Source organism: Photinus pyralis, unplaced genomic scaffold, assembly GCF_008802855.1.
Source record: "Photinus pyralis isolate 1611_PpyrPB1 unplaced genomic scaffold, Ppyr1.3 Ppyr1.4_LG7, whole genome shotgun sequence".
In the NCBI taxonomy this organism is placed as follows: Eukaryota; Metazoa; Arthropoda; class Insecta; order Coleoptera; family Lampyridae; genus Photinus; species Photinus pyralis.
This window is the reverse complement of record NW_022170738.1, coordinates 25,016,888-25,150,422: the sequence shown is the minus strand read 5'-3', so window position 1 is coordinate 25,150,422 and position 133,535 is coordinate 25,016,888. Positions and strand designations below refer to the sequence as shown.

The 133,535-nt window shown below is 35.8% G+C and overlaps 7 protein-coding genes and 1 long non-coding RNA gene across 14 annotated transcripts; 5 read left to right on the top strand and 3 right to left on the bottom strand.

Moving 5' to 3' along the window:
* Nucleotides 1-1,391: 1,391 nt before the first annotated feature.
* On the bottom strand, nt 1,392-44,657 carry LOC116176716. Its single transcript, XM_031495464.1, has 5 exons — nt 44,276-44,657; nt 9,896-10,067; nt 2,375-2,535; nt 2,105-2,318; nt 1,392-2,052 (listed from the first exon to the last, which is right to left on the bottom strand). Exons 1-5 carry the CDS (start codon nt 44,499-44,501, stop codon nt 1,629-1,631), a joined length of 1,197 nt encoding a protein of 398 aa, XP_031351324.1. The 5' UTR covers nt 44,502-44,657; the 3' UTR covers nt 1,392-1,628.
* A 12,962-nt stretch (nt 44,658-57,619) lies between these two features.
* Nucleotides 57,620-60,088, bottom strand: LOC116176713 (WD repeat-containing protein 78-like). The gene is made up of 4 exons (XM_031495462.1): nt 59,420-60,088; nt 58,884-59,369; nt 58,089-58,835; nt 57,620-58,029 (listed from the first exon to the last, which is right to left on the bottom strand). The coding sequence occupies exons 1-4, from the start codon at nt 59,964-59,966 to the stop codon at nt 57,620-57,622; spliced, it is 2,190 nt and encodes a 729-aa protein (XP_031351322.1). The 5' UTR covers nt 59,967-60,088.
* A 3,955-nt stretch (nt 60,089-64,043) lies between these two features.
* LOC116176715 (S-phase kinase-associated protein 2) lies at nt 64,044-68,550 on the top strand. Its single transcript, XM_031495463.1, has 8 exons — nt 64,044-65,219; nt 65,272-65,482; nt 65,534-65,648; nt 65,703-65,926; nt 65,970-66,253; nt 66,300-66,427; nt 66,478-66,637; nt 68,254-68,550. The coding sequence occupies exons 1-8, from the start codon at nt 65,155-65,157 to the stop codon at nt 68,444-68,446; spliced, it is 1,380 nt and encodes a 459-aa protein (XP_031351323.1). The 5' UTR covers nt 64,044-65,154; the 3' UTR covers nt 68,447-68,550.
* A 1,764-nt stretch (nt 68,551-70,314) lies between these two features.
* LOC116176712 (GATOR complex protein Iml1) lies at nt 70,315-94,295 on the top strand. 5 transcript variants are annotated; one of them, XM_031495459.1, is made up of 24 exons: nt 70,315-70,557; nt 70,611-70,751; nt 70,798-70,967; nt 71,016-71,425; nt 72,500-72,687; nt 72,738-72,934; nt 72,981-73,264; nt 75,119-75,573; nt 75,621-75,776; nt 79,643-79,768; nt 80,248-80,265; nt 81,224-81,641; nt 81,690-81,881; nt 83,196-83,382; nt 83,481-83,564; nt 84,264-84,310; nt 88,150-88,239; nt 88,288-88,489; nt 88,536-88,644; nt 88,695-88,904; nt 88,955-89,115; nt 89,165-89,333; nt 93,663-93,997; nt 94,043-94,295. In XM_031495459.1, exons 1-24 carry the CDS (start codon nt 70,512-70,514, stop codon nt 94,232-94,234), a joined length of 4,587 nt encoding a protein of 1,528 aa, XP_031351319.1. In that variant the 5' UTR covers nt 70,315-70,511; the 3' UTR covers nt 94,235-94,295. The 5 variants fall into 5 exon arrangements, with proteins under 5 accessions (XP_031351319.1, XP_031351317.1, XP_031351318.1 ...); XM_031495457.1 differs by lacking the exon at nt 84,264-84,310 and adding an exon at nt 83,957-84,030; XM_031495458.1 differs by lacking the exons at nt 80,248-80,265; nt 84,264-84,310 and adding an exon at nt 83,957-84,030.
* A 35-nt stretch (nt 94,296-94,330) lies between these two features.
* Nucleotides 94,331-94,818, top strand: LOC116176717 (NADH dehydrogenase [ubiquinone] 1 alpha subcomplex subunit 5). The gene has a single exon (XM_031495465.1). It carries the CDS (start codon nt 94,391-94,393, stop codon nt 94,754-94,756), a length of 366 nt encoding a protein of 121 aa, XP_031351325.1. The 5' UTR covers nt 94,331-94,390; the 3' UTR covers nt 94,757-94,818.
* A 3,916-nt stretch (nt 94,819-98,734) lies between these two features.
* LOC116177171 lies at nt 98,735-119,038 on the top strand. Of its 3 annotated transcripts, XM_031496065.1 has the most exons (19): nt 98,735-98,989; nt 99,801-99,923; nt 99,971-100,554; nt 100,603-101,378; nt 106,611-106,810; nt 106,870-107,400; nt 110,194-110,345; nt 110,392-111,110; nt 112,136-112,431; nt 112,483-112,663; nt 112,716-112,941; nt 112,989-113,126; nt 113,406-113,688; nt 113,741-113,859; nt 113,915-114,271; nt 115,782-115,977; nt 116,025-116,138; nt 116,187-116,630; nt 117,883-119,038. In XM_031496065.1, the coding sequence occupies exons 2-19, from the start codon at nt 99,908-99,910 to the stop codon at nt 117,960-117,962; spliced, it is 5,412 nt and encodes a 1,803-aa protein (XP_031351925.1). In that variant the 5' UTR covers nt 98,735-98,989; nt 99,801-99,907; the 3' UTR covers nt 117,963-119,038. The 3 variants fall into 3 exon arrangements, with proteins under 3 accessions (XP_031351925.1, XP_031351924.1, XP_031351923.1); XM_031496064.1 differs by having other exon boundaries at nt 106,888-107,400; nt 112,136-112,663; XM_031496063.1 differs by having other exon boundaries at nt 112,136-112,663.
* Nucleotides 119,039-128,128: 9,090 nt separating this feature from the next.
* Nucleotides 128,129-129,788, bottom strand: LOC116177298. Its single transcript, XR_004146646.1, has 3 exons — nt 129,550-129,788; nt 129,388-129,501; nt 128,129-129,332 (listed from the first exon to the last, which is right to left on the bottom strand). It is a non-coding gene; the product is annotated as an uncharacterized LOC116177298 (long non-coding RNA).
* A 372-nt stretch (nt 129,789-130,160) lies between these two features.
* LOC116177168 (prolyl 3-hydroxylase sudestada1-like) lies at nt 130,161-132,450 on the top strand. The gene is made up of 5 exons (XM_031496060.1): nt 130,161-130,439; nt 130,486-131,147; nt 131,365-131,665; nt 131,714-131,913; nt 132,167-132,450. Exons 1-5 carry the CDS (start codon nt 130,346-130,348, stop codon nt 132,428-132,430), a joined length of 1,521 nt encoding a protein of 506 aa, XP_031351920.1. The 5' UTR covers nt 130,161-130,345; the 3' UTR covers nt 132,431-132,450.
* Nucleotides 132,451-133,535: the final 1,085 nt, after the last annotated feature.

Genomic DNA, 133,535 nt, shown 5'->3' with positions numbered 1-133,535 from the left:
TGGACGTCTTCCAAGTCCCATGACGGCCCCTTATCGCGCCAATAGGGGATAGAACAAAGTACAGTACTTGATTAAGGTAGCAGACTCGTCTGCCATTTTGGAGGTTTGTGCACGGTAAAACTGTTTAAATCTACCTTAAATACCTGTATGCATTAATAAACGTTGAAAAAATCAATAGTTTTTCTTTAAATGATAAGACAAGATATGCAGGGCATGTAACGTTTTGCAAGTATTAATTGACAGTGGGCTCCAAAATGGCAGATGACCTTACGGACGAGTCTGCTAATCAGCTGTTTTGTATACATATATAGTAGCTATAAAACAAAAGATTACGTACGTGTTAGTTGAAGCTGAATCGCCTTAACGAGTGTCAATAGAATAGAAAGCCATGCCAAGCCAACATCGGAATAACCCCAGAAAAGCTGGCAAACACCCAAATGGTAGTAGAACACGAAAACCGACAACCCCAAGAATATTTAGGGGGTACTCGTCGAGATACAAATAACGACCAAGAAATCCCAAAGGAAAAACGAACGAAACCATATTCTTACTGATGGATAGCCGAAGTGGCAAATTCCAAAAAGTTAGCAAATAATCTAAAGCGCAACCTGCTAAAAAAAAGGCAAATGCTTTAGGTCTTAATGAGCAAAAAAGAAAATTACGCCAGACGGTCAGGACGAAAAGAAGAAGGCGATGCGCGACAGAACAGACAGACAGACAAAAGAGATGGGCAGGGTCTACTAAAGGGCCATGGACGATACGGATTTCATCATCTGTATTGAAACAAAGGTCGCAAACAAGATCGGATGGATAAAATTCTACTTTGCCCCAATTCAATACTTTACTGTATAACCCTTGTTATTAAAGTGTGGATCAGTAGATGGCAAATATAATTCTCCAGTATATTTATTACATTTCCAAACAGTATTACTCCTGTTGCTACAGTTTATGTGTCTCGCTTGCTACTAGAGACCTTAATAATATGGTCGCTCAGAAGTAAAAAATAGTGGAAAATTCTTGAAAACATTACTACAAAAATACTGACCACTAAAGACAAAGACGAGAGGAAGGAAGAATGAGCTACCATATACAGGGCCAGCACTGACAGAGGCAAATTCAAAACATTTCTTGTCAGTGTAGTAAACACAGAGGCCCATTTGTGATTTTGGTGGATATGCCTTCTTGGAAAGGAGCGTCCCACCCTACCATGCACCATAACAGCCAAAGGTGCTGGCGTCTATAAAAGAGGGTTTCACTAGAAAAAAACAACAAATGGTAGTGTAAGGTCTCGGTCTAACCAGATTACTTTTTTACTTCTGTTTTACAGCCACCGCTTTATAAACAGGAGATGAAATTGGAGAAAATCCTTTCTTCATCAAGAGTAAAATATCTCATATCATAAAATTATATTTTTATTACCGACACTTAACATACTAGATATATACAATTATCAAATTTAAGATATAACACCAAACAATTAAATACTTAATTTATATCACAAAAGTAACCAGGAAAGTTACAATAAGTCTTATAATAACTCGACTTTCTCTAAAAACGGTCGTCTCAAAAATATTACAAACTTTTTATTTACTCACAGCCTTATAGTATCTATAATTTCGATTAGGTTTCTAAGATATGGACTCTTTACAATATGTCTTCTCACTACTCGTATCCTGGCTACTTTCCAAGCTCCCATTTAGAATCATATTTCTACCAAAATGGAGGTCGGTACTTTTGTGAAACAAATGTCCCGACACCACATTTGAACTGTCACATCCGGCGACGGAACACTGCTCCAATTCCTGCATCAGATTTAACTTTGCGTTTGTCTCGTTCTTTCTATCACAATTCTTCTCAACGTTTCGTATCTCATCTTGAATGAGTAAGGGAATGTAACCCTGCACACGTACGTCCTCGAGCTCGTTCAGGTATACCGGATTGTGATGGGAGTCCTTTGAGAAGAAATCTGCGTCGATGACGTTGTGATGACGAAACGTTCCGTCGTTTTTGTTTTTAATGTCGGGCGATAAGTTGTACGAATACGGCGATAACCTATAAAGTTTCTCAATCAATTTTTTGTAAAATCCCAGATTGTTATACTAACCCTAATTTGGTATTGGACGTGGGGTTATTCGGCGATTCGGTACGTAAAAGCTTTACCGCAAGTATTATAAGCACTAATAAGATGACAACGCCGCAAATAGGAACGGCGATCGTTGCTGCTCTAAACCATACTTCAGAATCAGTATATAAGGCCGTGTCTTGTTTGATTCCGATAGTGTCAACTGACCGATTGTCACTTTCGTTCGTCGAGGCACCTAGAGAATAGGTACCAAGTTAGTACACAACATCAGAACAATATCAAAGTACTTACTTAAGACCGTATCATTAAGAAGAATTTTGGTTTCTGGACTATCAGCGTGGTTGCACATATCATGGTAACAGCATAGTAAGAGAGATTTCGATTGATTTCTTTTTCTGTAGTTTGTCTTCGATGAGCTGCCATCACTATTTTCACACCATTTCCTTTGATTTCTGGAACAAAAGGATTGCTATTAATTTGTTTTCTTTTACAAGTACATTACGATCATGCCTAATAATAGCTAGTATTTCCTTTTTACGATGCAAACATAGGAACCGAAATATCCGAAAATTGGAATAACTAGATTTTTTTCGGGACAATGAAACAACTTTAAGTAGGGGATAGTGTAACTTCTTGTTTGTAGGCATTATTTGAATCTAACTAAGAGATTTTCGAATAAGCATAGAATTTGTTTATTTCAGTTGAATTTGTATTTCTGTAATGTTATTTTTCCTTTTAGAATTGTTTGTAATTGCATATTATTTTAATTTGTTTATTTAATTGTAAAAAGTGAAATTACGTGTTAAAATCTAAGCACATTTAATAACGCGCGTGTTTTTTATCGCTGTTAGAAGAGATAACGGGAGATGGGGGTGTTCAACAATGTGCGCATTAATTCGGAGTAAGTGGAGACTATTATGATTGGTTTCTTTTTTTTTGTAAAAACAGGAAGAAGGAGATTGATTTTATTAATTAAGTGGTGTTTCGTTAAATACTGCAAGCAGGAGGCTGCAAGGTAGCTGGTTCGCAACGGTTAGAAAGCGGACATTTCTTTACGCTATTTTTATTCGGGCGTTTCATCCTATTTGATTGATTGAAACATACAGTTCGCTACTTACATGCAGTTCGTTATTTATATATTTTTTCTGTACCGAAGTTGTAACTGAAGTTGTTACAAAGTTGTGAGAAATACAAACCTATTCCTTAGTAACATCCGATTGTCTCAATCTCAAACGTTAGAATTGCTTACGCAATATTTTGTGTCGCGCTATTCACTACCCCTTTTATTGTTTGTTTGTTTTGTTGTCTGTTACAAATTGGCAGAACGTGTCCTTTTTGGACTCAACAAAGTTGCGACCTGTAGTTTAAAACGAAATTTTTTTATTTTCATAGCGATCATATAAATTGGGCCACATTCATCCAGTGGTTGCTTTGTGGAAATAAGTAAGATATTTTCCATTGTCATTGGGCGCGTTCACCAGACGAGCGCTACCTAAAGGCGGGAATACTCTAGCAAGTTTTCTCGCGCTAGTTGCTTGCTGATAGCACTGTTGAAGTGTATACACCACAGAGTAAGTCGGGCGTACGTTGGTCTTTACACCTCGACAGTGCTATCAGTCAGCAACTCGCGCGAGAAACCTTGTTAAGAGTATTCCCGCCTTTAAGTATCGTTCATGAAGCGCTTCGTCTGATGAACGCGTCCGATGTGATTTCGATTGCGATAAAGGAAAAATGTTATGTTTAATGTACGCCAAGGACTAAATTAATGGCCCTTGGATTCTTCAACAATTTAGATTTTAATGCGATATTTTCATTCAAATGCTCTTTGCTCGCACGACATTACCCGAGCGTTACGGATGAGATGATTTTACTCCCGTGCAAAACACGTAGTGTCTAGCGAGCGATAAGCAACACTTCAAAAAACTACTTGCTCCGTCGCACGTATTCAACTCTGTCCGATTCTGATATCAAATAAAACGCAGTCAATCACAAACAAAGCAATTGTGAAATCGTAAATAAACCCTTAGTTGACCTATGGAATGATTAAATTAATAACTTTAATTGGAATTTTATTACTAATCGTACAATATTCACTTCGTTAACAAAGAGCGGATTAAATAAACAATTAACCTTCATAGAAAAAAAATATAGACTACACAAAAACTAAACCGATTTCATCAACTTTGGACTTTCGATTAAGTGTAATTAATGATTCATGAAGTTATTTGTGGTGCAACAACTTCATTCTCCAGACGCTCTGAAAATTAGAAGTTCATGTCATTGCATAACAAGTAATTCCAATCATTTACAAAATGAAGAAAGTTACACTTCCGCATAACAAGTTTTAACGTTCACCTGCTGCAGAACCCGTTACACCAAGAAAAAATTCTTGTAAAAGTACTCTAGAAAATACACCGAGATGGACAAAATATTTTATATCAAAATGTTTCCCTTTTTCATTAGTAGCTAATTTTAATCCGAAACAGTTATACATGGTCGAGTGAGCGTGTGCAATTTAATGTGAATATGGAATAACTGTTATTCAAACTCCATGGAATTAATGATAGCACGGGAAGCGAATTCTCCGACAAGAGTGGCGCCTCCACTTGCGGTTTTAATAATTGCCGCAAAGTACTAAATTGATTTGACAAAAAACGACTTTACCCCAGTTTCTATTTCTGGGTCACTTTATTTAATCGAGCGGAGTAATTAAATTTTGTTTCTAATTTTAATAACGAAACTCAAACGCATATCGGAAACAAGAAGCGAGGTTACAGCGAAAGAATGAAGTTACATAACCATAAATTTTAAACACGACGCGCGTTTAAAGGACGCCGACAACTAAAATGACTTTAATGTCGTAGTGACTGTCATTGTTTAAGGAGACTGATATCTTTTTAAAAATAACCGCAGAGAATGCCTTCTAAAAATGAAGGCATTATGAATTCCTTCTATGTTAATTACTCGTTGAAGTGTAGTATCAAATGCCGCCTTTTAAGTTCATCGCACGGATCAAAATTCGCTTCCCCTTCACTTTTGGGCAACTTTTTAGGTAAATTGTATCCGTTGTCATACAAATTGAGATGTTTAAAAGGCCGTAAAAGAAGCTTTCTTTAATTGTCATAATCCCACCGTTAAATTTCTGCGATTCTTGTTTTTCCGCCAATATACTCGATCACACACTAATTTTTTGCATTCCAACTGAATAAGAATACTCCAACGCACTAAAATGTTTTGGCCTCATCTCCCGAGTAGCGCAAGTAATATACAGCAACCAATATTGATACCAGAAGTGTGATAAATTGAGGAAAAGTTTTACTGTTTGAGATTAAGGCCTGAGGACGTGCCTACTTTGTTTATGTATGCACTTCAGTGTCTCATTGGATGATATATGTCTCCTCCAGGGCCATACGCAACTTTGAACATAATTTGTAATTATTCACATCGTAGAGTACACAAATTTCCCTGAACTAAATGGTGTGATCTTCTTGTCTGGCGACTTTTTGGGTAATTTAGTTTGAGGCTGTAACGAGAGCCCGTTAACGGATTTTATTTGATTCGAATTTTCAATTTTTTTTCGATTCGAGTTCCTAAGGGACGGTCTTGACTTTTTAAATGCGTGTGAAAACTTGATGCGCCGAGAAGTCGTGTACCCCATAGCGGCAAGTGGAACATAAAATTGAAAATTGAGATTATACAAAAAACGTGGTAACTACTAGGGCTGGGCGATTACGGGTTTGAATAATCGATAATCGATTATGGAAAATAATCGATTACACTGATTAATCGATTAATCAAATAATCGATTAATCAAATAATCGTTTAATCAAATAATCGATTAATCACCTAATCGTTTAATCAAAAGTCGATTATCACATACAAGGAGTGATAAATATCTGTTTGTATGCATTAATACGTTAATTATTTAATAATAAAAATAAAAAATAATTCCATTACTCTTTTCATCAAATCGTTCATTACTAGGCAGATCGATTAATCAATAATCAAAAAAGTGTCCCTGGTTCGAATCCGGGTTCGGGCATGGATATTTGCAAATGCATAGTGGGTTGGTTGGTAGAACAGCCTTGGCTGAAACCCTGCCCATTTGAAAACGAAGGTCAAAAATAAAAATAAATAAATAAAAATAAATGATTAGGCAGCTTACTCTCCGATGAGGTGTGCTTTAGTTTTGATGATACAATCTTAATTCATTTTAGCTGCTTAAAGTGACGTTTTAACATCCGCTATAAAATAAAATAATACTTGTGAGCTGTGAGTGCTCCTTTTTGCGTAAACTGATGATCCAGCTAATAATAATCAATTAAAATTTACTTAATAATTGATTAATCAAACAATCGATTAATCAAATAACCGATGAATCAAATAATCGATTAATCAAACAATCGATTAATCAAATAATCGATTAATCAAATAACCTATTATTCAAATAATCGATTAATCGATTAATTTAATAGAATAATCAAACCCGATTATCGATTATCGTTTGATTATAATCGATTAATCGATTTTTTTGCCCAACGCTAGTAACTACTTTTGTAGAGCTATTCATTTATCTTGGTGTTTTTTATTTAAATCTTAAATCTATATAAATAAGAACGAATCGAGGAAATATATACTCGTGTATATACGCGCATAACACCAAATTAGATAATTCTTTTTTTGTTGTGTTTGTTACCATCAGAACAAAGTTTGTAAAAAGATGTCTACAAAATTGTACGGAAACACATTTTAAATCTCAATATAACTCATAGATGGTGCGAAAGCTCTAGAAGAATTCATACCGTCCACATCAGGCGAGATGAGAAAAAATAGACGCTCAAACGTAAAAATTACGTATGACCGCGAAGGTTTCTGATGTAGTAAAACACTTTCCGAAATTCCCACGGGAACGGGAACAGGAAAAAACAGAATTTTATGTTTCACAGTTGAAAAGAGACTTGAATTTAGAACGTAGGTATGTACCAATTACAAATGTGTAATTGGAAAACAATTATAAACTCTAACGCAGGCGACTAACACAACATGGACTGATTTTGTGAATATGATTTGTAACTTCTACTATACTTGTTTCCCTGTTGTAAAGATTACAAAAAAGGGGACCACGAACAAAGTCAATTGGTTTACTGATGACAAATTACTAAACTCCGATCGAATTTACAACTGATCAGTGAACTACATTGTATATATAAAACACCAAATTTATATCATTTAAAGAAATCGCTCTCTTTACATTACAAAAAAGAGATTCGACTTGCCAAAATAAAAGTCAACGATAATTTTATTAGAAACTCTGGGAATTCCAGCAAATCTATGTGGTCAATAATAAATTCGCATAAAAAATTGAATCCGAGATTAGCAGTTACAGGCCAATCTCTATTTTGCCTGTTTTCAGCAAGGTCATAGAGAAACTTCTGTATAAACAAGTAGTTGACTTTTTTGAATCTAATAAGCTGCTCTATCAGTATAAATACGGTTTCAGGAAAGGTAGATGTACTTCTGACGCAATTATTTCTTTCACCGCGAAGGCTTTACTCGAAAATAAGCAACACATGATAGCTGCTTTTGTTGATCTCACTAAGGCTTTTGATTGTGTATGCCACGATACTTTAGTCCGCAAGCTTACTGAGGTGTATCACTTTGTAAACGGAGTTTGTCATTAGTGTCTTCATTTTTGTCTAATAGGTCCTCTTTAACAACGCAGTATCTAACAAATTACACATCAAATACGGCGTATCGCAAGGTTCTATCCTTGGACCCTTGCTGTTTTTAATTTATGTTAATGATCTACCATCCCATTTGCCGCCGCAGACGCAATGTATTTTGTACGCAGATGACGCTACACTAATATCGAGTAGTATGTGTTATGATTCGGCTTATGCCAACATTCAAGACGGCATCAAACTTATTTCTAGATGGTGCACTGATAATACTTTGAAACTAAATCCTGCTAAGACTACTATCTTGCCTTTATCTTTCAGAAAATCCCTAATCGTCTCTAATGGTGCTCATTTCACATTTCTAGGTAGCAAATTAGACTTTAAATATCACTGCGATCATTTGTCCAAAAAATTGAAAACGTCGATATTTTTACTTACTCGGTTGCGCAACTGCACATCTTTAAATACCATTAAAGCAGCATATTTTGGTTTTGTGCATCGTTCCCTCTCATACGCCATCCTGTCTTGGGGACATAGTTCTCATTGGCAATTCTTGTTCAAACTACAACGTAGAGTTGTTCGGGTTCTGGCATCTTTAGGTTATAGGGACGATTGTCGTCAAGCATTTATCGATCTCAGAATCTTAACACTTCCTTGTATTTATATTCTTGAAGCCCTATGCTATGCTAAACGAAATATATCTCTTTACACACAAGTTGACGTACATACTCATCAAGTCATCACACAAGAAAAAAAAATATATCCGTACTGATCTATGCAGACTGTCAAAATCACAAGAAGGAATACAGTACCAATCCAAACATTTATACAACTGCCTTCCCTTTAGACTACCCCATATTTAAGAGACGCATAAAAAATTTTTTCTACTATGTAGCGCATTTTATTCTTTTAACGAGTTTGTGGCTAGTGGTAGATTATGTAATTAGTTAGCGTTTTTCTTGCGATTTTACTGTTTTTACCTGTCTGTTTTTAGTTTGTTTGTTATATTGTTTGTTATATATTATTATTTTTAATGTTTAATGTAATTTCCCGTTTCTTTTGACGAGTGTAAGTGTAATTCACACCTTCTCACAATTAAATATTATTATTATTATTATTATTATCATTAGGTTTGACGGTGATAAGGTGTACTCCGAAAGAGACTTCCCGAAGTTCCCACGGGAACGAGGTACGGGAAAAAACGGTACTCGACTGCTAGTAATTAACAATAATAATAATTCCATACTGGATGTGTTTAATATGTAGAGTTTACGAGTATAAGTTCGAAATGATTTATGGTCATGTTTTGTTTTCAAGGAACTCTGGATGGAAGACGGACTAAGCATTTTAGGCTAAAAAATCGCCGTAAGTATGTAATGTATTATCTTAATCAGAAAAAAACTGCGATGTAACATTTATTGGAAGATTGATCTAAATAAAGATAAACAAATTACCAGTTTTCCAAAAAAGAATTTATAGCCGCATTCCGCCGTTTGGCCCAGATAGTTTGATGGTGTGATGACAAGTTAAAAAATATTAAAATGTATGAGGTTATGGGGCAACATGTGCAGTCCAAAAGGATAGCGGAAGAATTTCTGATACTGTCACAACACTTTGAACCTCTGATTAATTTCATTTAAATATTGGGGACGACTTGAAAGAATGTTAACTGTGAGATGCGCGGTCGCCATAAGGAAAGATGGCCTCAATTAAGAAACCCCGCTATCAGCCATTTTGATATCAACGTTGGAAGATTTAGATACGTTTGGTGAATGTACTGTGCCGTGCGTACCCAAAGAAACCCCCAAGTTAAATAGAAACAACACGGCGGCGGCGCTAACGGAAAATTCGTGACTTGGTCTTAAAACACGTTGTAAATAAGAATGTAGGTATGCATGCAGCATGACCTTAGCTAAATATAACCGTTGCTTTCTCTTCACCGCATCATTCAAATTCTTTTTCCTTTCGTAGGCTCGTAAAGAATTAAAAAATCATATTCTAATTGATAGCAATGTACGAGTAACAAGATGAAGAAATCTCAGAACCTGTTAACTGCTTCAGGTCGACATTTTGTCAACCTTCATACATAGTTTTTCAATTGCAATTGCAACTTCCGAATAAGAGATGAAATTACCTGTCGCTAAGAAGCTCCACGCATCCGTGTAATCCCTTATAATCGCCACCTGGTAAAGCTGCGGTCGGATTGCTTTGATCTAGAAGTTCGGAAAAACAACCGCCCCCACTGGACTTGCACATGTAAGCCGTTCCAACGCACGACGGGAGATTGCAAAAACAGCGCACGTATTCTGAAACAAACAAGATTATTAATTAATATTTCTTCTTTCATTATTATTCAGGGTTGTTTGGGATTGTTTCATCAAACTAATAAAATATTGCTGCGGCATATTAGCCAGTGGCATAACGTCGCTCGTGCTGAGCCTTCACGATCAGATCTGGCTATACTTGGTTAGATGATTCCGGAATCGCAGTCCGCAGTCGTGAATCTAATTCACCTTTACTATACTTAGGTAACTTAGGTACTAGAAAGGTATTCTCCTCAGTACTTAGACCCATATTTTGAGGTATGTATTCGCAATGCGAATTTTCGCAAAACGGTTTATACATAAATCGCGCTCTTCAAGAGTGCGTAACTTTATTAACGAGTTTGTAGCGAGTTCATAAGTTTGCGGCGTCTGTCCGTTTGTCCTGACTTTTATTTTGCGTTGTATGAACGTCCGTATTACATATTAAAAAATTCGAGCGCTTACAGAGAGTAACTGCTTCTTAGTAAGCATGCGCATTTTGTGTAGCTTTTGTTGTTTTGTGTAAGTCTGCTTTAAACAAATTTTAAGAACACAATCTTAAAGCTACAAATAACATAATGCTCAAATCCACCATGGGTACGCATTTTTGTAAAAAAAAATTTCCTGCGACAGAATTGAACCTAGACCGCCCGGGTGCAAGCCGGATATCCTAACCACTCTAGACCATTGTCGCACACGTTAAATCGTTACCGAAGTCGGTTAAAATATCGGGGATATTTTGATAATGAATATTATGGGAATGTAACGAAAATGTTGTCACCCAAAATGCGTCATAAGGCTCTGAAAATAATAAATTCAAGTAACTGAGTACCCCGAAAACAGAATAGTGGCAACCGACTTCTGTAGGCCCATTTCGAAGTCTTAGGAGCAGTGTAGGCTCTTTCTCGTTGTTAGAAGAGTCTAGGTCTAGAAAAAATTGAAACCGCACAGAGCCCTCCGGTGCTATCGAGAGTAATGTAAGGATTTTCGAAGCCTCATAGGCCCCACGGCTTTATATCGCATTTTCAAGAAACCAGAACTATTTAGGTATCCTATCTGAGTTGGTCTGGAGATTTATATGTTCCATTTGAACCTCGCTTATCGGAAAAGAACTAATAACGTACTGGAAAGAGCCTAGGAGACTGTCGAACCGCTAGAAGAACCTGAAAAGCACTTAAGAAATTGTGGAATGCAACAGAGCATTGTGGAAGAAGCGCTGTACAGAGTCCAAACATTGCTTTTAGGGAATTTAGCGCCCTCTGGCTGATTTCCAGACGGTTCTAGTTCCTTACCAGTGATTTCTAACTCAGTTAAAGAACATTCCTGTCTCTTCCACAGCTGTCAATATCTTTTTCAGAGCTTTATAATAGATCTTTCCAAAGTCCAGTCCCCTCATAAAGAATCTCTGAAGGCCATTTCCAATTAAATGCGCGCTATTGTGATTTTCGTAAGAAAACACCATACCACCCGACTAACGAAAGTGTAAAGTGAAAGGTGGCCTAGCAATCAATGGGTAAATAATGCAAAATAATGATTTGTTGGCGTAGTAAGAGCTAATGATTTTAAAGTAAGTACCTCTTCTTTATTTTTGTTTTTTTTTTGTTTAGTTGAATACTTTTTTTTTTCTCGTCTAGTAATACATGTAGTAACGGGGTTAAGTGGAAGAGCAGACTGTGGCATTGCCGCAGTGCTGAACTTCGCCCTTAATGTACTGCAATAAATCTTTGTTTTCTTTTTTTTGGTACAATAAAGGCAATATTATTATTATTATTATTATTATTAATCAGACTAAGAGCAAACTTGCAGTCTCCTTACATTGCATTGGCCACGATATTGCCTTACAATTTGCAATTTACAGTTGCACCCCTGTTAGAACCGTCAAAATAACCTACAATACCCTTTTAAACCATGTCATTTCTGGAACTAAAGATTCTATACCTAACCTCGCTTATCTGGAAAGAAAGGGCCTAGAAGACTATGTTCGAAGGTGCTAGAAGGCAGCGGAGAAACCTTTCTAGAGAGTGCTAGACGACCATGGACTATGGAGCAACCTTCTAAGCGATGTGAGAAACTGAAAATTACATGTCAGGAAATTTCCAAATGGTTCTTAGCGCTTTACAGAACCGTCTAACCCACTTATATAGCTTTTAATGTCTTTTTCAGAGAACTCGTCATGGCCTAATGACTTTTACAGACAAAGCGCTTAAGAGATCCTAACGCAAGTGCGTGATGTTACAGATCTGAAAGTTTTGAATTGAACAATTCCCGCTAGAAACTGTACGCACTCCGTTAAATGCGAAAAACTCATCGGTTATGCCATTTAATTGGCGCGAATTAAAATATTCAAATTTACATATTTTTCATGACCTATGTTATTACGAGACAGGGAATGTCCTAGCCCAGGATAGGTGCCTAAGCTCAAACCATGAACACCAACCCGAAACATACCCCTGTGTATTATTACAATGAGACAGGTCATGGTCATAATGACTAGCACCTGAGCTCTAATTAAATACAAAACCGTAGATCACAATATGCATATTATTCGTGCTGCAAGCAAAAAGAATTAAAAACAATTGACGTTAAAAGAAACAGGGTGGTGAATTTAAAGATACCACTATTGCCAATCTTTCGACAGAAAATTTTATTTTTTTTAAAAGAAAACAGTTTTCAAAAAATTTTAAGATGGGGGCGGGAGAGGGCATTCAGAACGTTTGTTTTTTGAGCTGGATAAATTTTATAGTGACATTTAACATATAATTACAAGGCGAAACGCCTAAAGTCACAGAAGTAGGAACGCAAGTACAAATTAACAAGTTAAAAAGTAATCGTAAACGATTTACATAAAGCGCATTTCCACTTGCATTCATTTCCCATTTATAAGATGCAACTTCTGATAAAATCGTAAAAATCCGGCCACAAATATGAAAGATAGCGTTGCTCATGGGCAATCCATTTTTGACGTGTTACTTCAATTTCAGTTTATGAGAAGAATTTCATTTCAATGCTTTTCTAAATAAGAAAGTTGGAACTGCGCATGCGCAAACCTAAATTTAAAAACATTTTTAGATTTTCCTTTGTTCCAAGCGCCTAAGTATCAAATTTCACTTAAATGGTGCCATAGATAAAAAAGTTGGCACTGCGCATGCGCAAAAGAAAATTTTGAGACTGGCGCTCCATGATCCTTTATTCCAAGTGCCTATGTATCACATTTCATTTAAATTGTTCCATAAATAAAAAAGTTGGCACTGCGCATGCGCAAAGCCAAATTTTGAAACATACCCCTGTGTATTATTACAATGAGACAGGTCATGGTCAAAATGACTAGCACCTGAGCTTTAAATACAAAACCGTAGATCACAATATGCATATTATTCGTGCTGGTGTAAATGTCGGGCTCTGTTACATAACAGCCTTAACAAATACATTCACTTCCGTGGCAGGTGATGGCACAATATTTTAACTAGTGATGATTATGATGGAAATAAAATCTCCGATGTTGTCGTACAAGTTGAAAACTATTATAACGTAAAATTGTAAAATGCAAATTGAAAAGAAGTAAGAAAGACCCTAGAGCTACTCTCGTAGTAATGATAGGGCAGGCGATTTCAGTTACTTTTGGCAGGAATTTTGTTTTTTTTTGAGCTGCCCCTGAGTTATTACAAGTGCATTCAAGCGAATGATAAAGCTCACCCGAACAATCAAAGATTTTCCAAAGCAATAAAAGGTACTGTGGTCCTTCCAGGCAATTTCCAAAGTTTTTGAGAATCTTTACAGAGCATTCCTCTCCTAACATCCGCATTTAAACGTGTACATCATCTTCTAAATTCTAAATGTTTCTTTTACACTCCTTGCAAGCCTTCAAAATACCTCCTTTAAGTTTTCATGTGTTCACTTCACACAGCCTCCCACCCACCCTCGTCTTTTTGGCTTTGTCGCACCTTTTTCCTTTGTATTTGTCTTTACATGTCTATCTTTCACGCCTCTATTAAGCTTCCTCCATTCTTTTCTCTATTCTTTATCATCTAGGTACATTTTCTTCATCTCATCTCTTTTCCCACACCTTCCTTTGTGATTCCTGCATATCGAAGTAGTTCCTTTTAATTCGCCTTCCTCCACGCCTTTTTCTCTCATGTCTGTTCAAACACTATATCGCGCTTTCTTTGACCTTCTTGACGAATGAGGCATTCCCATATATCCTCTGCAAGCCTCTTTCACAGTTCCATAATTCCATTACGCCTTTTTCACACCTGTATCATTCGTCCTTTTTTTCCTTGTGCGTTTTCTTCTCTGTCTCTTCTTCGCTCCTTCTCTCTTCAATGCTTTTTCGTTCACGTGTACTTTCTCCCACGCATTTACTTTACAGAACCACTTTACGCTTTTATTACGTTTTTTTTCTTTCTCTGCGTTTTTCCATGCCTGTTTCTATCCTTCTGCGCGACTTTCCTGGAAGTTCTTTACGTTAGCACTCCATTCACGTGTCCTTCTTTCAATTATATTATTTCTTCACTTCTATCATCTCCTTTTCCCACGCCACATTCTCTCTCGACGTCTTCTTCCTGTGCGCTTTTTATTCAAATAACGAAAAAATTCAAAACTAATACACTAATAAAAAATGCAAAAACAACATACTGTCAAGCAAGCAATGAGTAGATATGCCTACGTGCGAGCAATTCGCCAAAAACTATGATCTTTGCAACCGTCAGAGTCGTAACTGGTCATTTTGCGCAATTCCCACTTAAATTACCTACGGAATCCGGCAAGAACGTTGTGACTGTAGCGAGATCTATTGAAAAGAGATAAATCCACTCTTCGGCCTAGGATTCTATCCCTCCAGTCGCTTCGCTTGAGCCTGTTTTACCACGCAGACCTTCCAATCAGGTGGCTTGAGGGTCGAGTGATATTTCCAGAAACAAGAAAGATACAGTACTGGTAGAAGTTAAGACATTTCCAATTTGCGTCGTAGATTTTGCCTTGTTGTTGCCAGTTGCATCGTTAAGAATTTGCGTCGTAGAAATCTATCGTCATCATCAGTAAGGAGTCAAATCGACGACATTCGAGAGCAGCTCCTTCACGGTGATAATCAGATAGCAAAGTGTTCTTAGATATGTTTACGTAGTCAAAAATATATATTTTGGACCACCAATTCTGAGATTTGATCAAAAGTTGGTATTTTTAAAAGTCAACACCCTGTATATTTTAACGCCAATTTTTTGCATTCTTTTTTCTCTCCATGAATCTAAGGCTCGATCTAAGGCCTACTATTTAAAAACAGTAAAAAGATAAGCTTTGCATGGTTAAATTAAAAAAAATATACCTAGGTGGTAAGCAAAAAGAATTAAAAACAATTGACGTTAAAAGAAACAGGGTGTTGAATTTAAAGATACCACTATTGCCAATCTTTCGAAAGAAAATTTTATTTTTTTTAAAAGAAAACAGTTTTCAAAAAATTTTAAGATGGGGGCGGGAGAGGGCATTCAGAACGTTTGTTTTTTGAGCTGGATAAATTTTATAGTGACATTTAACATATAATTACAAGGCGAAACGCCTAAAGTCACAGAAGTAGGAACGCAAGTACAAATTAAAAAGAATAGACACTAGAACATTATATCAGCTATGTAAATTCCACACCAATCTTCACACAGTTGCGCCATGGTTATAAACGGGAAGATCCAGGCGACATTTTTCGGGTTTCCAAAGTTCGAATTTGTCAGAAATAGTTTTCCAGCAATCACGAACAGTTTTGCTCGGGTTAAAATGGCGGCGGTTAGCCCGCAACCAAGACCAAGACTAGTTTAAGTTTAATTAAAATAAGTATTGTGTAGTCGGCAAGCCGGGTTTTGAAATCGAAATGCCTTCGAGCGGGATTTGGTGGAGCTCGCACAGGTGTTACAACATAACTTATTGCAAGCGGTGCATTTTTTGCAAATGAGAACATTTCCTGTAAGTAAAAAGGACATCTGAAGTATCAGAAACGGAACAGATTAAAAATAATTTTGTTCACAAACTGACGGACAGAAAAGCAACAATGAGTTCCTGTAATTACACGAGCGTCCGTAATTTATGTAGGAGGTGTAATTACGTTTGAACAAAATCGCAGAAAATTCCGACCCGAGCGTTGAGAAAGGAACAGATTTTACTGGGACAATCCATTAATTATGTACAAAAAAAATGTTTTAACAATCGGTAACCGTTCATTATCTACCCAGCGATTTACCTCTAATTTATTTAATATCATCCTCTTTATTCTTCGTTAACAACGTGTTGCTGCGCTCAGGTAAATAATAACACGGACCGGAGAGATGTTAAAGGTACCAAATTATAGGGGGAAGCAAAAGTACATACGAAAATATGATACCTCCATTAAAGTAAATAAAGGTAGATGGATCGTAGGAATGAATTATTTCGAAGTGGATCCTTTCCAGCAGCAGGCGGTCGCTTGTATAGTAATGAGTAGTGTAGTTGAGGCTGGTAACAAATAATTGTACACAACTAGAATGGTCAGAATAAAATATTGGCCGTCTCAAATTTTAGAAATCTATATTTAAGTAGACTAGGACGGCGCCACGAACCCATTACACTCAATTAACCAACCCCGACAGTTACAATTAGCAAAGTAACCAATCGGTACGACGACATGCGACAACATTCCGAAAAAGTCGGCGTTCGTCGAATTTGTGATTTAGTTGCACGGATATTTTGAGAATGAATTTGGTGAAACAAGGTAGCTATTTGGATAACAAAAATGATGCCCGAACTAATTGCATCAAAGATTTTGCAGATTAGGCTTGCGTAACCGGATGTTGGTGGGGTTAGAAGAACGCCCAAGAACTTTTCGGTATCGTATTATCATTGTGTCCAAGCACTTAGCATTCAATCTCCTTGTGCAAATAATGAAAACTGTCCACGTACAGATAAGACTGACAGCTTTTCTTGCGAACAGAATGATCATGATTAACCAAAATGTTTAGATTGTGAATTGGGTTCTAAAAGGTAATTTGTGCGAAACAAAATTCATTCAAGAGCTACACAAAGCAGTTCGTCGAACACTCACATTCCAAGCCATTAGTGCTTCAAGCATCCTTTAATCATAATGCGTACTTAAACGGACAATTTTGAATGTACGAAATTGCTCTACGTCAATTAACGTACATGACTCATTTGATGTGATGATTTATTTTATAGGCGTTTATTTAGAAACCCTTATTTTATTTGCTCCAAATACATCAAACGGTACGCAAAAGCTTTACCTGATTTGAAAATAAAACTACTATCCGAATATTTGGGGAAGTGGTCACGAAGTATTTACGGTAAAACAACAAATAAAGGGGACAAAACGCAGTAGCAGGTAGAAAACGTGACTGCAATGATTAGGCGCCAATTATGCGCCGTTTGGTACTCGTAGTAATAAGTAAAAGTATAGGTACTCATGAACTGGACAATGTTTTTTTTCTTAAGCGCCAATGCAATGCGATTTTAGGCAGTAACTTTTATGATGTGTCAATCCTCGAAATAAAATGGCGCCACAACATAAATGCCGCAGGCTGCAGACTTCAGGGTTTTTAGATTCTTCAGATTTTCCCAGATCTCCATAACTCTCGGTACCCATATGATTATTTCAACTCTTCCATTTTTTTGGAATGTTTCGGATTTTTCACATCTTCAGATCATAAAGACAAAAAATCTTACCTATTAAAAAAAAAACTGTTCAAAATAGAATGTAATGACTCAGTAGCAATTTTGAACATTGATATTGAAATCCTCAATTTACTTACATTAAATATTATAAGTAAAATATAGAAGTGTTCCTATCGGTTTCAAATTTTCTACATGGTCATTACATTCTAATTTGAACAGTTTTAGTAACATTTTCTTCGGGTGTCCTAAAAAAATCCAGTTAAAAAATGAAAACACACAAAAAATTAAAGTAGGCCTAGGTCTTTGAAACTTTCACGTTTACTCAGTTTTTCATTGTGAACAACATAGCTTAATAACATTTGTGCGTATCTCCTCTCCAAAGAGTACTTTACTGGTATGAAACACACGTTTTTTGAAAATTTCGAAGGTACCTTTAATTTTTCGAAAATAAAATTATTTCACAAATTAGTTTCTAACCAAACAGGACTGACTCCCAGACGCTCAAAATTCAATTCGAAAATTGTGTGTAGAGCAAACAATCGAGGGACACACTGTATATCATTCGAATTTTTAAAACTTCAACACTGAGTTTTTTCATTTACTTAAATTTTCTCATCATTCTTGGGTTTTCGAGATTCTTCAGATTATAAAATCGTTTAGTTTCATTTTCTTCAGTTTCTTCGGATATTTTTGATTCTGGCGATTCTTCACTTGCTTCTAATTCTGCCGATTTTTCAGATGCTTATGTCTTTATCCCTTTATCGAATTCTTGTGATTCTTTAATTTCTTCAGCTGCATTACATTCGTCTAATTTTTCCGATCTTCAGATTAGTGGCACTCTCAAAAACTTCAAGGCTTTTTTTAAATGAAAACCCCCCTTTTGTGTCCTCCCCAATGGCCCTTAACAATATTTTCTTGATCTTCATAAATTACAAATATGCAATTTGTAAAAACTGTTTTTATACAGGGTACTCAAAAATAATTTTAATTTTTTAAATGGAAACTCCGTCTTTTGTGTGTATATTATTAACATTTTAGTTTTTAGTTTAATATAAGTTATCCAAAAATAAACCAAGTTTTCGCTTTTTGAAAGTTTTAACATGATTTTCCGAATTTCCTGATTTACAATAATCCCACTTTCTTTACAGGGGGTACAAGTTGAATCACGGTGTAAAATATATGAATTACTCGTTCAATTTTGAAGCCATTTCGTGATCGTCTAACGTCGCAAAGAAACGGTAAAAATAGGTGGAGTTTTCTTACTACAATCGCACTCGCGCACATTTATTTCAAAACGCAGAGCAACCCGAGATACCACAAAAAATATAGATAATAAATTGTAGAGGACTAAATCTATCTTCAACCGTGTTTGAGTAATAACGATTTTTTATAACACTCACATTTTAAATCGTTTCTAAGATTCATTGTTTCTCAGAAAGGACGTCTTCAATGCGCGAGACTGTGATTTTCGTAAGAAAACTTCATAAGACTCCACTGGTGGAAATGTGACGAATTGAGCCGATTTCTCCACGTCTCCCTTACAGTAAACTGGATTCACTTTGTGCTTATACTAAAAGTAGGCCATTTTTAATACGTAGTTATCGCTGTTTATATAAAAAAAACACGTCGACTAAAAGTCTTGTAATTTTCCATCCCTGACCTACCCTTTAATTATTGTATTTGATGTCGAGCACTTTTTTCAAGCGACTATTACTATTATATCAAATCATAATCATAAAATGTTTTTTTTTCTTCGCATCAAATTGATTACAGGATAATACACGTTTTGGCACGTTTTTAACGCGTTGGTGAAAAAAGTAGCGCTTATACAGGGTGGCAATTTGAAAACTTACCACCCCCCATGTCTTAGTAAATAAACGAGATATTTAAAAAAATCAAAATCCGTCTCGGTAATTCGGAGAGGGAATCACAATGACATAGTTGACGACGCACCCCCTCCAACCCCCCCCCCAACTTTTAAATCTTAAATAGTGACCCCCCATATGTGTGATACCTCGTTGGAAAGCTCTGAAAAAATGCGTTCCAGACACACCAAATAGCATTACATTTAAGTTAGTAATTATCGTGCAAATCAAAAAATAGACTAACATAATACATTTGAAATCTGTCGTATTTAAAACGCAACCGGCGAACATTAGACGAACTAAGACAGAGAATAATTCAAGAATGTCGAAATATTGCAATACCAACATTTGAAAAGGTTCGACAAGAGTTTGAGAATAGATTATACCTACTACTGTCTTACCAATAACAGAAACGATTTTGAACATTTATTGAAATAAAAGCCAACTTTAGAAAATGTATCATATTAGTTTATTTTTGGATTTGCACGATAATTACCTACTAACCTAAATGTAATGCTATTTCGTATGGTTGGAAAGCATTTTTGAGAGCTTTCCAACGACGTATCACACATGGGGGGTCCCTATTTAAGATTTAAAAGTTGGGGTGGCTGGGACGCAAAGGGTTGGAGGGGATCGTCGCCAATTATGTCATTGTGATTCGCCCTTCGAATTACCGAAACGGATTTTGATTTTTTAAAATATCTCGTTTATTTACTAAGACATGGGGGGTGGTAAGTTTTCAAATTGCCACCCTGTATAATCACTTTGGGATTTCGACCGGTCGGGATGTCGGTCGACTGCAGAGGTTTTTTAATCATCGTAGAACGATCGGGTTTCGACGCATCGAGTACTTTTCAACTTGTTTTTAAAATTGTTGTATTTTGTCCGTCCGTCCGGACCCACTTCTTCGATTTTGAACTACTTTTAGAGGAATTGTCCTAGGGCCCTGGGTTTTTTTGCAATAGGGGGCGCGGGGGTTAAAACACGTTCTAGCCTTCCTGGTATTCAAATGAAAGGTCTCAACAGAAAGGAATGTCTACCAACCATAGTCCTCCTCCTCCTCAACTCCTTACCCTGATCGGTTATAATTCCTTATTTCTTAAGAACAGATTGTTGGAGGAGAGTACTCACAAAATCAATCGTCTGGACGAGACATATGTATCGGTGAAGTCAAAGCTGACATCTTAAAAACAAAGTCCGAAGAGGTACTCTCAAAGGGCGCCTAGACGAGACACATCTACTGGCAATGTAAAAAGTTAATTGTAAATATCTCGAAAATGTTGGAGTAAGGACTTGCATTATATACGTATATTTATTAATTTAAATAATATTATATAATGTATCTATGCCGAGTGGCCCTTAAACATCGATAAATAGAGCATACTAATACCTTACACCCCCCTACGAGTATTTAGATTTACTAAGATATTTGTACAAGAGTTGTGCACAATGCATACTTGTTTCCTCTCTTTTTGTATTATTCGTTTTTTTTACTTTCAATGAATGAACTCTAGAAAGGGATGGCGTCTACCCCCAGGGTAATAGCAATCCCCAGTGCACGGTCAACGGAAGCCGGAAGACGGTAAGTAGAACCTTAATCATATGTTTTATAAAAATCGGTGTTGTTTGGCAAAATTATACGAGACAACGGACATCAAATGGTCTATATGGGGAATATAAAAAGTATCGATCTAGTTTGGCAATCTATAGAGTGGGGCGGTTGAAGTTAAATTGAACAAGTTAAAAAGTAATCGTAAACGATTTACATAAAGCGCATTTCCACTTGCATTCATTTCCCATTTGTAAGATGCAACTTCTGTTAAAATCGTAAAAATCCGACCACAAATATGAAAGATAGCGTTTGCACATAGGCAATCCATTTTTGACGTGCTACTTCAAGTTCAGTTTATGAGAAGAATTTCATTTCAATGCTTTTCTAAATAAGAAAGTTGGAACTGCGCATGCGCAAACCTAAATTTTGAAACTAATGTTAGATTTTCCTTTGTTCCAAGCGCCTAAATATCAAATTTCACTTAAATGCTTCCATAGATAAAAAGGTTGGCACTGCGCATGCGCAAAATAAAATTTTGAAACTGGCGCTAGATTTTCCTTTATTCCAAGCACCTATGTATCAAATTTCATTTAAATGCTTCCATAAATAAAAAAATTGACACTGCGCATGCGGGAAACCAAATTTTAAAACTGGCTTTAGATTTTCCTTTATTCCATGTGCCTATGTATCAAATTTCGCTTAAATTCTTCCATAAATAAAAAAGTTGGCACTGCCCATGCGCAAAACCAAATTTTGAAATTGGCGTTTGACTTTCCTTTATTCCATGTGCCTATGTATCAAATTTCGTTTAAATTCTTCCATAAATAAAAAAGTTGGCACTGCGCATGCGCAAAACCAAATTTTGAAACTGGCGTTTGATTTTCATTTATTCCAAGTGGCTATGTATCAAATTTCATTTAAATACTTTTATAATTAAAAAAGTTTGCAATTCGGTTTATAAATGGTCGAGATGCGGAAAGGGCACTGTGAATTTTGAATCGATTCGACTCAACTTTTGGCATTGCGTATTATATGGCTAAAGCTATGCCCATATTGAATTTCATGCAATTCAGTTTCATAACTAACGGAGATGTAAAAGCAATCGGACATTTCTAAACAAAGTTATCGTTCACACGGACAGATAGAGGGACAGACAGACAAAGAACAGACGGACAGACCAACAGGCAGACGACAGACAGCAATGCAAAATTATAAACGATCTCTAGGATCGTTAATAAACGGCAAAAGTGTAAAATTATGGAACATGTAAAAAACGGTTTTTTATTTTTTTTACAATAACTTTTTTTGTAAGCGGTCCAGAAAAAATTCCTTCCTTGGTGCAAGACTCGACACCATAACGAACCAAATAGCGAAAAAAGTAGAACAATAGCTCTTAAGATAAAGAACTAGTAGCGTCGCAAAACGAGAGGACGGACGGACGGACGGACGGACAAAGTGGCCACAATAGCGCATTTTTTTAAACTTTTGTGGAAATGCGCTAAAAAACAAACATTTTAAAAATAAAGTTGCTAATTTCGCACACTTGATTTTAGAGATGTTTAGAAGCGGCAACAGTTTAGAAATGCCGAAATATTAAAACGATTATAGGCACTTTCCTGTATATATAGGGTGTGCTGATCCTACATCAGGAAATTATTTAACCGTATACAAGATGTCTAAAAACCACAAAAAATCGATTTTTAATTGCAGTCGGGATGTGGAAGTTAAGTTTTAACAACAAAAAACGTTGAAAATCGCCGTTCTTCTGGACAATTAGTTGTGAAGCGTGCACTTCTTTTCCTCTTACTACAATTACAGAACCTACGAATGGAATTTTAATGACCAAGCTAATAAACTTAATTATAATGTTGAAGATAATAATTTTAAAGTAGAAGTTTATTCCGAAAACGTAATTATTGCCCCCTAATGGTATTGTTTGTAAGTGCGTTATCTTTTCAAACTTTACGGCCAAAGGAATAGCCATAATTTTTACGTGGAAACATTTAAGAAAATATACAAAGAAAGAGAGATATCGAAGGGGGCATTTATCTTTCGACATGGTAATGCACTTAAAACAGGTAAGTTTATACCATCAGGTGCAAACCGCCAAGCCATGGCCTTTTCGTTACAAAACCCATAAACAACGTAAAACTTTTATCAGTCTTCTTTGAGGAAGCGTGGGTGTAGCCGATATTAATATTTAATTAAGTAAATGAATTTCGACCGGACGAGTAATGCCTTAATCCGCACAACTCTACAAGTCGCTTATTTTAATTACTTTTCGAACCACGCTCGGGTATGTCGATTACCGGAGTTAAAACCAATTAAAATTCTTGTAAAGGTTTTGTTGCCTTTTTTTTATAATGCAATAAATGAGTCAGTGTTTACTCTCTCTCTATTTAATTATACGCGGCATTAATTAAATAAAGTCGGCTGAAAAGCGCTTATGCAAACATGAGAGGGTCGCGGTATTTCTTTTCATTTTTTACGACTCATGCTATATACGTATTCTCGTAGGTAAGTTTTTTTTTTAATTAGAATAATCTACCTACCCATGGGAATATTATTTTGTTTTCATACGTATGTGGACTGTGGAGAGAGTCTGTGGAGAACAACTTTTGAAAGTAGATTTTTTATTCAATCATTAACTTATTTATTTTATGGCATTAAAAATAATAAAAGCTGTAGAAGGAACTAAAGTACCATTCATCCTAAAGTACCATTCTCAATAAACTAAAGCCGATTCTCATGGCAATTTTTATAGCAAAAAGGAGCTTATCCCTCAATATCTCTGCAGGAACTACCTATATTATTTCAGTGCCCCATAAGTGAATTTAATGCATTTTGGTGACCACGTCTCTTCGTGACAAGTGATAGTCATTCCTACACTGCTTTGTTCGCAAATTTATTTATCTGTAGATCTGGTACATCAAAAGTCTAAACGAAGGTACAGCAACAGACTTTCGACAACGGCGACAAAATCCAGCGGCGGTTATTCTTGGTTGGAAGACATCAAAATGAATACGATACGAAGAATCGCGTACACGATTTCAGTAGGGGAATTTTTTTCCACTCAGCTCGTATTCGGAAACCAGACTTTTGATCCGGCTCATATTCAATAGCACCGATTCGTGAACTCTTACAAATCGATTGGCGAATTAAGGTGTGACATCGCTGTCTCTCTTCCTTCTCGAGTTAGACGGGGAACAGACAGACGAACAAAACTGTCATATAAGAGCAATTTTTTTTCTTTCGAAATATTTCCCTAAAAACCCGCATAAGTAGTTAAATGCAAATATTCGAGCATAGAGATTATGGTTTGAAATACCCCAACAGCCCCACAATATGCTAGTTTATGAGGGCTTCGTTGGTGCTCAATAGTTCAGCGTTAGTGCTCAAGTTTTCTTGAAAAAGAATTTTGTTTGGTTCCTACGAGCTTCACCCTTGCCCAAACTAAGCTTCAATTGCTCCCACTGTTATACTCATCACTATAAGCGGGCGTTAGTAATCAAGTGCTTTCCATTAAACATTTTGAGATTATTACTTCATACTTGCTCGAACTGTGTTCAAATTTGTTCGAATTTATGACAATCGTTTGGCACTAGCACAGTGCTGACTGACAAACTCCCCCCCGCGACTCATTTCATGTGCGCGTGCGCCGTCCCGTTCAGCCTATCAGAATGTACAGCGCACCTTGCCATATTTGAAAAATTCTGTGATAGTTCCTTTATAAAATAGCGGAATCGGAGGGTGAAGCGGAACTGACAAAATATGCAGAACTTTCGTACTTGCGGAAGCGGACACAAATAAGTTTTATTTTTTAACAAAGTTTCCATTTACGTTCAACTTAACGTGCAGGTTATCTGTCAAAAACGTCATTTTGCCTATACTAAATAACGCAAAATAACGTTTTTTATCAGATAACCTGCACGTTAAGTTTGACGTTTCTGATACATCACAGGACTGATTACTTTATTGACGAGCTGCTAGCGAGTTTATAATTTTGCTGTGTGTCCGTCCGTCCGTTAGCACGATATCTCCAAAACGAGTGGATCAAATCTGCCGTTTTCAAAATAAGTATACGGGGTCAGGTAAAAAAGTTTACGGAACTAACTTCATTTTTTTAAATGAAACACATTGTATATTTAAAAAGTAGCATATTAAATTCCTTCTTCACAAAGATAATGCGCCAGGAATAATATTCAAAAAATATTCAAGTGACTTTTAAGATTTAAACAAATTAAAAAAATATAAAAAAAAATTTTTAATTAAAAAAAAATCTTTCTGAATCAATGTTACATTTTTCTAGTGTTATATTTTTGAAAAAAGAATTTACGCTACCTTTTAGATTAAAGGATAGTGTTCCATCTAAAAAATGACGTTAGGTCCGATTACTTTTTTACCTGCCCCCGCATGCTTATATTGAAAACGACAAATTATTCATTATAAATAAACTTTTGTAGAAGAGATTTTTCTGTATCGCTTATAACTAAGAAAATATAGTCAATGTGAAATTGACACTTTTTTTAAATTTTTGCTCGCATATCTTTAGCAAGCGAATTCAAATTTTGACCACATGACCCCTATATTACTGTTCTGATAGAAGTAACCATTACGGAGATGAGTGTCGAAAATGTAACACCCTGTACATAGTCATTTTAATTATTACTCATTACATAGCTATCGGTATTTTAAGTCATAGGTCAAAGGTACAGGTACAGTGGTATGTATTAAAATCTTAGCGAGCCGTTCATTCCAATGCTAAAATTACAAAACCCGAGAGACACTCGTAGCGAGCTACTTATATACGACGTGATTTTATCCATTTCGCAAGTATTGAACAAACAGATAATCTCTACAGGGTGCTAATTAATTAAATGCCGATAATACAGGGTGAGAATCCTCGAGTGATTTTAAGGAGAAAAATTTATATCAACATCTTACAACCTCTTAGCTTTGTGCTACATGGTGTTAAAATTTGAAGAAAAAAGTGAGTTTTTTATCATAATTTTTTATCACTCTTAGATACTTTTATGAAATTTTGTACACACTTTTTTCATCATTTGCATTTTTTGAAGTAAAAATTTTTTTAAATTTTCACCAGTGACGTCCGTATGGTGATTGAACTCACAATTTTATTTATTAAGTTTAGGACATATGTTGATATAAACTTTTCTGCTTAAAATGACCCCTGTATTATCGGCACTCAATTAATTAACACCCCGTATAGCAGTTCTGATCGAAACAACGCGGCTCTCCAATCTGCGTCACTTTGCGCAAGATTTTTGTCTAAAAATGGGTTAGCAACCATCTGATCATTTTAATTTTTAGTGCATTTTCCAAAAGGAAATTTTTTCAAATTAATGATAATAATAATAATTAGCGAAAAATCAACTAAAAAAAATCATCTAAAAATTAAAGATTCGAAATTATAGTTGAAAAAAGAACGAATAATTTCCATTATTAATTTCTAAGATCTCCGATTTTAAAAATCCTCAAGCTTTATTGGAATTCGAAGTTTTATAGTTCAGAATTTCAAAACCAAACCAGACTGACAATGAATTTTTTTATTTTTTCAATTCTTTGAAGTGGTAACTCGAGTGATAATTTATAACTATTAATAATCATGTTGGACAGCTAAAATTTACTTTTTACGGTATCTACAGTTGGATACTCAGATCTACTCGAAAGAGAAATTCTGTTATAAACCTCTTGTAAAGCAAATTGTGGGTCAACTGCTGCAATCATAATAATTATATTTTATTATTTGAAAATCAATACGTGTGAATGTTGTACACTTATAATAAATAACGAGATTTCGAAATTTAGTGTCAGGGTGTCAAATCATAAAAATACATTTTAATTGAAGTACATCAATTTTATTTAAAAATCTTGGAAACTGTTTTCGTTGCTAATAAAGCGACATAAACAATATTATTTATTGATAATATAAAGTACATAAGCGAGAGAGTTGAGTAATTTCCTCATGTTAATTTATTTTTATCTTGTTCAGCGAAACGAGATTATAAGAAAAGAGAACATTCTAGTTCAGAGAATCATAAAATTCTTTCCTGTTCACAAAAGTCACGTCACATTTTATTGGACTAAACAAAGGTGCGAACTTTTTGACTGAGTATCATCATTGTTTAAATACTTTAATTTAAACAATGGTATCATTACCATCGGATGCTTTCACTTTTTACAACAATAATTTACCTTTCACTATAAGACTATTAATTCGTACCAGTATACGCATTGCCACAAATGCGGAATTGGGAAACACGAATTAAAATCACATAAGCCGTAGATATAAAACGAGACAGACGCAGAGTAACAATTAAGTAAGTAAAACGGGCCAAAATGAGGCTTTCCCCATGTGTTTTTGAAACGGCTGTCATTTTGCAAAAAATCCTACCGCAAAAAAAGAAAGAAACGTGGTTTCATTAGGTTTGCAAGCAAAAACTCGTTAATCATTTTGGACTTTTTGTGCGACCGTCTGATGTGTAGATGATAACTCGTGAATGGTTTCGAATTCTGTTTTCAATAATAGGTAGACAATGGTAAAGAGACTCTTTTGTAAATTGAGGGGGGGGGTATAAACCCACGTTCTACCCTTCATGGTATTCTAATGAAAGGTCTCATCGAAATAAATTGGTGGGTACATACCTATCTGATAGTTTTCGAAATATCTTGGTTTTCCTGGATTTTATATTCTAATCTTAAATAAGTTATATGTAATTTACATAATAGTGAGGTGGCCATGCAAAAAAAAGGCAATTTTTATCTGCCTCGTTCAAAGCTATGTGATAATCCACCCTGATGGTTAGGCAACACACGTTTACATCTGAAACAAAAATATAATATGCTCTGTATATAACCAACAACAGTTTTGCGCAGATGCCGAATACTAGGGGATTTTCGTAACGAAGCTGGGGGAGAGGAAGATGGCGACGAGGTCGATGGAAGGCACACGCTTTCCCGGTTTTTTTATTCTTGATTATTTTGGTGGTGGTGTTTTGAAGGTGTATTTACAGGTAGTAACCATTTTATTCTTTCTTGTTTTAGCTATTTAATCATTGAATTACTTGCCACAATTTGATATTGTTTACATTTTGCTGATTTTGCATAAACTACAATATCTGAATAATGGCGTACTCCATGTCTTTGTTTTGAGTACCGTTAGATGAATCATGTTTGTTTGTTATACTGTACAGATGATTATGCCATTATTTTGTTTAATTAAGTATTTACTTCTGTTATTCACGAGTTGATTGTCGGTGTGATGTTGCTCTGGTCGATTGACCCGTAACTATTCCGAGAGGGAAGTACCTAATACAGTTTGATTTTCGCTGTATATGTTACTGATTCGTGGCGCTGCAGTTCTTGCGCGTTATCTATACGAAGGGGGGCTCTTTTATTTGATGTTTCGATGTTTGTGTGTGAGAGTGGGTCATTATGTCTCCGCAGTTCGATCTTTCGCTGTATCTGTTGCCTACTCGTCTCGTGCGGATTGTAGTTCTTAACATCTTAGCAATACGAGTGGGGGCCCTCTCATTAAAATTTCCTCTATTTAAAATATGTTCTGTTTGAGCGATAATCGATTTTCACATGAATACTTGCTATTGGCCAATGACATTCTCACATGTACTTTTCGTGGTAAATTAAATTATGTTAACGGAAGAATGGAGTAGAGCCACACCATTTAAATGTTTCTTATGTACATGCAATTTATTATTTTACGAGTTGTGTTATCTCTATTGATCGTACAGGTATTTTGATGTGTTTTTTTACTGAATTGATTTATCATGTTTTCCACTGCATTTATGATGTTTTGTGTACTTTGATTTTATAAACATGTTTAATTGCATTTGATTTGATTATCTGATTTTTATCATACAATATGAGATTTATTTATGTGTATTTTCTCTTGCATTTTATTGCTGTAGGCGATTTATTTCATGTATTTGTGTGGCCCATGCCAGGGTTTTAGTCCCGTAGAAGGTTTCCTTGGCATGGTCTTGTGTGTGCGTTAATATATTTATTTGTTCTTGTCATTTCTTACGCACGACAGTTCTGTCTTTTATTTAATTCCCTTCCCGATATGTCTCACGTCCCAACACCTAAAAGAACCGATTACACAACGTAGGAGTTCATTCGTGCCATCCAAGTTGAGCCGATTGCCATCCCAATTCAAAAGTGCCGTGAGACGTCCATCGTTTCGACTTGAAAGGTAGGTGGCTCTGCTTGTGGTTTCTTGCCAGAGTTGCCAACGGTAAGTATAGGGTAAGTCAACGTTTTCAGTCTCGGTTTGATAAACCCCTAGGAACATTACAGCTAAAGTCATATTTATTAATTCATTTTTCTAATAATTCATTTAAGTCTATAAAAACTGCAGAATAAATTTGATAGTAAAAACATAAACAAATATCTTGGTTTTTCTACTTTTTATATTTTAATCTGAAATAAGATCTAATTTACATAATAACGAAGTGACTATGAAAAAACATGAAACTAATATCACTGACTGGATGACATTAGAAGTTAAATTAAATTTGCTTTGTAGTCAAATGTTTTTACTTATTCTTCAGTTTTTGCATGGCCACCTCACTATTATGTAAATTACATATAACTTATTTAAGAATAGAATATGAAAACCAGGAAAACCAAGATATTTCGAAAACTATCAGAGATAGGTATAGGACATTATTATCAAAAGTTGAATGTTTTTGGAGGAGCTAAATGATGCCAGAAAAATATACAGGGTGTTCCATTTAAAAAATGTGAGATTTTTAATATGAAGTTTTGCAACTTTGGACCAACCAAAAAAACACCCTGTAATCATAATCATAATCATAATCATAAATTTATTAGTAAGTAGAATTACAATAGCAATTATTTACACGTCAATAAATAATAAAAAATAGTAGATATATAAATATAACATATAAATATAACAGACACAGACACACATGACACAAGTAATTACAAAGAAGAAGAAAAGTTATATTTTTAATGTTTTATACTCGGTTTTATAGTAGATGTATTTATTTGACGTTTACTTAACCCAGGATAAAAGATATAAAACCTGGAATCAAAATTTAAGTAATAATTTTGACAACACATACTGACGCTGGCAAATGCGCAATTTTATTTAAAAATCGAATTATCAACTACTAGCTTTTCGGATATTAACCATAAATAAAAAAGACGTACAATTACACGTAGAATTAAAAAATGCATTCAAATACAGGGGGTTCTATTTAAAAAATGTAGATTTGGGCGCCCTACCTTGTGGGCGCACCCCGTATAATTCCAAATAATTTTAATGTGGAGAATATTCAACAATATCATAATACAAAAGCACTCTATCGAAAAATCTTATCTTCAAGGCATTAAGTTACTCCGCGCAATCGTTGACTCACCCTGTACAAACTATAACTTTCCCGCGTGCCTCTTTTGCGATCAGTGAGTGACAGGGTGGGAGGGAGGGGGGAGATTAGAAATTAATTTTATCTTTCATGGTATTCTACCAACTACCCCCACTTCTTTTTGACTCTATCAAAAGAGGGGGTTGGGGGGGGTGGTGGTACTGGTAATGGAAGGTCTCAACGGAAGGAAGTAATTTCTACCAACCATAGTCCTCCTTGACCCTCGAATATATTCCCTTATATCCCCAGAACGAATTGTCGGAAGAGGGTACTCACAAAGGGCAAGTGGAACGTCAGGACGAGACATACTATCTATTGGCGATGTCAAAGCTTTCAGTGCGAATATCTCCAGAATGCAGTTTGCACTTAATTTATGCCAGGCGGCCTTTGAATATTTATGCGTAAAGAGCTTCCTCCCCATTAATCATCTACCAAGCAAATAAACATCAGCGTGCTACTACCTTATAACCCAACCATTGACTAAGCTATTTCGGTTTAAAAAATGCGCTTTTTCTGCACAAGAGTTGTACACAATTTATACCTACTTGTTTTTAATTTCCGAGGTTAACTTGATAGACATAAGTGGCTATGTTTCGTAGTAATTCAAGTGGCCACATCATCAAAGACACACAAATCTGTCTTGTCTCTTCTCAGAACTGACAAGAGTTCCTCCCGAAAATTAAATTATGTTAACGTAAACAAAATCAAAGGCAAACGTGCTTTAATAGTGTTAATGTACATAATAAATATTCTCGAATGGATGAATGAATATTGTTAGGAAATGAACTACTTATCACATGATTGACAAGTACAAGGAGGCTATAACGTGGGCAAACAAAGCAGGCATCGGCGAATAAAACGATCATCACGAAATTTATGGTCAGCTTGACGGCAGCATTGTTCAGAGATTCCACATACATAATTTTTTCAATCCACAAATAAAAATGTGAATAATCCTACTCCGTGTCTTCCCTCTAAATCAATAAAATCTTTAATTGCGATAAATTAATCGGAGTGATTTACCGCACATTAACGGCACGACGGGAGAGACGTGTTTGAAAATACTTGTTTACAACGTCGCTTATAAATTATAAAAGGCGCCTTCGGCCGAAATTTTTCAATTGACGGCGTCGAAACGAAAGGATTTTGTCAAAAAGCAGTAGTTGAAAACGCATTAATTTATTGATTTTACCTTCAAAAATTGTGTGGCGCCAGTTTATCTGTGTGCATTAGAGAGAAACGAAAACACTCCGCTTATATTTATGGACACTTAACAATACAAAAGAGAGAGGGACGATTACGTTAGTGTGAGACATCGTAACGGCGCCAGGAGTCCTTCCAAAGTGTCTGTTAGAAAGTACTTCTGCATGTTCTTCTAAGTGGTATGCGGCTTTTATCAGCAGACTAGTTGGTACATATCCTGTGCGTGTGTTTTGAAAGGTATTTATAATTGGACCCTCAATATACTTGGAAGTTCTTCGTACGATGATGCACTTCACTTATCATCGAGCACCGGATGGATCTCTTAAAAGAACATAAAAGGAGCCGTTATACGAAACTAAAATACAGACGTCAAAAGTCATTTACGATAATTGTTTGTTACCGTTTTGAAGGTGCGCGCTAAGTGCTTTTCCCCTTATTTATGGCTCCTTTAATTATTTATTACTCGTCCTCTATAAAGAATCACAACAATGCTGTTGTCCAAACCTCGACAAAATAATTAAAATAAATGCTGATATGACGTGATTAACAAAAAATAACTTCACGGGAGGCCAACCAAAATAGACAGAACACACAATGGAAATTCCTTTTGTTAATATGTCGGCCAGGTATTTAAGAAGCCTTTAGCTTTTGTGGGCTCACATGTGGAGACTTTTTTTTCGTGTATGCTTAAGATTTACATTTTAAAACGGCGGCATTATACGTTTTTTGATTAATTAAGTAAGTGGAAGGAAATCTACTTGTCGCCGTGACGAACAATAAACCCGAAACCGTTACTAACCCGCAGAAAATTGGCACCCCTTTAAGGACGAAAATTCATTTGTAACGGATACCTGATGTGAAAGGATGAAGTTGACCGTTTCTTGGGGTTAGAATTTATCGCGGTACCTACAGAATGTGTTGACATAAAATTAGTGTTTTAATATAGTTGGGGATCGTCCAGAACTGGGTAATAATTTAAACTTAATTTGCCACGTGACGCATTGCTATAAAATTTAATGTGCGGAATGTGGCGTATTTGTGAGTACGAATTTATTTTCGAAATAGGTACACATAAGTTGATTTTGGCCTAAATCGTATCACTCGCACAAGTGGCGAATGCGATATTTCGTATATGGAGTGAACTTATCAGCATCAAGCTATTTTCTTTGCAAATTATTAATTTTCACTCACCCTGTACATTAAAATCGACTAATAAACCTTAGCGTAGCCCGTAGCCTTCGAAAGGGCAGAATTCATACAAGTGCCATATATTACCTAAAACATTATAAAAATTGTTCAATTAAATGTGTTTGATTATACAATAACGTTTCTTTCTGAAACAAATTTAAACAAACTCAGAAGAGGGGGAGGGGGGAACACCATTTTTGTCTTAATCCTACATTTTTTGGTTTCGAGAATATTTTGAGAAATGTGACTGCCAAAAACACATTTAAGGTCATTAAGAGTCTTTAGAGATGAACCTTTAAGAGGATTCGATACCTAGTCTTTAAGGGCTTGTAAGACTCTTCAATATTCTCAAAGAATCCCATAAGTCACCCAGAGCTAGAGAGCCTGTAGCGTTTAAAGCCTTTATCAGTCCTTACCAAGCTGAACCTGTAAAGGTTTCCTTTTCCGGTATTCCACTGTTCAGTCTGGCTTTGAAATTTTAGAAAATTCCATAAAACCTGTTTATACGAACAACGCTCTAAGCACGTATTGAAATTGTGCTACACTACGTTTTAGCATTTTTTTTAAAGAATTTACTTAAAAAAATACATCACATATATACACAACTTATAACAGCGCGAACTATTTATTACTTCGGCGTTGAAATTGGAACTGAACTGAAATGCAATTCGATTTGCCTACTTATATAGCAAACTCGAGTGTTATCGAGTGTTTGTGCATGTTCTCGAATATTCTAGAACAAAACACGTCATATTTCCTGGAAAGTTTGCGTCACAGCCGCCTTCGTTCTTTATCGCCGATGACTAACGTTTCATGATTCCTCGATGTCAACCAGGATTCCTCGAATATTTGCTATAATATTTTTGAATTACCATGTATATCAAATTTGCAATACCAAACGTTACACTTTATCATTGGAAATTTCATTCAAATTGTGTATTGATTTAAGATAGATTTTACAGTTACGAAATTACGAAACTTGCATGGAATTGTTTATTTTATTTAAATTGTAACCTATAACGTTGGCATCATAAATAAAGCACACGATTTGACAGTATTTATTGATTTAAAGGTATAATGCAGTGCAGGTAACGTATCATCGATTTGATAAGATATTTCTTAGAACTCTTCTACACGAGGATACTGCATGCGAGATGCAGTCTGTCGTCAGAATTCGTGTCCAATGCACTTCTCAGACAAAAAGTATTTTGGGTGCACAAACAAATTACATTGGCTTCTCTTTAGGATTATTATTATCTCTTATCTTTCTTTCCTCCGCTACGATATCGGCAAAACAAAAATGGTAAGTTTCATACAACGAGTTTATAACCTAAGGAGCAACTACAAGGCAACGAATCAGTAAAAAAATTCAACGTGGAGGTAACATTTTCAATCGTACATACCGTGAATCATTACACAATGACAAAATACCCTTTTCCTTTTAAAAATGCCTACTTTTTTTTTAAAGTCAACCATACGAAAACATTTTCTACAAACTGACATCATCTCGTGGGTTTTGAAAATACCGAAGGTGAAGAATTAGAAAACATTTTGAAAAATAGCAAAGGAAGGCAAAAATATCACCTTTTTAAAAATTAGTTACGCCTTTTGTAAAGTTATATATGTACAGTGTGTAAAGCGATGGGGTATACAAGAGGGAATTTTTTTAAAATATTGATTTATGAAAAAAAATTATTCTCCTTTTTTGCTTGCTTTGAAAGTACCAATGAACCTATTTAGAAATCTTTCTAGAAAAGGAGGCAAAAAACCACAAAGTTTCAAAAAGTTAAACACGACTATTAGGTTTCGGATTTGTTGGTTTAATTTCTAATTTAATCAAAAATTAAGTCCCGTTAACGATAGGTTTTAGTACGCAATAACGTCTCTTTTTGGTTTCAAAGATATTTCAAAAAATCAAGGCGCAGGCATAAAAATGTACCATTTCAAAGTTTTATTTAAAAATAATCAATGAAATGCTTCAATTTTTGCAACAAAAGTAGCACTTTTTGGAATATCTATTTGCCAAAAAAATAAAGGAGCGACTTAACCTGGAAGTTAACAAAACGCCGAGAGTGTCGCTTTTTATGGATAACGCTCTTTTTGGGAATAATAACATGTCGTAAGTCGTAACTCTAGAATTAAATCAATAAGTGATTTTTCCGGATTTTTCAAATAACTAAAAGCATTTTACAAAAAATCCTTTATTCGCTCCTTAATTTTTAAAATGATAAGGAGAGGTGCTTGTCGCATACAAATTCAATTTTGTGGTTTAACCATTTTTTCATTATAAAATCGAAAGTCAACTTATCGCTGAAAATCCACTTCCCTCAAATTAAATCGGGTGATGAAATGCGTCCCATAAAATAAATTTTACGCTATTGCCGTTTATAATAAACCGATACAACGAAATATCGAAGGATCCTCAGTATTACAATCACTTTTAACGACAATTTATTTTAATCTTACAAAATACATTTTATAGTTAACAAAAAAGCATTAAATTCATGTCTGGGGCTTTGAGATAATGATCTTGGTTTTTTTCCCAACGATCTTGGTGCATAAATAAAGATTTTGACATGTTTTGATCAAAATCCATGTGGTCGCCAAAAATGCATCAAATTCATGTCTTGGGCATTGAGATAATGCCCCTACTATTTTTCCCAACGATCTTGGTGCATAAATAACGATTTTGACATGTTTAGATCAAAATCCATGTGGTCGCCAAAAATAGATCAAATTCATGTTTTGGTCATTGAAATAATGCTCTTGGTCTTTTTCTCAACCATCTTCGTGCATAAATAACGATTTTGACATATTTTGATCAAAATTTATGTGGCCTCAGAAAAATAATTTAACGTTTTTGAATCTTCAGCATCAAGATAATGCGTTTGAAAGCTTTTACAACTCTAAATTCATGTGTAATGAATAATTTTGGGTACATTTTGCTCTAAAACTTTTGAACTAGACCACAGAGAAGAGTTATATTGAATTGTTACTCTTCTAAGAGTCATAGGGAATAATCTAGCGAAAGTCCGAACTCGATACATGACCTAGGGAATGAAATATGTTGATTTCTATTATATTGAGTTCGCAGTTTTTCCTGTTCCCGATTCACTCGAAGTCCTATAACTTTTGTTCCTGTTGAACCAGCTTCTTGAAAATCAATAGCGTCCGTCCTTAATGTCCAACGTACCCGTACACCAAAACACAATCGGTCACTTTTAAAAAGAGTTAGAGCGCACACGGACGGACGGACGAACGACAATACAAAACTATAAAGGATCTGAGGATGCTTAATAAATTAAACTCTTCCATCTTCACAGTTCAGGAGCACACATGACGCTAAAGTGATCTTCATTCGGAACAATAAAGAGCAGCAGAAGTCCCGAACGAGGGGTCGACTACCCTCCGCGGGAGTGGCTCGATCAACAATTGTTTACAACCTAACAACTTCAGTGTAACCGGTCATGCGAATACTCCAGAAAGGTTTACCCTCTGGTTTACTTACTTTCTGATCCACAACGGGCCATCGAAAATTTCAACAACAAATTGGTTTAATCCATAATCCGCGAAACGGTAGCACCTAAACTAGGTACCTACGATTATTCATAGCATAGTCAATATTTACGCAATTGAACGATTAGATAATAAGATGTCCCATTTGTTTGCTTTTCATTGTAGTTTTAATTCGCGATTGCGATCTAGCCTTAATTTATTATCTGAAGTGGACGGGGAAGTTCTTTGTTCAAATGGATTTTTGCTTTCCGAAACTACGCCATTGTATCGCAATTTTGGAAAGTTGAAGACAATGGCGTGCACTCCCATTACGTGAGCGCATAAAGAATTTCTAAATTTAATTAAATGGATTTCATCGCGTGTACCCAAATATGGTGTAATCCTTGTGCAATATTACAAATATTTAATCATCAACATTGAGCAGTGATCGTGTATTAATTTATTGTAATCTGACGAGGACTGTTATCTTTGATGGTATCTTATCGGTATAGATGGAATGTGATCTAAACAATTACCGCGATGAATAATGGAAATTATTCTTAGCCGGCATGACGAAGTTGTTTGTTACAAATAAATTTTAGTAACTTATTGGTGGTATCTTTTGACCGTCGCCGAGGGGAAATTATGCACCATATTAGCATACACCACATTTCCAACATTAACACTTCCTTTAAGTAGTTTTAAACTACAGAACAGAACGCAGAAAAAAAACGCTCAAGAAATAAGAAAATTGAGTGTGCAACCACTATGCAATCCACAACCAGGCATGCCTTACCTCGTATTCGAAACCTTGCAATCAAAGTTAGAGCTATTGATACTCTAAAGATTTGAAAAATAATGTGAGGAAATAATGTGAGGAAATGTGAGAAGAAGTGTAGTATTTTTTCTGATGTGTTCGTTTTCGGACCAAGGATTGCATTTTTTTTAATTTTCCAAAACTATGTTTAGTATCGTTATTTTCATGTATGTAATATGTAATATGCCCAGATACCAAAATTGGCGGAGATTTTTTTCCATTCCCGTGTGAGCATGAGTGTGAGTAATTAAGAATTCGCAGAATCAGAGTGCCTACTCCTCAGTCTACTCCACAGTCTATACGCAAATCCATTAATTCCATACTCTTAGTATAGATTGCTGAGAAAAAATACTAAAAAAGAAACGCAAACTTGAGGACTTTTGAGGGAATGACTCTCAAACGAAACATTTTGGACCGATAGTATATATTTGTAAAAAAAAGTATCCTACTCTCACTCTGTATTTCACTAGCACTGGAATCATTTCAACCTTTTTTAAAATCCTTTTTAAATCTTTGAATTTTTTTATCATTTATGGTGTTATATTTTTGAAAAAATAATTTAAAGTTATCTTTTTAAATTAAAATATACAGGGTGCTTCATTTAAAAAAATGAGGTTAGCTCTGTTTTAACCTGACCCCGTGCACTTATTTCGAAAAAGGCGGATTATTCAAATATGATTATCAAGAAAATTTTTCCTGTATCTCTTTAACTAAGAAAGTGTAGTCATTTTAAAATTGACATTTTTAGCGCATTTTACATCCGTCCAAGTATGAAGATATTTCTATGAAATTTTAACCATAGATACCTTTAGTATAGAAAAACGTAGCGCGTATAGCCTTTTAGGAAGTACTGATGAATGCATGGAAAATGCGCTGAAAGGGCGAAAACCTTTTTACTTGTTGAATAATCTGCCATTTTCAAAATAAGTGTACGGGGCCAGGTAAAAAAATTATCCGACCCTCGATCCGACCTCACCTCACTTTTTTTTAATCTAAAAAATAGCATATTAAAGTGCGTTTTCAAAAATATAACACTAATTCGATAAGTAATGAAACAAAAATTAAAAAATTCATAAATCTTTTTTAAATTTTGTTGCATTGTTTTGAATCATTTCAACCTTTTTTTTTAAATCTTTTTGAATTTTTTTGAATCGCCTAAGTCTTTTTTTAATATCAGCCGCCGTGCGTTATATTTTTGAAAAAATAGTTTAGTGTTATCTTTTTCGATTAAAATATATAGGGTATTCCCTACGAGTAAAGGTATTCCATTTAAAAAAATGAGGTTAAACGCGATTACCGAGGCGATTACCTTTTTACCTTTGACCTGATTTTTAGCGCATTTTCCAACGAAGTTGGGTGCGCTATTGCAGCCACCTTCTCTGTCTCTTAACTACTCCAATAGTTTTCAAGATATTAAGTTCGTTCTTTTTGCATTCGGTAGCGTATAGCTCCCGCACCTGAGCCAAAGAAAATCTTGATAATTAATCTGCGCATGCGCAATGTCAACTTCCTTATTTATTAATATATTTTGTTGAAATTTTAACCTACTTCTGGTGAAGGATGAGGATGAACCCCTCCACAGTACTTATGTTAAAGAACACAAAAAACCACAATAATATAGTAATAGACCGAACACGTTTCAACAACAAAGCTGCCATCATCAGCGAACACTTCAACGGCCACAGCAGTTCCACTTTTTCCAGTTTAATTTGAATTATGAAAGTTGAATTTCAAAACCTGCTTATCCTACCGAGATTTATGACAGTGATAGTCCCCAATTGAGAGTCATTGACAATGATTCGACCAATGATTAATGTGAAAGCAAAAAAAACCAACAAGTCAAAAGTTTTGACTCGTCTTTTGTTGGTTTTTTTTTGCAAAACAAGAAGAAGAAACTTTTATCTTCGTAATTATGAAACAAAAAGACGTTTTCCATTAATAACAATAAAAAATAAGTACGTATCAGAAAAGGTTGTGCAAGTTATCAAGGCGACCAATGCGATAAGTATTGTATTCCGGCAACTACTAATTATTATTGCTTTGTTAACAGAGGTCAACCGCAATGGTTTTTCGCAATGTAATGAGCAACAAGACAGTCTTCCAAAGCAGATTAGGTACACAATATTCAAACTGGGATTCAAAACCCAGGAAATTCGCCGCGTGGCGATTCATTCCGGTTGCGATTAGGTGTATGGACGTATGGTGAATTGTTAAACAACGTCTAGACATCAGTAAACTGATAAGGGATAATCTAATGCGAAGTTCCTCTCCCTGTGTTAGGAGGGGTGGGGGAGGGGGTACTTACCGTTTGCGTTAATATTGCGGTAGTAGATTATCGATTCTTTTGATATTCTCAGTCAACCATCCCCTATAATGCTGTATAGAGTTGAGCGTTGAGATTAGGACCTCAAGTTCAGAAAATTACAAAGCTTGCAGGGGTTGTAGCCATGTCATAGAGCCATAGGAGTTGAAAAGACAGTAAGAGAGGTTTGTCATAAACGGGCCCCTCTTTCTATCTAAACTGACGCGCTCCAAAGAACTACTAGTAGCCTACAGTGTAGCCGCTTACTCTGCTTATTAACGAGCTCCTAGCGAGTTTATAATTTTGCGGTGTCTGTCCGTCCGTTAGCACGATATCTCGATAACGAATTACGATAAAATTTTGTAGGTGGATTATTTATCAAATTTGTATATCGGAGTTCGTGAATTGGCAATGTACCCCAAAAAAAAGGAAGGCTCTTTTGACATCTCCATGAGTTACTTATGAACCGAATTGAATGAAATTCAATTTGCGTATAGCTTTAGCCATATAAAACGCAATTCCAATTGAGCCTAATCGATTAACATTCACAGTGCCCTCTTCGCATCTCGACCATTTATAAACCGAATTGCAAACTTTTTTATTTATGAAGGTATTTAAATGAAATTTGATACATAGCCACTTGGAATAAAAGCAAATTTAACACCAGGTTCAAAATTTAGTTTTTTTGCGCATGCGCAGTGCCAACTTTCTTATTTATGGAGGCATTCAAATTAAATTTGATACATAGCCACTTGGAATAACAACAAATTTAACGCCAGTTTTAAAATTTGGTTTTGCACATGCTACCTATAGCCATACCCAGGAGCTCGTTTTCTATATTTGTTTAGTTTATTTCTTTACTTGACTTGTAATCTTCCTGTTCAGTTAGTTTTGCGAACCACACTTACAAACGAGCTTAGAAATGTTCTTACAGAGCGGAACTGCGGAAGAGGTAACAGCGGACAGATCTCGAACAAAAGTCACCTAGAGTCGGTTTTTGATATCAATTATCAAAGTCAAGAAAAAAGTTATCGGACCTAACCCTCATTTTTTACATGGAACGCCCTGTATATTTTAATCTCTAACAGGGTGTCCCATATAAATGAAATTACGTGCTGATTTCGGAAACGGTAAGAGTCACAATTTTGGTTAAATAAGACAAAAGCATATTTAGTCCAATTATAATTCAAAGGTCTACAAGGTGTTTTCAAAGTATCGAGCAAAAACTGAAAATTGTGTTTTAAGAAAAATTTAAATATCGTCGCCATCTTGTAAACAAATTTAGGTAGTAAAATTTGGTAGTTTTGTATTAGCGATACGGCCAATCGAATAGCGTTAACAATTTTCTTCTAGGCGTGCTAGATATTTTATCATCATAATTCATAACCATACGTCATTAAATAGATCATAAAAAAACTGTTCAGCCATGTATGAAAGCCGAGATAAAAGCCTACCTTTGGTTGGCGGAAAATGTAAATTTATCACTTACTTAAGTATATAGCTCGGAAACAAATGCCGTAAATGTGATTGTTGTCATGGGTGGGTAACTATCTGTCCACACTTTTTCGTTTATCTGCTTTTATCTGTGAAGAGTTTTAACATTCTTCAAGTAATTATGATATTTTTAAGATGTACTACCGTCCATTAAGGTTTTCAAATTGGGAAAAAGCGATTTATTTAAAAAAAAACAGTCAAATGTAAACAATCAATGGACAAAAGACAAAGTTTGGCTTGTAGAGTTCGGAAATACGAACAAAACATGTGTGGTTGTTCCATTTTGTGCCATAGAACCAGATAGTTACCCACCTATGACAACAAACACAATTACGGCATTTGTTTCACAACCAGCCAAGTACAGTTGCAAAAAACCAAAAGACCTACCAAAAATTCGTTAAAGTCGAGGTTAAAGTCATTCAATTGACGGTAGTCGCTATACAAAACTACCAAATTTTATTAAATTTGTTTACAAGATGGCAGCGACATCCCTAAAAAGTACAATTTTTAGTTCTCGCTCAATATTTTGGAAAACCCCTGGACAGATTTTTAAATTCGTTACAGCTTATGATTGAGCTCGGAACGATTTTCTCCTCGGTTTTCCCATTCAGCCAATATTACACTTTCATGAAATCCGCATGTAGTTACTGTCAAGGTTACAGTTATCTGGGACACCATCTGTTAAAACAATTTTTCTCATAATAAAATAAGGATCCCAAATGTTTAATTTGGGAGTTACGCCCCCAAAACTTTGTTGTTTGAAATTTTGTCCTATGCATCACGTTGGACCTCGGGTTGGACCTAGAGATGTGGTTGCTGGGTATGCTCTTTCCAATTTTGTAAAAAGAAAATAAAATATGAATCTGAATAAATATGAAAATATAAATAAATATTCTTATAAATAGGAATTTAACATTCTGCGCATGCGCACATCTGATGTCTAAAATATGCGTGGTAGGCAATATCTCAAGAAATTAGAAAGTTGACATTGTTCGCAGTTGTACAGGAGCAGAAACGATTTCTTTATTACCCGGTAATACAGGACCGGTCTTGTGATAAGCCTAGTTGCGAAGATTTTTGAAATGCGTTACAGCATCTGAATCGATAACTACAGATTCATGGCGTTACAACGCTTGCAATTTCGAAGATCGGGTGTGACCTTAATAGGTTGGACTGGTGCATCATGCACAAGATGCTGGAGGTGGTATTCCAGGGAACCGGGGTGCAAATATTGGTCTGTGGCTTTAACCCCACAACCAATTGGTAAGACGGTGGATTGTTTTTTCTTCAAGAATGGAAGATGCACGAGGGGATCGTCGTGTAAGTACCGCCGTTAAGTTCGTGTTATAGAACCAAAGTTTCCTGGGACTGTGTCTCCACTCCCACCGTCCTTCGTTTTAAGAGTGTAGCGAACATTTCACAAATTTCGATAGACATCGCGGCGCCATGAAAAATTAGTCATCAGCGATAAATAACAAAGGTGGATGTGACGCAATCTTTCCGAGAAACATGACGTGTTTGTTCGAGAACATTCTAGAATAGTCGGACGCATTCGGAAGCACTCGAGATCTTTCGAGGAAGAGGGTGCATAAGCAAACGAATTGCATTTCAATTCATTCTAATTTCGATGCCGAAGTAAAAAATTGTTCGCGCTGTTATAAATTGCGTATTCGTGACTAATAAATAATAAGACGTCTAATTAGTAATGTGTAATAAATAAACGATGTCTTTAAATTTACGACACAGGCGGACCGACCAATAGACAGACGACAGACAGCAATACAAAATTATAAACGATCTCTAGGATCGTTAATAAACGGAAAAAGTGTAAAATTACGGAACATGTAAAATACGGTTTTTAGTTACAATAACTTTTTTAGGAATAAACGCACAAAAAATTCCTTCCTTGGTGCAGCCTCGACACCATAACGAACCAAATAGCGAAAAAAGTAGCTAGTAGCGTCTCAACGAACGAGCGGACGGACGGACAGACCGACAAAGTAGCCACAATAGCGCATTTTTTTTTGTGGAAATGCGCTAAAAAGAAGCAACCTAAAATAAATCACCATGTGGAAGTATATGGTAGAACGAGTGGTAGAACTCTTGCTCTCAAGTTCACGCCGCCGCTGTGTTTATAGATGTTTAAAAAACATTCATACTTAATGCTGAAAGTATTGCATACAGAATGTAAAGCAATTTTATTTAAAAATTACGTAAGTACCGATTAATGTTATCATTAGCAACAATTATAATAGATATCACAGCAGGGACCTAGGTAGGGACAGTATCGGTAAGGTATGTTAACGGATTATAATTGCAAAACTTCTAGTTCTACACCGGGCGCCCAAACGTATAATAAATTTCTAAATATTAGTACAAAATGCAAATTCCTGTAGATAGTGGAGGTAAATTATAACAAATTATGGCCCTCTTTTTATGCAAATCTCATTCCAACCACAGAAAAATTTTAAGTTTAGAGCTTATTACATAAACAACTCGGTCTACACAAACCGATAAAGCCGTCAAAAAACGCGTTCCAAAAAACTGGAGCTAGTTTATGTAACACGGTATCGCAATGTGCCCGAAAGAGATAGGAATTCGCCGGTGCGTTTTTTTTATACGATGGCATTTTCGAGCGGGGCAATAAAATTCGGACGAGGAAAATTAGAGAGGTTTTGCAACAATTTTTAGACGAGAACGAGCGGTTCCCACATTAGCGAGCGAACTGTACACCTTAAATAAACACGATACTAATTGCAATTTAAATGTAAATAAAAAGGGGACCATAAGTCAAAAATAAAAGATAAACATTTATCGACCATTATCTTATACTCTCTGTCTGTTCAAAAGATACTTAATGAGCCTTAAAATCCCATGAACCATAAAAACCGGTTATATTAACTACATATTTTTTTTATAAATTAATAATGGTTGTCAACCCGAAAATTAATGAACGAAAATTTCAATATTTGTTTTTGTTTGCTCGCCTTAAATTAATAATCAAAACTTCGTTTATTTTTTTTTAAAATTTGTTTTTGAAACTCTATAAGTAATCGATTACGTATTCAATTATAAATTCCCAATAAAACTTAATAGAGATGTAAATTTTTTACAATTGTAAAAACTTCCATATAATAATGAGACAATAAAAATGTTCTCACGATCAATATTGATATAGGGGGGTTCAATGTACTTCATAATATATTTCGAAATTTATTAATTGATTTACCTGTTGAAAACTGAACCCATCCTGCTGGATCACGTCGCAATATCGGTTTGTTTATGGAGATTGATTCGTCAATTTTGTATGCATTTGTCGTGTGTGACAACATTGTAATTAAAATTATAAATACACTTAAATTAAGTTTTGATTCACTATCGTTTGTAAAACTGAAACGCCGCGGCCACTTTGAGGTCTGCTTTTCACACAAATTCACGGGTGCCGAAAAATGCATTTTATTATTTACGCGAGGCGAGATAATTTTCTACTCACAATTACACTTTGGGGCATTTAGCTCAACCTGTTCGTAGCACGATGACGAGTGACCATAACATCAACACACAATCCTCTTTACCGTTCGACGGCGACTGCCGACTGGTGAGGCGCCCGCCCCGTTGCATGGTATATCTTTACCCGATGCAACAACGGGCGGAGGTGGAGCGGCGCTTTGTTTGTGTGCAGCGCACGGGATTAACTAACTATAATGGGCTTGTTGAGACGGATGGAAAGCGCCACTAAAAATCTCACTGCAGGGATGCTGTTTAGTAACCATCCCCAGCCGTGTTTAGGCAATATGTATTCTATTTTTAAATACTCCACAAAATTTTATTTCAAATATGTAGTTAGTATCATCAAATCACCGATGTGTAATAGAACTAATGAATTCTTTGATTTCATCTCTACGTCAGTCGTATTTTAGAAATCGCTAAAATCGCAAACTAACGGCTAGTTCTGATTTTAGGTATAGGTATTGCAATGAGGTAAAAAATGACCCCCCCCCCACTTTTTTGACGGAAATACATATTTTGAAGCATCTGAAATGCGAACCAAACAAAATGACAATGATATCGGTCTGTCGATGCTTCGTTACTCTCATTTCCGGCCAAACCGATTGGAACCAAATTTGGTACACGTTCTTAGACATAAAAGGGCAGAATCGCACGTGCGCAGGTGTGGGGGTGGTATCTGTGTTAGCCAAGGCAAATTTTTTAATATGCTGTTAGGACCACTACCAGTAGTGTATATCCGAGTTTTGCCCCGGGGGCTTTTTAGCGCATTTCCACAAAAATAAAAAAAAATGCTCTATTATGGTCACTTTGTCCGCCCGTCCGTCTGTCCGCTCGTTCGTTGAGACGCTACTAGTTTTTTTATCTTAAGAGCTAATTGTTCTACTTTTTTCGCTATTTGGTTCGTTATGGTGTCGAGGCGTGCACCAAGGAAAGAAAAAAAATCAAAAAACCGTTTTATACATGTTCCATAATTTTACACTTTTGCCGTTTATTAACGATCCTAGAGATCGTTTATAATTTTGTATTGCTGCCTGTCGTCTGTCTGTTGGTCTGTCCGTCTGTTCCTTTGTCTGTCTGTCCCTCTATCTGTCCGTGTGAACGATAACTTTGTTTAGAAATGTTCGATCGCTTTGACATCTCCGTTAGTTATGAACTGAATTGCATGAAAATCAATATGGGCATAGCTCTTTAGCCATATAATATGCAGTGCCAAAAGTTGAGTCGAATCGATTCAAAATTCACAGTGCCCTTTTCGCATCTCGACCATGTATAAACCGAATTGCAAACTTTTTTATTTATAAAAGTATTTTGAATGATATTTGATACATAGGCACTTGGAATAAATGAAAATCTAATGCCAGTTTCAAAATTTGGTTTTGCGCTTGCGCAGTGCCAACTTTTTTATTTATAGAAGCATTTAAATGAAATTCATACATAGGTGCTTAGAATAAAGGAAAATCTAACGGCAGTTTCAAAATTTTATTTTGCGCATGCGCAGTTCCAACTTTCTTATTTAGAAAAGCATTGAAATGAAATTCTTCCTATAAACAGAAATTGAAGTAGCACGTCAGAAATGGCTTGCACATGTGCAACGCTATGTTTCATATTTGTGGACGTATTTTTATAAGATTTTAACAGATAGTCCAGGAAATAGAGACTGAAAATGGACCATTTCCTGCAAAACGAGAAGTAGTTCCAATTTTTTTGCATGTCATGAAAGAATATCTAGTGGTTAAGAATCCAAGTTTTCGACCTCCCACCCCTTGTGCTTCCCCCGTACCACCCTTAAAACCAAAGAAATTCGGTTGGTTTTTCAATCATAATCTTTTTATAGGTTCATTTTACAATAAAATATTGTTATCAGAAAAGAAATTGTAGACTATAAAATTCTACACAACTTTGATATACACTATTTTTTTGTGAAATGTTTATTAGTTTATTAAAAACGATATACCTAGAGCTTCAGAGTTGCTTATATTTTTAAGAATTCTAAAATTTGTATGTAGATGTTTTAACCAAATTAATCTCTATAATTAAGAGTTTTATGAGAAAATAGTGGCGATATTTGAATTGTAGGGCTTTCTAATATACGTTTGAAATAAAAAAATTATCTGACTTCAGTTCAGCTTCATCCTTCATCCCCCCCCAACCGCCGTAGGAATAGATATTTAAAGAGGAATAGAAAATATATATAATAAGCATTGTACTCTCTGACTAACTTCACAATCACCACAAGAGCGTTTAAATATCTATTCCTACCGCGCGGGGGGGGGGGGGGATGAAGACAATTTTTCAATTTCAAAAGTATATTAGAAAGCGCAACCATCTGACAGTGATTCAAATATCCTCCCTACCAAAGGTTGAAAGTTTCATTATTATGCATCCCCTTTGGTAGAGGGATTTAATTATACCTCGATAAATTCAAGATATTTTTTCATAAAACTCTTAATTATGGAGATAAAGTATGAAGTTTGGTTAAAACATCTACATAGAAATTTCAGAATTTTTAAAAATATAACCAACTCTCAAGCTCTGTATCTTTTTTAATAAACATTTCACAAAAAAGTAGTGTATATCAAAGTTGTATAGAATTTTGTGGTTTACAATTTCTGATACAATATTTTTTTCTAAAGTGAACCATTTAAAAGATATGATTGAAAAACTAAGAAACCAACCAAATTTCAGGGGTTTTGGGGGTGGTACGGGGGAAGCACAAGGGGTGGGAAGTCGAAAACTGAGATTCTTAACCACCAGATGACTGTCTATGACATGCAAAAGAAATTGGAACTACTTCTCATTTTGCAAGTTAAAACCCTCTATTCCCTGGACTAAGAAGTTGCATCTGACAAATGGGAAATGAATGCAAGTGGAAATGCGCTTTTTGTAAATCGTTTACGATTAGTTTTTAACTTGTTTATTATAGCATTGCTACTACGTATTGATTGATAATTTCCCTTGTTTTGATTGAAAAATGAAAATCGCAATCAGAAAACTGTACTGTCACACAAAAATATAGTGTGTGGGAAACTTTTTTTTCGCAAACTTTTCATCTTGAATGGGGTCATCCCGCCTTCATTTTTTATTTCTGATCCACAAAGTACATTAAAAATAAAAAGACCCGTGTGTCCTCAATTTTTATTTGCGAGTAAAATACACCCAAAATAAATTATTGAAAAGCTGTGTTTTTAGTCCGAATTTGAAACGCTTCAGACTAAATACGTCACAAACCTACAACCAATCACGTAGAAGTGAGCTGGCAACCTTACGCGAGGGTCTGACGTTTGTCACATTTGACGTTTTGAGAGGGATGTTTAACTGCATCTACACAGCCGTCTATAATTACAAGCCGTGCTCAGAATTATGGCAACACTGCATGGTAGGCCGATTTCCTAATTCAACTTGACAGATGTTGAGTGTATTTTATATGTGTTTTGGGTGTAATATTCCAATTTACCTGTTTTAACAGAGCGAAATTGCGACAATTTGTGTTACTCCCTACGAAATGAACAGAAATTATTATTCAGGTAAGTTGCTAAACGAAATATATCGATTTGTTGTCATAACCTCTAAAGCAGGCTACTCCTTACTGGACCCTTTACAAGCACTTTTATTTGTTCAAAGTACCTGTAAGAAGCTCAAATATGACCTACACACTACCTGGTACTTAAGTACGGTAAGTGTTTATCGTGAAAAAATACAATTAGTTTGTATTTCAGGTATTCTAGCACGGACATGTCAAATCGATTTTCTGAAGGAACCTTTCAACTTATTCCTAAGAGTTCATGGTACGGGAATTTGAAGTCTACGGGGCTCCCCTCTTTAAAAGCTTCGTACCTAGACCCACTAGAGTAGCGACTGGCTTAAAGTCTGCCATTCCGAATGACACCTGGTCATTGATATAACCTCGCTGATGCGCAGCGATTTACTGTCCTTTTACCGAAATTAAGTGCTCAAGCGTGTACTTCACCTCGACCTCTTTCGACAGAAGTTCACCAATTTGGATGGAAAACACATTATGATGCAGTTACCAATTTACAGCGGTCCGAATTTTAAGCTCAAATAAAAATGTTATTATCCATTTTTGTAACTAAATAATATATATGCACAATTGTAAGCTGCCTAAGTATCTTTCTTCTATATTAAAACCGCCAAAGCGAAACACAGGAGAAAGGAAAATGCCATTTTTCAAGGGCAACAAGACTCCATTAAAACTTACATCGGCCCACCGATTGACTTTCGAACAACGTTGCCAAACTTCTCAGCATGGCTTGTAATTATAGACGGCTGTGGCATCTAGCACGAAAGTGACAAGTGCCTGTGACAGATGACGCAAGTTATAAATGCCATTCTCCTGCAATATTGCCAAGTCGTTATGCCATCTGAATGGTTCTAGGAGCTGATTGGTCGGGATTATTACGTCACAGAGCCCGCCACAATCATATCGTTTTGAATAAACCTTTAAAACCGCACATGTTCATTATTTTTTTGCTAATCAGCCTCTATTTTTGAATAAACTTTTATTGTCCAAAAAAATGTTTTATGGTTTCAGGTAGGTACACGCTTATTAAATTAGAACTGCGGAATTCAACTATACTGTAAACCCCCATTATAAATTATAATGTGTTGTAATTTTTTGACTTTATATAGGATCTTGGTGTAAGTTTTTAATGTACGCAATGGCACTACGCTGGATTATTATTGGGGCCATATTGACCGAAACACTAAGCGCTCGCATTGACTCTTCGCATGCCAAAACGAGACTCTTTCGCATTGACTGACAAAAATGCGACCCCTGTTCGCCTTGACTAACTAAAAGCGACTCTCTAATTTCGTGAAAAAATCCCCCCTCTCTACACTAAGCTAACTTAAAATGCCTATTTCATAACAGAAAGCAATGGCGGATTCTCTCAATCGATGGTGGTCTACAAAAAATTACCCTAATGAATACGAAAAAGGAAAAAAAGGCACACTTTAAGAAGTAATGTTTCTAAAAATTAATAGAAATATAACATTCCTCTCAGTTTTATAAAATTACTTTTAAAAATTGCCAACAGCGGTGTTTCGAGCCTTATATAATTGGGGGGGGGGGGGGGGGGGCACCAGGGCACCAGGTGAAAAAAATGCCGACTATATGTCAAATATTCAACGATTTGGTTTTTCTCTATCAATTAATAGCGATAAGTTGCTTTACGATAACGAACAAAATCATGAAAACTATACAGGCTGATTCAAATTCCAGGGCCACCATGGGGATCTCGGGAACTGTAAGAGATAGGTAGGTAGTTTAAATTTGGCAAAGTTGCGTATTTTAATGAAAAAATTCCGACTACTTTCGGAGAAATCCGGGAAAAACGAAATTTTGCATAATCGTTTTTATCAGAGACTTGTTATAACTAGACCGCGCGTAACGTAGATTTTACTATAAACGCCTGTTGTCAAGATAGGATAGGCAACCAACTGTTCATCGCGGGGCAGACGTACGTTCTGCGGCTTGCTTTAGCCATGTTTATTGTAAATTTTAGTAGCAAAAAAAGATAACATATAGCTGTTAACTGTTTTAATCGAATTTATTGGTATTTTATTTGAACTAAATTGGTATATAACTGCCTTACTCTAGTCCTAATTTGATTTATATGTGTATTTTGGTGGTGAACACGTATCGGAAAATATACTCTTAAAACTAAAGATGTAAGTAGTAAGATATGATTATTTAGCGGATTTTGATTCAATATATGCCTATCCAAAAACCCAAATGGGCTGTAACTGTTATTTATTTTTCTTAGACTGCTGATAACCATTTTGTTTACAACGCGGTGTGGTGTGGATTGAATGAAAAACCTGAACACATTTTCAGCAATTTGGCAAATTTTTAATGCATCGCTTGATACGTGCAACAATCCTCCACGATTTTTTCTAGTTAAAAGCTTTGAATGACTCTCTGATGCGAATATCGCATCTGCACATATGGAACATTTAACAGACTTAGCTATTTTTCTTGTAACAAAACCTGAAATATACTTAGTACCAGTAAGTACTTAGTTACGTCTATACCTAATAGGCAAATAGGTATTGCCGTTGTCTTGCTGGTAAAGGATGTCGAATAATAAGTTCTACATTATTTTAAGTGAATGGGAATGTCGAAAACGCTCGGTATTGCATTATTGTTTAACACCTTCGAAGGTACCTTTCTAAAATCGGCTTCATTCCCCGCAAATGCACTATGGTGGGAGTAAATTTTTCTCTTCGAATGGCTCTGATCCATTGGCCCTTTAAACTTTTATCCGTTGAAAATCAGCATATTATTTAAAAATTTATCGACAGAGTACATGTTGATAGGCACAAGCTAACCTAAGTTTATTGGTTTATTCTCAACAGAAATTTATCTGTTCACTAATTCGAGCTAATCACGAGAATGATTAATGAACGGAACATCTAAAATAACAGCTTATTTCCATTATATTGCATATCATCTCAGCGATTTTTGCCCCGCGGTGCATTGTGTGTTGCATACTGTGTCGACAACACCTTAGATACGTTACGCGCAGTCTAGTTATAGCAAGTCTCTGGTTTTTATCTTTTTTCGAAGTTATTTAAAAATATATTTAAAAAAAAAAGCAATTTCTTGTCCTTTTAAATGCAGTTTCATTTAGCATCTCCAAGACTCCAACCCAATTAGCCGACTTGTCCGCCGTAAATGCCGATTAAGAAAATCTTATTTCAAAGAAATATCTCCATAAATGAGAAAGTTGCGGCTGCGCATGCGCACATTTAATTTATGCTATACAGGGTGTTACACGACCGTTCGAAAAAAAAAATCGGGTAGGCGATGTTATTAGCCAGGTTGCGGACAGCATTTTCCGTTATGTTAGACGGCCATTTTTCCTTATAATATAAGTTTATAAGTATAAAACATTTTTATAGCAAAGTTAAGTTGCGGTGTGTGCTGGGCGTGTTCAATTTTGCTTATAAGTTTGAAGGAGTCTTAACCTCACTTTTATTTTACATTGTGTTAAAATGTCCAAAGTTGGTGAAAATGAACTCCTTTTTTTAGAAGTTGATGACATTGAAAGTATCCTTATTTATAAAGCCTTCCTTCCTACTATGCTCTTAGACAAAAAGAAAAGAACTACCGCCAACATAAACACTGCACAATTGTAGGTTAGCAGGAAAATGTTATTTATGAGTGATTACGTACTGCGCAGTGACACATTATAAGAACTTCATTTTCATTGGTTCCGCTATTTATAAATATATCGTACAAAAAGCCCTCATACCGTAAATTATTTCTACAAAAATTTATATTTCTTATGTTATAAGAAAAAATGGCCGTCTAACATAACGGAAAATGCTGTCCGCAACCTGGCTATTAGGTATTTATTATTGTACGATGGGTTTTATAACAAAAAAAAACGGATAGAAAAATGTCAAATAATTTGGGCAAAACAGTTACTTTAGATTTCCTGAACATTTTGGTAATGTACAGGGTGGTCAACTAAGAATGCGAGGTACTGTATCTGAGAACCTATTCATCGTAGAAGCTTGCGGTAAAAAAGTTATTATTAAAACTGCCACGAGAAAAACCTGGAAAATATTTTTAAGTTTCTGAAATGGCCGCTAGGGGGCGCAACTGCAATCTGGAATCTAAAAAAGTGATGTTTCTGTGAATTCTGCTATATTACCTTTGAAGTCGACGATAATCTGAACCTTTTTTATTTGACAATTTTTCCTGTATCTCTAAAAATGAAGTGGTGAGGGGTATTCAAAGGTGTCCGTAAAGATTACCCTGTATCTTCGAAACGACTGAGCCGATTTTAACAAACTCGGGTTAATTGAAAAGAGCTATTCTTCAGCTATAAATATTATAATATTTGAAGTTTTGTTAGTTTCACATATCGCCGCTTGAGGTTTTTTTTCGACATTTCGACAGAAATGGTTAATTTTCTCAAAAAAATTAAATGCATTGGTTCGATTTTTTTTTCATGAAAAAGTAGCTAAATGATGCCTAAACAAGCTCGCGAAATCAGCATGTGTCGATAGCAAAACTGGTAAATAATTAGGTTTGATCAGACTTGTGCATTTCTTCGATGTGTGGTCTAACAATATACGAGTATAACACATCCGAGGCCAGCGCAACTGGAAATTTTTCTCCGATCTACCTTTTCATGATCGATTAGGCACTTAATGAAATGAACTTATGAACACGACATTTAATATCGCAATAATTGTTAAGACAAATTTAAACACGGTTTAGTTGTACTTTCGTTTGAAATTTACTTGTAGAATCTTAGTTACAGTAGGTTCAAAGAAAAAACTATAACAAAGTGAATGTGTCATCAAAATATTTATGGATATGGATAGCCTACACATAAATGAATGCAATGTAAATTTTGCAATAATAAAAAAACAATGTCAATCCAATCAATAATGTGTCTGATGTGTATCGTCAGTGGGAGGAATTAAATAACGACTCACAAACCAGGTGGGCTACTCCATCAGTATGCAAAATCTGGTTGATACAATGGCCTAATATCCAGACAAAAACCTGACTACATCCACAGTCCCAGATCTCGACATTCCTAACTAAAAAGTAACTAACGCTCCTGGCCAGTTTAGTTCAATTTATAAATATTTGCGGTGTGAATTCTTACTTTCGGAAATTTCGGTTTTAACAATGACCAGATTTTTGTTAACACCGCACCGAAGGCGGATATCTAAAAGATACATCTTACATAGTTATTCACTAAAGGGATGTTTAAGTGGAGATATAATTGAGAGTGCACAGTTAATCACAGTTATCAAGAAAGGTATGCAGACAGGTACAGGTTCTTTGCATTAGCGTTTCGTTCCGACCAGGTAGATGTAGATAATAAGCGAGCAGCGATTATAATCATAAAGCAAACGAACAACCGATATTTCGTCGCATGTATTATTTATAAATTTGTAGAAAATCAGTAATTATCTACTTAACATTCTTACAATAAGTGTACTTAATTAGTTAAAATGTTTATGGTAATTTTTTCAAGGGAAAGAAACTAAAGTGTGCAGGGTTTGAATTAAAGCATATAATAATCGTTGCCCATTTCTTTCGGTTACCGGGCATATCATGATTCCCGAAATAGCCATTTGGTTTAATAGCGTTGCCGCCCACATGTGAAGCACTGGAAGAGCTACTATACATCAATTATTGTGCATGATTGTGACTTTATGCATATTATACAGTGTGCAAAATGGGCGATAGTAAGCGGGGACCTTTTTCAAGGGTTAAATTGTTTTTCTTGAAGAGCATGTCCCCAAAACGTCCCAATTATGCCAAATGATTGATCTTGATATCAATGATATCGAGGAGCGAGTTAAATAATATTTAATCGTTGATATATTATGTGATTTACCTATATGTTACCTATTTTGGGTGCTTTGCGAGACGCCAATTCACTGATAACAGAGTCAAAATATATACTATTATCAGTTTGTACCTATTTTAAAATTTTTATCGTGTGGAGCGGGAAGAGTGCAGAGAAAGAGACTCGTAAAATAAGACTATTGGATGGACTTCAAAAGATAAAATATACTTATTGAATCTTGAAACAGACATAAGCCTGTTGAGACTTCTGTTTGTTCTGGATAATGGTAAGTTCGTCTTTGTCGTTGTAATCAGAGGCATGCTACACAAAGTTCAGCTTCGGTACGGTAACCATCAACACGGGAAAAGTAACCAATGCTAATTTGTCCTCAACTCACTCAACTTCTGACGTTATTTAAATCAGGGCTCTCCAGAACATGTTGTCCTTGATGTTGTCTAAATCTAAAGATAAGTACTCACATACCCGCATCGGCAAAGCGTGGCTGCGCGCGTGGGGTGTGTGTGCTTGTGCTTTTGCTTCCGCTTCCGCTTCTTCTGCTTCTGGTTGTGCCTGTGCTTGTGCTTGAGCTGAGCTTGTGCTTTCGCTTCTGCTTGCTTGCTGAAACAAAAACATTCAAATTCTCGAAAATCCCTGAAAATCTTTTAAACTCGTTTTAACTCCAAATTCAATGAATTCTTTGAATTGTTTGAATTCCTTGAATTTTTTTAATTCCATGAATTTCCTGAATTCCTTGTATTTCTTGAATTCTTCGGATTCCTTGAATTCCCTACAACCCTCTGAAACTGTAAATCCGGAAACTACATTCTTGCAGCCATGTACAGTTCTACGTAGGCTTTTGAGTCACCCCATGAATTCGAAATTCTAGAAAAGGCCTTTAATTCCCTAAATGACTGTACCAGTGGATTCACATGTAGGTAGAATCCTGAAATGGTCCCAAGAATCGAGGTGCTAATTTAGCGGAATAATCTCGAATCGAATCTGAAATGGTTTTGTTCTTTCCCTAACTTTTTTGGTCAATGTCATAAGTCGTCGTCGCACGTCATAAGCACATTTATTACGGTCATGGGGAACTTTGAGACGGTCTACTATTTTGGTTGGTATTAGGGTTTCTGTTGGTGCCGTAATCGAGTTTCTAGTATATCAAGTGGCTCCCCAATGACGTCAATATCAGAATTATCATCAACTATGTAATATTTGTTTGTGCACCCAAAACATGGCCGCCTACAGTTCATTGGCGTAATGTGAAAGCAGCATCCGTAGATGCATATTGTAAATTAATTACATACAAACGTATTTGAACAAATGGAAATTGTGCACAACTCTTTTGCACGAGACGACAAATGAACCGATAGGTTATAAATTTATACATATATTCTCTGTTCATTATAATATTATACAATAAGTACAATATGAAGGTACGCCACTGGCCAAGAAACGTAATAAACAAAAAGTAAGCAGTTTTTGTGCACCAAGAATATGGTCGCCACAGCTACAACGCGCAGCATTGCTCTTGGTAGGATATTATCATCTCCTTTATTTTATTGGCTAAGGTCAGGAGAGGCGAGATCTAGAAAACAACTTTCGTGCCGTGGTGCACACAATATTTTTATCCTATACACTTACATTTAAAATGATGCCCGTATGCTTAGATTTACGTGTACCTATTGTTTTCCCTATGTCTACTTTTAAATGAAAATCACTTCTGAAAGGCGCCTAATTTTATGCAACCAAAATAGCTTCACAGGAAATAACTACTTCTTAATAAATATCACTATATTCCGTAGATATAGGCACAATGTACGTGTGAGAGATAGCCAACTGAGTTGACATTCCCGGTACGTGATATTTCATTAGAATCTAAGGAAATATTAGAACATATAAATGGGTTTACGGTGTTGCACTTCATGCCAAATTGGATTTATACTTGACTTGGTGACAAAATCACACCGGTCTGACCGGTCAAATTTTAAATCCTTGGCAGAGTCCATGTCTTGACAAATGTTGGATATTTACATGTGTTTTAAGGCTGAATTTATATGTTTGGTGACGAAAGCGCACTGGGACCGCTTTAAATCCTTGTTGATCTTCTTGTACGTTAATAAATCTGTTTTATAATTATAATCTGTTCACCCAACAGATGCAGTTAAGCCACTCCCAATAAATATTGGCCAATGTAATAACAGACCCGTTTCACAGTCACAAAATTATAAAAACCGGGAAATTTAAAATCGCATGTCACATTGTATGACTAAGTTATAAAGTGTTATATTTTGAATATTGACCTTTAAACACACAGCAGTACATAGTTTCAAATTGTTTAGTTCAAACAGATTAGTTTGTTCGTATAAATGAAATTAACGGCAAATTGAGGCAAGGCAAATATAAAACGCAATGACATATTTGACGTTAAGTCAATTTAAATACGGCAATTATAATTGGAAGCAAATAATTGCGTGTGTTACAGGTTTTGAAAATTAGGCCAATTAAAAATGTTCATTTAAATTTGCCGGGAGGAGCTTAACTGCATCTGTTGGGTGAACAGATAAAAGATTCGTTGCATATTCACATTGGATTTTAAATTGTTGGTAGTCTCGTGTGTTAAAATGCGGTACTGCGCAAATGTGATGCAATTGCCAAATATATCTCTGTGTTAGATAACCCTATTGGCACAGATGCCCCTTGTTGATAGTAGGTAAATTGTTGGCCGATATCTATGTATATACAGGGTCTGTCCGAAAAGTAATGTCACCGACTTGAATGGGGATTTACGATAATTCAACTGGTTTACCCGGGTTGGTAGATTTTGCTATGGTTACAATTATTGCCACATTTGTTTCTATGGTGGTTTCTACCAATCCGATTAAAGCGGTTGAATTATCGTAAATCCCCATTGTGAAGCGACTATACGCCGTAACGTGCTAAATCGGTTTGCTTCAATAGAACGAGAAAACAGCTTTATCCAACAAGGGGTCGCTATAAGGTAAATTTAATCAGTGTTCAACTGCTTTTATTAATGTTCTTATTCAATTAAAAAGAAATATTGCGCTAAGCAATTTTTATTTCAAAGGATATCCTTGGCCATCCAACGTGGAAATAGTGCATGTATCCTGGGCACTCTCCCAACTGAAAAACAGTTCGACGAAATTTTTTTGTTATAGTTAATTATTGTTTTCTTCTTTGTTACACAATTTTAAACATTTCGTTTAAATAAAATTTTCGAAAAAAAAAGAAATATTAGCTTCCTTCAAATGTTTAGTCACTATATTTAGTGACTTTAACAAATGTTATTACAACCACGCCATCTAGTTATATAAGGCGTAGTTATTTTCTCGTCTAGTCTGATAAAATGATTCTCTCGCTATATTCCTGCACCGTCTTCATTCCTGTCCTCATGCAGAAGAAAAAAATGGAAGTATCTCATTGTATAAGGTAAAAAAATTTATTAACGAGTGACAAAAGGCGAGTTTATGATTTTGACCTTGTCGCTCGTTGTCTAGGTATATTGGTGCAGTTTATTGAGAGCATTATACTGCAAACCGATATTGATTTTTATTAGCTATCGAACCATACGCATACCAAAATCCACACAAAATCGATTTAATTAAACCTGGTTTGAGATCTCCAAGGTAAGAAACACTTATTACAGAATATTAATTATTATTAAATCTTAATTAACAAATTGTTTTAATTAAACGAAACGCTTAGAAGTGTTTTTCAAAGTCCGATTTGTTGAACTTTAATTTTCCAGATTTTTGTATTTTCTTTATTAAATCAGGTCTGGTAATAAGACAGCGAAGAATAGAGTTGTAGAGCAAATCATCCTCAAAATATGCCGGAAAGGGCATATCTTCTAAAGAAAAAATATGCACGTTGCCTTCAATATCTCCGACTGAGATACATCGACCACTTTTAGTAAACTTAATCACCGTATTCCTGCATCGCGTAGGCGATGGAGTAATTGATTGCGGATGATATATTTTACGTTGGATGTCCCAAATGTAAATGTTGCTTCCACACACATTTGCAATGATCGTCGAATGAGTTGGGCTCCAATCGGCGCTTTGTATCGACTGGAAGTCCTTATTAAGTTCGAACAGGGGCTCAGATATACCTAAATTAGAAGAATTGCTCTGAGATAATGAGTAGGTATATGTGTACCTAGGAGCTTACCGTCAGCCCAAATTCTCACATGCCAATCATCACCGCACGTCATGAACAATTTGTTGCAAAACGGAGAAAATTTCAGTTCATACATTGGTCCTTCGTGAGCCAGAAATAAGTCCAGGTGCTGATGGTAATGGTTCCTCGAGCATTTGTGAATTGTTCCCTCGTTTGTGCCGATGTAGTAAATACTTCCATTGGCTGGATGTTGGCGAAAGACCAGTGCTGCCGCGTGCCTTTTGACAGGGATACCAGAAACGTGACACCGTTTCAAAGTTTCAATGCCTTTTAGTTTACCTTCAGGCCGAGAAACTCGCATAATTTCTTCGTATATTAAATCATTGTTATCTTGGGTTCGATAGAAACTGATCCGTCCATCCTGACTCGAGGTGATGATCTGTTCGGTACCTCTGAAGTAATCACTACCTTGGTACCAAATCACTTGCCAGACTGGTGAAAAAATCGGCGAATCTTTGCCACTACGTCCAATTATGCGAATATTCCTACAACTGACGTCCAAGATTTTCACTGCACCGTCGTAGAAACCGATCCCCAATAAATTTGGGTTCTTCTTCGAAAAATGCAAAGCGGTAACTGGATGTTCAAATTTGTAATTCCTTTCCGGCTGCACCGGATTCTTGATGTTCCACAAGAGCACCATTCCATTCGCCCGATCCTCATAGTAAAATTTGCCGTAACCCACCGCCAGTATATCGGGGTTGTCTTCGTTCCAAGTTAACGCCGAAACGCATTTGCCTGCAATCAGAGTTAGACGCGATCTTGTGTTGCGACAATTAGATTTACCGCTAGTTTCTTTGTTGGCGAATGTCCACAGTAACTTTAAACCGTATTTGTACTCGATGTCCTTTCGATGAGGATCCGGATCAGACAATCCCCTAAAACGTTTTTGTTCCGCGTTAAAATTGTTATTAGCCAGTAATCGTTCGGTGATGCACAAAGCTTCCTGGAATGAGTCGTTTCGTAGAAGTTTCAGTAAATCCAAATCTTCTTTGGATAACTCCTCATCTTCGTCTTCTTTGTTAGTGTAGTCTGCAATCTCGTCATCCTCTCGCTGCTTCAGTTTTTGTTGCGCACCTCCATATGAATCATACATGTCCCACTCTGACGCGAACGCTTCATTGTGTTTACGTTTGACTTCCTCTGCTTCCGTTGTTCGAGTTTTCTTTAAAATTTGTACAGTTTGCACTTCGGCGTTTACCACCTTTCGATTCCTTCCTTTTCCTACCGTCAGATACTCGTATGTGCTGTTTTCTATTTCAACTTGTGCCGCTGCAATTAACATTGGGAAGTAACAGGAGATTGTGCAAGTTTGAACTCACCCTCTTCCGAATCCTTATCAACAGTTTTACTAGGCAATTCCAAAAGAAAATACGTTGGTGTTTCTTTGAGCAATAGGCTAATGTGAGATGGCATTTTCACGAACGCAGTTTGAACGGCAGCCACGTCTATAGCTACGTCCTGTTTTGAAGAGCTGTCTGTTGATAAAGTGAGCTTTCTTTCTGGCTCGATAACAATATTATCGACCAGACTTGCCGTGTGGTAGCTTTGTCGAAATACCGTATCAGCGAACACTTGCTGTTTATGTAGTTCACTGTGAAAGCGCGTTGTGGATTCAGTAAAGAGTTTCGCATCAGCAGTTAGGCTTTTATTCTTATCCAACTTTCTAATACTCGTGACAATTTCCGTGCCGCCTTTTGTTGCCTCATTGAGAGCTGGATTTAATGGTTCAGGCGTGACGTCTTCTCCATCGAGAAGAACTTTTACGGCTCCAGTTAGCCTCTTCGCAAGTACGGATCTAATCGGTGCCTTTGGAGCCTTTTTCAACTGAAGTTTGTCGCTCGTATGCGGTTTACTATTTTTATTCATTTCTAGCAAAATTTACGGTAGCTATCATAAAGTAAATGTCAAAATTGATTTGAATATACAAACAAATACAATGCATTTGTTATTTTTAATTATTTGCGTCAATCGTAAGACAAACGTTTATAATAAACGTGGAACGTAATTAGCATTGAATTTATAATATAAATTCAATGGTAATAGTGCAGGAGATTTTGCCCTTCTCGTTGGCTCATTTTTCATAAAAATCTTCACCTGGCGTTACTAAACCAAAACGTGCAGACTAAGTAGCTTCCTGCCAGTTTTGAATGGGACTTCTGTAGGGGATTTATTGGTGAGCGTAAAGTCGTCGCGTTAAGATCTGCACGGAAATTTTGGGGAGAATACAAAGATGACGTTGTAAACCTTGAGCTTGTGGGGTGGGTGGTTCAGTTCAGAATCGGAACTCAATCCATTGCTATCTAAGAATGGAGCGGTTTTTGTTAAGTAAATTATAAGCATATATTTACCAAAATCTCCCATTTCATTACTAGAATAGTTAATTATAGATTAAGAGAGAGAAATGGTTGATTTTTCCCGCGGTGTTATTGTTGCTCGAGGGTCACAAAGCACCAAGAGAAAAACGCCATTTCTTTCCAGCGGTGTATATAGGTACTTACTATTTTTTTCACTCGCGAGGACGTTTACTTATACTTTAAATATAGTCAAAGATTTTTCATTAGAACTCCTTTATAATCGTATTAGTGGAGTATTGAAACTGTATCATGGCAACAAGCAGGTACAATAATAATCAGGTTAGCAACCTCCACGCCTTTGTCTAGACTTCCATGCCAACCAATAAACAAATATCGTGTTTTTGTGAAAACGTGCGTGGATCTAAAATAATTCTAAATTATGGAATCTGCTAGTTTTTCCGAAGAACCTTTTGAGATTACTGAAGCTGCTAACGCTACTGTTACCAATTTACTGCCAGCGAAGTCCAAAAAATTGTATGAAGCGGCATACCACAGTTTTAAAGATTGGTGCCTACAAAAAAGTGTGAAGACTTTTTCCGAAAATGTCATGTTGGTTTAAGTATTTATTATTTTAGCGAAAAGGCGGTGTGGGCGCAATATTCTATGGTGAGGTCTTGCCGAGGGTCTTGCATGCTCATATAGGCGGATAACATCGATATCAGTAAATTCCCCAAACTGGTATCATTTCTAAAAAGAAATTCAGATGGGTATGCTCCCAAAAAATCAAAGATATTAACAGAGAAGAGATGAAAAAATTTTTGTCTGAAGCTGACGATGATGCCCATCTAATGCGAAAAGTAAAATAGATTTGGCTTTAAAAAACAAACTCGTACCAAAGAATACTTTGCTCGTACTAACAGTGTTAATCTTCGGAATAAGTGTTGCTGTCGCACTGACGAATTAGTTACTCTAGGGATCTTCCCTCATAATTACAATACCCTTTACCAAAAACAAGACATCTAGAACCTTCGTAGATTTTCTTCATTTAATTCGCAGGTACGCAGCACTAAGACCTGAAACAATACAACATCAACGATTTTTCATTTTTTACAAGAATGGAAAATGTACGACTCAGCCTGTTGGCAAGAATACCTACACTTGGCAAAGTACCATCAACGATTGCAAGTTTCTTTAAAGTTACCAAACCCCTAACTATATACGGGACACTCCGACACTGCCTGCGCCGATCGTCCACTACCCTATTACCGGACACGGGTGCTGATATTTACCACTATAAAGCGGCACGGTGGGTGGAAATCTACAACTGTTGCGGAAAGTTATATAAAAGAGGGTTACTCTTTGGTTATATCATTTGAAAACCCTATCGCCAATAAAATTAATATTGCAAATCGAATTAATCAAGATTCAAAGGGATAGTTGTAGTTCTAATATCTGCAATGTTATACCAGAAACCAGTTCTTCTTCTGATTCAAATATGTTGATCAATAAGGTACCACCAATTAATTTCTCAAAATGCGACAATATCACGTTTAATTTAAATATAAACAATGTGCCTTTTTGAGTTGTGTTAATATAAGCATCAGGGAGTTTTCATTACCAGGGTATTATTTCCCTAGGGGTAGGGGAATAATTTGCCATTTCAGTCCCTATTTTAAGTGGTCATAGAAACTAACTTTCACTCTCGCAAGTGAAAAAAATACTTTCAATATGACTTTATCCTATCAAGGCGTGTGGGGAAAACTGAGTTCGCAACTTGGTTGTGTTTTGTTTATTTTTTGTTTACTCGATCAGCTATTTGCATCTTTTGACCAGTGGCGTATCTTCATTGAAAAAGGTATTTTGTAGATCGTTGCTCCCCATGTTAATTTAGAGGGTTTTTATAACGGTACCAATCGAAAGATTTTGTTTCTCATCTAATGTGCGCTTTTGTTTTTAGGTAGACGCCAGAGCTTCTCCGGAATGTGTTTATTCAATCTCTTGAAGATCACCATTTTGCCCTCTTGAGATGAATCCACAAAATTTTCCTTGTGTACATATACCTAACTGATCAAATTGGACGTGAAAATATTAAAATCGAAGATCAAAAAAAGGTAAAAAATTCTCCCTCTCACTCATTTTGTATGGCTGTCTGAAGAAATTAAAAAGTCGTGGGACAATAGACAGATTCATGCAAAAAATGCTGATTGGATTAGTAATGGTAGTAACATTTCCTGGAAAATTCGCAGGTGCACCGTCCTGTTGAAACCAACAGTTTCTAACTTTTGTTTTTTTGTGTGCAGTTATCATTGTATTCGTAGTGAAAAATGCTACGCAATCCAATATATGTACTTTTTTACAGGCCATATTATATAAAGAATAGAGTCGATGATGATTTCTCCGAAACGAAACGTTTTATTGAAAATCTCTCCATGCTGCCTTGTAGAGGCTCAAATAGTAGCATTGAAAGTATTTATTATTTTTTCGCACCTGTTGGGACAAATAACATTAGAACAACAAAATCGGCAAATTTCGGTTTTTCTAGCATATCTTCGAAAGTAATCGGAATTTTTTGGCTTTCTTTACACTTTGATTATATACTATACCTTTATATCAATGTAACAACTGTTTAATTGCGCAACGTTTCCCTGATTTGCCCATCTTCCTACCTGCTATATGGTTTCCAAAAAATCCAAATTGCTTGTTTTCGATGTTTTTCTGGGAAAATAAAAGAGGCACAGTCTCTTAGTAACGGGGTATATTAAATATTTTCCATAGCCTGCTTAGTTTTAAGATACAGCACCAAAGTTTGTTTTTTCAAATGGAATATGTATAATATTTTATGTCTTAAGTAACATATCATACCACATGTTATATCTGTGATACCCTCTAGAGCATTAGTAACTCATTATTTATCCTTAATGACAAAACAAATATTTGCAGGTCATTGAAAATTAGAAACCGTACACTACTGACCGGCGATTCCCTAAGCGGCAATGACCAAACCGGCGACGACTAGCCGGCGCTATACCAAACCGGCGCTCGGTAAAACCGGCGCTGTGCCTTGCCGGCAGGCCATGGAAAATATAAAAATATCCCCTCATTAAGAGACTATTACGTAACTATTATTCTTTCTGCTTTTTTGATATTCCCACAAATAACTAAGTTATAACAAAGAGTATATAACGTGTTATAAGCAAAAACTTTTTATTGCATTTTTGGACTTTTGCGCAAATCATACGTTAAACTTGGCATCGTCAATCTAGATATAGCTTTGAAATGCAAACCGCATCACTCTGTCTCTTTTATTAGTTCTCAAAATATCCCAGGAGAAAGAGAAACATCGAAAACGAGCAATTTATTAGAACACTCTGTAAAATGTATTTGTTAGTTACATATGTTACAAATTGAACTTTTCGCCAAAATTGTAGTTTTTCATACTTACTTCATATTATCTACAAATATTTCTAAATTTCTCTCCTTTAGGCACATTCAAAGTATATAACACTGTGATGTATACCTACCTACATATTTCAATCATTAAAGAATTCTTCTTAAAGAAAATATCGGTTGTTTCCTTTATTTATACTGTTTGATGTTTAAAAAATCGCGCTCACAATGGGAAGTATTTTTATTATATTTATAGTCCTTGTCGGTAAGCGACTAAAGTAAAATATTGTAGGTAGGTATTGTATGACTTTTTAACCCCTATTAAAAATGTATTTATTTAAACAACAAAGTATATATAGTAACATTAATCACAAACTTTCAGAAAAATATCACTAAAAACTATAATAAGCATCTTGCGATTTCTGGAATTCTAGATTTTCATTTTTGACCAGAGATTAAAGATCTAGTAGCGACACAGCCGAAGGGCCGCACAGACGGACGGACAAAGTGGCGACAGTAGCGCATTTTTTTGTGGAAATGCGCTTAAAAGCGTTTGAAGCAAAATCGGGTACCTAGTCGGTTTTTAAGGAACTACCTATCTAAAAAAATTTGAAAAATTTAAGAAACTCAAGCAAAAAAGAAGCGAATTAAAAATTCGAAATTCGTGACCTTTTTTATATTGAAATAATATAATAATGTTGAGTAATGTGTTAATACATATATAGTTCCATCACCCAATATTTTGTACTGCCCAGTTCCATCAAGTCATTCTTTCAAATAAGTTTTACACAGTTACTCGTGTCAAATATAGCCATAGGAAGAGCCAAGAGCACAACATTTGGGTCTCGCCTTTCAAAGTTTTACATTTTGTGCCGTCCACAACAAAACTGGTAAAAAACCCGAGAATTCTACGATCTTCGAGAGTAGCGGACCGACCGCCTGAACAGTCAAAGTGAATGCATAAGCGCCCCTTTTTAAAAAAAAAACTCGCACGGTGCGTTTTTCTTGGGACACATGGTATATGCGCAATTGCGCATGCCTAATAGTCAGACCGCCTGCTTGATTGTTTAGACGATGTTGTCATTTTTACTTAACCTATAAATTACATTACAATAATTTGGCATTGCTTTTTATTTAATGCTTTATTTACTTGTTACTTGTAATAAACAAGTATATTATGAACCTGCTTATAAAGCAAAAATATCTAATTTCTTGCAAATCAAATTGTTTTGAATCGAGTCACGTTTAGCTTTAGGTGCCAGTGATGATCATAATTAACCTCGAAAATGATGGAATGGAGGGAAAACTGAAACGCCATCGTGATTAGAGAGCAACCATTCTGCTCACAAAATATTTAGTGTGTTTAATCTCAGATGGGTTCAAAAGGACTCACAACAATTGTAGACAAATTAGGAGAGTCCAGTATATCTCCTGCTCGGTAAGCAGTTGAAAAGTTAGTAACACTTCTTGTGAAATTACCACTTTGCTAGAAAACGATCCAGGTTTGACCCTTCTCTTGGGACTGAAAATAATAAAAAATGGAGTTTCTTGAAGAGTTCTTCCTTAGAAAATTTGTCGGATATTGGCGTGGGACCTTTAATAGGTGATTCTCCCGAAGATGCTCTTGCAGATACGTTTCCAGATTTTTTAGACATTACTCAGCCAAATTCTCTTAAAGCTCAGGCCGAAAGAGATAGGAAGGTAAACCTAAGTGGGCGTTTATTGTAAAGAATTTTCAAGCCTTTGATTTAGCTTGCATTGGTTTTGCAATCTACATTGTCTAAAGAAACGTTGCAGAAGCTTTCGGCCAATGAATGGGAAAGATTGTTACTGTGTCGGCCAAAGCGAGACATCGTCTACAAACTCAGTGAGTGCAAAATCTGCTTTAAGTTACTTGTTGAGCAACATTCCTTATTTTCAGATCACTTCCAGCAGTTATCCGACGAAGTCATTTTACACATCTTTTACTGGTTACCGAAACGTTGCTTAAAAATGGCAGCGTTAGTATGTAGGCGATGGCATAGACTTTCACAAGATGAAAGTCTATGGTCTCGTATGGACGCATCACATAGACATTTAGATCCCGGGGCATTAGGCAACATTTTAAGTCGACAGGCAATAATTCTTCGTTTGGCTCACGCAAAAGTAGTTTAACTTGTATCATATTGGTACTAATTTTAGTTTTAAGGTTGCTTTTCCACCTTTTATTCCCGGTATGAAGGCGTATTCGCAGGAATTTCGGTCAAGACTACTCTACTTAGATTTAAGCATGGCTACCATTAATCAAGAAGCTCTGACAATGCTATTTAGTAAGTGTCGACGTTTAAAAAAGTTAAGTCTCGAACATGTACCTGTCGATAATAATGTTTTATTCGCATTATCTCGCAATAGAGAATTAGAAATTCTCAATTTGGCTATGGTCGAAGGCATAACTCTGGAAGGCTTCCACCACATACTCGCAAATTGTCGAAAGTATGCCTCGATGATAATTTGATAAACACTGACTTTCAACTTTCAGGTTGAAAGAACTTAATGTTGCGTGGACTTACCTGAATAGTCAGTGCCTTAAACTTATTTGTAGTAATCTACCTTTGACTGTTGATAGACTGAATTTATCTGGCTGTAGAAAATGTTTATCGGATGAAAGTAAATTGATTTGACCTGTTTCGGCGGAATAATAAAGTGATATCTTGCAGGTGTGCTCGATCTAGTGAAAAGCTGTCCGAATTTGAGAGAGTTGGATCTTTCAGATTGTACAACTATATCATGTAATTCAATCGATCATATTGTTAGGCTGGGGAACCTCAATTTTTTAGCGCTCTCCAGATGTTATTTTATTAATTATCGATCAATTATGTAAGTATATTAGACTTTGGGACAAATTCGTGATCTGTTTAAAGACATTGGCCCGTATGAATAAAAGTAAGCAAATGCTTATACTTACAAAATTCAAAGTAAATACTCGTAAGTGCTCCTTCGCACTGGGCGACTTAGCAGCGCTTCTAAGCAGAAGGACAGGACGCAGTGCAGCGCTGCTAAACCATGCTAAACACACCAGTATGAAGGGGAAGTTACGAGTATTTACTTTGAATTTTGCAAGTATAAGCATTTGCTTACTTTAATTCATACGGGCCATTATGTTTACTGCCTCAGAAGCAATTGAAAATTGCTTTACCTTACCAACATTTCTATGTTTATTTTGGTTTGTAGTTCTATATGTTGTGTTACGTCTTTTGGTTTTTGTTTTCTTTTTTTTATTTGCTCTTTACCTAGCGTTTTCAAAATTTTGATTCGATTTTAGGGTAAAAATGCCATCACATTACTTTTATGGCAGTAACTGTTTATTATGTTTTTCATTTATTGAACTGAAATTTTGTTTAAAAACCGACAACATTTGACAATTAATTATGGTTTATTGAGAAAGTTTCATGTTGCACCATTGATTCCTTTTAACTGTAGGTTAAACTACAAATATAAAGAGATTTAACACTGTATAAATATGCATTCACGTTATTTTTTAAAGTTGAAACCAAATGCTCTTTTTCTGGTGTCTGTCCATCCATTAACGTACATACTTCAGTATCAAGAAAGTAACGATTTCTATAACTACTTTTTTTATACGCAATAACAAGATGCTACAGTGTGAAGTTAGCAATATCAATATAGCATTAAATATGCAAAAATATGCATATTATGCATGTATACATAAATACTACTTTGGGGTGTTTGGTCATTCATATTATGTTGCTGTTAATATTAAATCTACACATATCACCCCTTAAATATTTCCAATAAAATGTTTGCATACCTACTTTACTTTTTTGAAAATAATAATGCCTTCACTTACACCATGTTACTTAAAAGTAAAGGAAAAAATATCTATGCAGGTGGCTGGAACCTCACCAATAGCACTGATCAATGTATTACACGGCTATTATTTTGTCCACAACTGTATTTAATCAAATTTCCATAGCCCTCCTTCAATCAAAATTTTGGTGCTAAATAAAAATTTTATAGCCAAATAACATTCTTCATTCTCCAATCGTTTTCATTTTCCTTCTCAGCTTTCAAGACCATTAGAGATAATTTCAGGCAGATCGGTCTGCTTCTAAAGTTATTATATGTAATTAAAATATATAAAAATGAATGAGGTTTTTTGAAATTTTTTGCTTTTTGAATTTCGGTTACGATTTTTAAGGAAACAGTTTGAGATCTTTACAAGCTGATTTTACTGCATACTTCTGTGGGCCAAAAATAAGAAATTCAGCCAAATCTGTTAACTTTTTTTTGCCTTTACGTCAGTGGCCTATGCAAACCTATGCTAATTTATTCTAATGTGAACCCCTTATAAAATGGGGTATGGCTTGTGTATTTGTTTGATTTTTTTTCTGGCATTATAAACATATGGTCATATTAAACCAGTAGTTTTTGAATAATAAATATCATTTCGTTAATTAGGTTTTTTGTTTTAGATTATTAAAAGAAGTGAAATCGTTAATGTACTTGGATGTCCATGGCGGTCATATCGATCAATCCGAGATAGATATTATACAAAAGAATTTGGGTGGCAAGGTGAATATTAACAAATTCAAATTTAGTTCGATCGCTAGACCTACGGTTGGACCGAAACGTTCCACTATTTGGGGCTTACGTGTTAGAGACTGACTGTTATGTGATTCTTGTTAATTGGTATATAAAATTCATTTTCAATTGTAATTTATTTTACTAATGTTAGGTTATTTTTTTTAATAGGGAAATATAAAATTTTGTACCTATACACTGTATTACATAATATTCTGTAACTATGTTTGAGGCTTGTGTAAGAAATCCCACAGATAGGTACTGCTTGATGATTTTTCCGTGGTCCAGTTGGCCGATTTTGAAAGATCTTGCTTACTCTTTAATGGAAGGTTCTAGAAGAAATAATATGATCGTCGCTGTTAAAGGTTTTAAACTTCATATATAGGTTCTTTCCAAGGATACTATATAATATAAGGATTGCTCGATCACTGAATTTTTTCGCCGCGTGTAGTGACGTCACTCGCGGACCCAGTACCAGCGCATGCTTTGATTAAGGCCGATTCCCATTATAGCGAGCAGCGCGGTGCGGTGAAAAGCTGCTCTCAATTGTTCGCATGTAAATAAGTAGATCCGTTTTAACCTAGACAGAGCAGAGCGGCGCGGTGCAGCGCAGCAAATTTTAAACGCGTCGGGAAGCATTGGAATACGCGGCGCTGCTTTGAAACGCGCCGCTCTGCGTGTAGACGGACAAGTGGGAATCGAGGAGCGAAGCAGATCAGGGTGGTGCTGCGGCTTGTGAAAAGCATTTATTTGTCTTCTGTGTTGAGCTTGCGTGTGTTAGTGGATTCGCTATGGACGGAAAAAGAATAGAAAAATTAATTGTACTCGTCCGCTTTCTTTTTCTTCTTTTTTCGTCGTGTACATGGCATAGTGCCGCTCTAAATATTATGAAATCATCTGGTGATGATGACGATGATGGCTCTTCTTCGAGCGTGTAAGAATACATTCTCTCTGAACACAAACAGAAACGCTGCTTCGTCACGCTTCCAAATGGTGCTTAAATGGGAATACCCCTCTACAATTTGCTGCTCGCGACGCGCCGCTCGGTGCTGCTCTAATGAGAATCGACCTTTAGGATTACCATAAAATACGTTCAAATGAGTGTTGTAGGCAGGCATTTAAATTAGAAACACTTGTCCATTAATCTCGCTTGCAGCACCATATCCATTCCTTTCGTATTAATTCATCGGTTTTAGGGAAGTTATGGTAAATGACTTCCGGGTTAGTGATTTTTGTGCAAACACGGCTGTTGTTACAGTATAATATCGCACATCGGCGTCCTGGCGTCCATTCAAATACGTTCACAACTTAGCAAATTATAACTGTCAATTCTGACAGCCAGGTCCGTTGGTGACGTCACATATGACTTAAACTTGGGCAACATTACAAGTATAGGGATCGAGCAATCCTTATATTATATAGTATCCTTGGGTTCTTTCAATTCAGAAAGAACATTATGGTCTCCTTGACGACTTCTGTTTTTACTGATGTTGACAGTAAATTTTACAACCACCATATATTTTACGAATTCCTACACGCATTTTTATCGGAGGTAAATACACAAGAGTTGGATTTTTAATCAGATAATTTTTGTTGCAACGGAAAGACCAAAAGCATGATAAAATCGCCACAGCTTTAGCTGGAGCGATTTTATCTTATGCTTTTGATTGAGAATATTTTTCAGGAGGCAACAAAATTTCAGTGTATTAATAATAAAATTATCCAATTAAAAATCAAGCTCTTGTGTATTTATAATATATAAAATATAAATAATAAAAATACCTGAAATTTTAGAATGATACTCTTTGTATTGAAGACGAGTGTTTTTAAAGTAGCATGAATCGGTTTTTTCCGACAGCCTCCGACACGCATCCTATATCGTAATGTTTATTTGTTCAGACGATGTATTAACCACCATAAAAAAATACACAAGCACAACCACTACCATAACCTTTTGTTTCAAAATATAACCTCCAAACTTATCACCTCTATTTGTTTATTATTTTATTATCTATACAAAAGAATTTTTGATTAAATGCAATTCAAACTCTATTTTAGTAATGATGCAACATTTAAATGAACCTTGTATTTTGTGCCATTTAGTTCTAGAACACATCAACAGTGCCAGTTGTAACGAAACATTTTCATTATGGCCAAGTCTTTCAGGCTTATTGTACATCAAAAGGCATTTAGCGGTAATACATAAGATACAAGTTAGTTCACATATACATATATTGTCCTTCGATAGAGGAGGACATTATTATTAGTCCCAAAGATTTCCCAGAAGCCAAAGAAGGCGACATAGTCGAGATTTATTACCCTCAGCCGGAAGAAGAGAATCCTAGACTTTTACTGCAGATTAAAACATTTAACGTTTTACAAACCAAAGGTAGGTACATTGTCTTGAAGAGTAAAAACCAAAAGGAATATTCTAGATACAATTAGCATTGAGCAAAGCATTGCAACCTCTTTCGGCCTACCTACCTATAAAGATGTAAATATTAGAATCGTAGACCCGGCAGAAGTCGCTTTGGATTCTGTTGAATTAACTTTTAAAGATCAATATATGGGACGATCGGAAATGTGGAGACTCAAGAAAAGTTTGGTAAGCGTAAAAGTGTTCACAATTGTTCTCCTCCTTCATAAATCTTAGACGAACACTTGTGTTTATATGACAAAAAAGTTGGAATTTTGCGGAGGGGCGATTCGCTGCCAGGTGCACGAAATGTGGTCACAGGGCGATCGCGTCGCGTGCGGTGTGATTAACAATGATACAAAAATTGTGTTTCGATCGTCCACCTCGATGGTCTACCTTTTTCTTCAAATGTCGTCGGAGATGTGGGATTTTGATATTCACGGCGACTTATATTTCGAAAAGGCAGTTAACGGTTTCCTTGCCGATCTTTTCCAAAAGTGGAAAAAGAATGGAAATAATCATGAGGTCACTATAGTACTGTTCTCGCGTACCTTTTACGACGCGAGCAGCTTGGAGGAGTTTCCCGAACACATGCGAGAGTGCTTGCAGAAAGATTATAGGGAACGATATTACGAGGATTTTTACAGGTAAGAAAATTACTTGAGATGTTGGTACCAAAGCATAAGTGTACGACTGCAATGTTTTATTATAATTTCGACTTAAAACGGTTAAACCAACCTTTATTTCGTCAAAATGTTCTTTCAAAGGCAATTATTCTATTAAACTGCCACTTATCAAATCGGCATTGGCTGATATAATATGTTAAATATGCACTAGTCAGTATACTGGGTGATGCAAAATAATGGAGGGCAGTTTGAATTTCTCGCAAAACTAAATAATTTATAATGTTGGTAACATATCAGGTGTCATTTATTTAAAAGCAGTGATGGATCAATTTTATGGATCACTAAACAATAATCACAATTAATTAATTACAGAAAATTAATTTAGTGGAGTATGAGCATCTTCTAAACATGTGCACCTTTATAATGAAAGCATCAAAAGCCATCCTCTTTACAGGCTTTAAGCTTAAAAACTAAGGCTACATGAGCATGAGTACTTTCTCTTAATGTTGTAGATGCAAAGACCTTTGAAAAGAACTGTTTGCTGTAAACCGCGTGGATTGCGGTACAAAGTCAAGAGAACATTCACATAAAGAACGCCGCCAATGGATGGTGCTGGATTGGATTGCTATTGCTACGTAAATAAACTAGCTTCTAAACATGTTTACCAATTGTTCAAGTAAAAAACACTAAACATTTTTAGCGCCAAATTTAAACTGTCCTCAGTTATTCTGGATCACATGGTACACTCAGCTTAAAGAAATTAAAGCCTAAAAATACTAAAGAAAAAATCAAATAAATAAATGAACTCGACTTTGCCCGAGACTTTGCCTTTTAGTACTTATGGATTTTTAAAAAAAGCAAACGCAATATCCTTGGCTTCAGCAAATGGTCATATCTAAAATCTGTGTTAAGTTGTGTAAAACTAACCCAAAATTTAAGTAGTTACGCTTGTATTGAAAGCTGGTCAGCGTTTTTGGTTTCAAAACGAAATAAATGGTTTATCGTTAATGTTATGAAGAAGTCTTAAGTCGAAATAAAAGCGTGGCTTTTCTACGCTTGATATGTGTGACCTGCAATTACCTACAAAAACCTTAGGGTGGCTATTCAAAATGAAAGGTTTGACGATTGGAGCGGAATATTAGTTCAATTACGACGCTTGTTTTCCGGGTATTTGAAAATTGTGCTGGAGTACCACTCGCGGCCGAATATCACGATTCCCACTGCCACCAATAGCACAGCGGTCCAAGGAAATTTCCTGGAAGTGCTGAACATGTCTCTCAACGGTACAATCTGCAACTTTGCCAATATACTGTAGACATCTAGCATGTTTCAGTCTTTGAAAAGCATTACTTAGATCGCAGTTTTGATCGAACAGGACAGCTTAGTGTTGTCATTACACCTGGAGTTGGAATATTTGAGGTTGATCGTGAATTGACCAATGTAACGAAGCAGAGGGTGATAGATAACGGGGTTGGCAGTGATTTGGTTTGTGTCGGTGAACAACCATTGCATGCTGTTCCATTATTAAAGGTGAGCTTAATTCCAATTACATTTTTCTCATCTGTGGAAAATTTAGTTTCACAATAAAGACTCGGACATGAATATACCGGACGGATACTCCATGCCCCATTGGATTAACTTATCGTTTTATTCTACAAATAAAAAAATCGCTTATTCAAACTTTATTCCGCGCATAAAGTTACCACCTACTGAGGAAAATCGCCAAACAACAAGAAGTAGAGATGTACATAAAGGGCAATCAAAATTGGTGGATGAAGAGGAGTACATCCACAATTCATTTTTCGATTATGATGCATACGATGCGCAGGTGTTTCAGTTACCTGTTGTGCAAGGACCTAGGTATTTTGCCCAGTAGGTGTGTTCATTAGACCCAAAGAAACGATTGCTTCGCGATCACTTTTCTTGGAATGATCGATGTCTATGGGATATTATAAGCCGCCATTTTGAATTCGTTACTGTCATATGTAGTAATTTAAAATTCGATTCAAGCAAAATACTTTAGGTCTTACGAACATATTTGATAAAGGTTTGCCCTTAGACCATACAGTACATGGACCGCTATTGCAACTAAAATGTGGTTAAGGATTCATCACAATTAATTACAAGAAAAATAAATAAATTTACAAATGATTGCAAATAAATCACGTCAGCGGACGAAAGTAACGGCAGCCGGTGCCAATCTCGATGTGATGTCGGCGGAGCGGACGGACGGACTCGAGCGCCACCAAGGGATGCGGCTTTGTCCTTGGTCAACCTCGGCGGTAGCAGCGGGTTGCGGGGCGGTCTCGGAAGCCTCGGATAAACTCAATCAGAGTAAACGGCAGCTCCGGGAATCGGACAAGTTCAGCAAATGGCGGCGGGCACTTTGAAATCACTAAAACAAAATTACGGCCACGGCAAAATTAATTAGGGATGTCTACGGGAAAGCGAAACAATCCCCCCCTCTCCCCCATAATTAATGGGACAGCAGCAGGAGAAAGGTTACCCTGCAATTAAATGGAGCGGTAGAAATTACTGTGCAAGAAAAAGCAAAAGCTGTAAATACGGTGCGGTCGCCTTAATGTAGAAGCAAAAATCAAACGGTATGAATGCCAAATAAATTTACGTAAAGTATCAAAAGTTAATACAGTCCTTACAATTAATGGAACTAGCAAAATACCAAAGCCCTTTTAACAACGGCTTTACCTTTTATAAAATTCGACCATGTCCTGTAGGGACCGCCGGATTCTCTAACGAGGGTAAATTATATCCTTACTATTGAAGTTATATAGGTGAGGAGTCTCCATCCTAATTACTGCGGGGTCCTCCAATTAAGAAACCAATCGCCAGAGATTACTATGTATTGATGATGGTAATTAACATTCCATGCGTTCTAACTAACGTTTGAGCTGTTTGAGTAAAACGAAGTGTAACTAGATACGGTACTCGACAGAAAGAAAGTGAAAATCGACACGCACTGCGCGGTAAAATTGCGTTGTTAAATTCCAACAATAGAGGGAACCGTCTATTCGAAAATTACGGGGATCGTAATGGGAAAAATAAATCGTTACACCCTACACCACGACGCATGACTTAAAATTGCGATAACCGTACTGTTCCCTGGGAAAGAGAAGGACAGCTGTTCGTGGTCTACGCATCGATGTAAAAGAGTGCGCATTCGCTTTATCCATAATAGAAGCAGACATATTAATTACATTAATTTTAATTAAGGGTAGTCTTGTCTTAATTTTTTTAGACAACCCATTTGCAATGTGTTTGTTTACATATTAAGATTGATAAAAAATGTATTTCCCTCGGTAAACAGCTAGGCGAAGGTTGACCTTATTTGAGATCTGAGACTATGAAGGGTATTTAAACGACTTTAGTTTACCCTAAGATTCACATACTCGCAACTACAATTCCTCCTATCTGTGACCACCCCTTTCGAATGGAAAGTATAGGGCTCATATAGCAGTCCATGACGTACTGTATGGTCTAAAATGGTGGGTTGATACAATCATTATCATTAGTATACCATCGTTTGATCATTAAGAAATAGTCAATAGAACAATTTCGTTGGTTAGCCACGCACAATAAACCTTTGTTTCTATTGGCTATTACTTAATAGTCTAATGATAATGAGCCAGCTAATGATATCCACAAGGGTGTAACTCAAAATGTTGTGCTATAATTATCGTGGTGTATACCAATTAGCTCTAGGCATCGAACGTCAACGAGGTATAAGAAAATGACAAGCGGCTTTTTGGACGCACAAGAGCAGGTCAAAAATCAAAGAAAATTGTCAGATCCCGATATACATCACTCGAATGAAAGCCCCTGTCGCTCACCCGCAATTACAATACCGCCATCAACAGTGAGTCCTGTACCATCTGCGGCCTTAGGTAACAGTGATGGTAATGTTAACAATAGTACCGTATTCGTCAATTCAATCTGTCCACTTTCAGAAAAAAACGGAGCTGCGGCTTTGGAAAAGGACCTGTCGCCACCTTTGAGGCCGATCATCGGATCCGCCGGTTCACCCCCTCCCGCCGGCATAGATTCTAAGGAAATCCGACGTTGTAAAGCGCTTATCAATCCATTTGACCCTTCGCACGTTACCATTAAGCTGACGTCAAATCGCAGACGATGGACCCACATTTTCCCGAAAGGTGGCGTAAATCTGTTCTTCGGAAATGCGCTTATTGGTCTATTCTAGGTCCTACGGGCGTTTTAATTCAACAACATCATTACCAAGCGGTACCTACGCATCAGGAGTATACTTTGGAAACTTCTGATGACGTTCCACCGGATTCACCTTCTAACTCGGGAAGTTTGGCGCAAAATAATATTTTAACAACAGCACTATTAGAATGTTAGTATCATTTATCTTCAGTTGTTGTTTATACTGTTGTGTGGCCGAAGTACCACATAAATGACTACAAAAACACACACAGTAGATATCGAAAAAATTGAATTTGGAATAATTCCAAAGAATTCTTCAGCGGTATAGCGGTGACTGGGTGGCGTTGATATCTGGCTCTTGGCGTAATTTCGCTGCGATAGGTATCGCCTCTAAGATGATTGGGTCAATGTCGCGCGATACACTTTGCGAAAACGACACTGGCGTAGGTTCGCCGTCTGAGACTGCCCGCGAACGAATGCTAATATTCCACTATTTTCACTTGTATTTATAAGTATCCCCATTGAATTTATAACAGAAGCGCGGATACCACATAACAGTTTGTGACTATATGCGAACTTGCAGCTGCTAGGGGCAGTTCAATCGGTTGACAGTCCATGGGCGATCGAAAGTGGGCGTTACATTGAAACTGTAATTGTTGTCCCTAGATTCCAAGACAGATGGCAGCATTACAAACTATTTATAAAGTCACTAGATATAGAAAGTACCGCAATCATCCGCCATTTTTGGGCAAATTTGCTGCCAACTTAAAAAAATTGACAAATAAAATTTGAATAGCTGTAATTTTTTATAACCTAACTTCTTAGAACTGTCATGTTTTATAAAAATATATACAGATGTCTCCAAACAGGTGGAACAATCCCTAACATTAAAGTTACTAGAATCTGGTAACTTCCGCCATTTTTGGGCAAAAATCATGCGTTCTCTGTCTAACACACGAGCCCAATGGATTGCGGTACTTTCTATATTTAGTTACTTTACCATTTATTTTGACCATTCCAATATTTTCCTTTTTAATTGTTGATGTTTTTTTGTGTTATCATTGGATAAACAGAATGGTTTTATAAATAGGATTGGAATGTTCTAAAAATAGATCCCTTAATAAGCGTTGCGTAAATTTGTAATGTAAATAATAATACATTTAGACGAACGAAGAGTGCAGTCCTTGTCCTTGAAAGTTGAAGGAATGCAATTTCATACATTTCTATTAAATATTGACGTTTATGGTTACTAATAATTTATAGTTAACCAATTTTTCCAATAATTAACGGAAACTTCCTTTACAAAATTTTGTACTTTTAATTAGTTTTGAAAGCACTCCAAAAGGATATTGAATTTAGTTATAAATTCAATGAGGATATGTAATTGATTTAATAATAATAATAGATACTTCGTCTACGCTGGGTGATATTTAATACCTAACTACAGGCAGGTTTGACATTTTGTTATTTTTACTGAAATCGGGAGATTTTGTTATTAAAAAACGATCAAAAAAAATTTGAGGGCAAAATATTGTCCGTTGTACCTAAGCATTAGAAAACCAACGGTCAGCGCGAAGAGAAAAATATACGAATTCACGTAAACTGGAACCGATGTGTTAATTTTATCTGCTGTGTGCACAATGCTGCCAGGGTATAAAAAAAGTTGGCGAAATTTACCCAATGTCAGGCCCAATGTTAATGTGGAAATGGAGTTTTCGGTAATGCAAATTTAAATGAACCTCAGAACAGTTCAGTAGTGGAATTATACAACTCTTAGGTACCTACATCATTTCCACATTCACATTTGGTAACTAAATTTCGCGAATCACCTTTTTTATAACCTTGCAGCAATGTGCACAAATAAATACAATAAATAAATCGGTCCCAGTTTAAGTGAATTCGTATACCCACTAGAGCTGGGCGATAAATGAAATTGTTTTCGATTTATCGATAAGTCTGTTCAGTCCGATAATTATCGATTAATCGTTAATCGATAACTATTCATAATTATCGATAACTTTAAACAATTATCGATAATTTTCGATAAAATCGACAATTATCGATAATAATCTATACGTCGTAACAATAATTTTCGATACTAATCGATAATTATCGATAACGTTTGATAATTATCGATAACTTTTTATAATTATCGATAACTTTTGAAAATAATCCATAATGATTGTTAGCTGCTGATAATAATCGATTATTATTGCCACTTGTCGAAAATTGTCTATCTCTGATATTTATCGATTAATAGATAAATAGCGTAAATTATCAAGAGAAAACTATCAATACTTTTTCATCAATCTTATCGATATAAATATATTCTCAATCGATATAATTACATCACCCATGCGTACATTCGCTAACATTTTTGCTTTTTTGGTATTGGTATTGCGAGAGATAATTTAAATAAAAACAGGATCTTTTGATGCTGAAGTTTTCTGAAATCATAGGTGATCAAGTGGACGATAATCCTTAAAAATTAGTACAGAAGTAGGTTGTGAATTGTGATCATGGCAACTCCACAATGCTCTTACTTGATCGCTTTTTTTATTTGAAGTAAACTGGTATACCTAAACATTGAAAAGTTTATGTAGTTAAAAATTCTCTCGATAATTATATCTATCTTCTTAGTTTAGTTGTGAGATTAATCGATAGATTATCGGTAATTATAGATATATCAACCAATCCAACACATACAAAAATTAAGAATAGATAGGTAGGTACATTTAATTTCTGTGTCAAGGATGCCTACGTATTTTTTGCTTTCCTGTTCAAATGTAATTCAATCTTCCTTAAGGAATGTTAAGTAGGTCACGATTCATGAAAGGAAATGTTTATCTTGCGTCATTCAACATCCTGTGTGCCACATAAATGCCTTATAAATACGTTTCTTGAGTATCTAGAATTCTGTATGGAACAATTACAAATCGAGATAGTGGGTTCATTACAGATTCCTGTATAATAATTAACAAAGGTAAAAAACTGACATTATTATTCATCTTTCTCGATGGTAGAGACATCTACGTCTTGTAATTTAAACTATTGAAAACAGTCACATATCCTACCATTTAACTCGCGCTTCTGATAGTTATAAATTCAATGGTATAGGGACACCCCATTGCAAAAGTCAGAGGGGGCAAGCTGAAAAAAAGGCAATTTCGTAAATTTCACCCTCATATGTGTTACGGTGGTTGAGAAAGAAGGAAGAAACTCAAATTTTGACTTTTAGGGTCTCGAATGATACAGTCTCCAGTTTATTTGAGAAACATGTTTTGTTTTGATTCCATTGTGCTTTTGAATTTTGGCTGTTGCTACTTTCCAAAATTTCCAATTTAATAATTTTAATATGGCGACGCTTCCGGTTTCACTTCATTACACTTATCTCATTTACTTCTGTGTTTTATCTGTCCGTCTACTTGTCCACCCAGACCCACTTCTGCAGGTTTGAACTATTTGTAGGAGAATTGCCTTAGGGTACATGTACATGAGAAAAGCGATTTTATTTATCATAATATTGTCGTAAGTAATAAATAAGAAACTTAGTATTGCGCAGTCTGCACATGCGCACACGGGATGTTTAAAATATGCGATATGTTTGCCTTTACTAGAAGAAACTTAATATTTCAAAAAATTGTCTCTATAAATAAGAAAGCTGAAATTGCGAAGTCCGTGCATGCGCACATTAATCATTAATAATTTTCTTGATTGAGACGCTACAGCTATAAGCTACTGAATACAAAATGAACAAACTAAATATCTTGAAAACTGTAGGAGTAAAGGCCTCGGATGGACGGAGGAAGTGGCCATGATAGTGCCAATACTGTTCATGTTCATTATGTGTATCGATTGTTGCGATTTTCTGGAAATATGATGAATTGTTGTATTTTAAAATGTTACAATTAGTTTGTTATATGCATGACCTTTTATTGTTGTTAAAATATAAATTTTTCCAGTTTCACATACTATCTTGCTGATAGTTCAAAAGGCAATTGACATTGTAGAGTTTAATCCATTTAAAGAAACTTCAGTGGTTTGTTTTACTTACAGACTTAAAAAAACGTCCAAGTTATCAAAGTCCCACTCACAACACGTCTGTAAGGCACGGCTCTAAGAGTTTAACATTGCTATGGGGCGCAACAGGCGAACAAGAATGGACCCCTGCCATTACCACAGGTATGTAATTTCCAGTTTGCTAACCACCACTTTCGATGTAAGTAAATAGTGCTCTATCATATTGACTGAAAATGGAATATAGTTAACGAAATTGAACCATTTACCTATATCGTGGAAGTTTAAGACTTCGCTTTAAATTCAAATGGCATAAAATTACTAACTGTATTAGGGCGAGAGGTCCTCAAATTACAAAATTATTGCTTTAACTTGCGATCATTAAATTGTAATTGTACGCTAATAAATTAACCAAAATGGATCACTTTTTGCAATAAATTTTAAGCATTCGTCAAGGCATGAATATAGTTTTAAGAAGTGCGCTTCGTTTTGGAATTTCGCTACTTGCAAACTGCAAATGAAGCGTACAAAATTAATTTTTGGTACTTACACGATTTTTATTTTACACTTAACGAAAGGTACCTAATTAATTTAATGTTCTATTTTCCATGGCCTCTTCTACGATGGAACGCTGGCATATGCAGTCAATGAAGTCATCATAGGTTTGAATCAGAATAATATTTTATTGATTTTTTTATTTGTAGAGGGATGTCTGCGGCAAATATTTTTTATTCTGTTTTCTGTATGTTACCTTTTCATTTTTTATTTTAATCATTCTTGCTTTGTAGTCGTACAGTTAATACTGTATAGCTTAGAATGTTGTTTCATAGGGAGGGAAATGCTTACAATTGGGCACACATGTTAGTAGGACCAGTTACATTAATGATTTTAAGTGCATTTTTGATTCTCAAAAAGGAGCTTATTGTTTCACTAACTGTCGGTCGTTCGGGCACCTTTTAAGCTTTTTATAAATCGATCGAGATCGCGCCAAAAGAATATTGTAGAACTTCTCACCATTATATTCGTACTATCGTGTTATTCCTGCATGTCTGAAAGCTGAAAGACATTCCTGAAGTTGATAATTGATGAATTTTCTTTAAATGTCTTCATTTATAATTCGACCGAGATCTCGGTAACGGAATGTCGTAGATCCTTCAGCGTTTCAGCATTAGATATGTACGATCGAGTTTTTCTTGCTTCTGCCACGTCAAAAATGCGCTTAAGTCTGGCATTGGCACATCAGAAACTTTCAGGGAATGTTACATCATGAATTTCGCAATGGCGGCTAGCGTGACATAAATTTCATTGTGTAATTAAAAGTACTCACATTAATTTTTAAGTTTGTTGTGACTATCCGTTAACAGTACAATATTATGCGCTGTCTGAATAGTATGATCAATTCTCAAAAATCATTCCTGGAACTGGTCAGCTTAGTATTTGTTTATTGGAGTAAATTAAAGAGGTTCATAACTTTTGACACATACCCGCTTAGTAGTCACTCATAATATGTTTTTTTAAAACTAACGCTTTTTATACTTGAGCATTAACTGATTTAATTTACTCTTACACATACTTTTGATACTATTAGTTCGTTCCTTCAAACAATTCACTCTCTTTTAGGTGTGGACTGGAAATCTCTTACCATACCAGCTTGCTTACCGATAACAACAGATTACTTTCCGGACAAACGAGCACTTCAAATAGATTATGTCGTATCTCTGTATAATTTGCTACCAGATGATGTCAATGCGGATTTTGCGCAGCAGCGCGCGAATTATAAAAAACCGCTTACTACCGTAGAGGTTTTCAAGGAGCTGGTCTCGCAACGTCTCGCCCAAGGTTTTCAGCTGATACTTTTGCCGAGCCCAAAAGAACAATATTTGACTAACTCACAAACGGTTAGTAGCACCGGGTCGCTGATGCGTAAACGAGCTACCGAAACCGAATTAACCGAAACATATCATTTATCTATCGGGAGGATTTTTCATAAAATTTCCTTGACTGGTAATTCCATAACGGTCACGCGTTACAGACCTCGGTAAGATTTTCTGTGCGGCTTTGAACATTTTATCAGGTGTAATTTCAGGCATCCTTATCCACCTTTCAACATACATTACCGGTATAGGTTTCAAGCTCCATATCATGACACATATGAAGTGTCATGGGTGAGCTTTACTACGGAAAAGATTGAAAATTACAATTGGAACTATTTGGATCACTACATATGTACCAGAGGAGATACAGATTTTGTGCTGGTTGATGCTTTAAAGTTTTGGAGGTAAGAAAAAGGCAGGGCAGTAATGCTATTGGTAGGCATCCAACTAGACCGCATAGTAATAATACAGAGAAATGCCCAACTTAAAGGCAAATTTAGGCAAATTGCTATAGGATTTCTGAAGTCTCAGAAGTTAAAAAAGTAGGGCTTGGAAAGTACTGAGTCGCTGAGGCAGCATTGGCGTCATGAATTTCAAAATTAATAAACAATTTTTTTAATTTACTGATATTTCAAGAATACATACCTAAAGACTTCTGCTTTGGAAAACCAAATTTCCGTCAGAAAAACATATTCGGTTTATACTGTTCAAAAATTAAAACTACTCGGCTTAGGATCATCCTAAAAATCGGGGACATTCCAAAACATCAATTAATTAAGCGTGCTTCTAATGAAACCACTCACGACGGGTTCGGATGCGATTTACTACAACCCATTTAACTAGCTACTGTTAATTATACTCATAAATGGGCGAGATGAAATGTCAATATTCGGTAATCCAATTGACACCTATTATAATTAAACCTGGCTAACAATCACTTGATGGATCTGAAATTCTAAAATATTAATTCGCCCTCGTGTTACAATGACCAGAGCTTTCGGACGCAGCAAAGATAATTGATATCTTGACGGGAACGGTTGCAAGCGGCGAATTAATTACAGCTTTTGTTTGCGGTAACGGCGGTTGAAACAACTCCAAAAATTAAATCAATTATCTTTACTTTTAATCTTCAACTCCTAGAACCATCACAAATACTTTCAGCAAGACACTTTTCATAACAAAGCGCCTCCAAATGCGGGGTGGTCATGAAGGTATAAGTAAACTTCAAGGCGGTAAATAGGTGCTTAGCTGAGTGTGTCATTTAAAAATTGTATGTAAAAATAAATGCAATTAAATGTTGTTTGGAAATCTAGTTTTTGTCGCCTTTGAAGTCATTTTTAGTGACAAATAGTGGGACGACAGTCTCATTTTTACCACCTGCACGTTAGTAATTGCATTGAGGTAAAAAGTGATCCTCACTTTTTTGACGGTAATTGAAGCACCAGGAATCAGAATCAATTAAAGTCTGTCGGACCGTCTGTACTCTCATTTCCGGCTAAACGGATTTCAACCAAATTTGGTACACTGACGTTTTTGTTTCGGATTGCGATATAGGTAAAACAAAGGTAAGTAATTTAAATTAAACATATGACATGACCGAAAAATAAGCGTGTTAACAAAGTGAAATTCTATGAAAATAACACAACTTATTCTTGGCAAATAATATTTTTAAATTCGGTAGTATAATTTTTTATTATAATGTATGTTTTTTTTTGTAGATTTAAAGTTTACTTACTGCCAACGAATAATGCGGCCACAAAACGAATTATCGAAGGCGCAAAACATTGTGATATATACACGCCACTCACGAACGCCGATTACAATCAGATCAATGAAGGATTTCTTAAGTTTATTGAGGTGGTCGTAAACAAGATCAAGCGACCTAACGCCACAAAGAAAGGAAGGGTTCGTAGATTTTTAATTAACATAGTTTTGCACATTTTGATTTAATTAAAAGTTATGTTAATTAATCTTTAGAATTTATTATGATTTTGCATGTGTAGACATCTTTGAGCATACCTAACTCTACTGGTCCTTTGCTACAACTACGCCGCCATAGCATGACTATTCCTTCACAGAAATTTGAGGTACATCTTAGCTATTTTAGAATTATTTTTCGTATTTAATTAAAAGTTGTAACAAGCTGAATTTTGTGAATCACCTCCAATTCTCGCTTGAGATATTAACACACTAACTACTTTCAGTTGTGATCGTTTGCACAATTTTTACCATCTTCATGGCTCATTGTTAAGTGACAAATTACCATAAAGTAAGAGAGATGAACTGTGGAAAAATAATCATACTAAATAGTGCACCAGTAATGGATACCAGCACAAAACAGCTTGTTACTACATGTTTAGATAAGTTTTATTGTAAAACGCTTTGTATTGTGAACGCCTCAAAATACTTGTGAGCGTAATTTATGTTATTGTGTTGTGAGGTAGGTAGGTATAAACTAACAAGTTTGTAAATGTTTCAGAACCTAGGCGGGTGTAGTTCTCCATTTCGTGAGCGGCTAGGTAGCAACAAACTTCCTGAGAGAAGTCGGCCAAGGTTTGAGTATAAGTTGATCAAATTTCAGGGAGTGGAACACACACGGCTTTTCTACTTTATGTTGCTATCCAACCATCACAAATCAGTCACTTTAATACATTTTAACAAAAAAACTCAATTTCAAATAAAAAATGTATATTAAAATGTATATAGGTGACTAAAGGCTTTCTTTTTTTGTTTTTGTTTAATTTTTGGTGTTAGTTTGGCCACTTTATTTTTAGCTTTTTTTGCAGAGTTCCGCAATTCGGATCACAGAGAGGTACTTTGCACCTGTGTTTAGGTTTGTAGGATATGCATAACCATTATCATTCATTGTATACCGGGTGAATATTCCCAAACCGAACATAGGGAATTAACATGGGAAAAACGTTTTTTGCAGATCGGTGCTCCCCATGTTAGAGGGTTTATAATGACACCAATCGAAAGAAGATTTTTTTCTCGTCTAATGATATGCGAATTAGTTTATTTTCAGGTGTATTTCTCATTATTTTATCAAAAATTCGGCAATAAATCCACTTACCAAAATCATGTTAAGCCATGACTACTATAGTAAGACAAAAAGCAGATTCAAATGTCGAAATCAATGTCAGTTTATGACAACTGGCATTAATTTTTTTGTAAAATGCGGTTCACTGAGGAAAAAGTGTTTATAATAAAGAACGTTTACAGCGGAAATATTCTAGTACGCGATATTTGTTTGCCGTGCATTTTAATGAGCGTCCCATTCCGTCTGTGTGAAAACCTAATTCAATTTTTTAGGAAATTTCCATGGCTTAACATGATTTTGCTAATTGGATTTATTGCCGAATTTTTGATAAAATAATGAGAAATACTCCTGAAAATAAACTAATTCGTATATAATGAGATGAGAAAAAAAATCTTCTTTTGATTGGTGTCATTATAAACCCTCTAACATGGGGAGCACCGATCTGCAAAAAACGTTTTTCCCATGTTAATTGCCTATGTTCGGTTTTAAAATATTCACCTGGTATAGGTATTGTAAGTTGTTTCTATATTGAATGGGTGAAGTAGAAAACAAGTTAAAAAAAGTCATCATGCAAACGTAAATGACAAGATCGTATTTTCCTCCTAATAATATTAATGTTAGGGCTGGGAAAAAATACCGGTAGACATAAGATCCTTGCCCTCCCATTCTCTTTCAACACAAGCTGTCACTTTTAATAAGATTTAAATCTTTTTTATGATCTAAATACTTTTTTCGATTTAAATCGATCTTAAATCTTTTTACGGAAAATGATTTTTGATTTAAGATTTAAATCTTCATGAAAACTATCTTTGATTTTGAACTTAAAAATATGATTTAAATATCTAGTATACAGGGATTCACGATGTCTTGGTTTTTAAAAATTTCTTTCGCAAAAAAATACATATTTTAATGTAATAAATAATAACAATAAGATACAGTAGAAATGGTAGGTATATTGATGAATGATGTTGAGAGTTTCGAGCAAGATCATCAGACCAATCAGTTTTATTGAATTTAAATCCTTAACAAATATTTTGTCACCAAACGATTTAAATCATTTCACAAAACGATTAAATCATTACATCATTACATGATTTAAAACTTTGTAAGTGATTTAAATTAACAAAATTGGATTTAAATCTTTTTGAATGAATTAAATACATTGAAAGTATCTTAAATACTTTTTAAAAAGATTTAAATCACAAAAAATATTTAAATCTCAAAATGATTTATTATCTAAATACTTTCTTATTGACAAAAGTATTTCTGATTTAAATCACTTGTTAAAATGAAATGCATCTTTGATCTTTGATTTAAATCGTTTTTTAAACGATTTGTGACAGCTCTTCTTTTGAAACTGGTGTTAGATTTGTTCTTGTTCCGCAAATAAAAATGTTGGACCTGCGCATGCGCAAAACCAAATTTTAAACCTGGCATCAGAGTCTGTATGTATCGAATTTCATTGAAATGTTTTTGTAAATAAGAAAGTTGGCATTGCCTTTGGGCATTGCCCATGCGCAAAACGAAATGTTGAAACTCGCGTTAGATTTGTTTTTATTCCAAGTGTCATTGTATCAAATTTCATTTATGCATGTTTTCTCCGTACAATCTTAAGTCAGTTCAAAATTTTGTATGCACCATGGAATTTGAGCATCCTAAACTGGCTTTATCTTAAGCTGCCGATGTCAGAAACTTAAAAGATGGCTTATGCTTAGCGCTTGCGTAGCAGCGTAATGTGTATAATAACATTAGCAGAATCACGAGGCGCACACCCGCACTATCGTGCTGCTGAGTCGCCCGGCTAAAAATCGCCAATGTGAAAGCAGTTTAAAAAACTGAGTTTAGATATTGTAACGTAAATTTAATTACGTGATTTTTTTATTTATAAATGACTAACCAGCAGGGGCGGACTGAGTACTTACGGCCCAGGCTGAATTGCATAGGTTACGGGCCATTAAAGTATTAGTGTAATGAAGATTGGGGGGGGGGGGGGGAGCTCTGCGGTGCACCACAAAAACATTTTTTGCTTTATTTTAAAGTATTCCTTTCTCGAAAATCAATTAGAATATAGTTTTTTTTTAATTCCAGCTGATAATTTAAAGTAGCAAAATATACATAATCCAAACCAGGCGCGCAGCACTTTCAAAATACGACAAAAATGATAAATTCATTGTAAAACACTTACATAAAAACAGAATTTAATAATGAACAATCTAACTTCAACCCCAATGAGAGAAATGTGTTAATAATTTATTAATAGTGCAAGAAACTGACATTAAAGCTGTTTATAAATTTCCAACGGGCCATTATGAGCTACAGGCCCGCTAGCTATCGCCACCCGCACCCCCGGCCAGTCCGTCCTTGCTTACCAATTTCATTTGTGAAAAAATAACCAATACGTATATGCCGCCTGTAGCTCTTTTAGTCCATACTGCGGCTCACTCACAAATAATTGCATTCGGTAGCTTGCTCTGGCATCTGTAACAAGAAAAATGTTGACGATTAATGTGCACATGCGCAGGCTGCGCAATGTCACCTTTCTTCTTTATCGAGATATTTTTTTTAAATATTAACCAAAGATACTTCTAAAACTGCGCAATGCTAAGTTTCTTATTTATAAGAAGATTTATGTCTTAACTTATTTTCTTTTGTACACACAAGTAGTCCGTGATATAACCTTTCTGGAAGTACTGTTCTTCATTGTATCCACAATTTTTGTCTTCAAAATTTTACATGATTTGTTAAATTTTCCGAAACATTTCAAGAAATTAAGCTTAAGGTACCATTTGAAGGAAAAATAATACCATTTTTGCAGTTAGCAACACAACTTCCCCACTTATTAAGATCTTGATCACTTTAAATAAGTTAAATAAATGTAATAAGTAATAATAAATCATATTAGATCTTAAGCCCAAATGTATGTTCAAAGCCCCAGTGCTATGTAATTGGAATTTTTATTCTGTATGGTGTCTGGTTAAACAAATAAACAAATTCATGGAAAATGCACTAAAATTACAAGCTTTTTTTCATTTTTTGAACTTTCCGCGCTGCAGTTATCTTTAGAGTCCTAGAAAAAGAACGCCATCAGATCATAACCTCTCAGATTCTAATCTTTTGGCAATTAAACCTCTCTTATAACACTCACTGAAATTTAGGAAATCAAATAGTTCATAAACGAGCGACCAGAATTAACAATCCATTTTGGAAAAGGGCCAAATCTTAATTATCGGGAGGTTGCGGTATTGAAACTTCCCTTAACTAACTGATCATGTACCTAATGCATACTGTAACACAATGGTGGTGGTTGTCATTGTTTGATTAGGTTTTAAATGCGCTTTTATGTAAAAGTGTACGATCGACCGCTACTACGCGAATTCTGTAAATATTAAAAAAAAAACTGTAGGTTGGGTTTTTTGGTCGCAGTTCCCCTTGCTGTTAAAACACTTAACTGTCACAGTTGCAGAGAAACCCTCAATTCTGTGCATTGTAAAACATAACAACTAAAGGTCTATCGGATATTAAAGTTTCTATTTCCACAGCCTGTTGGTGTTCTCTTTCTTTCCATTTACCGCTTCGCATCACATTCACTTCTTGTCCACTTGAGGAAAATGACTTAAGTTTTTAATCCATAGATCTGGATCCAAAGTATTGGAACGAGGAAGAAATTCACCTGCAGTCGATGTTCAACAGTCTGATCTTCCATTTAATGAATGTGATGAAGGGTAAACAGGCGCGCGAATTATTGGAACATTCTTCATTGTACATTGTAGAGCAACGTTACAGCAAGAACCGTGCCTTAGTAGCACCGCGACCTTTGCAGAGATACTAGAAGCGATGAAAAATCCAGTTACCGGCGTGGGATTCCTTTCTTCTCAACAAAATCTCCCTAACTGCACATTCATTGCGGCGGACGCGGTAAATTGGCTAGTCGCCCACATGGAAGGAGTGTGTAGTAATGACAAAGCCGTCCCGGTATGGGCTAACAAAGTCCTTGAAATAATCTAATGGTTGGTTTAAGATAATGGAAGCGCTGCGCAAGGACCATTTAATTTGTCACGGATCCGGGGACTGGAGCAAGCAGTTCGTTTTCGGATTCTTCCTATTTTATATAGTCAATAATGGCAAAGGTGTCTATAGAAGGGACCATTAGATTTGTGATAAACTATTATCGTTACAGACGCAGATCCCTCGCCCATTGGGGATTTGCAGAGCTTCGAAAATGACTGGTTGGAAGTTGAGATGCGTCCACCCTTAAATTGGGGCCGAACTGTTAGCGATAATGCGGTAAATGTTCCCAACGTTTATAAGAAAGATGAAGTTGGAGTTCCTCACTTCCTCTGCGACGATATTGATACAAATTATTTGCGAGGGGAGGTTGATAATGACTGTAACTGTCATATTTTGAGTGTGAACATAAGGTTTTACCTCGGATTGCAGGTCCTGCATACAAGCACATGCACGTGGATATCGATGTGGCCAATAAAAGCGACAGAGTTGAATGGGGCCATGCCCGTTACCAAAGTGTATTTCGGCCGGATCAGGCTTACGAGCTTCGGTTAGAATGGTTGGTCGCATCCGGATCTATTGTCTCGGAATTGGTAATATTTGCATCAAGCTACAGATTACAGTTAAACAATATTATTGCAGTTGATGGGTTGGTTACGTAAGGCCCAACCTTGTGGTATTCAGATGATTCCAATTCCTCATGATCCGTTGGCATTACCTTATTCTGTTAAATCAGATCCACTACGCGGTCCAATATTTATTCCTTTAAATACCAATTGTTTGGTGAAAAAGAATAGGAGCCTGTTTGAAGGTAAATTGTGTTTAGTCAGGTAATCCTCGAATGTAGTCGAAGATGGTACTGTACACTGTAACTAAATGTAATGCAGAACACTTATCTGACCTATGAGGTATTTTTATGTAGTAGTGTATATGAGGGTTAAATATGATAACTAAATTCTCCAAATTTTCACTAAAAAAGCGCTAAATATAAACAGACAAATGACTACTTTCACTGCACATACACAAAGTTACAAGTAGTTAACGCGTTTATACTTTTGTTTTGTTTTGTGTTTTTTGAGTTACGAAAACAACCAAGTGGTAACAGGTTTTCGCTTTCGAATTTAAAAAGTATTTTTACGAGTTCGTATTTCCACATGTACCGCTTCATAGCGAACATAAACGAAAGTATGTCTGACGATAACAACGTGTACGTTTGCGGTTCGAGATAAGCAAAGAGACCCCGAATTGTATGGGGTTTTTGTCAGACATTAGACACGTACTATTTGGGTGCGTTAAAAATTTTATTCCAAGGCTAATTAGCGAGAGATCACGTGCACTGTTTTGTGCGTGGATTTTTCTATCGTTGAAGAGTCATTCTATTGTCTAGTGGTAATTTATATGTGTTGAAACAGAAGCAGTATTTGCAAATTTTAAAATTTAGTAAATCAATGATCATCGGGTACTACTAACTTAAAAAATTGTTTGATTTGCGGCAAATTCAAACGATCATCAACCCCTGTACGTATGCGGATAGACGAATTACAGTAAATTCGGGACGATCAAAAACTTTTTAGCAACCTGATTAGTAGCAAAGTCGTTCTTTTACGAGTGGTAAAATTCACCCAATGGAACATTTTGGAGTTGGCGAATCGCTTTTAAAACCAAACGCAAGTAAATTGATATTAAAATTCATCACGATAAACGGATAGCTAGCAGTAACAGCTGGTTAAAAGCAAGTCCATCAAAGTTGAATGACGCGCATTGTGCGATAAAAAAATTTTGTATACAACGGCACATGGCAGGGAATTTAACGACTATTAATCGGTGCATTTACTTTACTATTACTTTTACTAATTTTGTTTAAAGTACTTTTAATATTCCCAAAGAATTCGACTTATGAGAACCATTTGCATGAAGAGATTTTGTATTTTGTAACGGAAATAAGAACATTTTTATTACTGAGCTAGCCATGGGTAAAATAAAAAGTTAATTGTCATATTGAAATTTTTGCCTGTGCCGTAGAGGTTCAATTTTATTTTATGCAAGTGAGGTCTTCGACCCTTTACCGCCTTTACTTTGGTGTAGTAATGTAGTATATGAGTAATTTGAATCAGTGAGACTGGAATTTAATTTTGGCGAAATTCGTATGTTAACCTGCAGAATATTTTTAAATTTTTAATTTGTCCTTCGAGTCGGATTTTCGCTTTGTCTAGTAATGCAGTACATATAGGCGCTCGGTAATCCTGCACCCAAATTTTTTCGCCTATGCCGGATTAGTGAATTTGTATATATAGGATATAAAGCATTTTTTATATCCTACTGTGTACTGTACTATGTGGGAAATAAATTCTATCATAGATTCCTACAGTAAAACAGTAGGTTTCTTCCGCCATCTTGTCTAAACGACAGACGCGCGCGGGCAACTACGAAGCACTCCACGCTGTCAAGGTCAGGACAGGGCCGAACACGAAAGCAAATTTGGCAAGTGTGGTCAACCGCACAAGCCGGATTAGTATTGCCGCATTATAGACACGAACTTATAAGATGGACTGCTGATCAAACAGTTGCATAGAGATAAAAATGGCCCTAGCATGGGCGCCGCCATGATGTGCACATTTTAGTTATTTTCTGGGGGAATTTTCCTAGTGCTCAAGTTTGGAGACTATTGCAACCTTGGAAAATGACATATGTCACAGTAATTTATTTAGAAAACCTCAAGGTTGTTTTATTAGAAATAAAATAACCTTGAGAAAACCTGAGGTTAATGTTGGGTTAATGCTTGTTTATTAGTTGATTTGAATTTCGCGGCAAGTGAGTGCACATCATGGCCGCCCCCAAGTAGGTGTCATTTGTTAATTCAGCATTAGCAGTCCATCTTAATTTATAAGTTCGTGATTATAGAGTGGGCCAGCTGGGTCGCTAAATGCCGGAGTACTGAGTGTACCGGACTGTCGAGCGCCGGATTACCGAGCGCCGTATTACCGAGCGCCAACTGTATGTGACTAATTTTAATCAGTGATACACTGGAATGCTATTTTGGCGAAATTCATACATTAAGGTCTCATTAACGCACGCCAGTGCATCCTGGACCATAGTTTGAAGCATACCTGCATACCTAGAATCGCTTTAATGTTTTAAATAATACTTTGAAAAAAATGTTTCTCCTGACCTTTTCAGGATTTAGCAAGTGAGCCTTGATTTGTATATTTTAAATTAACAGCTCTGAACCGATTTTACCTACTCGAAAAACGAAACTCCAGAATTACAAAAAATTATTGTAAGTTCATGCGCGATTATTTAAACGAAGGTTATATAGAAGTGGTATGAGACGACAATCACTTACCATACTTTCTCTGCATCACCTGGACCGACCGATCGACTGTGTAGCTCAATGTAGAGCGTTGAGCTACATAGCCGGATGTCGGCTGTTCGAACCTGGGCTGAGGTAAGAATTTTTCATCTGTGGCAGAGATGGGAATTTTCTTAGATCAGTTTGGAGCATTCTGTAAATGGGTCAAAGCCTGTTGAGGGGCCGAAACAAGAGGGACAATCAATCAAATTGCTATAATGGAAGACATAAAAAGTATTTAACTTCAAATTTTGATGAATCCTGATCATGCTGATAAATACCAGAGAATATTATCCTTGAAAGCAATTTGTCTTAAAAACGGTAATTTTTGGTGTAAACAGTTCACCATATCTTGCTCTAAAGAATTATCTCTGTGTCCAAGATACGGATGCCTATCATAGGGATCTCGGAAACCATAGGGCATAGTAGATGGTCAAATACTTCCGAAGATATGCCAGAAAAACTGAAAATTGCAAATAAACTGAAAATTGCAAATTTGATTTTATTTTTTATTTGAGCTTTACAAGGCAGTGTTCAGACCTTTGTAATACAACGTTTTGTTTTGGAGGAAATCATAAACTTTATTTTTTTATATAGCCCAATGAGTAGAATTTTTTATTACGCATACAATGATATATATACGACACACAAAAAAACAAAAGTTGGATATTGTTACTTTCAACAAGATGGTGCACCCGCGCACAACGCCATTAAGGGGATTACAGGAAGCAGGTATCAAATCTATATAAACTCATTTATCACACCTTATAAGAAGTCGCATTTTAATTTGAATTACTATTCAATTCCATACCATTATGTGCTGCCAGAGGTCGTACCCTAATGACTATTCGGCATTTTGTGATCCTTGAACTGCTTTCATGTTTTCTTTATGCCGATTTTTCTCATCTCAAATGAAAGACACTTGCTCTCTGCTTTTATTACGGTTATACAGAGATTTTTGAGTAAGATGACATTGAGAATATCTCCATACTTTGTAACAAAAATTAAAATGGTATAAACGTACTTTAAAACAGGGTATCATACTTTTAAATAAAAAACGATAACAATCCGCCCATGAATTGCAAATTAGCAAAGGTGGAAAAGATGACAGCTCACATACCTACTGAAGTAGCCGAAGTAGGTATGTACTGCTCAGAGAAAGTATGCTCATCCGATGGTAAAACTCTGCCCACTGCCAGATGTTTAAACCAATCATATTTATTAATTACTTTTTATATTTTTATTTGTAAAAAAATTTAATTTCTAAAAAAATATGTATACAATGCTTACGAGGAAAGAATGCCGGTCACATAACACCTCATGCCGGTCTATATTATTGCATGGTTTAATATGAAAAACATAGGGTTGTATATCGACATCAGGTGTTCTGTGATCAGCAGTCTCTCCTGGCGAGCCAGACATACTGCGTCCAAGTTACATACATGTTGCAACTTTATTTTAAAATTAGGGCCGAAAGATTCACAGTAGTATGAAAATGGTACAGTACTTAATGTGATAGGAAATGCGATTCTGTTCATTCATAGGACAAGCATAATATGTGCTTATATACTGTTGTAGAACTTTGAATGTCAAAGATGCATTACTGATTACTTTACACTTTCACAGTATTTGATTATCACATATCAGTCTACAAACTGTAGTATTAAAAATTGTAATTATCGACTGTTCAAAAACTCAATTTAGGCATTCACTCTTAGTTGAGTGGGTAAATATTCATCATATTTGCACGCTGTATATAGCTACCAACTAATTAAAAGCAAAATTTTGTAGAATTTAAAGAAGATACTTGGCTAGATCGCATGTTCTTATTTCAAGAGTGCATTGTGGCACGTTTTGGTTTCTTACCCTGTCCAGTGGAACCATTAAATGCCAGAGAAGGCACCGTTGTGTCTCAAGAGCATCAATACATTCATTCTACCGGAACAGTTTTTATTTTGGTACCAAGTCCCGTACCAAGATTGAGACAACGATTCACCTCAGTAAGCCAAAGGCGCACCGGAAGTCGGTATCCTGCACACGTCGATGTCATTCCCAGCCCTCGTGAGGCGTACATTACTCGTCATGTCGGTGGGAAAAATAAGGACGATTACGAAATGGCAAAAAAGGTAAATACAAAGTGATTGGAATGCGATTATCTTTGAGTGTTTTAGATGGGATTTTTATGGTCTTGGAACCACATGATAAGTAAACGTTGGAGAACGAACCAGGCGGTCGATACAAACTTTCAAATTAGACTTTTGAAAGACTTTCGTGAGTTTTGCGAAAACAAATCCGACCGTTTGCAAAGTTTCTGGGAGGAAAGTTGGGAGGCGAAAGAAAACGCGTGTACTCGTTCACCTTAATCCTACTTTTTATACCAAATATTGTAATTTTTACATTTAATAAAAAATAAGTATCCCATTATTTGAATTTCCCTCACAATTACAGAATGGACCAATTTTGACAGCTTCACTTTGACAATTACATAATACAAACATTGTAGTGAGAACTGTGCAGAAATGTCTGGGGCAATTAAGAAGACCACGGGTTTAACGGGCCTCGTTGTGAGTAAGGCACCTCACCATAGTTTAGGAATATTGTACGACAAAATCATGAGAACCTTACAAAAAATGCCAGAATCTGCGGCTTATCGGAAACATACCGAACAGCTCATATGTGAAAGAGCACAAGTTCTAAGTTCTACGACCGATATCAATCAAGTTGAACAAACTATCGGCTGTGGACAGGTCGAGGAGCTTATAGTTCAGGCGGAGAACGAATTAATTTTAGCTCGAAAAATGTTAAACTGGAAGCCTTGGGAACCTCTATGTCAAGCGGCACCTGCTGGTCAGTGGGACTGGCCACCGACGGTGTCTGAAAAATAAGTTGTAAATAGCCATACTGTAGTATTATTAAAAATTTGAGATAAAAAAATAATTCTTGTTTATTTGTGCTGTTATTCAAATGGTGAAAATTTTTACGTAGCTACAGTCGATTTGTGATTGTGAAGTTGGCGGTAATGACGCGCTTCCAGTAGGCGTATAACTAAAGTAAACACGTTAAGCTTAGACTACAACTGGATTTGTGGGTGAGGCTGAACTTCACTGTGGAAATTACGGCTTTTGAAATTATTTCATGTAATGCAATTAATTGTTAATTACGATATTTTTCACCTCTAAAAAATAATTCCATAGTCACAACGTTTTTAAAAAGTTCTAAAATCGTTTCACTTACGAACTATTATATCAAATGTTTCAAAAGTACCTATACTGTTAAATACCGCCGAGAAGGTTCTGGAAACCATTTGAGTGCTTTATAGAATAGTAGTACCAAAGAGTACGGTAGTACTGTGTGCAGATCTTTCGATAAGTTTTCCTAACAATAGAAAACCTTTTTTTTAAGTGCTTGTACTCCTGATCGCATTTCCCTTGCTCTGAGAAAGACGGTATCAATGAAAAGCGTTAGGAGATAAGTACCTGGGACTCACAGGAAAACCGTCTAAGAGATTTCTCATCTGGCGGTATTGATTAGCATATAAATTAGAAAAAATGATCAAAGTCCTCGTATGAGATCAAAGGGGCTTCAGCGTATTTTTGTGTGGCAGATCAGTATTATCACAGACAACATATAGTATATGTTGTCTGTGGTATTATATTAGCCAGTTTTAACGCCACCATCAATACGATAGTGGAAGGCTACCAGTTTCCATTTGTCGGTACCCATTTCCGACATCCCGTTCACCCGCAATTCGCGTTTGAAGTTTTGAGTCGACCCTCAGTAAGTTCTTTTGGAAGACAACCACATTCCCTTTCTCAGTACCCGCTTATTACCGACGTCCATAGTTCACCCGCAATTCGCATTTTGTTAAAACACAAAATAGTACTCAATTTTTGAAACACTCTCATAGTTCGAGCTTTCTATTGGTGAATTGAGAAAGAGAGACGCGCGATTCGAGCTTTAAGAAATTTTAAACCGCGTGACAACATTCTGTTGTGTATCTTACTTTATACATAGGTTAGGTAGCGTAGACACAGACCGGAGGTCGTCCATGTCAAGTCAAGTTCAGTTCGTAGGTTGCGTGGTATAAGCGCTTCTTTATGTATCATGTATCATGTAATGCAGTCGTTATCTTTTATTAAACTATTAGAATCCACGTGTTTAGTTTGTTTAAATACAGAGCACATTCGTAGCGGAAGATGCCTTTTTCGGCGCCCGAAGTCGACTACTCCTCGAAGACGCGCGCCTTGCAAAAGGTGTTTAATTTCGTCCCTAGGAAAAAAAAATTCCGCTACGAAGCAGTTGTGCGTGTTTAAGTATACAAGATCTTTCCGACGACACCACTTTGAAAACAATCGGACCAATACTGGTAGAAAATAGAAAAAAATAGAAAAATCTCCAGTTAGTACCCCACATCATGTAGCCCCATTCTTAAAGTTGTTAATTACACGGCCCTCGTAGGTACATGTACTACTCCTAGTCTTTCTACAAGCGATCTACTACGGGCCCGCATTTGCTGCCAGCCAGCAAGCCAGACGGCCATAGAAAAATTAAAAACTACCTTTTTACAAATAAATTTGCAAAAATGCGCTAAAAATATATAATCATTACATATCAGAGCCCTGTTGCGGTAAAAAAAACAAAATATAGCTTACCGAGTTTGCGAGACTGATTGCATTGTGTTCAGCTTCCGTTCTTCACAACTCTTGTGCTGATAAAGCCATTGTTAATTGTATATATGTACACTATATACACCTTATAGGTACAATGATAAAGCGCATATTTTTAAACCGAAATAACTTAGTAAATAAAGTAACGGGCGATCAAAAATGAGTTGCTGTCGAATCGCCTTTGGAAGTTCAGGTAAAATATGATTTCCAATGTAACCAAAAATCCCAAAGGTAACTCGACAGCAACTCATTTTTGATCGCATATAGTATAGTAGCATGCGCGTATATTTATCGATTTTTACCTTCTTGGTATGATTAAAGGGGGACTCCAAATCGACGTAAAGGCCTTCTGGAACATATTAACAATGTACATAATACAAGAAGCTATATAATACAACAAGAATTCTCTTTGTTGGTGCCTTCCTTAGACACTTCGAGATATTCATACTTCAGTTTTTACATCGCCAGTAGATATGTCGCGTCTACACGTTCCAACTATACCATTTGAAAGTACCCTCTTCCGACACTCCGTTCTGCAGATATTTGAATCAAAAGATTTGACGTCACTTGCCCTCTTATGAGAACTCTCATTCAGTACTTCATTTCGACCTCATCATCTTACAAATATGTCTCGTCCAGACGTTTAATTTCCCCTTTTGTGAGTACTCTCCTCTGACACACCGTTTTTGAGATATTCGCTCTTCAAGTTTTTACATCACCATAATATGAATATATTCCTTCCAGACATCCCAATCGCCTTTTGACACTCCTGCGACACTCGATCCCCTCTTGAGATATAAAAAAATTATAATAAGAGAGCGAGAGGGCGAGGAAGACGACTGTGATTGGTATAAATTAAATCCTTTCGTTGATACTTTTAATTAGAATTAGAAAGTAACACCAATTTCACATACCTCTTTCCTCTCACCGACTCACCCACTAATTTCGAAAAGGGGTTGCGGAGGAGAGAGGAAAGCTGTGGAAACCACTGAAGGTAGGTATAACTATACTTATACTGGAACGCGCGCTCCGTCCGAAAGAGGAGCACAAGGTGCATTTATGTCCTACTCTCTCTCGCGAGTACGCGCATGAATAGTCACAGAAATGACCTAATGACCCTCGCGCACGAGTGACTGACAGAAATACCTCTGCGCGCTACATTTTTATGGCAGGAGACCGCCAGTGCGCGCTCTAATATAACCAGTAAGTGTTGGAAACCAATTACTTTCGATGAGACCTTTCATTAGAATACCATGAAGCAGAGCATATTTTAAGCTATAAAGTAGGCGACATTAGTGCCGCTGCCGCCTAGTAAAGACTTTTTGTCGCCCAGTAGTGTGTAAGGGTACCAGTGTCAAAAACTTTTCAGCTATCTTTCAAAAGCAAATTGGTGGCCTGTTAGTTAGTTAGTTAGTTAGTTATTTGAAATATGATCTGCCATGAAGGGTAGAACGTCTTTTTACCTTACCTATTGCAAAAAATTACAGGTTTGCAGGACAATTCCCCTAAAAGTTATTCAAAACCGCAGAAGTGAATCCTAACGGACGGACAAAACACAAACAATTCCACTATTGTTTAATCCATAAGAAAATGCGCTAACAAAATTGGATGGTATATTGATAGTAAGGGGGAGCAAGATTTTTTTCAAATAAACCAAGGCTATTTCGTTTGGGACCTGCGTCCCGAAATATTCCTTCCTTAATTTTGTGTCAGCAACCGTATCGCTAGGAAAAATCTAGAATCTATTAGGGTCAACTCCTTTACCTTAGATTTTGTAAAAAGGTTTCAAAAATTATTACTACCCTTAATCCAAAATTAAAAAGTTTGATCAATTCTACAGGACAAAAATGTACAGATTTCATCAAACTATTTGTGTATAGGTATTTACGAACAACTTATATAATTGTCGACTGTTTTTATATACCTACGAGTTATTTTAAAAAAGCACCTTAATCGTTGGAATTGTGAAAAACAAATACCGAATCAGATCACATATTTTGGGGCGTTTTCCCAGTCAAGTTGTATAATTGGGGCTGATTTTGTTTATGTACTTCCTGGAAGTGACCTTGAAAATATTTTACGTATATGCTCTACCGCGTGAAAGCGCAGTGCGCCGCGCGCACTCTACAGCGACATTTTGGTAGTATTCTACCGGAAACGGGATACGGGTTCGAGGCTAACAAACAGGTTTCCTAGCTACATATCCTTTGTTTTCACAGAATATGGATGCCATATTTAGCTTTGATGTATGTTTTGGAACAAGTAGTTAATAGTTTTGTTAAAAATGTGAAGTTATTCTTGTTTGTCAGTTTAATGTAAGTGGGAAAAAGTAAGGGTGTAAAAAAGTGTTACGAACGCACGTAGGGTCTTCGCTGTCTGCCTTTTTAAACTCGAAATGTTAGTGTTTACATGGAAGATTGAAATGTTGGATGTCTATTTTCGGAGTTTAAGGTAAGAGAATTTGATTTTACCATTAGAATAGGGCTTCTACTCGCGCTTCTTGCTTAATCTGTGCATATTACGAGTTGCTAAGCCTCGATACAAATTATTCAGTGGGGTACTCCTTTTTCTTGATTCAAAAATCCGTTTTGACGTTTCGTATAAACAGTGCATTTTTATAAACTTCCAGCGTTTTGTACAGTAAAAGCGTGGTCTAATCTAAAAATATCTCGATTTTACTAATTATAGAATCTACAGAAGTAACAAAATTTTGTTAATTAAAAAGTCTACACTTCTCTAATTTTGTTTACTAATTTCGTTTAATTCTACAAATCTGTACGAAATTAACGAGCACTACCTCAATCGACTTAACCAATTTATATTTTCTCGCAATGTTTTGGTCAGTTAAAAAATGATTTACGAAATCAATATTTGCATTTGCATGGCGCGCGATAATTGTTATCAGTTATTCGAAATGTTTACATTTTGGCCTCCCGGGCGGATTTATTTCGGAAAAGTGCGTTAGGTTCGCTAGGGCGCTTTATCAATTAAGGCGCGATACGCATAACGCGTAAAATAGGGAATGTATTCAATAATTTGCCATTGTCGTTCTCAATTTTACCCATCAGGAGCCTCTTTCTTTAAATTGGTGTACTGCGCATGTGTGACCTTTGAGGGAATTTGCTTTTCTTTAATTTTATCTGGTTGGCTCTCCTGCGATTTGTTGGTTATGTCGTCAATTTTTTCAATGTAAATTTTGTTTAATTAAACCCATTCTTTACGATCCAAAATCATAATTTAATGCCTTTTAACGATGTTTTAGAAAAATTATCTGACCTGGAGGGTGTTGGAGACATTCAACAGGGCAACGGCGTCGATGCCTGCTCAGCAATTGTCGATGGTGGTGATGCAGAAAATTCCGCTAAAGTCATGAGCGTCTGTCTAGGTAAGTTATGTGCGTGAAAGCTCTGTCACTACTAATGCCGTTTTTAGAACCGAACTCGATCCTTACCAGTTCGTCAAGTACAGTCTCTACCCAAAAATTGTTAGATACCGAACTAGCTACATCGTTGGGTAACGATCCGAAAGAAGCAATAACATCACAAAGTGTTGCCAAACTAGTAATTACACCAACTTCGTGTCCATCCAATTCTGTTTTGCACAAAGTGCCGACTAGTTCTGTTATAACGGTGGTGAATGCCACCGGACCGTTGACAATCCTCAAAACTTTATGCTCGAATTCTTACGGGACTGCTGCTCCCCAGTTTACTTTGGTTAATTCTACGCCTTTAAATGTCTCTAATGCTGCTGGGAAACCGATTACTGTTGTCGGGGCCCCGCCAATTACCGTAGTGAGAACGATTCAAAACATTAATCTGAATCAAGGCGAAGAGAACGTGAGAAGCACCGACACTTCTGGGGGTTCCATTAGTAACTTGATCGTCAGTAACGGACCGATAAATGCCGAAAGGCCCCCTATACATAATGTATTTGTCAAAAATACATTATCGTCAGAATTACTACCATCGGCAGAACCATCAAAGATACAAAAAGTCAATTCATTTTCGCCAAATAATGTAAGAACTTAACCACCGTCTTATACAACGTTTAGAGATGTTTTTTAGGTTTTACCCGCATTGACGAGTGGAAATGTTATAAAAACTGTGAACGGTCAAAAAGCAGCAACACCAACGCCTACGAGCAATAAATTAAAAATCGTAAGCAACATTATAGTTCCGCCAACCAGCAGTGCCATTCCAACGTGTACATCCAACCCCCCCTCGAATATTGTACTGAATAAATCTCAACCGGTGGCGAGAAACCTGTTGCCTCATAAACCTGTAGGTAACCCTCTGAACGGTGCGCCGAAATTTTTAAATCGTTCACCTCCCATCAATAATTTTCCGAATAAGTCAAATTCGGCAAAAGGTCTCGCGCATAAATCGCAAAAGCTGGTCTACCCGACTCACAAGGGACAGTTGAAGACCATTCCTCCTGTCTCGTTAGCTCAAAAGGTCGGAATTAAGACTCTCGCACCACAATCAAGGGGTATATCGAATCAGCATGTGCAAAGGACGAGCTCGGGATTGAGGACGATTCCGCCGCAACGTTCCCCAAAAAGTTCAAACAAGCCGAATTATATCGGGAAGCACGCAATTCAAGCGCAAAAGTTCAAGAATCCTCATAGTATTGGCAAACTGAAGAGTACTAAACCACTAATTCCAGCAGTTAACGTTTTCCCAAGCCGCACTCCTCAAAATACTGGTGTCACATATCATCAAGCCTTAACCGCAAATATTTTGCAATCGCTTAGTGAGAGCAGCAGCAATTCGTACACCAGATCGTATGACTTTGGTTCCAGATATGATGGAAATCAAGCCTTTTTGGACACAAGAAATAAGTAAGTAAACAAGTACAAATTGATCATTTTTACAGTAGAAAAATGTTGTTTTATTCATGTTACAAGTCTTCTTACCATTAATGTTGGTTGCATATTTTTTACTGGTCGTTATGTACTGAGAGCAGGAAGTAGAATGCCAGATAAGCACAAACAAAAAGTTGTAATGAAACTTAATAACACCATTGAATGTTTCAGATCCTTTCATGGTTGCTGTTTGAGTCTATCCGTGCCTACATATTAAAACCTATTAAATAAAAGGTGCTGCTCTTTATGAGGTCTGAATGCGTGTTCTTAAACCCTAAGATGGACAGATGAAACCCACACCCATATCAGTACAATATTGATTTAAATGCATCGCTAATTTTTCGGGAGGAGGTTGACTGATTTTGTTGGATGAATAGATTATAGTTACATGCGCGTAGAGAAATGAGAAATATATATTATATATATTTACAGTGGAGTATTGATACAGGGTGTAACAACTATGATATGTCAAAAAAAATGGGATGGCAAAGAACAAGCCTATTTTCAAATAAATCAAACGTGCAGAATGTAGCATTTAGGAGCAACTTCTATGGTCCAGATTTTCGTGGTTCCACTAACTCTGACCATAACATTTTATGGTGCCATATTGCGTACACAAACTCCTGGAAGGTTTTTTTTCCGGTCTTGTCTTTTCTACTTCTGCATGCAAGCAACAGTTTTGCTTGGACTTGGACTTGGTCAATCGAATGAAAAATTTGTTACGAGTCTCCTAGTTTTTTTTTTTTTTTTTGCAACCATAGCCAACTTTATTATTTCTTATGACCGCCATGCTGGATTTTATGTCATTAAAGACTTTCCAGCAAAGTACAGAAAGTACTTGTGTGTTATCATATGGTTTGTAGGGAATATAATAAGGTACAATCGAATCTTTGGATTTGCGTATGAGATCCAATATAGGCAAATTTGCATAATATTGTAGAACAGCAAACTTTTTTGGTGCCGTACCACCTAATATATTTCAAAATGTTTATGTGCCGCTGATATACAGGGTGAGTTTTTTTTTCATTTTAAGCATTAGGATCTCGGAAAACGTAAGACATAGAGATTCGGTTAAATGAGGAAAGAGTTGTTTTAAGAGCTTATGCAAGATATGCTTTTGTTTTTTGAAAAAAATTGACAGTACTAGATATGAGCGAAAAACAGATTTAGTGATTTTTCTTTTAAATGTTGTAGAATCGTTAATATTAGAAATACAGAAATACGCAAAGAACAAAAATTGTAGATTTTTTTCCACTTAATAAAGTACATTTATTAATTTTGATGTTTCTTTTATAATTTTTGAGTTATAACTCAAACTTATATTTTTTTAAATGGCAACTATAGTTGGCTGTGACATTTTTAAAAAGTGCATTTTTTTTGTTTACAGTGATATAAGGTTAATAATCAACCTTATATCACTGTAAACAAAAAAAAAAACCTTTTAAAAATGTCACAGCCAACTTGTACTTACTGTGACGAGTAAACATGATACAGAACTGTTTGTATTATTAAGAGTAGTAAAAACAGTTTACCATGGGAAACATTTTTGTTCTCTTAATTACTCAGTCTATTATAATATTTAACTTAAAACTTTAGGGCCACAAATAGAACTACAACGAAAAGAAATTACGAAATATTACATTTAAATTTTTACTTTGAAATAATTACTTGTAATAGTTATTTATGTATTAAGGGTATAATAGTGATGTTTATATTCTAGAGGGCGACGAGTTAAAAACCTTTTTAGTCGCCCGAGAGTATAAACATCAGTTTATGCCCGTGGTACATACACAATTTTATGTTTTACAAATACTTCGTCAAAATTCGTTTACAAAATAATTCGATTATGTTTGATCAAGTATGCGTGGTTCGAATTTGTTAATGTGATTGAAACCATCCAAACGTCAAACGTAATTTTAAAAGTAATTCAATTCATCGTGAATGAGCAAGAAGTTCCAGAAACTATACGAAATAAAGCCAATCTTGTGATTTAATAGGTATTGACAATTAATAAATGACGTTTCTAATTTTCATTGACCTGTACATATTTGTTTGTTTTGACATTAAGTATAAATGAGTTACTATGGTGATACTTAACGCCCTAGGGCATAAAGTGGTACTTTATGCCCGCGTATCACAGATATAAAATGTGCTATGATAGGTTAGTAATACATAAAAAAATTAATTTATCTCGACAAATGTTCAAAGTGCCCATCATTAATATTTACACACAAGTGGCATCTTTTCTCGATTGAATCTACTGCTTTCTGTATTATCCTACCGTCTAAATTGTGAAAGGCATTTACCACAGCATGATGTACTCTTTTGTCGCATAAGTTCGCTGATAAATCAAACCCTTTTAGAACACCAAAAAGGAAAAATCTAAAATCGAAAGATCTGGCAATCTTGGTGACCAAAGGATCAACTCGTTCCTACCTATCCATGACTTTGGAAATATGTAGTTGGTTTAGGTGATCTCGTACTTGTAGTTGGTTGTGCGGCGGGGCACCGTTGTGTTTAAACCAGCGTAAATTACATCGTGTTTCCAAATCTAACCCATCCTACATATCTTGAAATTCATTTGGTAGAAAATGAAGATAACATTGGCCTGTCCAATTATCATCGCAAATTAAAGGTCCAAGAATTCGCTATCCAATAATTCAGTACCAAATATTAAATCCAAGTATTATTTGAGGCCTTCAACAATAAACAGCAGTATTTTGTTTATTTATTGTTTTCTATGGCATGATATGATCTACTTTTAATAATGTATTGAATATAATTATTAATTTAACTTTCATAGTGAATTTTCGAAAATGGTCTTTTAAGTGCTACAGTTACACTATTCCCTATCTCACTACATGTTGTTTTCCATGGCAAACCCTGTTTATTTAACTCTCAATAATACGAAAATTCCTGCAGCGCGTTTATTTATTAAAATACATTTAGCAAACCTTATATCGTTATAATGAGAAAAATTTGTCCATTTTAAAAATGTCAAAGCCAACTATGACGATCATTAAAAAAATTAAAGTTTGTATTATAACTCAAAAATGGTAAAATATAGAAGGAAATTAGTATGTTCAGAATGTTAAGCATTAAAATGTGTAAAACTGTTATTCGTGTCATTTTGCTATATTTCTAATAACTATTCTACAACAATTAAATGAAAATCACTAAATCTATTTTTCGCTTATATCTAGTAAACTGGATTTTTTTCAAAAAACATAAGCATATCTTAAATAAGCTCTTAAAACGACAACTTTTTCCTCGTTTAACCAAATCTGTATGTCTTATGGTTTCCGAGATCCCAATGATTAAAATGAAAAAAAAAAACTCACCCTGTATGTTACTTATGATACGTTAAACTTAAAATGGTAAAATCAAATTGGAAAATATTTTCTCGCTTAAACAATGACAAAAATTAAAAAAGTGTCAATTTCAGAATGCCTATGTTTTGTTGTCAAAAGAGATACAAAAATGTTTATTACAAAAGTTTCATTATAATGATTATCGAATCGAATATCTTAAAATAAGTATACAGGGTCAATTAAAAAAAGTTAGTGGGCCTAACCTTCGAGCACATTGTATATTTTAGTCTAAAGAGATAGAACTCATTATTTGTTCTAGCCACTCAAATTCCTGGAAACCCAAATTGACATACGTGTGGAAAAAAAATTATTGCGGCTCTGACTTATAATAAGCCAGAAAGAAACCCAATAAGCATGTGAGAGAGACATAACTTTACCAATGTTGACATTAACAAGTAGCATTGAAATGTGTCATTGATACTACCATACACAAAAGACATGAATGGCAACAGCGCTTTTATTTTGTGTGTACAGTACAACCTCGTTAATCCGAATAGATTCGGACCACCGACCTTTCGGATTATCAAATTTTCGGATTATCGCGAAACTAGTGAAAATAATAAATTTGGACACAAGCATTAAGAAATAAACTTTAGTCTTTCCAACGTCTTAAGGGGTGTCATCGTTGTTACGAGGAACGAAATTATTTCGGACTATCACGATTTCGGACTTGCGTGTATTCGGATTATCGAAGTTGTACTGTATTCTATCGCATTTCACACTCATATAATGGCTTGGGCTTCATTCCGACACGACGGTAATCGCGCGATTCTCATGAGAATCTTATTTACATGAAACGCGATTACGAAGCACAAATTAATTAGCGGTAGCTACAGGAAATCAAATGCAGGAAAGCGAAAGAATATTCCCTCTTACAATTAATGGAACAGAAAGTAGCAAAAAGTTTAGCTTGAAATCAAACGGAATGATAGAAATTTCTATTCAGGAAGAAAAAGCGCTAAATACGGTGGGGTAAAGTTAATGCAAAATACATTTATTGAAACTATCAAGATTAATATAGTACTTATAAATGTCACTAGCAAACTATAGGCACTATAGGCAAAGAGACCTCCTCTAAAGAACGCTCCCTTTAATAGAATTCGACTATTTCATGGAAGGATTGACGGTTTTCCAGCCGAAACAGCATATTCGGTTATCTACATCAAAAAATTATATCTTCCTTCATTTGTTGTGCACCCTAAAAATCTGTAGTTGGTCTTAAAATCAAATTAATTAAGAACGCTTCTTTTGAGACCCCTGATGACTCTTAACTCGAGGCTGTTTACTGCAACTCATTTAATGAGCTACCGCTAATCACTTAATTTGCCATTGTCTCATGCCATTTTTCAGGTCGCCAAAAGGTCTCATATCTATCTGATACCGGCGCAAACCTTGGCCTTGACCTTGCAGTTTCAATGCTTGTTTTAAATTAACATAGAAAACTAGAACCATCTAATAATTTCTTAACTGGACTGAAATTCTAAAATATGAGTTCACTTTCTTCTTCTAAACAATAATTTTCGGGAGATAATTGAAATATCTTGACGGAAACGGTTGCAAACGGCGTATTAATAACAGCTTTTGTTTACGGTAACGCCGGCTGAAACAACTAGAAATTAAATCAATTACCTCTACCTTGGCTTGGAAATAAACAATTTCAACATGTTGCTATACTCCACAACAGATTCATTGTTGCTCACATTTGCCATTTAAAATAGTCTGTCGTACGGTTTTAGATTGAAGCACGGTGTTTTTTCAGTTGAGTAGGTTTTAATGGATATAGTTTCTGCTCTCAGTGAATTGTATTTTAATTAATAATTAACAAAAATACTTTTAGTGAGGTGACAACTCCCCCAGTTAAGCCGCAATCAAATTTAGAAGCGTTGTCGTTTGTTTGCCAAGCAGTTTTGCTAGATCACAATTACAACGCAACACCTCCCGCTGAATCACTTAACAGAAATGTACCGACTACATCGACATCGCCACAGCTCAACGGGTCATCTCTAGGCTCATATTATTCACCAAATAGCAATGCAAGTAGGTAAATTTTTGTTTCTCTTGATATAGAGTCACAAACGTGTTTACGTGTGCTACAGGAGTTCGTTCATCTTTAGGTGGCTCGACCAACACCTTATCGACGTTATCCAGCAGCTCGATCACTTCGGTTTTGCCTAACAGTATCGCGGCGGGCGTCGTTCAAGATGACGACGCCGCATCCGACATCAGCTGCGGTTCCGATCGCAAAATCGAAACTGAAGGTGAGGAGACCGACACCGCTCCGGAAGCGGAAGCCGTCAATAATGAGGACCATTACGGCGACTACGTGACGCGTTGCATTTGCGGTTTTCTTCACGATGACGGTTATATGATCGAATGCGATAAGTGCAAGGTTTGGCAACACGTTCGGTGCGTCATTAAAAGTAATAAGAAGGTTCCCGATGATTATTTGTGCGAACTATGTGATCCGAATAAACCCGTGGACCGGGGAAAGGCTCGTACCTTGCAACAGCAGTGGATGAGAGAGAATCAGGAGCGAGAGGCAAAACTAAGGAAGGAAGCGCGTTTGAGGGAAATGAAACTTAAAGAAACCCTGAGCGATAGTGATTCATCTGATGCTGAAACGATAGGTAATCAAATTATTTTTGTCTTTGGATTTCGTAGTATCATTCTTTTTATTTGAAGTAGTTTTACCATTGGTGTCGTTCATGTTTGATTTTGCACTTACAAGAGTTTCTGTGATGATACGAAACCTCGCCCAAAGATCCCGCTCCCAGATATTATATTTGCCACATCAGAAGCCTTTGCGGGCTTATTTAAAAAATACCAACTTTGGGTCAAAAACTGTGATCCAAACATTTTCTTGAACTACGCTACTGGATTCTTTGTAAAAATATTTAATACAGGCAGTTTTTACTTTTTTTCTATCTTACATTGGTAGTAAGATTTCACAAAAAAGTGGTACAAGGTGGTGAAAACCACAAGTCTCTAGCTTTAAAAACAGCTGAGATACACCAGTCTCAAGCAGAATAGGACACACGGTACAGGGATATTGACTTTAAATTACCCAATGGATATTTGTTATTATCACAGATGAGGTATAGATTAAATGTAAAAGTTGTGGGGGTGACGAATCGTCTTAATGTATCTCAAAAAACACAGTGGCGCACCATAGCTAAGGGGAAGAATAATATACAGTGTGTCCCAGATCGAGTGGGATTGCATGGGTAACTTTCTTATTATGAAAGATAGAGAATTGGTTAAATGGGCAATGTTTTGCAGTTTTAGATGTTTATTTAAAATTGCCTTGTGGAAATTCAAAATGTCAAATAGGTTCGACGTAAATTCAAAAAAACTAAAATTCGTCATTTCCTTTAATGTCTTATATCATGGAAAGTATAAGAGATATAAAAAAAAGTTTTATATAAAAGTTACTGTCTTTGATATGCTTCATTTAGAATCGATGTGAAAAAAAATCCAAGATAGCTACTTTTGAGGAACATTCTAAAGTTAAATAGGCGCCATATAGGATTTTTAAATTACTTGATAGATTTTTTAATTCTCTTTTCAAAGAGCTATCATCGCATAAGATACCAGTTATATCAACGGTTTTTATATTTTAATCAAATAGGCTGTGATTAATTAAAAAAAAAAACAAAATCTATTCCAGGGAACAAAACAATGAAAATAATTACATCAGATGTTTAAAATATCAGGGGCGCACTCATGGGAGGGAGCGTTAGAACTCCCTCCAAAATGTTATATAAGTAGGCCTAGAAAAGTTTATAGCTCAGCGGTATAGAGCGTTGGGGTATAAATCCAGAGGTCGGGTGTTCGAACCTGGTTTGAGGTGAATTTTTCATCTGTGGCAGAGATGGGAATTCCTTAGATCATTTTCGAGCATTCTGCCGGCTACTCCGAATTAGGTTTTCCTAATTCGTAAGGTAAATACCGGGGTAGTATAGAACAACTTAAGACCTTCTGCAGGGGCACCTCTAAAAAGCATTATGCTGGTCACTTTGTAATTGGGCGTAAGCCTGTTGAGATCCTAGAACAAGAGGAACAATAAAATTAAAAAAATATTATTGCCATAAGAAATACATTGTAAACTTTGAGGCAAAAATGCAAGGTTCATTTCCCAATGAAATACAAAGTGTTGAATATCACTGGTTTTATAACTTTGTTTCTCTATTGAGTGATGTAAAATCCAATATGGCGTCCATTTAAAATAAGGAAGTTGATGTCAATATCTCGAAAACCGCCATTGTGAATAATTTTCTTCTACACTCATTAAATTTTCCCCATCGAATCTTGAAATTTTTATTTGAAACTTTTTTATAGCTCTCTTTGTTACTAAAATATTTGAATTTTTAAAAATGGCGGTTTTCAGTTTTTTCCAATTATCTAAGAAACGATTTATATTTTTCAAAATATCGCAGCGGAATATGTATTAGCATTAAAAACTACACAACTTTGCCAATTTAACCGAATCTGTAAGTATAATAATAACAAAGATAGCCATGTTATCCTACTCAATTTAAGACACCCTGTATACTAATACTGAAACAAAATAAAATACAATATATAGAATAATACTTCATGGCTGACTTTGATGGTAATAATTTTCCAATATGCAAGTAGTAAGTAGCATAACCACCATTTTAATTGTTTAATAACTCAACAGTTGTTTAAGCTAGAGGTATCATTCGGTATATTTTTGAATTCGGTCAAATATGAGCATTACGAAAATAAAATATATGCATATTATTTTTTGTACTTTTTAGCTATGGGTGCTCCACTGTGTTTTTTGATGGCCGGTGTGGCGTAGTGACGTGGACGCGGCACTGTGACACTAAGGGTCCCTGTGTACGAATGTTTACAAATTGTGGCACATGCAAAGACCTTTGAAAAGAACTGTTTGCTTTAAAACGCCTGAATCACTCTACAAAGATAGCAAAATTAAATTTGCATAAAAAACCCGCCAATGGATGGCGAATTACTGCTTGAATAAACTACTTTTTTTAATTTTGATATTTAATGTGACACTTTAAAACTCGTTGACGTTGTCAAATGCCTTACTGTTCACAACTTGTGAAAAGTAAAATATTTCGCAACTGGTGATGAAAAGTATCACATAAAATGTCAAAATTAGAAAAAATATTGTGTGAAACACATTGGGAAACACTACTATTCATAATTCGCTTTCTTTTACGGAACTCAAATAACTATTCTAAATCTCAGTTATTGTGGATCACATGGTATAAGCTTGAAGATAGTTTTTTGAATTAGTTTTTGCATTTTCCAACATCTAGTAGGTTTTCCACATATCACCATAGTTACTTTCTCATTTAGTTGGTTTCTATAACAATTTTCTAAGTTATATTACATGTACAATTGCTTTAAACTGTCAATATTTTATTTAGGGGGAAATTTATTATCAAAGAGTCGTATACCGTCAAATAGCCGAAGAAAAATGGATCAAAACGCCAGACTTCCTCCACGTCAACGACGTGAATCCAAATCAGAAGGTAAAAGGAACATCAAACGGAAAGAGAGGAGACCGTTTAAAAAGAAGGTAGTACACTTTTAGACTGTCCAATGTTGTAAATGGTAGCTTTCAGGTGAAACCGCCTCCTAAAAATCACAGCGACGAAGAGACCCAAGAAGGTTGGTCCCATTCTTCAATCTCTCAAATGCCACAACTCCGTCAGTGGATTGAGCACTATGAGGATGCCGTTACGAACCACTACTCTCCGGAGCTTCGAGCTCGTATTTCAAACATCAAAATGAATGGTATCCATTCAGATCTGTCTTCGCAGATCGATAATTCCGTTCACAAGTGTCGAATTTTTACGCAGCCCTTGACGGGTTTAAAATTTTTGGTAAGCGCGACGCATTTGCCACCGAATACGCCAGTTGTAGAACTTCGAGGCAAGTATATGCTGTCCACTCAGCACAGAACGAGTACGGTGGGACATAGCGGATCCTTAACTACACGACAACACGCTCAAAGACCAGGACCTTTTCTCTTCTTTTACCGGCTACACAAAGATAATACGGAAGTGTGCGTCGATACGCGCACGTACGGTAACGAAGCGAGGTTCATACGAAGGTCCTGTAAGCCAAATTCGGAACTGCGACACTGCATTGAGAAGGGCGTTCTTCATCTGTACATCTTCACGGTTACGGCGGTCGAGAAAAATTGCGAGTTAACAATTAAACACGAGTCGCATGACTTGGCGGTCATCGGAACGTGTCACGTGTCTTGTGCCTGTGGAAATTCCAGTGAATGTGCGGTTAATAAACCGTCTATTAAAAATGAAAGTGAATGCACAGAGGCGTAAGTATTTATTTTTTTAAATGTGACGAATCAATTGTTACTATGCATAAGAGCGCTAAAATGCCCCCATGTATAATGTACTATTTTTGTTATATCTTCCTAAAATAGTCATGCAAGAATGATATTACTGACGCCATTGCCATTTAAATACGACCAGGGTAGTAGATAACATAACACAAGCTGCGTTATCTAGACTATTTGTAAAAAAAAGCTAAAAATCTACCATGCGATCAAAAATGAGTTGCTGTCGAGTCACCTTTGGAAATTTTGTTTACATGGAAAATTGTACTTAAATGGAACTTGCAAAGGCGACTCGATCGCTACCCATTTTTGATCACCCATTACAATCATAGTGTATTACATGTACTATGGAGGCAAATTTAAAATTATAAAAAGTGCATATTACTTCAGTAAATCTGTCAGAAAAGAGGGGCTTGGTTTGCAAAAGGTCATGTAGTTCTGATTTTCTGTACACTTCGTATGCTTACCAAAGGTCAGAAATGTAGCTTATGAAAGCTACACGCCCAGAAGTCCCAGATTTTTGTTTTTCTGTAATTTTTTTAGTGCAGCAAGCACATTGTAAAATAGAACTTGCGGCTATATCTTTTTGGGTATATCCTTTCTAACTCGTACCTTAGTGCAACCTTAAATGCGGGTAGGAAAAAAATCTCAAAAACATTAAATAAAAAAATAAGAACTACCCACTTTTTTGCATATGAACATTTAGTTATTTACTAAATTATGTAAAAATTGTCAGCAATGTATTGTGTCAAAAATCATTAAAAAATTTGTAAGTAAATCTATATGCCCCCTAGACCAAGTACGCCACTGACCACAAATTTAAAGTGCCTAGATTGGTAGCAAACTTTTATAATTTTGGATACCATAAAAAGCCTCTTTAAAAAAATGATTTGAAGATATATCCAGTGTTCCAGACAAAATGGTCACCCTGTATTTGCGCTTGAACATGAAACCACTATACAGACAGTATAAAAACGGTTGTGTGAACCTCTTTTAACTTACAGTAATATGGTAGTTCGAAAGAGAAGAGGTCGACGTCTAGCTTCCACGACACCAGAAGTAGAACCTACAGCATTATTAACGCCGAAAGAAGAACCTCCCCCTTCTCCTGTGGAAGTCAAACAGGAAGACATCGAAGTCAAACAGGAAGATGAAATCAAAACTGAACCCGAAGAAGAAGTTCAAATCAAAGAGGAACTGGAGGAAATCAAAAAAGAAGAAGAACCAGAGGCGATCGTGAAAGAGGAGCCCTGTCGTAGTCCGTCGCCGCCAGTAAAAAAATCGGGGCAACAGTCGAAAAGTGATTCGGAGGACAAAAAGGAATCTCCCACTAAAGAGTGTCTGTCCGCAGATAAGCAAAAGTTGAGCCGCGAAGAGAGGAAACTACAGGCGATTATGAAGGCGTTTGAACGTATGGAAAAGCAGGAGCAACGAAGACAAGAGCATCAGGCGAAGCAGGCGCATAGGCGAGAGTCTGAACCGTGCCCGTCGAAAGACGATGATAAAATGGATTCTAAAGTGAAAAGGCGGAGGTAAATTTTTGCGTTTATTTTTCAGTCTGTTAATTTAATGTCGCCGTTGCAGGAGGAAAGGTCGAGCTCGAACGATAAGTACAAATTCGCAGTCTCGACAGAACCGTTTAAATTCTTCAGATTCATTGTATGCCACGTCGGGTGATGAATGCATGCTTTCTCCAACAGATAGCTTACATGTGCCCATAAAAGATGGCGATTCTAATCATTCGCCTAGCAAAGATGTCGGACTTCTGACAACAGTTGTGTGTGATCCGGGAAACAGAAGCGATGTTAAGGTAAAAATTGTGTTTTTTTTTCCAAATACATTTACCTCTCATTACAGAGTCCTATACCGAACGTTGATTGTAATTCCAATTCTGCAAATTCCTCACCAGAAACGCCTCTTTCGTCAGCATGTCTACTGGTTGCTGCAGCTGTGGAGCCATTGGAACCAAATTTCAAGTTCCCAAAAACGAAAAAGGTATTTAGTTTCTTCAAAGTTGAAAAAAACAAAAAAGTAGCGTGTGTTGAAAACCTTTCTGAAATTATTGAATTTAGAAATTACAATTTTTTTTATATAAGAAACTTGGGTTTATTGAAATACAACATCTAATCAAATTCAACATTTATTACACAATTTTACGTTCTAAATGCGTTTATCTAGAGGAAAGTGTGTTCACTGAATTTACAACACTTTTATGTTCGATCAAAAACTGAATTTTCTAAAATCTTTCAAACTTCAAAGGTAACATTTTTTAAGGGGTTAATGAACGAGTGGATAACTAAAAGCACGGAATGTATACAGTCCGCAAGTTCCATCTCGCCTTCTTCACTTACACCACACATTGTTCCTGTGAGTACACCAGAGACCTATTACGAGAATGCGACCAACAACTTTTTTGGTGCCGCAAAAAATTTGGTTGCATTAGCGCAGGCCGCCAATTATTGTGATCTGCCTACTCAGCCATTGGGAAATGCGAAGAAAAGGTGGCTTCGACAAGCCATCAGTGAGGATCAATGCGACAGTCCGAGTAGTCGGCCAGGTAACAATTATTGCCCCCTCCCGTACGTTGTGTTTAAGACTCTCTGTTACAGAATCACCTCCATTGACCGAAATGGTTCCACCTCCAAAGAAACGTCGACTTCCTCGAGAATCTCTCTCCTCCGACAACTCGCCGCCTACGACACCAACAAATTTCAATTTGGCAGTAAATGTATACTTATCCAAATATTGTATGGGCGCTTTTAATTCGTTTTTTGTTTGATTAGGGAGGCGAAGAAGTCAAAAGGTTTAAGGAACACGAAGATAGGGTCGAGATCGTCACTGCGGGGAATGACGGTGACAGTCCAACCAGGGTAGTGATAGACGACGCGTCTTTGAAGGAGCGGGTCGCCGAAATGCAGCAAGAAATTGGTGCGTGTTTTCGTTTACCCGAGCCTATTGTAGAGGTACCACCAAAAGAGTTAGCGTCTACCACTCCTCCTCCTCTTCGTTGTGCGCTGGATCCTAGACTGTCAAGGCCCCTTTTCAACACAAGTGAACATTTAGTAGCGACTGTAGAGAAGAATTTGAGCATACTGGGTTTCGAGGATAAAACCACACATGCGGCGCCAATTAAGAGAAAGGTAAAGATACTCATGCCCAGTTGCACCAACAAAATTAAGCCTTGCTTTTATGGCAACAATTATCGAGACAATTGTTGCTATGGTATTTAAGTTAAGGGATACTTAATTTTGACAGTGCAATTGGCCATCACACTTTTGAGTCATCTGCAATGTGTTTATGGTCTATAATGTTTGATTGCATATTTTGAAGATAGTATCTGTCAAACAGTCAACAAAATGTGCTCCATGTTCATGCATTTAGGAGAGCACATTTTTAAATTTTTGGTGGAAAACTATTATTCCTGTAACATACCCAGACCAGTCCCTGCACACTTCAAGATTATATTCAAAACTGTGTGGTGTCACTTGTTGGGGTGAGGATCAAATAAGGTACTGAATTAAAAAGAGCACATTTTTAAAACAGTAATTTAATCGATATTGCAAGAATAAATTGTGAAAATGGTAGGATACCGAGTAAAAAATAGGCTGGTGAAAAAAGGACTGACCAAGAAAAAAAACCAGCCAACAAATTAATATTATACTGTATAGCAAAATTAGTTGTTTGTAGTATATGAATGCATTGCATATTGTAATGGTTGCCAAGTAAATTAATGAAATGTCACATCATAAGCTCCACAGGAATTCCTAAAGAATTAATATTTGAGACATAACACATGGTGTGGATATTGGGTGGCCAGTCCAAATATCCCGCACATCATACAGCGTTGGTTCAACAAGATCCAATCAAACATTAGTCAATATTACTCTAACTCCTCTTTCCTGATAAGAAGCTGCGTGCTTGATGCATTTAGCACAACCGTAAAATGTTATTCGTTGTTTAGCCAACTTAAGATCAAGTCCAGTTTTTTCAAAAAGTGAAACGTAAGTTTTGATTGAGTAAATAGTGGATTTAGCCACATCATACAATGCAGTAACACTCACGCCCTTCTCAAGCCCCTCAATAATTTTAGATTTTTTGTTGTTAATCATTTTGTAAATTCAGATACGTGAATGTTCACATAAACACGAGTCTACTATATCACACATTCAAAACGAGCCACCCGCTAATAATATTTAGTATGATACGGTTCAAAAAGGGCAAGGGGTCACTACAGGGATTACTACAAAACAAAGAAACATATCGGGTCAAATTATTAATACAAATTAATTAATTCGATGCCAAGTGCAATTGTACAACCATCTTGACCTGCACAACTCATTCGCATATGAGTGATACCCTGTAACTAAATAGTAATATCGGACCTGTAAAGGAAATGAGATACTGAAAGAGATTTAATTATAAATAAACAGTTTGAAGTCGATGTCCAAACTGCAGCAACCAGGGAAAAGTTACAAAATATGTAGCACATTATTTCCTTGAACCCCGTAGTATTTGCTTCTTTTATCAGATCAAAATGTAATAATGGAATTTTAATTGGAAAATCTTAGCCCAATCTCTAGTTTCAATAATACAAAAGATACCCACTTAGTTTCTGTTGAATTTATGATTTGTTGCCCGACTTTCTTGCAGCTGTCAATAACGGAGTATCGGCAGAGAAAGCAGCTGACCTTGAATGAAAAACTGGTAGACGAAGCGGTGAGTGAAGAAAATACATCTTCGCAATCTCCGCCGTTGAAGCTACGTACTAGAAGCGATAGTAACAGTAGTGCCACGTCCTTCGCTTCTTCTGATGAAGAATTTCGACCTCCGGAATTAACTCAAAAAGGTGAGGTACCTTTTAGCAAAACAACATTTGGCAAAGTAAAATTTCAGCATTATCTGCATTCAATTCCGAACCCACCGAGTTGGAGAAACAACGGGAGAGCGTCAGTTTACGATTGAAGAAAGCATTCGGGTTATCGATAGACGAAGATTCCCGTAAGCCAGGTGAGCGAGTCGTACGTATTTTTATCTAGTTAACTTTTCCATTTTCAGCGTTGAGCATGGAAACGTTGCTAAACTGTGATTTAAATTCCGCAAAAACTTCACTCCCAGGTTTCGGTTCGACGGTTTCCACATGTAGTGAAAGTAATTCCAATCCTCCCATCTTAGAAACGGTATCCGCCGAAGAGTCGGAGACGTGCTCGACGATGGAGGTTGTTAAATCCGAAGTTATTTCCGATTCTTCTTTGGCAAAGGAAGAATTGACCGTTGCTAGAGTTCCAACCCCTTCTGAAGTAAACGAAGGCGTCGTTAATCCGAAAATGTTTTATATTCCGGACGAGGAGGATGCAGATAAGACGGGAAAGGAAGAAGCCGAAAGTATACCGGATGCTAAATGTGATGAATTTGTAGTCGTCGAAAGTACAAATTACGTTCCACCTTTCAATAATCCGGTATACCCAAATAGTAGCTTTACATCGTTTGGTTCTGTGATAGGTAGGTTGATCTGTTTTGTATAATTTTTTTTAGCGCGTTCATAACAAAAGAATGCAGTACTGAGTGGCAATTGGTCTTTACGTTCATTGGGGATATGGGTGGCAGGTGGTAAAAACTCCTTTATAAAATAAATATGAGCTTAAATAGTGCTAGGAGGTGAACCTTTTGTAATTTATTAAAAAAGAAAACTTCCCAGTATTGCACCCAAGTGCATATCTCTTGTGTGACATAAGGAAAATACAGTTACAGTGACTTTATAAGGACAGTGGTGACAACTTATCATAATCCGTCATATTGGAGCTAAAAAATTGATTATAGGATAGGATACCTTCTCATGACAAATTGTGACTGTAGAATAATAAATGTCAGTTTCATTTAAGTAAAGATTCTCATTCAAAACTAACGGCGCAGAAATGATTGTTTAAAGCTTTGCAGAACAACCTATGGGAAAACCACTGCCTCCCAAATTCAAAAAGATGGAAAATGGTATAATAAATATAAAATATGGTACAATATCCAAAATGTACATATAAAGGTAACCATTAATCATTAATATGTGTTTGACACAGTGTGTTCTGTCACTTCTTATCCCTTGTCGCTTATTTCTCCTTCCGGGATAAAAAGTATTACTTTAGTCCCTTAAATGGAAGACAAAACACGTTGATTTAGTCCACGGAGTGCAAGATATCAATATTCCTTGTGCTTCAGCAATCATCAATGTTAAACATTAAACCAATTCAAGCGTATTTATGGTCACAATTGCGTTATCCATAACCATAAATGAATTTGCCGCTAAATTTCAGATAAGCTGCTTCTCTAACCAATTTTCTATCTAAACTCATTTGGTATTTAGGGCTTCTGAAAAAATTTTTTCATCAATTACCAGTAGTAACGTTAGGCACACTTTTACATCTAAAAACACTTTAAGCGAATTACCAATTACATACCTTATAATATCATAAATCCAAGCTATATCCTCTGCTATATGCGTCTTTAAAAATCGAGTTTATATAAAACTGGAGACGGAAAACGTAAAATAAAGCAAAGTGTAAACTAGTAACGTGAAGCCATGACAATTAAAGGTGAGACTGTCAAAACAGTATAATTAATGATTATAGCACGGAGTGTACTATGTCGTTTTGGGGGCTTTCTATTGGCTGGTTTGGAATTTAGCTCCAATATGGCCGTTATTTGAATAAAATAACATATGGAATAATTAAATGTTTTGTATAGTCTAGATATTGACTTACAGATGACGAAACACGGTATGAGGGACGAAATCCATCACCGCCGCCCGAATTAACCAGCGCGCCGAATTACTCGTCCCCTTGAAAGCATCGAATTCGTAACGCGATCGGTTACAGTTTGGGATCTTGCAATGTGTGACATTAAAAAGTGTAAGCGTTGTTATGAAAAGGAGTGGTTGCCATCGGTGGTTAGTAAGAACGTGCAATGATTTTAGATAGGCTTTATTTTAATATATTTACAAGATTAAGTTCTGTAGTGAAGAAACATTGGGCGAGTATTAATTATGCGCATATGGGGTTATCCTACTGTACATAGTTGAGATTGTTTTTATTTTGGAGATTTATTTTTTAATGTTACTACGATTCTTGCCTTCCATCTATATTCTCAATTCAGTAAATTATTTTAATCTCGGGTGTAGATATTTGGCAAGAATAAGATAATACATACATGTACATATACTACTTTTGTGAAACAATTATACAAGATCAAGGATTAGCTAATTAAAACTTGTTGATATTTCTGAGAAAACAATGTCATGTTTCCCACAGAGTACAATTTGTTGTTGTTGTACATAATTTTTATATTAGAACGATGATGTGGGAACCATCACGAAGTTGTTATAGCTATAAAAGATAAAGTACAAAATTGTATAAGAGACAAAAGTTTGATCTCTCCCATTAACAGTAGAAGATTTTTTATTTTCTGTAGAATAAGAATTTATGAATAATATTTCTAAGGTATAACTAGTTAATGGTACTTGTATTAAATGTTATTTTATTATCATAGTTGTTAGAGTGTAAATGCAAATTTTACATTATTATTAAGTTGTGCATTTTGTTTATGTACCGATCCGACATCTTATGTTTCACATTTTGTTTCTTTTAAGTACACGGAAAATTATAAGGCGCCCTCGTTTCGTGATTCCCGGTGATTTAATTGTTAACATGAGTTGTTGCTGTTTTATAGGGCCATGGATGTACATATGCCATTTGTTTTTCCATCATCTGTACATATTTGCAGAAAAATATTTATATAGAAATTATAAATCAGAATTTGTACATGACGTCGATACATTTTATTTCAAATTTGTTTGGTCTATTTGTATAAATTCTAGAAATTATTTATTTTTTTTTATACTTGAATTAAAGCGTTACTACTGACATTATTTGTAATTGTCCAGGTTATTACCGATCGTTCTATCAATTAGCGGGGGATATATTATGTTAATAATGGTAAACGTGTTGCTATTCTTTGCACATAGGTTGCTTCACATTTCATTCATTCGTTAGACTTTCTTAGAAATTTCTACTTTCGTCGGCATGTAAGCAATAGTATTATAATTAACCATTTTATTTTTGTATAGAATCTCTAAACATTAGTTTTCCATCAATTTAACATTATATCGCCAATACTTTTCCAAACATTACATTTGCTGTATGAAAATTGCATTAGTTTTGCCTCGCTTTAGAATGTAAAAAGGGTTAATTAAAAAAATTGTTGATAATGATTTTGGAGGTTATTGTTCTGAACAGTATTATTTTTGTAACTTTCGAACTAATGCGATTTTATCTTTTGAGTAATGTCAATGAATTTCAACGATTTAATAATATTTACATAAAATAAATATTTTATTATATTGCGTGGTTGTAAATAAAAAATGAATATTAATTTGATGTTGGTGCGAATTTATCGTACAATATTTCACAATTAAATTAACAAAGTGTTTATTCAGTGTTTTATTACAATATTTAAACAATGAATTTAGGATGGAAGGTTGTAAGGTAGGTTTGTAGGTGTTTATAACCCACGTTCAAAACTGAAATTTAGCGAATCGCTTTGATTTAAATGTACATTTAGACTGTGACTAATTACTTCCCTTAAAGTTATCTGCCAGATGTACTACCCCACATTTGAGACTAACAGTGATGTGGTGTGGCTTAAATTTTGTCATGTTGGGCTAGACTTATCAGTATTGATTTGAAAGCTGGGCACTTGATGCAATCCGTATTCGACAGCCTTTTTAGCGCATTTTTCATTCCCAAAAAGTAGCTTATTGTTTCACTATCTGCTGTTTGGGTGCCTTTTATAAATCGAGTGGAAAATTGTACAATTTTCGGGATTTCGGCATTATATTCATACCATTGTGTTATCCCTGCATCGATTAGTCTGAAAGCCATTCCTGAAGTTAATAATTTATGATTTTTCTTTAAATGTGTTAAAATAGGAAATATAATGTCGTGTGTCCGAGATATAGTTGTGCCTCTGCATAGTGTGTATCATTTTTTATTTAAATTCGATATTCTTACACCATCTACGTATTTCTTTTGTGAACCCGTATAGTTGAGACATTGAATTTATACCTAACTATGTTGAGACTAGTTGGGTGTGTATAGTAGAATTGTTATTACTTTCGTTCTTTATTTTCGCCGCTAGAGGCCATTCGAATGTAATAGCATTGATTATACACACTGTATAATCAATGGTAATAGCATGTAATAGGATTTACTTCATTTTTTCACCACCTATCGTGCAGATGTTTTCTGTGATAATTCTATTCTTTCTTTAATTTTGCCTTGCCTATAATTTTAAAATTAAATTTTAAAACTTGCAGTCGGTCATATTTTCCAAACTAAAGCAGATATTAAAAATCGCATCAACTTCTCAGGTCATTCGCCCTTTTTAATAGTATTGTTTGTACTTAAACGTTTTCAGGCTAGCATCATTTTTCCATGTAGGTACGCGCACATAGAACGGCATCGGACGGACGGTATTCTACGCATTTTTGATAGGGTACGTATCGCACATAAGTTATCGGAATGGCCGAAAGAAATTCAGTTCAGTCGTGTTTTAAAAACGAATTTAAATCTAAAAAAAGTGCGCGCGCGACTTAAAACTTGCGGAAACAGACTAAGTGAGAGAGAGGGAGAGGGGGGGGGGGAGAGAGAGGACGCGCAACGTGAGGCGACTGGGACAGGCGGTGTTTTTCACGATGTGCCGGGATAAACTGTATAAAGGACGATTAAGTAGTGTTTTGATTAGTTTGACGATATTGTATTTTGGTAATTTAATAGTTTTAGGATGGCCATCCCTCAGTAGGTAAGCGTTTATTATTATATTCATAGAAAACCGTTTGTTTATCATTTCCAACATTGTAATCCAACGCACGTTTCGCACGCAATAAAAAAAACGACACAGTATCTTTGTGCTCTCTCTGACGGGGTCATTGGATTTGATCAATTTTCAATAGACTTGTTACATGTGGTATTATAGATCACCTGTACAAAGTTTGAACCGAATCCGCCCAAGAGTTTGGCAGTTATCGTCTTCACGGACGCACAGACAGATAGACAGACACCATCTACTCTCCTATAATAAAGCTTCGCTTTGCTCTGCTCTGCCGCTGATAAATGCCAATGACGCCGCGACAAGTCCCTACCTACATCGCACACACGTCGTGATCGGCACGCACGGTGCGCATCGGACGGATTTTAATGTTTCTCAATTCGCGCCAGATTTTTAAAATCCGATGCCTACCGTCCGCACGTATGTGCGCGGCTGCATCTCATTCCATTAAAACTGTTTTTTTCCGATCCGTACCGTCCGTCCGATGCCGTTCTATGTGCGCGTACCTAAGATGTAAGCGGGTAAGTACCACGGTCCGTATACTAAACGGTTGCCTCACTTCCAACCAATAAAACGCGCTGCCAATTATGACGTACTGTACCGCAGTAAGCACCGCCCACCACACAATTCTCATGTACTATGCAAAAAGAGTTAAATTTTGCATATTTGTGTTTGTTATCGTAATGATATTTAAAGCTTCAATCAGTCGCGGTACAAACGTCAAACAAAAAGAAACGTCAGAAAATTCTACAGCAGGCCAGAGTACGTCACACGCGGGAAGTTCCCCTCTCTCTCAGCGCCCACAAACAGCAGTGACTGAGGCAACCGTTAGAATACGGACCGTGGGTAAGTACCACCTAACTATTGTCTATATCTTACTAAAATACGCAGAGAGTTTCAGGTACTTCACATGTTCCTCATTCCATCAGAATCCGTCAGGCACTTCTCCGTTCGTTGTTGAAGTTCGCACATGTTATGAAGAATATAGCTTCCGAGTAAATAAAATAAATCAAAATAACAAAAAAATAATTTAAACATATATACATAAAAAATAATAAAATACAAATAAATAAATAAAATAAAATACAATAAAAGAATAAATAAAAAAAATAATATAAAAAATTAAACAAAATAAAATCAAATTAAAAAAATAAAAAAATTGGAAGAACATTTTATCACCATAAAATGTTCTTCCAATTAAGGACCACCGTCCTTAATAGTGAAAAAGTAAAATCTCAACGCAACCCCTATTGGATAAACGTGACTGCGACCAAGTATGCGCGATTCTGCAAGGGTCATAAGGGATCGTATTACGGCAGTCTTATTGCGTACGCGCTCTGGTCACAATCGTAAAGGTTGCTGAGTAGACCACCGGCAGTACTAGTGAGTTTTGGCGTAATAGCGCACGTGCAGTGGCCACTCATTCAAATAGAGTAAACTTGCCATAAATCATTAAAATTTATGCACGGTGAGATCCTGGACTTATTGCATCTTTATTTTATTTTTTTAATTCACTTTATTTTATTTCTTAATTTTTTTAAAGTTACCTATAGGTGGTCAATTCCAAAACACTTCAGCATAATTGACAATTGTTGTACTTATTCTTTTCTAAACTAACTGAATGTCATAGTAAGCAAGTTTGTAAGGTGGGACACTGTGGGTCCAACTAGACAATTAGGTTCAACAAAATTTGAAGAGAATGAATAAAATGCCTATTGTGGGCTACAGGAAAAACACCCATAGTATGTGATGTATAATTTTTTAATCATTGATATTACACAAAACATGCTTTAATAACAATAAAATGTATCGATTGATAAATATACCTAGTGAATATTATTTAATATAATTAATTAACTTATTATGTTAATTTACACTTCAATCAATAGCCTCAAATTATTTTTCATCAAACTTCTGATTGACTCTAGAACTCTATGAGACCTAGGCGATGCCGCATTATGCCATCTACTGTATGGACTAAAGAGCCCATTTTAAATTGTGTGTCACTAGATGTACTTTAATTTTTGTGTGCTAGCCTCGGCGCTAGCACATTGATCATTACAAGATGCATAATTACACTAGGCATATTTGAAATCCTTACCAATCTTGTGCCTCAACATACTACTTTAAAATGTTTATTATCGGTTGCAAAATCATACTGACCACATTATAAATCTTTGGTAGTTTTGTGTGTTAACATATGTTTTTTTAAATAGAATTTGTTATTGGTTGAATAAACACAATGAGAGCATTTTAAATTCTTGACAGCGTTGTGTATTAACTGATGATTTTTAAAACTGAATTTGTTACGTGTTGCATAATTACACTGTGCACATTTCAAATCCTTGACTGTAGTCATATGCCTTAACAGATGTGTTTGAAAATTGCCCTTGTTATTGGTTGCATAATCACAATGTGAGCATTTGAAATCCTTAGCAGCCTTGTGTGTTAATAAATGGTTTTTAAAATAGAATTTGTCATGGGTTGTATAATCACACTGTGCACATTTGATATCCTTGGCAGTTTTGTGTATTAAAATATGTCTTTGAAAATTGCATTTGATATTGGTTGCATAATTACAATAAGAGCATTTGAAGTCCTTGGTAGTCTTATGTGTTAATAGATGTCTTTTAAAATATAATTTGTAGTAGGTTGCATAATCACACTGTGCACACTTCAAATCCTTGACAGTCTTGTGTCTTAATAGATGTCTGTGAAAATCAGATTTGTTGTTGGTTGCATAATCGCAATTTGAACATTTGAAATCCTTGGCAGATTTGTGCGTCAACAGATGTTTTTTAAAAAGATGTCGGTTATTAGTCGCATAATCACACTGCGCACATTTTAAATCTTTGACAGCCTTGTGGCTCAAGAGGTGATTTTTAAAACTGAATTGATTATGGGTTGCATAATCACACTGTGCACATACGAAATCCTTGGAAGTTTTGTGTATTAAAAGATGTCTTTGAAAATTGCATTTGATATTGGTTGCATAATCACAACCAGAGCATTTCAAATCCTTGACAGTGTTATGTATCAATTGAACCTTGACGGTTTTGTGTCTTAACACATGTGCTTTTAAATAGGATTTGTTATTGGTCGCATAATTACAATGAAAGCATTTGAAATCCTTGTCAGTCTTATGCATTAACAAATGTTTTCTAAAATACAATTTGTCATGAGTTGCATAATCACACTGTGCACATTTGATATCCTTGGTAGTTTTGTGTATTAAAAGATGTCTTTGAAAATTGGATTTGTGGTTGGTTGTATAATCACAATAAGAGCATTTGAAATCCTTGACAATCTTGTGCGTTAACAAATGTATTTTAAAATGTGATTTATTATTGGTTGCATAATCACATTGTGCACATTTCAAATCCTTGACGGTCTTGTGTCTTAACATATGTTTTCTAAAATCCCATTTGTTATTTGTTGCATAATCACAATTAGAGCATTGGATATCCTTGGCAGATTTATGTGTGAACACATGTTTTTTAAAAAGGGGTCGGTTATTAGTCGCATAATTGCACTGTGCACATTTGAAATCCTTGACAGCCTTGTGGTTCAACAGGTGATTTTGAAAACATAATTTGTTATGGGTTGCATAATCACACTGTGCACATTTAAAATCCTTTACAGTTTTGTGTATTGAAAGATGTCTTTGAAAATTGCATTTGATATTGGTTGCATAATCACAATGAGAACATTTGAAATTCTTGGTAGTCTTGTGTGTTCGTAAATGTGCGCGCAAACTTGATTTATAATTACCTGCAAAATCACACTGAGCACAATATAACAATTCTTCGGAATGTCCAATCACTAATTTATTTTCCCGCTGGACCTTATTTTCATCCCAACTGCTTCTAACATTAGAATAATCCGCATTAATCGTACTTTCGTTTACTTCGCGCTTTATTGCTACAGAGACGTCATTGTTGAGTAAAACTTTATTATCCACAGAGGCAATTATTTCTTCTTCTTGTTTGATTTCAACTTTTATAATCGCAGACATCACACAAGTTAGTTATTACAAGGGCGAACCACAAGTCCTTTTGGACATAATACATAATCAAAAATTGACACGGTGGATTGGTAACTTGGCCTTGGACATACTCTAGAGTCTAGAGCATAGAACAACAAACTTAGAATGGAAACTCTAATGAATTTAAAATGACGCGCCATCTCGTGTATGTTCTCAGCAGCTTTTGCGTGAATGGCGCCAAATTTAAATATTAAAATGTAAGCTACGTCCGCATTATACTGCATTTCTCCGGATCTGTAAAGCCGGCGCTACACGATGCTATGAATGACGATACGAACGTTTGATCGAACGTTCTATCAAAGGAGTTCGGCAATTCATGTGGCACACATGTTCTGCTACACGGTCGTGGCGATTGTTTGATCCCAACGTTTAGAAAAACATTTGTCTGTTCGCGCCAACTCACTTCATTTACAGAAGGATTATTATTTGAATTGCTACGAATCGTGTAGCTGGGTATCAAACCAACGACTGATTTTGTTCAAACGTTCGACACATCCCTTTGACTTGAGGTAATTTTACCGACACCGGACGGAACGTCTTCAAACACGAACGTTTGCCGCTCGACATTGGAAGTAGTAGCGGACACATGATGCGTCAAACTGTCAAACGTTCAGCGTTGGAAGGTGTTCGTAGCATCGTGTAGCGCCGGCTTAACAATAACATTGGATTTGACTAGCTGAAACCTAAAAGGTAAATGAATCCAGCCGGTGAAGTCCAATTTTGTTTGTTAGGGATCCAGATAAATTCAGTTTAATGCCGATGCACCTCAGCAGTCAGGGGCTTCAAAGAGTACAAACCACTTGATTTATAAGTGACAACTCCAATTAATCCAATCAAGGAGTTATATTTAATTTAATATGGATATACAAGATACAAGATCAACTTCATGGAATTCTACTTTATGATGCTCTCAAGATCGTTCTAAAAACAAAATATGTAGCAATTTATTACAATTCAATTAGTGTTACCTACTAAAGATAATGTGCGAACTTCCACACGCTTTAAACCTCTTCGTGTTCCAGGTTCTAAAGCGCAACCAGAAAAATGACGTTCACAAACCAAAAACTTTTGTGTAGATTTCTTCCACATTATATTCTAAACCAATTCTATTCGAGAAGGGAAGTGATAACAGATGGCGCTACCACAAAACAAAATGGGCGGTGTAAACGGGGTTAAATTGTGTTTTGTATGTATCGTATCATATCCAGTGAAACACTGAGGCACACAACAATAATTCTTGCTCTTATTTTTTTTAAAGAGGACGAATTTAACGTACATTCAGCCATAATGCTTATTATTTATCCCGTTTAGGTTGGTTACATATTTCTCCGCCACGTGTCGCGTCGATCTCTCCCCTTCTCGAATAAAAACTTGGGGTCACTAGTCACTAGTCACGCTAACTATGCGCCATCTATTGAATGTTCTCCAAACTAATTATATTTGTACTCAGTTGTTCCCGTTTACGTTTCCCTTCTAAGTTTTTTGTTCTGGGGTCTAGAGTGGGGTACGCTGTGGTGCACAGGTTGTTGATTTACGGTGTCTAAACTCTATTGCCGCTAAAGTGTACTGTTACCAATGAATAAAGACTGTTACCGAAAGTAACAATATATATCTATATCTAGTGACTTTAGAGTTACCTAAAGTCCCTAGATTACTAAAGTAACACGAATACCAGCCATTTTGGCTTAGTTTGGGAACCGCGATATTGGAAAGTATGTATTTTGTAGTCGCTCTTGGATAGGGCGAGTTTTGTGAGCGTATGATTGAATAGCCTTTAACATCACAAGAAATATATAGTTGCATCGCTTCTTCACTTAACATAAAACCCTTGTGTGTACCCAATTCTAATACCCAGTGCATTGATAATGAATCGCGTTACTTTAGTAATCTAGGGACTTTAGAGTTACCTACAGTGTTACCGTAATTCTCAGCACGACTTGCAAATATAGATGGCTGTAGTCGTAGACCGCATAAAGCTCGGATTATTCTTTTTGGGAGTAAACAAATCGATAAAATAAAATAAATGACAAAAAATAAAAATGTAAAATAATATAAATAAAAAAAATAAAATAAAGTAAAATAAAAATAAATAAAAATTAGTTAAAAAAATAAAACAAAATAGAAATAGAATGTTTATACTACAAAGAAGAATAAAGCCTAAAACGTCACATAAAGGTACTTTCGTCAAAAACCGAATTCTAACATTTCTGGGTATGTACAGTACACAAATTTGTATGTTTGTAAATATAAATAAGAACGAGAACTATTTTCTTCCACTAGGCGACAATCACAATTATTCCACTCGTAACGCTCAAGTTTTGACGGTTCCATTCCATTTTACAGCCAAATATGAAAGAAGCCTATTATACAGGGTTATTCTTCAAAATGAATACTCCAAATTGGTATTTATTGAAATATACGTTCAAGATAAACAATTTAAATACCGCATTGAAAACGTATTTTTCGATTTTTCTAATTCTTAATTGCAAGAAGAAACAAACCCAGCAAAAGTCTAGGCGGTAGCTAAATTCGATCCACACACGAGAAAGGGTAACTTCTTTTTACATGAGTGAATGGCACCAAAAATGTACATACGGTTCCGCAGATCGACCAGTGTAGGTAGAGGTAGGACGTAAACAGCCTCCTTAACGTAACCCCATGAGCAGATATAATAATCGCATGGGGTGAGATCGGGAGATTTCGGTGGCCAGTAGCTTAGAGCCAGATCTTGATTTCCCATGCGACCTACTGGCGTAGAGGTTAAATTTATATATTAAACTTTGAAACTTCCTCTTTCCAATATGGTATTTAAATTGTTTATTTACTTTTATAAATACGGATTTATTAAATTGAGGTATTCATTTAGAATAACCCTGTACAATTGTGTAAAGGTATTTAATTGCACTGCCTTGAAACATTAGAAATAATACTTAAGCCCGTTTGTAACTATCCCTTATTTAGACAATTTTTAAATAATTTTTTTAGAAACAAAAAAATTGAACATTTCATACATCAACTTTGATCAATTTTTTGGTAGTTATTTTAGGAACTGAAAGTTGTCCTATTTTTGTAATGTTTAGAACCTGTCCTATTTTCCCTCAATTTTTTAGTAACTTTTGACAGATTATAGAGAATTTGTAAAATTAAAATTAAATTTATATTCATTTTTAAAGCTCACTATAATACGTTGACAGTAGATCTTAGTTTACAGAAGATAAATATTTAGTCTCCAGATTTAATATAACATAGGTTATGTACAAATGTTTACATTTTACAGGTACTAAAAAAATATTATGGAATGTTACATACAGTTTCATCATTTATGACATTTTTAGGATAGCTTTATCTTTATTGAAGAAAAAAAAGGACTAAAAATTTGACTAAATAAGTGATCGTTACAAACGGGCCTTTATAGAGTGAACTATTACGATTGTTTTATCCTAGATGGCCCTTACGGGCTTACCAGAGGAGTTACACTTAGATCATACTAATACGCGTTTTCTTTCAATGATCCAAACGCGTTTGGGTTGTCAAATCGTGAACAAACTGAACATAAAAGTTTTGTGATTTCTTTATTGATCACGAACTCCTAATCTATTAATGCAAGGATATTTCTGCTGAAATGTTAGGTTAGTTTTATATCTGTAACTGAAGCATAATCCTGCAAGTACTTCCACCTACCTATATTTAAATAATTTTCATAATTCAAACAAAAAATACGTAATTCGAATGCAAATGTGTACTACGCCGTAAACTTAACCATACTTTGATTTAAATTCGCGCGTTCTTTCGTAAAACGTGATCCTACGAATCACGATCTTGAAATCATGATCGGGAAGTAGCCGAATGAAAGTGCCTATTCGCGAAAATCATCAACCAATAGATGGCGTTGAGACATGCAAAAAATTTGAAATAGGAGTGAACAACAAAAACTTTTACTACGGTTCCTATACGTTCGCGTGATTGTTTACTTTTGCATTTTCGTTCCATTTGCTTATTTGATTGTGTTCAACCCTTAGAGGAAACAGTCTTTATCAAGACAATTGTTAAACGCACGTATTGGAGTATAAGTAAGTATCAAAATTGAAATATAATAATAACAGCACTCTGTTTGTATGCCTTTTGAAACGGTAAAAGAACAATGTGGTTGCGGGACATCAAATGGAATTTCCAATACTTTTTGAGCGCTATTTGCAGAAAGGACATTATCTTCCACTGCTTCGATGTTTGTTTGATCCATTGTTTCTAATTCTTCTAGATTTACATTGGTATTATCGGACTGTAATCTACAGGGTACGTTGTAGTACCTATACACATTAGGAATATTGTGTAATGTCTTACCATGGTCTATCACTTCGTTGTACAGGGTTTCGCACTGTATCATGTGGTCTAACTGGTATATTCTGTGATGGTAAAACATTCTTTTTAAACGTCGCCTTACAGATGTCGAAGATGCTGTAAAGTTCAAATGAAACACAAAATTGTTTACAATGAACCACTCACCTGTATAAAATCTTCTGGTCGAAAATGTTTACTACATACAAACATATATTTACTTATGGGCTTTCCTATCCGCAATTTAATCTTCCACTGCTTTCGAAAAGTTAAATCCTCGGGAAATTTGTGTAGAGATACCTCACTTTCACAATATGTTGAACACTTTGGAACTGAACAAATTTTGCGAGATTTTATACACTTATTTTTATAAACGTTTTGCATTTTAAAAACTAATTTGAAGCCCAACTAAATGTGAATAATAATAAAAAGTCAAACAGGGTCAAGTTATAGCACAAACCCAAACAGATTCAAATTATTTAAATTTTGATAAATATATAAGGCACGGGAAATAACACATCTCCCAAAATGTATATATGCAACAAAACGACGGTGTTTATAAACAAATACATGAATAAATTATTTAGTAAACTGAGTACGTATTCCACAAATAAACACGGTATTAAATGGGAGTATTTTTGTTTTCACTTTAAAAGCGCTTACAAAAAATTATAATAGATGCCGCCCACTTCGTGATTTTCGCGAAGGAGTTACACCCAGAAACCACTGAACCATTATTAGAAATCCGCTCCTTACTGAGTGCCCGGTATGTGCGCGCGCTCTGTATCTCATATTTTGGAGCGTCCTTGAAAGTTTCTGTGCTGAACCAGAGACATCTCTCTCCATGTCTCTGTGCTGAACGCGCTCATTTATCCCGCGTTAACAGTACATAACCTCACCTTTCAAGTTTTCAAGAGTTTTTCGCAAAAGTTTCTATTTTAATATTTTACTTTTAAAATTAAACATGGATATTCCTGGTAATTCCAGCGAGCACCCTGATTCCGAAGATGACTGTGTGATAATTTCAAATTTGTTAACGAAATCCACAATTAGAGGCTGTATGCTTATTTACTGTAGACCATAATTCTTCATTATTTCTTTCAGATCACTACCCTAAATTAACAAAGGAGCAGTATGTAACCCCCGAACCGCCGACAAAATTAATGAAGCCTTCCCTAGCGATTCGAAATGATTTAACTACCACAGCATTTCTTGACTTTTTTCATCAAAATTATGTAAATAGCGAATATGCTGTAAATGATAACGTAGAGATAGTTAAAGAGCCCTTCAAAGTTTGTGTTGTTCATAATTTTTTAGATGATGAAGCGGTGCTACTCAAAATTCAAGATGAATTTAACGAAATAGAGTGGAACAAACGAAGTTTGGATTTATACGAGTTCTTCCAATCGAAAGATTTAAAAGACGTGCATTCATATTATGTTTCTTGCATGTATGAGTTTTTAAAGAATGATGTTAAGGACTGGATACAAAATCTGACCGGCATGGAATTTGTAAACATATCGGCGACGTGTAGCTTATACACCCATACCGATTATCTACTTGTACATGACGATTTACAGGGTAGCCGAGCGATCGCCTTTGTTTTGTATTTTTCTGGACCAGCAAGTTGGAAGACTGAAAGTGGGGGAGCTTTACAATTATTTGAAATGGACTTTGTGGGGGAACCTTCCGACGTCGTTCGAAGTATTTATCCTCGCAATAACCAATTTGTATTTTTTCCTGTGTCTACGAATTCGTATCATCAGGTTGGTAAGGGATTTAAATTTGTTGTGTAGGCTCAGACTTATAGATATCAAGGAGAACAAGTTAAAAGTATTAAATGCAATTACATTTATATTAAAAACGCCTTGTATTGTATTGCGTTAGGACTCAACTTTCTCCTTATTCCCTCTGATGTTTGGGTCTAGGTTTGGGTGCACCATTTCAATTGTTGCTAAGATAATGACCACCGACTAATTGTAGGTTGAAGAAATTGTCAATAGAGAAGACTGTAGGATGAGCATCAATGGTTGGTTTCATACAGTAAACCCATTATGCGAGAAGCCACCACAGCCAATCTCAAATACTACAGTCTTTACCGAAGAATTTATAAACCCAAAGTTAGTAGATTTAGATTTAGAATCATGGATACATCCAGACTATCTTGACTCTGAGACAGCCGAATCTATTCAAAAGCAGATGGAAGAGGAGTCGGAACTCTCTTTGCATGATTTTATAAAAACAGATCAGTGGCAGCAAGTGGTTGCAGATTTGTACTCGCCAGGTAAGTTTTAAAATAAACGTTGACTCACTGTACATTTGACTGATTTAGATCTTGAATGGGATCATGCCGGTCCTCCAAACCGACGATCATGTGATGTGCTTTGCAAACAGAATTTGCCCGACAATATTCGACAGTTTATTGACTTGTTTCTCTCACATGAAATGTTCGTTCTATTAAAAAATTATACAGATTTAGATTTTAAGCATGTGCGATACGAATTGCAACGATGGGGACCACAATGCTATTCTGTAAGTATTCTCCAAATGGACTGAACAAGAGGAAAAAAAATTAGTGTCATTCTTTATATAACATTTTTCTCCTGTACAAAACAAATTTATTTTTAGCTGCCAAGTATCTTACAGCCTCTGCCCACTGTTCAGTTCTACATACAACTCCTTTGTAATGTTGGGGCATCATACATTTTATAAAATTTTTTCTTTTTTGTTCAGTCCGGAGACACACTGTACATTATAGCCTGATTTTTATAACACTTGTCCTTAGCTTTTAAGTGACTACGACTGGTCGAACAAATCTGAATTGGATTTAGTTCTCTACCTTGGTTTGCCGGATACTGTTCCTATGGTTGGTGGAAAAACGATGTACATTGCTGTTGAGGATCGCATCGAAGAGGCTCTTGTAACACTTGATCCGCAAGAAAACTGCTTAAATCTTGTTTTTAGAGATACTGCTCGCATAACAAAATATGTCAGCAAGTGTAATCGGATCAAAACATTTTTTATGCTAATTTGTTCATATTCTGAATAAACGTTTTCCTGAGGTTTTCACACTGTTAAATGATTGAATGAATATTCCAACATTCACTGAGTAGAATTTGCCCGTCTCGATCTCTCATGTTCTCTTGCTAAGCATAGAAAATTACCAATTAACATTAAGGTTCTAATACTATTGTTTATTCGTTAATGAATATTATTAGAAAAGGAAAGAGACTTCATAGTCTAAGGAATAAACAATAACATATAAGTACACCAAAGATAATATCAGTGAATTTCTAGGATAATTATAAATTCAATGATAATATCACAGACCGTCAAAGTTGGTATTTTTTAAATGAAACACCCTGTATATTTTGACGTCAATTTTTTGCATACTTTTCAAAATTTTGAACTGACATGTTTCTACCGTCAGTCATTTTTATTGATTGGATCTGCTGCCATAAATACAATAAAAAAAATCATAATCTCCATGAATCCATAGTCATCTATTTTAAAACCGTAAAAAAATTTTTATTTTTGTTTCATAGCTAAAATTAAAAAAAAAACATAGGTTGCGGATACATCACTGTGATCAAGAAAAAGAATTCAAGAAATTGACGTTAAGCTATACAGGGCGTTGCATTTAAAAAATACCAACTTTGGGTTAAATCTCAGAAACGGTGGGCCAAACATTTTTTTTTACTATGCCACTGGGATTCTACGTAAAAATATCTAAAAGAAAATAAAACTATCTTTAAGATTAGAATCATATAAAGCTTTGCAGGTGTGATAATAGGGTTGCCACATTGATTGCGTTGAATTCCAGGACACAATCCCTCTGTGAACCAACATTATATCCAGGTAAAAATATACCACATTCAAAAATTTAATGGGTACTACCTTGATTGTCATTTTCATAATTTTGGCCAAAAATTGTTGTTTTTTGTTTCTAGTTTTTTTTATTGTTATTTGTTTTTTTAATGTCATACCTATTAATTCAACTAGGTACATGTTTTTAACGCATAAAATAAAAAGAACCAACAGAAAAAATATTTTTATAAAAAATAAAATAGAATGTTAAAGATGTGACAATCAAATTTAACAAAAGCATGTTTTTCTGGAACAAAAACCAAAATATTAAACAAAAAACTGGAGAA

Bases quoted from the DNA above. Each gene is read 5' to 3' on its own strand.
- LOC116176717 (XM_031495465.1), top strand. From the start codon at position 94,391: ATGTCTGGGGCAATTAAGAAGACCACGGGTTTAACGGGCCTCGTTGTG.
- LOC116177171 (XM_031496063.1), top strand. The intron at 110,346-110,391 runs GTAGTACACTTT...GGTAGCTTTCAG, and splicing joins GGAGACCGTTTAAAAAGAAG to GTGAAACCGCCTCCTAAAAA. The intron at 116,139-116,186 runs GTGAGCGAGTCG...TTCCATTTTCAG, and splicing joins CGAAGATTCCCGTAAGCCAG to CGTTGAGCATGGAAACGTTG.
- LOC116176712 (XM_031495457.1), top strand. From the start codon at position 70,512: ATGGCCAAGTCTTTCAGGCTTATTGTACATCAAAAGGCATTTAGCG. The intron at 88,240-88,287 runs GTAAACAGGCGC...TGTACATTGTAG, and splicing joins TTTAATGAATGTGATGAAGG to AGCAACGTTACAGCAAGAAC. The intron at 88,645-88,694 runs GTGTCTATAGAA...TTATCGTTACAG, and splicing joins TATAGTCAATAATGGCAAAG to ACGCAGATCCCTCGCCCATT.
- LOC116176713 (XM_031495462.1), bottom strand. From the start codon at position 59,966: ATGAATAAAAATAGTAAACCGCATACGAGCGACAAACTTCAGTTGAAA. The intron at 59,370-59,419 runs GTGAGTTCAAAC...TGTTAATTGCAG, and splicing joins TGATAAGGATTCGGAAGAGG to CGGCACAAGTTGAAATAGAA. The intron at 58,030-58,088 runs GTAAGCTCCTAG...CTTCTAATTTAG, and splicing joins TGTGAGAATTTGGGCTGACG to GTATATCTGAGCCCCTGTTC.
- LOC116177168 (XM_031496060.1), top strand. From the start codon at position 130,346: ATGGATATTCCTGGTAATTCCAGCGAGCACCCTGATTCCGAAGATGAC. The intron at 131,148-131,364 runs GTTGGTAAGGGA...GACTAATTGTAG, and splicing joins CTACGAATTCGTATCATCAG to GTTGAAGAAATTGTCAATAG. The intron at 131,666-131,713 runs GTAAGTTTTAAA...TGACTGATTTAG, and splicing joins TGCAGATTTGTACTCGCCAG to ATCTTGAATGGGATCATGCC.
- LOC116176715 (XM_031495463.1), top strand. From the start codon at position 65,155: ATGGGTTCAAAAGGACTCACAACAATTGTAGACAAATTAGGAGAGTCC. The intron at 65,649-65,702 runs GTGAGTGCAAAA...CCTTATTTTCAG, and splicing joins AGACATCGTCTACAAACTCA to ATCACTTCCAGCAGTTATCC. The intron at 65,927-65,969 runs GTAGTTTAACTT...TTTAGTTTTAAG, and splicing joins TTCGTTTGGCTCACGCAAAA to GTTGCTTTTCCACCTTTTAT.
- LOC116176716 (XM_031495464.1), bottom strand. From the start codon at position 44,501: ATGCATTTTTCGGCACCCGTGAATTTGTGTGAAAAGCAGACCTCAAAG. The intron at 2,319-2,374 runs GTAAGTACTTTG...CCTATTCTCTAG, and splicing joins TCTTAATGATACGGTCTTAA to GTGCCTCGACGAACGAAAGT. The intron at 2,053-2,104 runs GTTAGTATAACA...GAAACTTTATAG, and splicing joins ACGTCCAATACCAAATTAGG to GTTATCGCCGTATTCGTACA.